A 141902-nucleotide genomic window follows, 5' to 3' on the forward strand; every position below is an offset into this window, starting at 1 on the left:
ATGACCTAGGCTGCGAAATGTCTGGGTTTTCATCTACAGTGGAAAAGGTGGGAACCATAGTTTAAGTCACCCTGTGATTTAAAACGATGATAGGGATTTAATGGTCTAATCCCAGCCACCAATGGACACAAAACACCATCATAGAAAAAAACCGAATTTTCACTTGTATGAGAAATGTTACAAAACACACGCAGATGGCAACGATCAGATACATAAACCACTTTATTGTGACAGCTATATGCAGACGTATATTGGGGTGCCATCATTTTTAACAAAAAATGAAAACCAGTGGTTTACATTTTAACATATTAACAGGTTTTCGTAGCAATACACAAGAGTGATTACTAATTAATGTTCCTTTACACTACAGGCCATATTCCTATATTGACGAAACAGCCAAACCATGAAAAATCGTACGTAAAGGCACTTTCGCCAACACTTGAATTGGGCCCCTCATTTATGCTAGGTTGTATGTGCGATTGAGAATGTTCACCGAAGTAAATGTGGCAAATGCTGCAATATTAGCAGTAAAAAATATGATATACGCCAACAAATAATTAACATAAGGAAGTGTACATTCGCCGAAACTCCCTTAACAAGACAGCAGCATGTTATGCCCCACATCTAATAATTTCAACACATTTTAAAATCTACTAGCCTGAACGTCTCTTTATATTTTTAGGAAGATACAAAATTCGAAAATTAAGCATACGTCCGCTAATAGGGTTGCCAAAATGTTTTGAAAAATATTAGCTTAAGTGTTTTTTTTTCTGTTATAGTTACAAAAATGATAAACGATGAATGCAGCTGCGGTGTAAGAGTGCCGCTCAGAGACGTGGCGAGGCGTTAATTTGAATCTATTCTTATGCACACGATCAATGCATCGGATTGCGTGCATAGGAATTGATTATTCGTTTACATTGTTGTATTTAGTTGATGTATAACTCTGCAGCCACAATAGATTCTACACAACACGATCATAAATTGTTTCTTGAAGTGAATGAAATCCAAGTCATAAGTCATTGAATTATGAGGCCTGGAGGTAGTTGGCGAGAGAGGGTGGTTGGCGAGAGAGGGGGGGGCAATTCGTGACAAGCCTCGCCATTATGGAAAGTATGAGCTCCCGTTGTTTAGAAATTGACATCACCCCCAAGTCTAGACCAAAGTCGTCAAGTTCGCCAGGTCACTCAAAGTCCTCGTCGAGGTTGATGTCGGATGTATCGATGTTCTCGTCAATCTCCAGGTTGTCCAGGTCTTCCTCCAGCTCCTGCAACATCTTCACGGTTATCACCATCACATCATCTTGCCAACAATATGCTACAAAACTCCCTGGTTGACTTTCCCAATACCAATAAAAAGCCAAGGGTGGTTTTCCGAATTGGGCTGCACGTTCAAGCAATTAAGCTTTCACCATGCACCACTCATAGCAGGCATCTGCAGGCATTTAATATTCAGCTACTGAAAGCTTGAGAGAAGAACTAAACACGCAGCTCACACTGTACTTAGATTACAAGGCGCTGCAAAAACTGGCAAATTACATTGATATGTAGGTTTCAGAAGCCAATATTACGATTCATATTTGATTTTTGTGTTAGGCCATGATGATCCAAGTAAAATTTCTGTTGTAAGACCTTCCTGGCCACGCAAAAGAGGCAAATAAAATTGTCAGACACACAAATGTGTAATGCGCCATTATTATAGTTTTAGTTTCCCGTTAAGTTGAACACTTCTCACAACCAAATGTAGCAATTGAATCTGACGTTTTGCTTGAAGCTATGTCAAATATGATCCGGATAAGTTGCTGGAAGTCGTAAATAACAATACAGTACGTCAAATGTGGTTTAATATGATTTTCAATTTACCTTTTCCTCCTTTGAAAGAACAACAGGCTCACTCTTGTGGATGTCCTGCAGAGACAAAGGAGCTCACTGGGTTACGAGTCACACCACTGTGCATGTGCTTCTGGCAGTGGCATTGCTCTTCCCATGTCAAAAAGTTGAAGCCAGCATGCAGCAGTGGAAAACACCTTCCTTAAATGCGCATATTAACAAAAGACCAGCAGGAGTGAAAAATAACCTGTAAAAGAAAAAAAAACATGTGCTTTCCAAAGGTAATTAGAGGAAAGCGTTAAGCTTCAAAGACTGGGAGGGAAAATGTTGCCTTTCAGATGCAATGCAAGACTCCATTCTGCAAGAAAGCTATAGAGGGAAGAGTAAAAGTGATTAGGTGGTCATCACGGTCCAGCATCCCATAGGAATGCTTGATTTGAGCTGCACGTTCCAACAACGCCAGCCATGCAAAAGAAGAGATCAAGAGAAGCAGGTAGAAGTCAAGTTACACGTTGGACCAAATTAATGGATTTAACGCTAAAATAACATTTACATATCACGAGGACTTATACCCTTGTCTATTTACATACTAAAGCAATAATAACTCCAATTATATTTTTATGTTCCTGTAAATAATTATGTTTAATATTGATTTGTTTATGCAGTATTTAAGGTGTATTCTTTAACGATGTTGTTTTTTTAACCGATTTCTATTTGCTTCATTATTGGACTCTGATTATCACGGTTGGCTCTGTACGGTGCAAAAGAATTTCGACATACATTTAATATTGCTCGTAATTTTGCTGACAAAAAGTCACTCTTGTAATAAGACTATCCTGCTCTCCCGAGTCCTCACTTGGTTAAACAAAACAAACTCAAAACTATAGCAGATACAATGACTGCCCGTTCTAACATTCTGCCACTAAAAATGGACCGTTACTCCAGTTTCGAACACTTTCCCAATTAGCAGATACGACAGATAGGGGTGTGCACAACAGGGGGACACGTGAGGAAGAGAGAAGCGGGGTAAACGGAAAAGTGAGGCGGCTGCTTGAATTTTGGGAGGCCTGCAGAAAGTGCTGAGGGGCGTTAGATCGTTGTGCGGTTAAGGTCGACACGCACTGCTGCCTCGGCTCCAGCTCCGGGTGTGCAGTCATCGCTGTCAGTGGTGACCAATTCAAGATGTTTTTTATCCGTGTCCTCAACAACATCAGCATCATCATCAGGGTCATTGTCGTTTTCTCCCTGCTCCTCCGCTGCCACATCATCCTCCACCTCCTCTTCCACCTCCTCCTGCTCCTCCTCCTCCTCCTCCACCTTTTCCTCCTCCTGCACGATTGTAGGTTTTTCCTGAATGCCACCAACAACCAACTGCGGGAACCAACCGCGAGCAGAAAACTTTAGTGGCAGAAACAACATTGCCACTTTTCCTTGTCCAATGATGGTACACAAATGACAACATAAAATACAAAATGGAAACTAAACTGTTCAACTTAAGTTCTGTAAATCAACAACGTAAAAAGCAATACAAATGGCTGTGATTAAAATCTATGCATGTACTGTACATCAAAAACATTCTGGAAACATTCAAGAGCAAACTCTGAATGCAACACAAACCTGTTTAACAGCTGTCGTCTCTTTGGGCGTGTAGCCCTTAGCCTCCTCAAGAACGTTGCGTTCTTCGTTTGGCTACAAAGGACAGCAAAAAAAATCAAAGCATCACGTGTGCATTCAGGAATCTCACCAACCCCAAACCGAGACTTCCCTTATACCCACAGCAGCAGCACCACCACCACGCACAGCCACTGGGTACACGACTTGCAGTGACGATAACTGCCAGTAACCGGTTCAGTAATCACTCGCCAATGATGTTAAACCGTGGCCAGGAATCAAACTCAGATCACAGGATTCACTGTGCCACCAGTGTCAAGCACTGTCACCATTCCACCCCACATTGTAAATGTTTAAATATTGACAAAAGTCAAATACTACTCACATATGTGAACATTTAATGATCTCACAGGCACATTAAAACATGCCGCAAGTCTCAACTAATCTACATTTCTAATTATAACACATTTGTATGACATCTGCAACTGTTACAGATAAGAGGACATTTCAATTAAACTGGCGCTATGCACCATTTAATTATTTACATATGTATTATGTATTTTATTGAGTGTGATATTCATTATATTAATTTATACTGTATAAGTGATAGATTTTAAACTGTAGATGTGTCATTAAGTTTTTGCTGTGTGTCAATCGACACCTTGGATGCCCTTGCAAATGAGACATTCCATCAAGGGATATTCTCGGTAAATATTTGAACTAATAAAAAAAACATATTTGACTCCTCATAGATTTTTGGGTTAGATCATGATCTGGTAAAAATTGAGTTGTGAAACTCTCCACCACCCGACGAAACCAAACAAATTACATTATAATGGGTTAAGAGCATTTAACATGACAATTATTATCGGTTAAACTCACGAGTAAGTTTAATAACAATTCCCATCACCAAATTTAGCATCTTCCTAAACCAGCAATTCAGTTTAAATGTGTTACCCGAGCCGGCTTCTTAAAAAGGTGTTGTGATATCACAGGAACAACCAAGCAGATTTGAACTAGATATAAACCATTACAAATGTATTAATTAAAATTGTACTCCAATTCCAAAAAATAATTACAAATTAAAAATATATTATTAATCAAAATGTTGGCTACGTGTTAATACCTACTATAATCACCCAGGAATGTCTGTCCTTAAACGCTCGGGACATCACTCCACATCAACCAGCCCCCCGCTCATTAATAATCATGAGCAGGTGACGTCCTCCAGATGGACACACCCCCTCATTATTATTACTGACTATAATGAACCAAGAATGTCTGTGTGCAAAGCTCGTGACGTCACTCCACGTTGAACAGCCCCCCTCATTAATAATAATGTGACATCCTCCAAATGGACACCCCCCCCCATTCATAATTAGCGGCTGACGTCACTCCACATGGGGGGCCGAGGCGCCTCCTCCCCCCCACTCCTCGGCATCAACTTACGACCCTCACTACAAAGGCAGAACCCTCACGTCACGCGATCTCCGTAACGCTATTGAGACATAGAAGTAAAAAGGACGTCATGATGAACAAGGGATTATAACCTTAAAATGAAATAGGTTTGTGTCACCGCGCCTTACAAATTGCACACGCATTAATGCAATGAATATCACGTCGCGGTCTGCTTTTCGCTTGCAAGTTTCAGATTTACTGCAATACACCCGTCCTTGGACGGGCAAAAGGCGAGTATAAAATATCTGCATTACTTCAAACACAACCATGAACGAATCATCATTCACAAGGACTGGGGGGAGGCTGAGTGGGGGTACAGACCGTCACAAGAGGGTACTGGCACGCAAGCCGTGTAGAAGACGTAGTGCGCAGGTAGAGTTCGCCGGCGGCGGCCTCGCGCAGGCCTGGGAAGAGGTTCTCGTACTCGGTAGGGTCGGCGAGCGAGTCGGCCGCCTTCTGGTTGCTCTTGGCGAGCGACTCGCGCCACAGCTTCACCACCCTGTGCCACACAGCCACCCCCACTCCCTCGTCACCGACCGCGCTCCCTCACTGCCTCCTCGCGTCAGCGCAGTGCGGTACGGACGAGTTACCGTTAATACATTTTCGATTTGTGGCCGATGAGATGTGTAAATTATGCTGCTGAAATGATGCACAAACGGAAGGCCGTGTGGTTGATGGGATGTGTGAAATATATTGAAAATGGAGGGACAGATACGGATTAGAGGTGATTTGTCTGGTTACTTATTTTGTTACTTATATTCTCAACAATGATATTAATTCTTATTTTGTGCTCTCAAGAAGGTCCATTGCCCAAAACGTAAGCCTGTAATATATGTTGATGCTATAAGGCCATGCTCAAGACTAATGAGGTTAGATCTAACAAGACAGATGTATGTATGTATGCATGCTTGCTGAACTTCTTTCACACCATACGTAGCCAACCGTGATCATTGGCGGTGCGGGGAAGGACAACCTAAGCGAAGGACAACAACCTAAGAAGGCAGCCCCCTGTGAGAAGTGTTCGAATCATTCACCTTGACACTTCGCTGGGCAAGTATGTGCGGGCGAGGAATGCCGCCTCTGGCAGGCGATTGGTGTTGATCAGCACCTCAAGACACTTATCCAGGCTGCAAAGCACACAGGACAGGACGACGTTAAAGCGGTGACTTTCATGAGCATTGTTACGTCAAGTATTTCCTCACTCAAGTTATCTCCAAAAAATAACTTTTTTCACCCACCACAAGATCGTCAAAAGTTGGTGATTTCCTGCTGAAATGAGCATTGAGGCAGAGCTTAACACCTGTTAATAGCCCTGATCTAGTATCGAAATTCCACCTTCCTATGATGGAAGTGAATCTATCTGTAGGACAACTGTTGCCGTTTCCAAAAAGTGGTACTTATTTTGCCTGCCCTGGATGAATGAACACAACCTTGGGGTACCCTATACTACCTGAATAGCTAATGTGTGCGCATTGCCAGATGGTGTCAATCAGTACGTCCTTTCACTTTTGAAATTCATGATCATTTTTGAAAGGCAGACCTAAATGTTCGTTAACTTTATGCACCAGTTGAAAGTTGACCACACTCATTACCAGCAGCCAAATCTACAATATGACTATGACAATGAGGAATGTGAAAGGCACAACTGGTGAAGATGATTATTACTCTGCTTATTTACACAGGAAAGCCTCACTGAGTCTCAACTCATTGTGAAAGGTCTTGCTAGTAACGAGGGGTGATGATTGCTATGTGTTTCCCATTGAAGATATTTGCAGTGATTATTTTTATTTGGAAGATTTGGACCGTGATGTCGGCACCCACACAATAGCCTACCTTATTCGAATGATGTCACAGGGGCTTTTAACATGCACTTCTTTGAGTGAATCAGACGGCACAAAATATTCAATGGATCATATACTCGCAGTATTAACCCAGGTGGCCTAGCAGATCGAAGCGCGAACCTTTGCAACAAGCTGTGAATGCTTTACCGGTCGACCATGTCACCGTCCCAGCACTCGTGATGGCGCTGCCAATGGCTCACTGGTTACAGGGGTCATAACACAAATATAAATATTTTATTCAGGAAATGCTTGCTGATCCTCAACTTCTTTAATGAGGCACCAGCATTAGAATGTGGCTTGTTCAGTTCCTTTGTAATGAGCGGCAAATGCGCTCCCGCTGGGCCAAGCCATTGCCCAAGTTTACGGTGATAACGGCAGTGACGTGGCCCAACGGGGCGGGCACATGGCTCAGTGGTAGCGTGTTCGTCCCTTGATGCAGAAGTTCGCAGGCTGTCCTGGTTATTACTGCAGGTGTATTCACTGTAAAATACGTGCCGTCTTCTTCACTTACAGTGGAATTTATAGATTCCACAACGTCATTCTAAAAGTGAGCCTCTGTGTGCCTCAGTCATGATCAAATTCGAAACTTATCTGCAAATTTGGAAACTGAGCAACATCGCCTCCCTATGAAACTATTGCAGACTGTCTGTGAATCACAGCAGCACCTTCTTGTGATAGCCCTGTGTTACGAGGATATACGTACTAAATTATTAATTATCGTTATCAGAGACTCACTTCCCCTGCAGGAAGTAGGAGAGGAAGGCGACATTGTTCTTGCCATCGCGCTCCGCGCCCTGCGCGAGCCGCGTCACCATGGCCTGGTCCGACGAGGCCGTGGCGAGCAGAAGCAGGCCGCCGTAGTCCTGCGCACGGTGCAGGCACTCCTGCGCCAGCTGGAACTGACAGCGGGACGTCGCCAGCTCCGCCAGCTGCTTCCACTTCTGCTCAGACTGATGAAGGAGTGGAGGGTTTGGAACAGATATGGAGAAGACCGGAAAATGAAGATATAAAGAGACAAGTTAAGTATTTTACATATTAATTCTTACATCTGCAGAATGAGGGTTTTTTGTGCAGTTATTGGTGAATGGGCAGAGGCCAACTCACAACACTTCAGAAGCTGGTTGAATGGTTTCCTGGGTTCGAACCCAGGACCTCGATGGTTCTGGCTCATTGCTCTCAAAGAGCTACCTGGCCACCCCAAATGCAACATTTCAGTTGGTAAAGTTTCAGGCAATGACACTATATGAAAAGGGGTTGGGTACCTCTGCCTCGGTGGCGAGCTGGTACGCAATCTTCAATTCCCCGAGCTGCAGCGCCAACTCAAAGCGGTGCTCGGGGTCACATGATACGGCCAACGCCTGCGACTTGAATCCCTGTAAGGAAAATCGAAAATCCCACGAACACACGTCACTAGAGTGGGGGGCACGCGATCGCGCACTCAGTCTGCAGGCCTCACCTCCCATTTCACGCTCTCTTTACCTGCTTCATCACTCTTTCACACTCTCATTACACTAATTTGTCCATCACCACACCTTATCACACTTTTTCCCTATCTCATAACATATCACATTCACCTCCGCCTTATCGCTCTATCCTTGCCTCATCATGCTCTGCCAAACATCTTCATGATATTTTTGCCATGAAAACAGCCTCACAATCCCCACCTTACTACATTCTTTTCTGACCAGCATTGCACTCTTTTCTTCTTCAACGAACTCTGCCTAAACTCATAAAACTCTCTTCTCAATCATCACTCTCTCCCCACTTGGTCGCTTTACCCCTGCTTCATCACACTTTGCCCAACCTCATCCTACTATTTTCTCCACCATCTCACTCTCTCCCACCTCATCGCTTCAATCCCACTGTGCCACACTCTCCCCCGCCCTTGTCACTCTCCCCCACCTCGTTTCTCCATCCAGTCTTGCTCACCTGCTTCTCCAGGAAGTGAGCGACGCGCGTGCGCTGCTCCTTGGGGATCGTGGGCAGCACCTTGTCGGCCATGTCGAAGTCGCGCCGCATCACGGCCGTCTGGTACTCCAGCACGGACAGAAGCAGCGAATAGCTCACCATGTTCAACTCCTTGTCGCCCAGGTACAGCCGGTTGTCCTTGGGGATGTAGCCAAGCAGGTACATCGTCCTACATGGCGACGCCGCCGCAGGGAGGAATTATGTGTGAAAGAGAGTGCAACAACGAGAATCAATGAGTTGCATTTATTTAAATGTTACTTTATGGTAAAAACCTTTCGGAGCCGGAGCCAGACTCAAGTAAGCTGGAGTTCGGCGTAAACTGGAAAGTCTTTACCTGTCCAGATGCGCAATGGTGACAATCTCGCCGCCCACGTAATAGTTGAGGCGGTTGACTGAGTTAGTGTAGATGAAGCAATCCCCGACCCACAGGCCGGTCTTCACCACCTCCTGGATCTCGCCCAGCACCTGAGAGACCATCATCTCAGTAACCTCTCTCGCCAGCGCCAGTCGTTGTGCTGCCGATGGTACACTAGTTACAACCATCACTATTATTATTATTGTTAAGCTTGATTACCCAGGAAAGCCCCACCGAGTCTCAAAACTCTTTTTCAGGAGACTCAATTTTTGATTTACAGTTTCCCAATCAAGTAATTAGTGAGTAATTTTTATAATTTGGCATATATGGACCACGATACCGGCACACAAAGGCCTACCCTTCTTAAAACTACATCATGGGATCTTTAATGTCCACTGCGACGTAGGTGCACATAGTATTTTATAGTTAATGCACCAGCAGGATTAACCAGGACAACCTAACCGATCATTATTGAGCACCTCTGAACCACCTCAGCCTCTGTTTTGCAGCCACGTGATATAGATTCAGAAGGGTTACTTTCATCACGGTGCATTCTCTGCCACTGTGCCTGGTGGCAGGGGGAGTGGCGGTAGACGCTAAGGCACCTCGAACGCATCCTCGACGCCATCCTCTGTGACGCCCTGGTGCGTCTCCTGTGCAGCCACCACCTTCTCCGAGTGGTACCGCAGGATGAAGAAGGAGTCCTCCGTTGCCAAGGCGACCAGCTCACCAGAATCCGACCAGAAGATCTATGGTTGGAAAATGAAAAGAGAGCACAAGTAACAATGCCTTTTAATTCAGAGTCTAATTTAGCACTAAATGGAAGCAACAAAATAATTTGCCACCACCTTTAAAGGCATGTGTTGCCTGTTTGTCAATATTACTTGAGAGTTTTAGGTAGTAAGTGTACCACTGTGAGTATACTAGTGAGTGAGTGAGAATATGAGTGTGTGGACGAGTGTGGAATACATTTTTGGGCTGAATCTCAATGCGTCGGACGAGCTCTGTGCTCTCCCAGTCGAAGAACGCCAACCCACTCATGGAGCGCACACCCAACAGAAAGCCGCCGTAGATTCCTGGCAGAGGACATCAATCACGCAAACCCACGTATTAATCACCCAGGCAGAGCCATGTTAGGAGAGGGCACATTGCGTCTGGGAGTGGATAAATTAAGCAGCATAGGTTCAAACAAGCTCCGGAATGGTTTCAAAATCCAGTTTTTCATCAGTAGAGTCAGGCTTACTTAAAGCAAGTCCAGTTATGCACTCCCAGAAGGCCGTTTGGCCAATGAGATGTGTAAAACACACTTGTTTTTTTATGTGGAGGGACAGATATGTGACGGAGTATTGGCTGCTCATTGATCATGTCACTTATATTTATGAATATTTTGTTGAATTTAGTGAAGTAGTGACGTTCGCGATCAATTCAATTACCTTCTGCTCCAAAGTCGGGTTTGAAAGATTTCTTCTCCTTGAAGTTTTTGAACAGTTTCACAGTGCTGCTGTTCTCTCGAATAGCGTACCTAAAGCGTAAGACATGCATGTGAGAAAATCTAAGTGGGGTCGCAAATAACCCACAACCAAAGTACTAACACCCTCAAGTTCTTCAATCCTATCTGCTGGAAACCATTAAAGACTCAGATGAGTAGAACATGGAGCACTAATTAATTGTATCAGCTGAAAGAAGTACTATATATATGAAGACCATTGGCCAACAGGCATTAATAGTGATAATGTACTTGCATTTGTATTGCATCCATAATGTGACAAAACACCTCGGTGCACTGTTTTTAGTCTGGGGCACCACGAAGCCTCTCAGCACCGAGCTGCAAAGGGGTAATTAGCCTGCCAGTGGGGTGTAATGATTGCAATGTGTAATCATCACTACATGTAATCCCAATTGTGATATTGTACTTTAATTACAAATCACACCGTAAACCTACTACTGAAACTCAAGCTTAATGATTCACAGCAGTACAATGCCTTCCATCACACTGGGCTAGAAGTGTGAACCACCATGCGCCCGACTCCATGAAGGCAAGCAGCATCATGGAAAACCCCACTTAAATAGGGATGAGTTTCAGGTGAAAACATATCGAGTTTTCAGGACAATTTCGTATCTTATAATTTTTAGATAATTTACATTGTTCCCCATGTATGTGTCAGCACGCTAGCTAATGTGACAGTACCTGATGCCACGTATGGCTATTTTTGGCAGGAAAAACGTGGAAGTGATTGTCAAATGAGTCCCATCACTTCCAATTTCGGGTCAATCACAAAACAAATTTGGATAAAAATGTATTTTCTAGTCCTGATTAAGCTTAAGAAACATGTGATCATTTAGGTAAAGAGTTCAACCAGATCTTGACTGACAATGAACCACTGCGGACCACATTTTGTTCTGGACAATGGTGATAAGTTGCCTGCTGCCATGCCAGCCAACCCCGCCACCGCTGATCCCACATGCAGGAAACCCTCCAAACCCCCCGGCCATCGGCTCTCGCGAGGGCCCCCCGAGACAGCGGCACTTACTCAGACGAATCGTGGGCCCAGACAAACTCCTGCGCCGAGCCAAAGGTCTTGTTGCGCAGAGCCATGGCAGTGTAGATGATGTATTCCCCGTCACCGCACACCACCACGAACCTGGCGCCACACACGCACCGTCGCTCGACGTTAGCAGCTATTTCACAGGTGTCAATCTTAAACACAGGTTTAATTATACATTTTCGCTACGAGTGGTGACATTAAATTGTCTTAAAATTTGTCATACAGTGAATTTGATTAAAGTCATTTCTTGTTATTTTTTTACATTTTATTTGTATTGTTGCTCGTTCCTTATCAGTACAGTATGGTACGTCAAATCGGCCAAATTCAACATGAGCAAATGTCTCGGAAATAACATTAAGTATGATGAACTTCTTTCACACCGTACATAGCCAACTGTGTTAATCATTACACAGCCAAGCGTGTTTCAAATGTATATCCCTTTGTAGCCAACCACTATATTTCCTGAAAATAACAATAGGTAGTCTACTGGCTTCCTTAGAAAATGTGTCTGAAAGCACGAACACAGCACCAGCAGCTGGCCTCACCGGCCGTTGGGGTTGTGCGAGATAGTCTGTGGGTAAATCTCGCAGCTCCCCATGTCCTTGACAGCTAGAGGCAGCCGCTCGCCATCCTTGATCTCCGCCTCGCCCATGGCCTTCAGATTGGCCTGTTGCACTTCAGAGTGCTTCGCCCAGATGATCTTGCCGCTCGAGTCCATCGACATGGCCGGCTCCTCGCGTCCCAACTGCAGCACCATGCAAAAACGGCAGCAGCGAGCTCAGCGGGCAGCTCCACTTCTCAACGGTGCAGGTCTCCTGCACGTAACGTTGTTGCACACTCGCTCCCAAGGTTGTGCAGTACCTTGTGTTCAACAATGGAACATTGTTGCTTCTGAATCTTGCTAAATTCATGTCGTAAGACCCTCCCACCACCCGACATAACCAAACAAATTAAATTGTCATGGGGTGTGAGTGTTCAACACGCCTATTAATGTTTAAGCTCAAACAGGTAAGTTGAACAAAAATTATCACAACCAAATTGAGCAATTTTATACGTGTTTCGATTGAATCTGCACAGAACCACTTTAGGACAACAGCCAAGAAGTTGAGTATAATCCAGGAAAACATTTTGACATTTTGTGATACGATTTGCAATTAATGCTATGATATAACATTTTTTTTTTACATTATTGCAGTGTGTTTCAAGCAGGAATCACAATGCAATATCCTGAGCACACCATGCCACCAATGGCTGCCAACCATCTCCTTGGAAGCAAAGAAATAAGGCTATGACGTCCTTGGATGACACCTCACTCGGTATAACACAGGGTGGGTGAACAGGCGCGTGTGTGCGCAGCACGAGTTGGGGAGTCAGGAGGGGCACCTTGACAATGATGCTGCCCTCGTCGTAGCCCAGGGCGATGGTGTTGGAGCCACGCAGTCCAGACACGCACCAGGCGCGCTCCATGCCATAGTTTAGCGTGCTCTCCAGACGGTAGGTGCTTGAGTGCCAGATTCGCACCGTACCTGCACACCACAGTACACATACTAATGTGTTCATAAAGCGACTTTTTACAGGTACTCAAAGCATTGTACATCACGAAAATAGATAGATCCTCGTCTCTTTGCGTAACAACAGTGCAATAATCACCCTATATCCATTCTTATGTTTCTGTAGCTTCATTTTACTCTGAACAGTTTTTAAAAGTAATCAACAGAGCCATCGTTCACTTCAGCATTTCATTTTATGTTTATTTCCTATTTACATTCTGCTCTGTGACGTGGTTGTTTTTTGCCGATTAGTATTTGATGTTATTGCTTCAATTTATATTTTTTCATTGCTGTAGTTATTTTATGTTCCTTTTTCCATTTTGGTGACCCACGTCGCTCTTGCATATGAAATGGTTTCTTCAGATTCTGCTGGGGCAAGTGCTGCTCGCAAGCACCTTTTAAGGCACATGAGGTGGTGGGGTGTGGTCAACACCATATTCAGCCACCTTTGTCTCCCCAGAACACTGTGTACTCATTCTTTTTAAGCGGATTTAGAGAAGCCCGGGCGAGGTTTGTGTAAAATTAAAAATATATTTGTAAATAACTAATTATATTTATGAAACTGAAGCTAAACACATGGAATTTTTATTTAAATGACACTTGACAGGCCAATGCTGAAAAGTAAATTGACGCACAAGGAAACAATAAAAACACACGCACCACAATTAACTCCCTACCACCAATTCAACTCCTGACGATGCCTGCAGTCAGCAATTCTTGGTGAAATCTTGAGCACAAATACCCAACATGCGGTCCAGCCTGGAAAACTTCACTTAGACCACCACCGAATGTTGAGTGCGTACAACGCACCATCCTCGGAGCCGGTGATGATGATAGGCAGCTCGGGGTGGAAGGAGACGCACGACACGTTCTGTGCGTGCCCCTCCAGTGTTTGGACGCACGTCTTGTTCTGCAGTAAAACCAGGCAGGGCAGCACGTCCCGCTCATCGACTACCATTATTTAAAAAAACGAATTTCAAGTCAAAGTGATTTCCAACTCATGTGAGCAATGCTTATCTCTTGTTTAGAGCCCTTAGGCAGTAGTGGGAATTTCACATTCCCATGGTGGGGGCAAGTATATTCATAGGACAAAATTCATGTCAGCTGAAAAAGCAAATACAATTATTTATCAATTTAAAATTTTAACATGGATAATCCCTTGAAATATAACATTTCATTTTCAAGGGGTTAGAGTTTACATTTCACTCCTCACACTTCCATCTTCAGTACCTGGTAGTCCCAGATTTTAACCAGGCGGTCATCGGCACCCGAGATGAGGTAGGGTTTGTCGCCACCGCTGTAGTAGTCGACGCAGTTGACCCCTTTCTCATGTCCCTCCAGAGTGAAGTTCGGGGTGGACGAACCCAACTGCCACACCTACACGGGGCGGCACGGTGTCCCAACGCAGAAGCACACACATCCCACACACATTCATATTTTATTATTATTATGACTGTTACACAAATTTACTCTGGAAATTTTCACGGAGATTCACAGATCTTTCTCAGGAGGGTCCTGCCTACTTTTAGCAGCAAGGGGCAATTCCACAAATAATTCCCAATTGAGTACAGGCAAACCTCGCTTAGTGCTCAAGATGCGTTCCTGGAAAAGTGAGCATGAACAAATCAGCACCAAAAGGGGTCATTATACCATTGCATATATGGGGATGGATTCCTGACAGCGTTATTTCTTTCGTATAAGCAATATGAATGTTTCATTGGGGTATCGGTAATAGCATGAATAAAATACAAAGTAAACATTGTTCCAAAATAGAGGTTTTTGGGTTAGATGACGTAAATATATAAATGTGTTGTTAAAACCCGCCACCACCCGACACAGCCAACTAGTAAGGGTTGTCACATAAACAGAACGTGCCAATTCGTCGCTAGTACAGCACCACCGGTGTGGATGATATTAGTCGCGAAAGCCTCCGTGTTAAACAAACATTGTTCCATTATAACATTAGTATTATGTACTGTACTCAGGAGTGTATTCCACTGTACTTCTCTTGCAAGGCAGCAGTGGGAGACGAGTTTGGAGACGCTGCTGCGCTCCCAATCTGGGTCACTTGGAGAAGAGCTCCAGGACCTCCGTGATCTTAGTGATGCCCTCAGTCTACATTTCTGTGGTGAGGTTTCTTTAAGGTGGAACCTGAGACTATCCTGGTCTCGTGAGTTCTCATCTGGTGAAACATTTAGATTTGTATATAATCATGACAACGAATCATTATAATCGAATCAGAGGGTGCGGGGTCTGGTTGGCTGAGAGTGTAAGTCGGTCTCATTGGCTGAGTAGATTGTGGGGGCGGGTACATTTGCAAGGCCAGCACTGCTGCATATTCTCACTCATAAGCGCTTTGTAGATTATTTTTGCAAACTTTGTCTCCAGGACAAAGAGTGCTATAACGTATCAGCGTTATATATTGTCACACGAAGTGAGGTGTGCCTGCAATCTGCAGATTTTTCAATATTGGGACATTTGGCCAATACCAGTTACATTGTATTTTTTCTAGCTATGAGAGGAAAAAAGAGAACCTGGAGGAAACCCATGCAAGACAGGGGGAGCACGTACAAACTCCACGCAAAAAGGCACCCAGTCAGAAATCGAATCCAGGTTCTTCTTGATGCGAGACACAAACGTCATCACTGTGCCACTCTTGCTACAATCGACAAATGTGTAGTTTTCGTTTCTTGAGATGTGGTCACATTCATATACTTTATAAATCCACGTAGTTTTGTACCTTGATGGTGCGGTCGAGCGAAGCGCTGGCAAACTGGTTGTTGTCCTTAGGGTTGATGACAATTTGCATGACGTAGTGAGTGTGGCCTTCAAACACCTGTGAGCACGTCCACTTCTTCTCCCAGTCCCACAGCTTGATGAGCATGTCATCTGCAGCACCGCGCCACACATTAACCCCGTGCACAAATTAACCCCATGTAAGCCTGGCTGGTCTCACGTGGCAATTGACCGTTTCCAATTTTTCTCATTCCACATGTTTACCCAGGAAAGTCTCAGGACTTTTTTTCAGAAGGGTCCTGCTAATTTTTCCAAATCAGCAGGAAACAATTCGCTCTTTACAAATCAAGTAATGTGCAAGTAGTTCAAATTTGGTCAAATTTGAAACATGACACCAGCACACAATGGTCTGCGCTTCCTTGAATGTTGTGATTGGAGCATACGGTGCGTAGTATTTTATTGTCAATACACCTGCATGATTAACCAGGGAGGCCTGCCAGCTTCGAACCGAGAACATCTGTAACAAGTAGTTAACACGCTACCGCTATGATGACTTAAAGCTTTCATGACTGCAGGAATTCATATTCTTTGGGTCTTTCGGTAAAGTCATGTAGATAGGTTCAAAGCAAATAACAAAAAAACTAATATTTTCTTTGAACCTATCTACGTGACTTTACCGAAAGACCCAAAGAATATACCACTATGATATGTCACCCTCCCTAAGAATACAGGGTTATAGTCATCATCAGCACTGCGATGGAAATTTCCGACAGTGTCTGTGAGGGCGCCACACACCACTGCTGGTGAGTAGGAAGGGCTGGCTCGGGTGCACGGCGATGCAGCGTATATAATCCGAGTGAGCCTCGAACATGTGCACACGCTCCAGCGTATTGTAGTTGAATACACGGATCTGCATGTCATCCTGAGGGCACAAACAATACACAAAGAAATTTAAACTCATTCCCACTGTGACCAGGGTCGCTCATGTAATATATCATCATTGTCCACCATGATCAATCCACTGGTGGATGAAGGTATCCGCCAAGCTGCACTCATTTCTTACGGTCCTTGCGATGCAACAATCCACCGAGCAACTGTACACAAATGGATTTCATCGCTTCATCTCCTCGGTGGACATTCTTTTGGACACGATCCATTCCTCGGCTGCCACGCCACTATTATTCTTGACCATCATCCATCATCCCTTTTTGTGACGTATCTTGCACAAATACACTTTCTTTACTTAATTGTTTGTATGTATGTATGTTGCCATTGACCGGTGTATGTTCTCTCATCCATGTGTTCTCCCCTTTCAGTGTCTCAGTGTAATTCCACTTTTCAGTTTTTGTTATGTATTTTCCGTAAATGATGACATCCGAACTATATTTGTTACAGCCAGTAGTACACATCGATTAAAAACTGGTAAGGTATTTCTTACTGTCAATTTCTGATTTCCAATTGCATACTGGCCCACTTGGTCCTCATAATGGAAATAATAGTGAATGGCAATCCAAACATAACAAGTGACATCACAAACACAACACAATTCAATACATACTTCACGAACCTCTTCCCTCAAATTGATCAACGGGATTTAGCAACATCTAGTATCCATGTGCATGGACAGCTACATTGGAAAACAAAGCTCTTGGTAGTTGTAGCCTTGGCAAGTGGAGGTTAGTTAAACCACTGGGCCTGATTGTACAAATGTGAAAACTCATCAGCACTCTCAATATAAGTAAAACTCACTCAGCAAAACATGACACTCACCGAGCCAGCAACCATCCAGTTTTTGCGAGCCACAAACTTGGCAGCGCGCACCGGCAGGTCGCACACCTCAAACGTCTTCACCAGCGTCTACACACAAAATAAACAGACAATAGCAGATACGTAACAATAGCAGGTATATAACAATTTGTAGACTACAATATATCTTAGGCTCACAATACATATGTAATGACAGGGTGACACCTGCTGGCCGGGAAAGGGAATCACGGGTACGGGCACGGTTAAAGTAACAACCAATCAAAGAAGGAGAGGTATCTGGGGCACAGGTAACAGGTGGGGTGAGCCGAGATACTCCGTAACCTGCTAGAAGGTACCACGAGAGGGTGTGGCCGGAGGCGGGGCCTAGCCACGCCTGGGGGGATATAAGGGGGAGCGGACCCAGGGCTCGTGGGTGGGGTCTTGGGTCCTGACTGCGTCGCTGCTCGCCGACATCTCTCTCAGTCATCTGGCCACGTGGAAGACCTCCTGCGGGGTTTCCATCGCCATCATCGTCACGCCGCCAGCCAGCAGCGTAGCCGAATGAGAGCGGTGGGACCACGCCGAGTGATCGGCTGTGTATAGCCAGTAGAGACGTTAATATCTAAGTGTTGTACTAAGAGTGAGAAGAATAAGTGTTGGCCTGTGTGGTGCCCAGTGTGAGAAATAAATAAGTACCCTCTACATGACGTGTCACGGAAGTCGCTCATTAGACATAGATCAAATCGTGCGATTTAAGAGTCTACTAGTTTAGATTGTTATACATTTTATGAGTGTTTCCTGCAGAGTAATGGACAAAATAAACACAACAGAAGAATTCAGACAGACATTTCAACTGAGAAAAATGAAACTAGACAAACCATATAAAAGAGGGGAGACGGTGCAAATAAGATGACATCTCAGATGTCACATCTCAGATGTCATCGTATTTGTACAAACAAGACAAAGAAATAATGTTCATGTTATGACTCCATTGTTAACCCAAGAAAGCCTCATTCAGTCTCAAGACTTTTTCAGGAGGGTCCTGTTAAGTTTTTGCAGTAAGGACAAATAGTTATTTGTGTAATCCCTGCTAAGTTTTTTTTCCAATCGGTTGCGATTGCTGTTTTCCAAATAAGTGATTTGTGAGTAAGTTACAAACCTTTACAACAAGAAGAGAATGTCCTACCACTGCGCCATCTCACCGCCCTATGATGACCCCGAATGGTGACAATACAGTCATACCTCGGTATACGACCGCTTTGGAATACGTCGAATTTGGTATACGTCGTGTTTTGACGAGAAAAAAATGTCTTGAGATACGACGTCTTGCTTGGGATACGACGCGCTTGCTAGAACTTGTATGGGTCGGGATGAGTCATCGCGTACAGTACCCGCGTACACAATACTGTTACGGCTCTAACAAGCCGTAACAGAATTGTGTGGAATTACCAGACAATGTCACACTTCAGGAACATTCTTAGAAGAAGGCAAAAACAAACTTCAATGGACAGGTTTTTAGTAAAACTCAAACCTGGTGAGCCTCAACCAAGTCCAAGTCAAGAAAAAAGACAGAAAAGAGAAAGAGAAAAAACTCCAGAATTTCAGCTTCCTGAAGTTAATGGTAGGGGACTCTCCTTCCAAAAAATAGCATCTCCTCCTCCTCCCCTTCCTCACCACCATCCTCGTAGGTTATCAACTCCTCTTAGCAAGGAAAAGTTAAGTTATTTTAGTTTTTTATTTATTTATGCATTTCTTTTCATTTATGTATGCATTTTAGTAACAAGTAGTGTCTAAATTATTTTATACAACCCCATTAATGTATAATAAGCCATATAAAATATCATTTATTATAGTCTGGAACGAATTATTTCCTTTCCCTTTATTTCTTATGATGAAAAATTCGTTTGGTATACGTCATTTTCGGTATAAGTCCTCCTACCTTCTGGAACGAATTAGCGACGCATACCGAGGTACCACTGTATGTATATCCCATGGCAATGGTAGGGGACTGTATATAACAACTCGCACAGTCAATCGCATGCTGTTCAACGGCACAAACTGCCAGGGCCGCGTCAATGAAGAAGCGCGAGCACAGGCGCACCTGCGTCTCGTGGTTCCACACGCACACGCTGCCGTTGTAGAGGCTGGCCAGCATCCATGGCTCGCTCGGGTGTAGGTCCACACACTTCACGCGGTCCGAGCGTGCTGTTAGCTTGCGCTTTATCTCCAGTCGCAGCGGCTGTAGGGGAGTAAACGCGGCAATTATACCTGGAGCTGGGTGCAGCACTTCATTTCCCACAAAGTGTTGATACGAAACTGTGATTTTAACTCATGCCCGTCGAACTGAACGTTAAGTGCGCTGACCAAAGTGCCACACTTTATGTTATATTATTTCTGCTACTGTAACACTAATCGCTTTATGTGACTTAAATTAACACAAGGAAAGAAAAAAAAACACTTCACATGATTTATGCAGTCAAATAATAATGGAGCAGTTTTAAATAATATAATTTGTATCTCATATTTTCTCAAATCTTTTCCATGCTTAAACTGAATATACTTGAGAAAAATACAAAGGAAAATTCCTGTGTTGCTAAATCACCATCTGGCCCTCTCACTGCATGATCGTCACATGTAAAGGCCTTCACGAAATAAATAACCACGTAAAAAAATATTCTTATATTTTTACCACAAAATGTTATTGTATTGTATCGTGTGAGATTCAGATGCAAGTGATTTCGCAGATCAATAGCTCTGAAAGTTGAATTGTATACATACCCACCCATTACAATAATATTTTTTGGGTAATGTTAATGGAAAAGGTTTGAAGTTCGTCGCCTTAGTTACATACAGGACAGACTTTGTTCTTCCAAGAGAACACTGTGAAGCACCCTCCTCTGTTGGACAATGCCCCCGAGAAAGTAACGCCACGTAATTACTTCCGAGTTCCCTCCCATTGCCTCTTGCCCACAATCAGTGTCGCATCTTCTACCATGCCCTGTCACAGATGCGTTTGCTGAATGGTAGCAACACCAAACAGTGTTCAGCACTCACCGCAAGACACTTTAGCCGTTAAGACATCATCAGTGTGAGGGCCGCCACGCATTTGAGACAATTGGGTTTGAGACAGCGTGACGGGATGCGTCAGGGGCCGCACTGGCGGCCCTCAGTGGCCCGCAATGAAGACCCCTGGTAATCGTCCATCATCATCATTATGCATAAGTTCGGAAATGCTCACAGAGTCGCAACCCTTTTCAGGAGGGTCCTGCCAAGCTTCCGCAGTAGTTGGCGACGATTGATCGCTGTTTCCCAATTAACTATTTCCGGAATCGAACCATAAACCTTTGTAAAATGCGCTACCGCTGGGTTATGTCAATGCACGCTCCACTTGAGAAGCCAGCAAGGTAACTCTGACATGGTGCTCGGTGGACACGGTAAAACAGAGACCCCCTCACCCAGAGCTCAAATCGAGAATCTCAGCGGCGACTGTGTCCGACATGGCCATGATGAACCACCTTACCCACCACACCACCTCTTTGAAGGTATTGTATACGCTGTAACTCACGTCACGTTACACAAGGTAGGGATCTAATCTCACAACCTCCACATGTTAATAAGGCAGAATAAAACAAGCATAAAGAGGTTTTATGTTGTAAAATAAAAGTTAAATTAAATCAAATACTGCTCAGACTACAGACGGCCCACGATGGGCTTCGCCTAGGCCAGACCCCAAACCAACTAACCTCGACGCGTGAGGAGTGCGACTATAATCGCTGTCGCCCAAACGCTCACTACCGACATCTGTCATTGTTGACTGTTGTGTTAACTTGTGTGATTGCAGCGGCACTGATTGTAATGCTAATAGATGTGCCACTCACCATTGCGTCTCAGCTGATGCGGCCCCACCAAGACTGTCTGACGTGGAAGTACCCGGGTCCAGCTCTCGCGAGACTTCGGTGACTGCTCACAAGTGAATGGATCCGGCACGAGCTATCGCGAGATGTGGATCCCGCGTCGTACGCGTTGAGACCGAGCAGAATTTTTTCGCGGCCATCTTGCATAGGGAAATTCCCAAACAGCTGTCAACATTAACGACTGTGACGTCATCATCCCGCGACGTGCGGGCGTCGAGATGTTGGGTCTCGCGCTCTACTTCCATAAGCAACATGGCCGCCTTATTACTCACCATCTCACTCCGGTCCGGGTTAAATCAGCAGTTGCTTAGCAACTCTGGCGCCTCATAGGCCGCATGGAGGTTGCAAGTTGGGATCGCATCGACGCTCAACTTTCCACATTATCAGGCGTCGATTAAGCCACTGGTAATTAAAACGATTCGTAAGTAATTGCAACGCGCAAAGGGATTAAGTCAGCGAGATCGGGGCATTCACGAATTGTCGTTTGATAGTTGTTGGGGGTTTGCCTTTAATTGGGACCCGTGATTGGAACTTGATTTTGGTGGTAGAAATACTGTTAAACCTTCTTTGCAGTGTTCCACTTTCCTATTGATATCAACTTTGTTCCGTGGGCGCCCGCTACCACAGGAACGTGTCATTCCAACCACTGGTCCGGGCGATAACCAGGAGCTGAGCACCGCCTCGATGTTCATTTGAACAGGAAGTCGCTGCACTTGTTCCTGTTGATAACACATCAAGAGAGTACATTCTCATTGGAGCCGTGTGATTGGCGCATGTTTGCTGTTTTTAAATTCGAATAATGTTCAGCCCTGGACGAAGGCCTCCCCACGCATCTCAGTGATCACGCGATGTCAGCCGTGGCCTGGAGTCGAACTGGGGCCGTCGGGTTCTGATCTCAGCGCGCTGATCACCGCCCCGACTCTTGATGACCCAGGGAAGCCGGTTTTAACTCGTTTCTCAGAAGAGTTCTACCAAGTGTTTGCAGTCGCGACGATTGCTCTGCATTTACCAATAAAATATAATTTGTGGTGTAAGTTTTCAAATTTGGCGAATTGTGATGACGAGGCCTGGATACATTGGTCTACTCTTCCAGTTTAGAGCCGTGAACCTCGACAACAAGTGGCGAACTTGCTAACTCTGGGCCATGTCACCGACCCTTAACTTCTGTGGCCGTGTCCTCTCCGCAGGGCGATGCGTGCGGCGAGCGGCCTCGTGGGCATGCGCCTCGTCTCGCTCTGCGGCCACGCGGCGCAAGTGGCCACCGCGCTCTGGGCCGCGGTGGCGTCCGCCTGGCGCTGTGGGGACGGCGCCCTGGGGAGGAACTGCGCGGTGCGAGCTCGGCCCGGGGCCCCCCGACACAAAACCCTCGTCTGGGCATCTCTCTGGGCTCAGAACTCGAACTCACCAAACCTCCTCGATGTTATAGTGGCCCGCCTGTCTGGGAATTGGCACGTGGTGTGGCGGTCAATGATTTGTACTGAGTTCTGGTAGCGGTAGTGTTGGACTTCCAGACAGTAGAATGCAGTGTTCATATACATTGGCTCACGAAGAAATATGGTCCGGTTTGGTCTAAAGTGGGAAAAGGTTGCAACATGGGATACCAATGTTGGTCCATTCTTGATGTGTTCTAACCATCAAAAAGTTTCTTAAAATTTCTCCATTATTTCATGCTCCGTTTTTCTAAAAGCTTAACTTCGTAGTGTCTGTCTACATTCACGGTATTCCTCTTCAGCTCATTTCTGCAGTATCATCCATCCATGTATATTTCCTCCCTTCCACTTGTCTGGCCTCGCAAGTCCTGTGGTTGGTTGAACTCGCACCCCGCTTCCTCTGGTCTTAGATCTGCACGGCCCGTACTCACTACACCGAACATCTCCCCATCCCGTATTATTCTCAATACATGCCGTCAAACATACATCTTGGCAAATGTTTACCAACAATACGGCAAAAAGATAAGATATACGAATGTGAACCAAACACATGATTTGGTGATGCTGCGTTGGGAGTGGTGCACAAGCACAAAAACTCGACACATTTGTCAGTAACACTATCTTAAAAGGAAAACGAGGTGAAAATGTGGACAATGGCCATTCTGGTGTGCTATGAAGGGCCATTTTCCAAAACGTTGCCTGCTATATTTTTCCCCCTTTTAAGTCGGTGTTATTAACAAGTCTTGAATTTGTGAATGTGAATTACGTAATTTATCCACATTGGTTACCCACTCTCTCATAGCTTAACTTTGCTCCTTTTCACATTTGTTTCAGGAAGAAAACCTGATCGCCTGTATTCCAGTGCCGCGTATCACAGAAAACCAGACGCCAACGAATGAGTAAGGATGGGTGTGACTCAGAGCTCTCACTTCTGCACATTTCACCCAAAGCTATGGGAAGACACTGGAGAACCTGGTGGAAAGGCATCCGAGTCGAACATCAATCCCAGACCCTTCTTACTGAGGCACAAGTGTTGCCACTGCACCACCCTGCTTTATCCATTGTAGACAGACAGATGACCTTTGTTGATAACCAAGCCAGAGGTCACAGGTCACAGTCTCTCTTTAAAGGGAGACGTGGGTTTATTTAATACAGCAAAGCAGCAAATTCTAATTTGTAAACAAAACAATGTAGAATTAAACAATTGAAAAAAATAAAAAATTACTATTTAAAATACAAGACAAAACGTATATACGCATGGAATTTGTAGCGCTCTCCAACATGCATTTATAAGAAGTATTAAAAAATATGATTCCATACTACCTGCTACGACATGTTCATAAACATGGACATTGCTGAAGAAACTGGAAAGTAAACTGAAAAATGTCAAACATGGTAAGCTTGGAGTTAGATTGAGACAAAATCATGAACACCTAGGTAAGAAAACATACAGGTTTGACAAAATCCAAACTTGAACAAAGTGGGCTTGGCCAGAACACATCAGGACGATGGGTGGGAGCCATGGGGGCAAACACGCCCAAGAAGACAGACACCGTGGGGTGGAGCAATTAAATCAGCGCGTGTGCAGATGCGAGGTGGATTTTCTTTCATTGCTGGGACTTGAGCAACAATTGTGGCTTGTGGAGGCCTTCATCGAGCTGTGTATTATGGCGGCTGATGTTAGATTTTGAGATAACGAGATATAACATGCAATAATGTCATCATGTGTAGTGTGACATCACCGTGGGAAAACTATTCCCATTTAAGGTTTACTTTTTAATCTCCAATTCTTTTATACATTTTCCCAGTTTTCTGTAAAATAACCCCTGAATAGCAATAATTTACATTAAAATATTCATTTATATTGGATCATCTTTCAGATGCATGACCCCATGTTACAAGCATTTGGACAGAGCTAATGCATTAATGCGTTTAAGCTTAGTTGGAAAGTCTAATATTAGATAATACAATTAACATGTTCAGACAATAAATCGTAATTGACAATACACAATTGACAATATACTTTTTGTAAAAAAAAATTACGGTCGAAGCATTTGTAGTTCAACTGGAAAATTGAAGATTCATGCACTTCATGGTGGTTACTCACGTTCATAGCTGTAATTGAGATACTGTTTTGAATGTGCTATACAGTGTATGCTTTATACCGATGGAATTGATTCCCTTTTGTTTTACCCAGGTCTCCTTTGTAAAAAAAACTATCTCAATGGGTTATCATGGTTTCTCAAGATTATCAACGTCGTCTTTTAGAATTATTTTATTTCACCAGTGTTATATGACATGGTGGTTTAACTGGTTGTAAGTTGTGCATGCGTGTGCACTGGTTGGCAGGGTGGTGATACCGCTGGCGCTCACATTGGCTGCACTGGGGGTGGAGTTGATCGGCTTCATCACTGGGATGTCCGTGCACAGCAGCTCCCAGAGCCTCCTCTGTATCCACACGCTTCCAGCACCTGCACCACCGCCTTCTTACTTTCACCAGATTCTTATTATTCATCCAGACGTGGTCCTCCATGCCTGTGATCCATAGCTTTAAAGGCTGATAGATCGCACTGATCTCTGATGATCACAAATCTGTTGGGCTGAGGTAACCAAGATTTTTGAGTGCAAGGTTTTTGAACCCATTTGTGCAGATCTGAGTGTTACCTCTTTATAGTCATGGGTTTTTTTGGCTTCCTCCTGCATGCAAAACACTCATTACAATTTAATTAACCAAACATCTCATTGCAGAGCCCTCCTAAAGAGGCTCATTCATGTCGCCTTGTTCGTAAACTAAAAATCGAGGGTGTTGCATGTTAGCCAAGGTAATTTAATACTGACATCGTGATCATACTCCTTGGCAGAGACATTGATCAAAGGGCGTGATGCAATCCACCAAGCTTTAACTGCGCTCCATGAACGTCTAAATTCTACCATACTTATTTTATATTAGTAGATTGCTTTAGGATGCTCCTGCACTAAGTAAGTTGTTCTGTAGCCGAGTGGGAAGTATGGAAGGTTGTGTTGAAATTCTAGTCCAGCGTTGGCTTGGCCAATCACTCACGAGATTCAGTAAAATACCACTTTGCTGAATGTCAGTCGTGGCCATCGTTGGCAGATTAGCCCCTTCCATAGGAATATATAATTTTCTCCACTGGCTAAGGAACCCAAATGGTGATGAACATTACTACCATGCTCATTTGAGCAGGGAGACACTTCGTATTTGGAGGTCAAAGGCCAATTCCATTGGTACCACGAACTCGCCATTGCTTTCACTTTGTCGTGGCTATACCGATGGACTCTTCACACGATTGTCATTTGCGAGTGCACCTGTCTGAAACATACATGTGCTTATGTGCATGTCAGTGTAAGGGAGGTTAGGCGTCATGTGACCCTTTTACAGTGATCCTCCCTGGACACCCATGTGTGACATTGAACCTCGACAATGTTAATTTATGTAATTTGTAGTGGCTTTCAAGAGGGTCGTCGGCATGCTTAATTTGTACATGTGGATCGAAGGAATCCTTTAATGTGGGTAGTCGTCTTCTGAGAGGCTGAGAAGCTGCAATCGTTCTATCGGTGATGAGCACCATTACCTCCCATTTCATTAAAGTTGAGCTGAGCAATGGCTACATTTTCATTGTCATATCGAAGCAAATTGGCAATTCAAAAATTCCACAAAGTGACATGGTTCGTTTAATGTGACCTATTTGCATAAAATTGGTCTGCAAGAACACTTCGATTTGCATTAGCTAATTGTTTCCAAAATATTGCAAGGCCGAGCTTATTTCCAAGTCATCCAATAGGGAAATATAATGCAATTGCATATTTTCTAGTATTTGTGCTTCTGTTTGCACATGTTGCTTCTTAATAATGTGGACAACAGAAAAATATGCAATGGAAGCAGGCAAAATCCCCTTGACCAGCGTCGCGACCAGCCATCGGTTGTCACAGCAGCGCCGGCATCACGATGGCGTTCTACCTGTTCGACTACCTGGCCTGCGACGCCGCCTGGTGGCTCCTGGGTTTCTGCAGGTAAACGCATCTCACATTTAACAATAGAGAACGCAGAGTGCAGGCCCATTCAGCAATTTTCAAGTGCTGTCTTGTCCTGTTTTACTATAATGGTCACTGTTCCAAGCAGCTTCACTGAGTGAAGCGTTGAGGACTCAACTGGACTGCTTTACCTCATCCATACTGTATTTAACCACCACACTACTGCAGGTCACAACACTCACTGACCACTATATCACTCAACCACTCACCACGCTACCTTTTTTGTTCAACCAGTAATGACATTTTTCAATTAAAGCAATGTACCAACAACTCTCATCTATGACAACTTTGATAGTGCTGTTTGTTGCTGGCCTCTTGACAGTTTGGGAAATTCGTCTGTGCCTGTTCAAAAATAAATATTTTCCCCAAGTCTTCCTTGAAAGACAATGCTGGTCTCAAGTGCATCTTATTCGCTTCCTCGTTAACCATCTCGCCTGGTGTTCACGTGTGGGTTCGATCCTGACCCTGACGCCTGTATATTTGGTCGCGTGGATATTTATCCGGATCCTCCGGGTTTTCCCTTCATTTATAAACTTGCGTTTAGAGTATTTGGCTGCTATAAATTTCCACATAAGCAACTTCGTTGAGCTATCATTTGTAGCCAGGTTGGTTCTGAAAAAGGGCTATAAATCTGTGGCGGTACCAGATAACATGAAAATAGTTTGAAGTTTAAAGCTCAGTGGATTTTTTTTTACTTGTGGTTGGGAAAATCAAGGTTATGTTAGTAAACCATTGCACCATCCAATTGCATTCTTAGAAAACATTTGAATATCAGTTTCTGTATACGTACACCTTTCAAAATGTAAATTATATTTAACTGACCAAAATAACAACACTCTAAAAGATGCCGAGCTTTTCCCGAGGTCTCGGCATTAAATTAGCATTTGGTGTTTAAACAGCAATGTGCAGACGGAGGTAGCTCAGCAGAGAACCATTGGCTGATAGCACTTGTCACTTAGGTCTATAAGGTGAAGAAGCAGCTTCAATTGTTGTGTTTGGTCTCCCCCCACAGTGTGCCACCGGCCGTGCTGGAGGTGGTCGTGGTGCTCAGTCTGCTGCTCAACAAAAGGCCTTACTAACCATGCCACACGGATCACAGCCATTCACGTCACTTGGAGAATTCTTGCTAAAGTGTGGTCGTGTGTGTCCAACATGGGGGGGCCAGCTTTACAGTTAAAAGTCGAGAGTTCCTACTCTAATGAGCATCAAAGCAGAGCTCATCTGTTAACAATCCCGAGCCAGCGGTGAAAATGCTACATTCCCGTGATTGTACAAGTCTATTGATTGGATAACCAAGTGGTACAAATTTTTATACCCCAGAGATGATGGCCTGAGTCAATCCCTAACCAGGATTTGAATTTGCAACCTCCTGATTGCGAGCAGCTCGCTCTACTGCCGAGCCATCTTCATAGGAGGCAGGTGACAATTTGCTGCCCTGTGATTCGATAAACTGTCGCAATTAGATTCAGAATTTCATTCTTGGTAGTTTTTTATGGAATTTTTTTCCTGTTTTATCCAGTATTTTGTGTCGATAGTCTGCTAAAGAAAGCAGTTGCATATTTGTATACACAAATTATTGTTCTGATTCTAATTAATATTTCACGAGTAAAAAAAATAACGTTGTTTCATGCTTTCTAGTATTCTGAGGCATGCTGTAAGCTTTACCCTAAATGAGGCCATCATGGCTATTATTATGCCTGTTTGCCCAGGAGAGTCTCACCAAGTCTCAGGACTTTTTCAGGAGAGTCTTGCCAGATTTTTGCAGGTGTTGATTTTGCTGTGTCCCCTCATTTGAGTAATTTTCAAGTAATTTTCAGTTTTGGGATGTTTGCCAAATACCAGTTACACTGTGTGGCTTTTAAGAAATGGAAGGAAACCGGAGAATCCAGCGTAAAACCATGCATAACAGGGAGAGAACATACAAATTCCACACAATAAGGCACCCGAGTCGGGAATGAAACCCAGGCCCTTTTTTGCTGTAAGGAATGAGTGTTACCACTGAACCACCCTGCCCCCCAAGGTCAAAACGTCTGCCTACTCAAGCTCACATAGGGAGGTGCTCATCTCTTTGTGGCTTTGAGCTAGATAGGGAAAATCCAAATTTCTATGATGGGACCAGTCCTCAAAGTATGATCAGCGTTGAGAAATAAATGTTTTTATAAGCTTGTAAAATGCAACATAGAACAGATTGTACATTTTGTGAAAATGTATATTTGTATCATTTCTGGTTGGATCATTCATTACATCTGATTGACATGTGTAGCAAATGGCAGGGTTCAACTGCATATGGTTTGACTTTGAAAACGTATTACATGTGCTTTATATTATTATGAATAAATTCAGTTTTTTTTATCTTCATAATAAAAAAAATTGTAATGGTGATAAGAGAAAAGTTTCCACATGTCTACCTTCGTTTTCCACTCTTGCGAGTGGAATTGTCCTGTTGGGTTGGCGCTTAATAAATAAGTCTTGCCTCTGTTGCCAACATGCTCTTTGTACAATTAAGTATCAAATTTTTAATGATCTCTAACGGAAGAAATACAAAGATATTCTAATTCAAACGTGATCTCTAACTACAGAGTTCTTCAACAGTTGCCTGCACTCGGAAGCGCTGCGGCAAGGGGAGGGGTACACAGGGGAGCAAGGAGGATTAGGGACTATCCTGAAGCACTGACCTGGGAAGTGATGTATCTAATACTTGAGGCGGCGCAGGGAGGGGAGGCATTTGGCTGTCTGCACCCTGGCCGCCCCCCACGACAAAACGGTGCGTGCAATGGCTCCGCTAGCGCACGCCCAGCCGTTCACTTTCACTCCACAACCTTTAGTTCACAGTGCAACCCGGCTTTCAGACTGCACAATGGAGGACGGGGGAGTGCGGGGGAGGGGGGAGGCGCGATGGGCGTTAAAGGCGGCCGCCGGCACGAGATTTGAGGGAGGAAAATGGCCGACGCCAACGTATGTCCCTCGCGCGTGCGGAGCAGCTTTGCGACGCAGCAGCACCATTGGTGCCTGATGCTGGAAAAGCGCGGTCCTGTCGTCCGACTTCAGGTGAAATGCGATCTCAGTTTTTTCCTTTTCATCGTCGTGTTGGGTATTTTGCCTTTTTCTCTTTAAGCAAACGACACAGCGTGGTGTACAACTGAAGGAGCCTTCCTTCCCTTCCTGGTTCACGGGGTCACGCTTCCTGTGAGCGTCGTGGTTTGGTGTGCGTCACTTCCTGTGCTTCTCTCGCATCCACGCTTGGATCCTCTCCTTCAACTCCGTTTCTGGATTGCACGGGAAGAAGAAATAAGCGCCTCAAAAATATGACCAGAATAACCATCTCTTGGATTACCCAGGGCACTTGCAAATCAGACTCATCCTGGTCTCTAGTCCTCACCTGGTTAAACACAATACATTTTACACCTAAAAAAATGTAACTTATGCTTGCAGAACATCACAAGTACAAATCCTGGTTGGGAATCGACACAGACCTTTCTATTGGCTAGTTACAATGAGTACCACTCTGGATCACACAAATGTATGAAGCTCCCTTACCTGTGGATGTCCAGGTCACAATCTCCTAGCTTAAGTTTAAAATAACACAAACGTGTACATTGTGCAAAAAAACATCAGCAATTGCTGAAGAAACGCACCTAGTTTTCCATTGCATGACAGTGCTGCAACTAGATAAATTTTCATCTGGATTGAGTGTTACCCCCCTCGTACCTGTGGATTTTCTTCAGGTACTGCGAGTTCCTCCCACATGTAAAAACACTCGTTAACAGTTGGCTAAACTTCCCAACAGAGGACCGAAGAGCTTGGGAAATATTTTGTGCCGGTTGTGACTGCCTTCCCACTTGTCTGCTGGTAACAAAAATAATCAGACCGTACGCCTCCTTCTGGGAGTGCATATTTTCAGCAGCATTGAATGAATTCAAGCAAACTCTGGACCGATTTCGACATTCAGTGTTTCATCAGTACAGCAGGCTGGGAGTTTCACTGCACGAGACATCTACGTGACCCACGAACCCTGCCTCCACCGAGTTGGATCGCAAGCATCAGCACGGAACGCAAGCGGTTCACGCAGACAACGCCAAGGCGGCGGCGGCATTGCCGGTGCTCACCTGGCACCAGCATGGTCTCGTCGAGTGGCTGCCGGTTGAAGGGGTCGGTGTGCGCGTTGAGCAGGTGCCGGATGATGATGCTGCGGTCCATCACCTTGCCGCTCGGCAAGCGCACAGGGTCCCTCATCAGCGTGTCCATGAGCGGGTCTGTGCAGGGCGCACGCACGCACAGCGTCGCCCAGATCCATACAGCTTTACCAAGATGCACACGGCTTCACTGAGACACGGCAGGACCCCTCCTAAGAAGAGTCTTGAGACTCGGCAAGGCTTTCCTGGGTAAACTAGTGAAATGATAAACAAAAAATAATCAGCCAATGGGTCTTTTAGATCAATGTTTCCCCGTGGGGAAACATTATAAATCCCTATCTCAGTGACGGGCAGAGGATCCCATCCCATGTGGCCTTGGCGTTTGGGCACGAGGCGAAATGGCGCTCACCGCGGAACTCCTCGGGCGCATCGCTGTAGTCGTGGTCGGCCTGCACGTTGTGCTGCACCATCTCATCCACTCGCTCTGCCAGCAGGCGGAAGCGCTCCACGGCGATTGCCGTCTTGATGCCGGCCTTCTTCATCTTACCCACGGCATCCTCAAACAGCTCCTTTCGGTACGAGCGCTGGCCGCGGCACGTACAGTGAAAAAAACAATTGAATGCCCACCCCGTTTTATGAACTCATTGATTTTTTTGCTCCAACATTTCCCAAAATCATGACAGTTTAAGTATCCCAAGAGTTAAAACCCAAACAGGCAGTCTCGCTCAGACACAAAGCTGCTTCGGCGTGGAAGAATCTCAAACTGAATCGTGCCGCCAGTCTAAACTTAGTTAAATCTGCAATCAAAAAATTACTCGTACAACATCTGCAACTGTTACAGCTACAGCACATTATATACAAACCGGTCATGTATGCAAATGAATTGTTTGTCTTTAGCTGCGGAGGTGATCTTTGTATAAATGCATACTGTATACATGTAATATCAGTGGTGATGATGATGATGATGCTTATGATGATAGCACTTCTGGTGGTGTTGATGTTGAAGACGACATCTCGTCATTGCGATGGCATAGTTATGATGCTCATGATGATAATGATGTTGGAGATGGCACCTCGTCATTGCGATAGCATGGTTATGATGATGATGCTCATGATGATAATGATGTTGGAGATGGCACCTCGTCATTGGCAATTGCATGCGCAAACTCGGGCGAGTCGAGGTGCAGGTAGATGTCGGTGAGCTGGTCGAGCAGGCGGCGCGGCTCGAAGCCGTATTTCTCAGGGCTCTCCACCTTCAGGTCCCGGCACTTGGGCCCGCACAGCTGCTGCAGGTTGAAGTTCAGCATGGCCGCCAAGCGATCAGACAGCTCCTGTCAAACAAAAAGAAGACAAGGGCACGATGGCAGGAGGAGGAGACACTGAAAGGCTTCGTACGCAAGTCCGTCGCACTGGCGGTGCCGTGGCTCCGCAGCAACGCGTTCACTGCTTGTTGCAGAGATTCACGATCCAAATCCGTCAGGCCACCCTCATTCTGCGGGTGTATTAACTGTAAAATACTACGTGCAATCGGTTTCACAGTGGATGTTAAAGATCCCGTGGTGTCATTCAAAGAAGCGTAGGCCGTTGTGTGCCGAGCGTCATGGACCAATATTTTACAACTTTAAAATAACCTTGGATAACTCAAACCAACATCTCTCCATCCTGCGAAAACGTAACAGCACCCTCCTGAAAAATAATCTTGAAACAAAGTAAGGCTTTCCTGGGTAAACAAGTATAATAATGACACGAATGTAACACGATTAAATTAGATTTATACACCCACAATAGACATATAAAAACGTGTATGTAAAAAAAGACTATTTACAAGCAAATTAGACTTGATGTTCCATTTAGGAATGAATAGCCCACTCGGCCTGAAGAAGCCTGATGTATGTCAGGTGAATCTGATGTCAGATCAGGATTAATGAGCTGGACTGCTGGTGCTCCCGGTGTGTACAGTCGCAATCTGTGAGCTTAAATCTGCACTCACTGGGTGACATTTCCCATCCTGTTACATTCCCACCTCTGATTCATCATTTGACTTTGTAGTCTACAGAGACTGGGTGGAGAGGGCGACGACTTAAGCAACCACTGGTGATGAAGCCACGTGCACAGTCGTGTCCGAGAATACAGGTGACATGCGAATTTAATCAAACATGCGGAAACCTCAAATCTAAGGAACGAGGAGACAGAACGAACGAGCAAGCTAGCGAGTGATGATCGAGTGTCAGTGGACTCACAGGCCGCATGAAGGGCTTCTGGACCTGCTTGGTGAGGTAGTGGAACATGTCGAGGGTCTCCATGGCGAGCGTGAGGTAGGAGCGACACTGCCTCTCGTCCTGGCTCATCTGAGACGCCCGGCTCTGCTGCTGCTCCTGCGAGGTTGTGCACGGGCAGGTCACAGCGGGGGCGTCGCTTAGTCACCGAGAGGACGCAACAATCAACCTAAAAGGGAAATGGCTCCCATAGCAGCCGAGTTGCCAGATTAAGTGGCATGGCCCCTACCACACTGCGCCGGTGTGCATGCGTCCTGCTCCTAAATCAATCGTGAGTGTCACTGTGGAAAATATAAGAAACAATCAAAGAGCTTTCCCACCTGATGATGGACGCTTGTGTTGCACCTGAAACGTCGTAATCAAAGAGCAGTATCATCCAAAACTTTCCAGGGGCTACTTGGGGATGTGACGCTGGGACCCTTCATATATAAACGTAAGCCCTGGTCCTTTTTCTATGGCAGAATACTGTACTGCACCTGTCTGGTACAGCAACTCTCACACTGGGCTCGCTGACTCGAATCAAAGCTGTGCTTTGTGCCGTGAGCGGCATCATAAAACCTACGCTGCTGCAGTGGATGCCAGTACTCGCAAACATCCAACAGGATGCTGTTGCAACACTTAGAGAGTATGAGCATATTTTGGAAAATCCAGATCTCCCTCTGCATATCGAAATAAAATCCCCACCACCTTCTTGTCTGAAATCGAGACATCCAATTTTTGACGCGTGCCTAAACTCTTCTGTCAACCGAAAAGGACCCCGCCACCCAACGGTGTGAGACGTGGGGAAATGGGGAAACAGTGGTGTCCCAAACAAGAACCTTATTTCAGACCCGACAATGGAACAGCCCTGGTCTCTCTCTTCTGCCACAACGACCGCTCCCAACCGAGTCCCAACAACACGTGGAAGATGGTGTGGCGATATATCCTCCAGAAATGGAAGAGCCATGACTCACCAAATTGCAAATGCAGTGAGGTGTGAACCATCAGGTATATATCACTGATGACTGCCCAGTAACATTCATATTCTGGAGGAACGAGCCAACTCCACTCAGCTACCACCCCGGATGCCATGGAATGGATTACAACATTAACATGCCACACAAAAGAAGAGAAACAGCAGATCATTGTCCTCCTTCCAAATCTGTCCCTTCACATAAAAGTATATTTTTACACATCCCATCAGCCACTCAGCTTTCTCAAGAGTGCAGAATTTCAGCAGCATTGGTTCACCACAAGCAAACTCTGGACCGGATACAACATTCAGGGTCTCATCAGCAGAGTAATATTTGCTTGAACCAAACCAATGCTGGGGAACTGCCAAGGACTCTCTTTGTTATATATGGGTCCAAGTTCAACACAAACCCATAAAATAGATGTCATAACAGAGTACAGAGAGGAGACAGAAGAGAGAAGAGAGTGCATTAAGGAGAGAAGAGATAAGAGCGATGAGGGAGATGGAGTTGAGTGAAGGGAAGTGAATGGCACCTGGGAGAGGCGATCCCACGCCTCCTTGTTGCGCATCTCCTCCTGCAGTTCGTGGATCCTCTTGAGAGAGTCCAGGCTCTCGTCCAGCAGGAACGTTGTGTCGTTGATCAGCATGTTGATGAAGCGCACAAACTGACTCCCCGAGCTGCCAGTAAAAACAGCACTGGCTCATGCATGGGCGCAACGCGATGGAGCAAAGTGACGCATGTGGGTGAGATGTGACGGGTTGAAGTGCCAGGGCGACGCTATAAGGCGATGCGTGCCAAGGGGATTATTATTTTTGGTCTCATCAGTACCATCTTGTTGGTAGTAACTGTTTTGTGTAATCAGTCTTGTATTTTTTAAAGCATAATGTACAAGACTTTATAATCGCCTAATGTTCAGCTAAATGGCTAAGCAGTAGAGCGAGTGGTTCAAACTCGGAAGGTCACGAGTTCAAATCCAGGTTGAGGTTTGGCTCGGTTCATCATCCCTCTGAGGTAGATAAAATCGGGACCACTTTTGGAGAATTCAACGAGTTCTATAAATAAAATCGCTCCCACCATAGGAATGAGGAATTTCCACCATTGGTTCTGGGCTGTAAACAGGAGATGAGCATTGCCAAAAAATTATTAATTAATTGCGATTTTGACTTCCGTTTAATTGGAACCCCGGGGTCCCGCCATAAGGTTAATTTGTATTGCATTTAGTCATGGGAGAATTGTCATTTTCATTAATAATTGACTGTGGCACTTGCCAATCAGCAGCACTCCTGTTCCATACTCATGGAATCGCAATATCCTTAGTCTGACTCGGTGAGCCAATCAGGCCGATTGAGCAGTCATTGCCACATTGAACACGAGGCCACTCGGCCACCCAAACAGGGCGTACGTACTTGAACTCCTCCAGGAAGGTGGCCTGGTGTGCCGGATTGCTCCACAGGCTCTTGAAGATGGCGCTGATGTGGTAGCGGATGGTGAACTTGTCATAGAACTCGCTGCTGGCGCCTGTTTGCTCCACGTCTGCGCACACATGTATACATTTTAAATCAATAATTTATACAGTTTGCATGAATGTAATGCATATCACATCCAGTCAAACACATACATTCAAATGATTTCAATGGTGCACACCGCTGGTTCATGTACAGTGTACTCTAGCTTTAACAGTTGCAGATGTTGTGCATGTATGTGAAGTGAAAGATTTAAAACAACTGCAGTATTAACCAGGGCGGCTTGCTGGATTCAAATTGCAAACCTCTGAAACAAGCGGCGTATGCACGACTGCTGTATTATGTCACTGCCGCTAATCATTCAGCAATGGATTTAACGCAGTAAAATACATGAGCAGACAATGCCCCTCCCCCCCCTCCCATGGAGCAGACCATGCTTCTTTTTGTTTTCTTATATTCTCCACTAATACACTGCTGATGATTATTGCACTTTCTTACTTAGGAAATGCTCTTTCTCGTGAGGGTCATGCCAAGTTTTCGCAATATAAGGTAATGTCGCCGTGTATAATCCCAATTTAGTTATTCGCAGGTAATTTTTCAGAATTGGGACATATGGCCAATACCAGTTATCGATGGGAGGAAACCAGAGAACCTGGAGGAAACCCATGCAGAACAGGAGTAGAACAAACTCCATAAAGGCACTCAAGTCGGGAATCAAACCCAGGCACTTCTTGCTGTTAGGCACCAGTGTCAACACTGCACAACTCTCAACCTAATCCTGATGTGTGGTCTTGATTGCATGTGGGGGATTGCCGAGAGCCCAAAACAGCTGTCGCCGCCACCGCCGTCTCCTCCTCCTCCCTCCTCCTGCTCACCTGTGTAGAACTTCATGAGCGATGGCGCCAGGTGGCGCGTACCCAGTTGGTGGTTCTCCAGCATCTCGTGGAAGCGCGCGGTGCGTGGCTGCACACTGGGGTTTAGCACGAACAGCACCTCCACCAGTTTGGCGAGTAGGTACGGGTTGCGCAGGTATGTGTGGCTGCACACGAACACCAGCAGGAAGGTGGCGAGGTCGGGCCCGCACGGCTCGCTCTGCAGCACCTGCGGGCTGTACCTGCGCCACACACGGTGCAAGAGAAACACAAGGAAAACCATCGTAACTCAGATGAAAGTCCCATGAGATTCTTCATCTGCTTCTGTGACATGAACCTGGGTAAGTGTAAGTGTGTTGATTCATCATTGATTTTTGTATTAGACCATGTAATGATCTGGCCAAATATACGTCATAAGACCTTCCAGCACCCGATACAGAAAAAAGAAATAGTTGCGTGTACAAGCATTTAACGCACCAACTCACAAACTTAGCAATTAGAAAACATTCTGACTTAAAACGTCGTGACTGCAGGAATTCATATTCTTGGTTCTTTCGGTAGTCACGTAGATAGAAAAAAAAGAAAAAAACCCACGACGTTTTGATCGCAACACAATCGGTCTTCATCAGGCGGAGAGAAAAGAGGGGGCAAGCCTCCAAATGCAACTGCTTATATAATAAGGGCTTCCAAAGTGAGCGGGCGGGGGCCTAGAGTTGCGAGGCAGCAGCAAGGAAAGCTGTGCGGCGTAAACAGCATGGGCAGAGCAGCCAGTGCTAATGTCGGAGTAAAGCGCGAGAAGTAGGAGTTAAGCACGAGATAGAGGTGGAGCTGAAGGCGAAGGGCACAGGCCAAGTGTGTTAGACAATGGGGGGAGGAAGGGGATAGAGAGAGGGGAGAGAGAGGTGGGATAGAGATGGGGGGAGAGAGAGGGGGGGGGGTAGAGATAGGGGGAGAGAGGGGGAGGTAGAGATGGGGGGGGCATTGCACCTCACTACACACATCCACACAGATGACGGTAGAGGTTGACAAGAAAATACAAATCAAGTCATGACCCAGTGGTTGATGACATCTTCCCAATGATTGCGGAGTTTAAAACCGTCGTCTCATTTGAAATTGTGTCTTTGTCTGTATATATGGATGGCTTCGTGAACAAATCTTTGTTGATAGCCAATCGGCTTGCAAAGTACCATCGTCTTAGAGAAATCTATTTCATGTGAGCCAGCATCATTAAAGTAATGATCAGCCACGGCAGAAGTATTGGTCCTGCCTTGTTTCATATCTGCCTTATGTTCACGAACACGGTCCGAGACATGTCGCTTAGTTTCCACAATGTAACTGCTGCCGCAGATACAGCCGAGTTTGTAGACGCCGGGATATTGCATGTCAGGAATCTTGTCCTTCACAGATGGGATCAGATCACAAATTTTATGCACTGTGTTAAATCGGACCTGGATCTTGTGTTTGTTTAAGATTTTGGAAATCTTTTTGGTTATCCCTGCTATGTAAGGCAAGGTGGTGGTTTTTATTGGATCTTCTACCCCTTCCCTCTCCCCATTGTCTAACATACTTGGCCTGCGCCCCTCGCCTTCAGCTCCACCTCTATCTCGCGCTTAACTCCTACTTCTCGCGCTTTACTCCGACTTCTCGCGCTTAACTCCTATTTCTCGCGCTTAACTCCCGACTTCTCGCGCTTAACTCCGACTTCTCGCGCTTTACTCCGACTTCTCGCGCTTTACTCCGACTTCTCGCGCTTTACTCCGACTTCTCGCGCTTTACTCCGACTTCTCGCGCTTAACTCCGACTTCTCGCGCTTTACTCCGACTTCTCGCGCTTAACTCCTACTTCTCGCGCTTTACTCCGACTTCTCGCGCTTTACTCCGACTTCTCGCGCTTAACTCCGACTTCTCGCGCTTTACTCCGACTTCTCGCGCTTTACTCCGACTTCTCGCGCTTAACTCCTACTTCTCGCGCTTAACTCCGACTTCTCGCGCTTTACTCCGACTTCTCGCGCTTTACTCCGACTTCTCGCGCTTTACTCCGACTTCTCGCGCTTAACTCCGACTTCTCGCGCTTAACTCCTACTTCTCGCGCTTTACTCCGACTTCTCGCGCTTAACTCCGACTTCTCGCGCTTTACTCCGACTTCTCGCGCTTTACTCCGACTTCTCGCGCTTTACTCCGACTTCTCGCGCTTTACTCCGACTTCTCGCGCTTTACTCCGACTTCTCGCGCTTTACTCCGACTTCTCGCGCTTTACTCCGACTTCTCGCGCTTTACTCCGACTTCTCGCGCTTTACTCCGACTTCTCGCGCTTTACTCCGACTTCTCGCGCTTTACTCCGACTTCTCGCGCTTTACTCCGACTTCTCGCGCTTTACTCCGACTTCTCGCGCTTTACTCCGACTTCTCGCGCTTTACTCCTACTTCTCGCGCTTTACTCCGACTTCTCGCGCTTTACTCCGACTTCTCGCGCTTTACTCCGACTTCTCGCGCTTTACTCCGACTTCTCGCGCTTTACTCCGACTTCTCGCGCTTTACTCCGACTTCTCGCGCTTTACTCCGACTTCTCGCGCTTTACTCCGACTTCTCGCGCTTTACTCCGACATTAGCACTGGCTGCCCCCCCACCCATGCTGTTTACGCCGCACAGCTTTCCTTGCTGCTGCCTCGGAACTCTCGTCCCCTGCCCACTCACAACATTGGAAGCCCTTAGAAGCAGTTGCATTTGGAGGCTTGCCCCCTCTTTTCTCTCCGCCTGATGAAGACCGCTTGTGTTGCGATCGAAACGTCGTGGGTTTTTTGCTTTTATTTTTAAAAGTTTTTATTTTTATTGTATTTTTATTTTCTATTTACATGACTTTACCGAAAGAACCAATAATATAGATAACATTCTGCTTGATACTCCTCCAAGCTACTTCAGGACAGCATCCTGGAAGTCAGAATTATGATATGAAGGACTGTTAAAAAGTGTATAATTATGTTAAATAAGGGTGGTTTTTAACCCTAACACAGACATGCGTGTTTATTTAGCAGTAGACTGCACAGATTTCATAGACTTATCTATCTGGATTTTATCTGTGGAGAAATTAGAAACCCTATTACTCACATACTCACACACTCACCAATTCACTCATTCATTCACTTACATAAAGGTTAAAAAAATTCACCCACCCATTCACTCATTCAGCAACTCATCCACTCACTTACCCATATGAGTTGCCACTTATCTGGGTATGACCCAGACAGTCCAGGAATTGGCATCTGTGTTCAGGTGGCAGGAATTAATTTGTACCGATATCTGGTATCAGTATTGTGTTGAATCTTATTACAGCAGACTGTACAGGTTTGACAGACCTATGCTGACTGAGGAATCTGATCTATAGTTGGGAGAGGTGGGGCCCCTAAAGGAGGCTCACTGGATAATGAAGAGCAGGAACTCGGCGATGTCTTCGATGTAGAACTCTGGCAAAGCTGAGAATGCCTCTGGAATCTCGGGGTTCAGCGGCAGCAGGGGCCTGCGGTGGACACCACAGCAGCATCACTCAGCATCTCTTCACACTGAGAGTTGGTGTTAAACAAGCCAGCACAGCAAGCGAGCCTCCAATCGCAACACAAGCAATCGTCATCAGGTGAGAAATATCGCGGGAGAGCTGCTGAGAATATATGGTGGGAGCGCAAAGAATATATGGTGGGAGCGCAAGGAGTTATAAAGGTTTGGGATGGGTATAGCCCAAGGGTCAGTGGGAGGGGCTAGAGATGAAATTTGCATGTAAATGTAAGATCGGGTAAATCTTGACAAACGAAGCTGTGGGGGTGGCCATTGTATTGTGAGAGATTAGCATGTCAATGTAAGAAATTTCCTTGTAAATGTAAGAGATTAGCATGTCAATGTAAGAAATTTGCTTGTAAATGTAAGAGATTAGCATGTCAATGTAAGAAATTTGCTTGTAAATGTAAGCTCGGAGAGAGCTCGGAAAGAGCTATCGTCACATGGTACCACTTTGCAGGAAAATCAAAAGTGGTTGTCTTATGGATAAACTCTCCCCCATAATTGGAATGTGGAATATCCTTCACTGGCTTTTTAAGGCTGTACATGGGAAATGAGCACCGCCTCAAATCTCAATTGAGCAGGAAATCCCTGAGTTTATTTTTAATAGACAATGAAGGATAACGGTAATTCTAATTCAGTATGCACAACAGAGAAGCAATGGATTTAGATACGAGCAGCAATCTATGAACAACAATAAGGGGACCGTGCCAGGCCATAGGTGCAGTATAGGAGAAGGAGCGACCTAGCGACCTGTGGTGCTGAAAAGAACCGACGTGCTCGGTGACACAAGCCCAGCCACAACAGCGCTCACTTAGGGTTGACGGGGTCGACGATGCGGAAGAGCAGACAGACCACGGAGCCATAGAAGTGCAGGCAACGCCGCAGCAGATTCTCGTCCAACAGGACCACGTCCGCACATGCCTTCGCACGAACCAGCCTCTGCGAGCACACATGATGACCGCTGGGCATGAACATGCGTGTGCGAGCGTGGGTGAATCTGCCAGTCATCTCGGTCGGTTAACTCATAACACCTGTATCTGTGCCGTAACCTCCTGTCAGTGAGACTTACAAATACCAAATTAACTCAATTATGATAATTATGAAAATTAAAATGTCTACGCAAGGTTGTTGTTGTTGATGCATCCCTTGTAAAAGTTAAATGTCGAAGGTCTGTCCAGATGCGACGGAATAAATAAAAATACAGTCAAACCTTGGATTGTGAGCATAATTCGTTCCGGAAACGTGTTTGTAATCCAAAGCACTCGTATATCAAAGCGAATTTCCCCATAAGAAATAATGGAAACTCAGATGATCCGTTCCACAACCCAAAAATATTCATATAAAAATTATTAATACAAAATACCTTTATACATTTTTATTATTTAAATTAAATAAAAAGTAATCAAATTACATTTAATCGTGGCTGGTGTGAGGGAGACAAGAGAGAGGAGAGGAGGAGGAGGGTTATTGTGTAGGACGACTTTCACTGTCACTAACGGAATCACTGCTATCTGTTGGCTCACTGGAATCTTTTTCTTTTTGTGCGACTTTAGCAAGGAACCTATCCAATGACACTTGCTTTTGCCTCCTTTGGAGGATTTCTCCGACTAAGACCGAGCATGGGAGACGATTACCCACAATCCCGCAGCCAGAGAGAGAGAAGAACCATCGGCTCAGTTGTGATCACGTGACGATCGGCAGACAAAGCGTATACTTACTACTCGTATTGCAAGACCTCGCTCGTTTATCAAGTAAAAATTTCTTTAAAAATTTTGCTCGTCTTGCAAAACATTCACAGGCCAAGTTACTCGCAATCCAAGGTTTTACTGGGCAACAATTTATTCCATCAGGCTGTCAGCCTTTTTCGCCAATGCATTCCAGCAGCATATGTTTAAGCAGCAAACTATCAGCTGGTTTCGACTTTCTGAGTCCCGTCAGAAAAGTGTAGCCCTGCTAAATGCTGCCGGTTAACATAACATCACGGGCAGCAGCGGTGGGTGGTGCCGGTGGGGACTGTACCCTGAGCCGCGCCTTGAAGCGTTTGAGCAGCTCGCGGTGGCGCCCAGTGCTTGGTGTCTCCTCCTCTTTGCTTTTGAGCTCCTCCAGGCTCCTACATCACAACACGCCAGCACCGCCACCGCCATGTCACAACCCGACCCCCCAAACCACACAAACCTACACAGCAGTCAGACTCTCTGACTTTCCATTAAAGGCTCTAAAACAGTGTAGATGAGATGAAACGAAACTGTGAATCGGGTAGACTGAATCCTCGGCAGTGGTGGAGGAATTAACAAGCGACGTTCACTGGAATAGCAAGCATGGTACTAGTGACGGAAGAGTGATAAGGAGGCGACCGGCCGCATGTGCGCAAGCAACTGGAGTGAATTGTTAAGTGCTGGATCATCAATCACCCTGACCGCACAATGGGACAAATTGAACAGACGAGTCAATGCATGTGCCCATTCCTAGTTGACTCAGCACGTCCTGACTTTAGTTGTCACACCGATCGCTCGATCCCCTCTCCGGGCCTTATCGCCGCCCCCCGGCACCCGTAAGCGTGCGGCGCCGCACCGGTTGAGATCGCGGATCTCGCGCAGGCGCCGTGTGTAGCGTCGGCACGCAGGGAGAATGGAGAGGTGGTGGCAGTGCAGCGTGAGGAAGAAGCACTCCGTGGGGAACTTGACGTCGCCCTGGCAACACGGCTCCGAGCCTGCACGCGGCACGCAGTGGCACGGGGAGCGCGGCGGCCGCACCATCGTCACGCTCCAGGTTATTTTATTTACCAGATGAGTATTCGAGAGCAGGACAGTCTCATTTGTAACAACGACTGACCTAGGTCCCCAAAACGACAAAACCAATCAAATAAAACAGTAATAATGAAGTGAAGAGAAATCTGTTACGAGAACCTAACAGAAATCAGAAGGTGACAACCTTGTTACATAAGAAATCGTAGTAGTGCATGAACACATAAATATTAAACGTATCTCTTGTAACAAAAGTTCATAGTAAAGTTAATTGACAGAAAAAACTAAATGCATTATGGGTGATTATTTCACCGTGTAAACAGACAAGAGACATGAGCACCACCTCAATGCTCACTCTTTGAGATTTCATTCGCTCGATTTTTTTTTCAGTGACTGGATTTTATTTGCACATGCTGTGCAGCAGCTGCAGCCAGCAGTATAAATACACTGCTGGCTGCAGTTGACAGATATCTCTGCTGGCCGGCCGGGGCGTTCCGCCACTCACGCAGTCGCTCCAGCCAGACAGCGAGTTCCTCGCGCGTCGCCTTCAGCCGCGTCTCGTCAGGGCCCAGTGTCAGCCGGCAGCGCGGGTGGAATGGGTAGAGCGGGTCTATAGTCTCCAGCTTGATCCGCGCCGCCAGGTGCTGCAGCACCCACAGGAAGTTGAGCATGAAGCCATCGGACGACACCAGGCGGTCATCCGTCTGCGAGGATGCGGGAGGGCGAGGGAGATGACCTGTGAGACCTCGCGTGTCGCACCCTCAATCTATCCACTGCTACACAAAGGCCTCCTGAAGCTGCATTCATCTGTTTGGCGCTGCAACAATCCAACTAGCACCTGCACGCGAAATGATTTCATCACTCCATCCCAGCGGTGGACGTACTTTCGCTGTACGTATGTTGAACTTATCTCGCACCGTACATAGCCAACTGTGCTAATCGCTGCCATTACATTAGGTTTGACCAGTGGCCATCATCCCATCTATGCTAAATTTTATTTTAAAATATCTAGGTGGCTTCGTGCTCAAACAACAATGGGTGACCCTGATCTCCGGTGGTAGAAATTCCACATTCCTACCCTAAGACTCAGCTGGAAGGGGCCGAGTTTACTCCAGACCAGGATTTGAGTGAACACCCTTTCATTGGCAAGCCGTGATTTCAAGCGGACCTCACAAGATAGTTCATGTCAACCGGCGCCTCTGCACCTGCAGCTGTGACTTCTTGCCGTTGCGGTTGACAACGGCCGCCATGTACGCGAGCGTGGCTTCCCGCGTGCCTCCATTGAGCAGCATGCTGTGCAGCACCTTGAACTGCTCCATCTGCGCACAGTCACAGAGCGGCAGCAGCACGGCATAGGCAGCGTCAGGGCACGGGGGGCACACTCTGTTGGTACTCTTTGTTGGCAATCTAAGCTTAATTATAATATTTTTATTTACACAGCACTTGCTGAAATGGCCCAGCAACTTAATAGCAAGGTTAAGTTGCTTATTGGATGTAAAGCAGTCGGAGACGTCTCCTGCGAAAACAAACCATTATTATTATTTAATCGCCTCGCATCTCATTTCAAACATTCAAAGGGCACCACCATTGGCAGATGTCCCTGTGCGGCACAATGTTGACTCCGCATTAGTCTGGCAACTGAGGGTAATGATGCTATGTGTAATCCCAATATACAGTGTCCTTTTTCAAATGTAATATGCATATATAAGTGCGTGTGTGCTGGTGGTGAGGTGCACGCCGCACCCGCGCCGTCTCCAGGTGATGCTGCAGGGCCTGGCTGACAACGCGCGTATTGTCCAGTGTGAGTGTTGGCCCCGAGAAATACTTCTCTGCCACCTTGGGCTGTGCAACAACACAGAACACAGCGCGTACAGCGAAGCACGTGCAGCGAAGCACGTGCAGCATCTCGCATATAATGCATAGTTCACGGCACGGCACACCACCTCTATGTACACTGCACTATACCCTTCACTACCACTCCTGTACACTAGTACAATGCAGTGCACCACCTCGATGCACATTGCACTGCCCTCTCCAATTCTTCTCGTGTGCTGCATTACACCCGACACATAACACGCCACCCTGCACCACATCCCTGCACCACACCCTAGCCTGTACCTCCGGGTGCCAATGCCCCGCGACTCACGTCGTCCTCGGAGAAGGCGGAGAGTGAGAAGACAGAGCCGATGAAGGAGAGACGCTGCAGCTCGCGGCCGCCCCCACCAGTGAGCGAGTCGGGCAGCCACAGCTCGTGCAGTGCAACCTACGCACCACAATGCATGGTTCATGCCCGCCGCAGTATTAACCAGGGTGGTATGCCGGATTTGAACTGGGAACCTCTACAATAATCGATGCTACCAATGGGTCATGTGGCCGCCTGAACAAGCTGAGTGCAGTCGTTACAGTTGGGTGCGGGAGGGAGAGAGGGACCCACCAAGGAGCAGATGGGGCGAGTGTTTCCCACTTTCACCTCGCACAGCTCCGCCAGTGCCTGCAGCCCACAGCAGCCAGAAGCCATCAACACACAGCCCCGTCCGCCAGCGCAGCCAGCGCTCACCAATTATTATTTTAACGCCAATGAGCTCACCAACCGGTAAGTTGAAGAACAATTCTCCCACCTAAATTTAGCAATTAGACACGATGTTTCCCTTGAAACTGCATCATCTTCAGGACAAGATCCAGAAAATCAGACTTAACCACGTCACCTGATCCGGCTTCTTAAATAGGTGTTATGATCTCAGAGGAACAACCACTCAGAAATATTGACTATTACCAATTCTTATTTGAATTTTATTTTAATTTACTTTGGCCAATGATTAACATTATGCGCATTATTCATAACTACTAATGAATATACGAGCCTGCAGCAGGCGAGCAGCATAATCTTAGGGGTTCACGAAAGATGTTGTGCCACAGCATTACACCAAGGTATCCAAATAACCACGCGTGGAGGATCCCTCAGCTTACACAACCCAAAGCACCCTCCAAGAGGGAGCAATGTCCTTGAGTAGTGGTTGCCAAGAGCGCTGTCAGCCGAACAACAACACAGCGCCTCTCGTGGCCACTCCTCCGCTTAGCACGGTAGGCTAGGTACGGTGCGAAAGAAGCTCAACATACATACACATATATAGCCGGGTGGCTGCAGGGACCTCACCATGAGCGGGAACTTGAAATTGTCATTCTCCAGCGAGCACTCGCAGCAGGCCTGGGCAAGGCCTTGCACCACTGGCATGAACACCTGCCAATAACAACAACAGCAGCAACTTTCTTTTAAAACAATAGAATTACTCTTTGGTTCTTTCGGTAAAGTCACGTTGAAAGAAAATAAATTAAATAATAGAGTACAACGTTTCGATTGCTACACATGCAACTGTCATCAGGTAGAACTAAATTTGAGAGAGACACAGACACGGAGACACACAGACAGACACACAAGCAGAGAGAGACAACACAGACAACACAGAGACAAACAACATAGACACACAAATCAAGTTTGAACAATATAATTATGATTACTGTTTTATACTTTATATAGCCTTATTCGTGCATACTACATCTCAAAACAGCAACATAACCTCCCGTATTTTCATTTTTTATTTTGGGAAAATTGGTTTCGCTTTACGTTGCTTCACTTAAGTCAAATTTTCCAGGAACGCAACCCCAACGTTAAGTGAGGAGTGACTGTAAATGTTTAAGGTAAATGGAGACATTATAAGGATTGAGGAGAACTTGTGGTATGGAGGCTAAGCGTCATCACCTGGAAAGCCCGACGTAGATTTTGTAGTCTCCTCAACCTGCAGCCACAAACCTCCATGAGGTGTTCTGCTCAATGCCTACATCCCCACCCACAACTCACCTCCCCACCCCACAACTCACCTGACTGAACGCATCCTGGTCCAGGCAGGAGGCCCTCACCATCTCCTGAATGAAGCCGACCGGCAAATTCCGGCACAGCAGGTATGGCACCAGCAGCGACGGCTGTAGTGCAGATCTGCCCCAGTCACATTTTGCCACAGGAGAACGTTTGTGTGGATGAGGAAGAGATTAATATTATTATAGTTAAGCCTGATCACCCATGAAAACCTCAGTGAGTCTTAAGACTCCTTTTCAGGAGGGTCCTGACCATTTTTTGCAGGAGAAATTATTGCAATAGTTCGACAATTGATGAGCACGGGCTCAAAGGGCCACACTGCCAAGCAGCCACCAACAAACACCACAAATCAAAGTTGTAGATTAAATGCATTTTGTGAATTGAGCAAGATTGTTATAAGAGCTTGGAACAAGTAAACCCGTAAAAACAAAGTTTTTCACTATAAATCCTTTATATGCGTGGCGGCTAGAGTCCTCTCGTCCTCTGGCTTGAGATGGCTGCCACCTATGGGTCAGACGATTGTCTGCCACCATTAAACAATTGGTAATTAAATATTTAATTAGTTTTCCCTAAACAGTGTAAAATTTTGGAATTTTTTTTCACGAAAATTAATTGTCACACACAACGAGTCTGTGTGGAAAATGTCAGCTCGATTGGATCACGGGAAGTGGGTTAAAAAATGAGCGAAAGATTTGCACGGTCCTAAGCAAGCAAGCGAACTTAATATAAAGGATTTAAAAATATATTCGCCTGTGGAGGACGCGGGGATCGATCCCGCGACCTTTGGCATGGGAAGCGAGGGTGCTACCAACTGCGCTACTCCGCCACGGCCTGTGGAGGGGTTACGCTCTGGGCTCTTACACTGTGACGTTCAGCCAAAGCCATGAATGAGTTCTATTTGAATATATGTAAAATAATTTTTTTTTGCCTAAAAAGTGTAAAATTTTGGGAATTTTTTTTCACGAACATTAATTGTCTCGCACAACGAGTCTGTGTGGAAAATGTCAGCTCGATTGGATCACGGGAAGTGGGTTAAAAAACGAGCGAAAGATTTGCACGGTCGTAAGCAAGCAAGCAAGCACGCAAGCAAGCAAGCAAGCACGCAAGCAAGCGAACTTAATATAAAGGATTTAAAAAGAGACGATGATGGGAGGGAATTCCAATGTGAAGCAGTACGAGGGAAGAATCAGAAAGAGAAGCATTGTGACCTGCAGTGTGGTAGTTGAACATGAGAATGGATGAGACAAAACAATTTAACGAAAAAAGTAGCAATAAAAAAGTGACAAGGAGGTGACTGACCACCGGTGAGTAATTGGATTGAATTGGTGAGTGCTGGATCATTTATCACCCTGACAGCCTTACGTTAAATGATATCGAGTGCAGTTAGGTGGGAACTGGGTGCTCCACCCCAGGTATATGACAGCAGTGTTCCAACTTCGGCTGAGTGCATGTGTGCGTGCGCGTGCACGTGTGTGTGCGCGCGTCTCTGCATTACCGCGGTTGGGTCAGCGCCCCCTGCAGCACGAGCGTTGCGTGAGCCACACACTGCGTGCGGATCTGCCCCAGCACGCGGCCGACCTCGGGAAGGCTGCACATCTGCACACCCATGGACAGCAGCACAAAGAAAATCTCATCAACGAGCTGGCGGAGCGGTCAATTGAGAGACCCATAACTTCATGAGGAGATTTGACCACAGAGTGGAATGTGCCCATGGAAGCGCACACATGCGTTAAGCTCACACAAGTACGCCCTTGTGCTCACGTTAAAATACATGCGTTCATCACACTGGAACGCAGCTTAATGTAAAGAAAAAGTAAAACAAACTCATGAAAGTTATTATTTTCCAATCTTGCACAAACGCTGCACAGAGAGTGGTGTGGTCATTTATTTTTAGATTGTTTTTTGTAAGGATTTTGTAGATTTTGTGAAAACTTCGAAAATTTTCTTGGCCTGATGGCTATGATTGTTGGGGAGCGAGTGACTGGAGTGAAATGGTAGCGAGTGTTGAATCTTCAATCACCGGGTTTATGTTCAATTTGTTATGGTTTAACGGCTTTCACACTGCCACAGGCTGGTGCTGCGGCTGGGCGCGTGTCGCAATGCGCTACCTTGGGCGCTGCCCTCTCCTCCATGGCGACGCGGTCGAAGCACTCGACGAGGTAGTTGAGCGCGTGCGTCTCTGCGCAGCTCTCCATCGAGAAGACGTCTCTGCGGTGCTCCGCTGGCAAGCACAGCGCCGTCGCGTCACTGCCGATTGCGGCGCTGCTGTTGCTGCTGCGGCAAAAACCCCCCGGCCAGGGAAAACCTACGTTACAGAATGTCACGGTGCTTCCCCCGAGTATCCCTTCGCGCCCCCAATATAATAATATCGATGTTTTTTTTTTACACAGCGTCACTCGTGCAAGTTGTTACCCTGGGGAAGAAATATTTGGGGGAACCAAAATTCGTGTACGCTGGCACAAGCAAAACGACAACGCACCCAATCACACTGAGCACAAACGACACATGTCCATCTCACTGGGAGTGACACCGAGCGCCGGTGGCAAGTGTCACCCCGAGAAACAATCCACAATTGTCAGACTCATCGGGAGCCACAGCAAGCACACCTCGAGCTTCACACTGAGCACAACTGGCACGTGGCACGCACAATAACATGTAGACCGGAAACATCGTCTAAAGTTAGCAACGCACGGCTACTTAGCAGCGCTCTCCACCTCCATCAGTATTCACGTGTTATTATTTGAGAAGGCTCTTGCCAAATTTTCACACTCGTGGGAAAATTTGCTAAGAGCAGCTGAGAGGGGAACCAAACCCAGACTCTTGTTGTTGTGAGGCACCAGTGTTACCACTGTGACATCCTGCCGCCCACATGTGCAACCTAAACTAACAAACAACCCTTGTAGATAAAGACCTAGGTGATGTGTCCTGGACTGTTCCTCATGCATTGGAAATGTTATTCATTTATTTAAAATGTCATTATTGATGTCCTGCTGGAATGAGCATTGAATGTGTGCTCATCTCCCATTTAAAGCCTTGAGGCAGTGGTGGAAATTCCTCAATATTATGGCAGGGGTAAGCCTATCCACAGCACATCCACTGATACACCTCGACAGTGAGCACAATGCAGCATAACACGACGTAAATAAAGAACTTAATAGTTTTTTTTCATAAAATAAACGTATTTTTATTTAGTTAAACTTTTGATAAATTAAACAAAATCTAGTACCCCTACTTCCAAGTCATGCTAGTCAGCCCGCAACACACAACACCAGCTGTGTAGCTAGCAGAGAGAAGAGCCATTCGGTATACATCCCAGCCAGCATGTAGCTAGTAGAGAAGAGCTGTGTGGTTTTGAGTTGCGTTGTTGTACAAGCTGATCGTGAAGGCAGCGCCCCCACTCATCCCCCTGACTACCTGGTGCCGAGCACACCCTCCTCATCCTCATCATCGTTATCATCGAAGTCGTCATCATCACCGCCGTGGCCCGAGCGGTGGCGGCGCGGTCCGTGAGCCGCCACGAGAGACAGGAGGAGGGCGACCGGGTCGTCAAGGCGTGGCGACGCTGCCAACGCCGCGCGCTGCGGGGTTCTGCTCGGCGAGCAGCGGTGATGGCAGCGGAGAAGAAAGAATGAAATCAGAAGGAAATAAAATGACAGTACAAAAAGTGAAAGCAGACAGAACATTTAAATGTGGAAAGAACTTAAAAGGAAATAAAGAATGAATAAACGTTGGATGATAAACAATCGGATAAAAATTATAAGTAAAGAGTGGTTTGTTTGACTGTCATGTAAACACAGTGCAGCTGCCCAAATTCTGTGTTTTTCTACGTGTGCTTACGAGTGTTTTCGTGCCATTAGGTCTGTGTAAGTCTCTGTGTGTGACTGTCCATGTGTGAAAGTCTCTGTCTATTTATGAGTTGTCAGTGTGTGTCTAAGTTTAAGTGTTCTTTTTTGTCACTTTTGTCAGTCTGTGGGTTTTCAGGTTCGCACACATCTAAGACTGTGTCTGCATGTCTATGTACTGTATGTATACTGAACTTGTTTCGCACCGTACGTCGCCAACCATGCCATAGTGTCTACATGTCCCTTTGGAGTTTATATTGCTCTCCTAGATCTGAGCGTATCTATCCGTGAGCCTGCATCCGTGAGCCTGCATCCGAGTGTCTGCATCCACATCTGTGTCTGTGTGTGTGGGTGGGTGCATGCTAGAAAGACGAGATAAGGTGAGGTGGTGGAGAGGAAGGAGGGACCACTCTGCTCGTTCGTACCCAATGAACATGGGACTGTGCACAGCAGGAGTATTGAGCACGAACTGCCCTGGGGTCGGAGAAGCAGCGCCGGCGGTGGCAGGAAAGGGGGACGGCGGGGATGGTCTGGGAGAGGGGCGGGATGGGAGGGCTGACGCTCCGAGACCCCGGAACCAGGGGCTGGGGCTGGCACTGTACAGACTTGTGCCCTGACTGCCACCCAGACTGGTGGAAACCGCGAGACATCGCAGAGCCGTTGGGAGAATGGGGAAGAAAGAAAACAAAGAGGAAAATACAAGGAAATAAAGACGACACAGGATAATTGCAAAAGCAAGGAACTCAAAAAGCAAAAGCGACACGCTTGGACTAATAGAGGTAAAACTAAAACAATAATGATGAATACAACCGAAGGGATGGAATTTTTTTACCGTACTAACATAGATTTGAGTACGTCACCAAAATAATATAAAAGAGTGTGTCACATTGCTATAAGTTGCTCGGGTGGGTAATTGAATTATTTTACAGTTATGGATTGTTTATTTAACTGAAAACCCATAGCACAACTCTTTATCTCGTAGCTACAAACTCAGGCTGTGCATTCCCAGTGGTACCATACAAATTTGATTAAAAAAATATTTAAAACCTCAGTCATGCATTTTAATACAGTGCCCAGGCGATGACACAAAATTGCCTGTTATTTAGCCAATTCACACTGCAAATGGATTTACAGCAGAGACCTGAATCCTAGAGACGCAAGTGAGTGGCGACAGTCACGATCGCCCAGGTCCTACCTCGAGCTGGCACCCTCTCCACCGCATGCGCCGGGGCTTCTGGGAAAGCTGCACAGCGCCACGGGGTCGCTGCCGGAGACATCTCGCCGCCCGGGGGGCACGGGCACCGGCTGCGATGCTGCGAGGGGTCCGGTGGCAAGACCGGCGAACGGATTTTCCTCCACGGAGTCCACCGAGCAAGGGAGATCCGCAGGAGCCTGCACATCCGAGCGTGTCAGGTTCACGAGCACCTCCACGAGGATCTGTCCCACCAGGTCCTTCCAGTCGGAAAACACGCTCCGTGGGGCGGTAAGGAACTCGGCCGCGAGCGCTGGGAGGTAGATGAGGTCCCGGCCAGGCTGCTTCCACGACACCCGCAGGATCTTGCATACCAGCTGTAGCAGCTGGTCCTTGGTCATCTCCGTGTCGTCCGAGGCCTGCATCAAGCCCTGTGTATACAATAACTTTGTATTACTATAATGCTTGTTTACCAAGGAATGGCTCACTGAGTCTCAAGGAAGAGCGCAGAGCACAAGCAGCTGATGTAGCACACGTGACAAACAGCTCACATAGTACAGCAGACTTTCTCAGGTTGGTCCTGCTAGTGTTCACAGTCAGAGGCAATGTTGCTGCTGTGTAAAATCCCAATTGAGTAATAGTCTTGAGGACACCCATCCAGAACAGGGGAAGACCCATTTTTAAATCCTTTATATTAAGTTCGCTTGCTTGCTTGCTTGCGTGCTTGCTTGCTTACGACCGTGCAAATCTTTTGGTCGTTTTTTAACCCACTTCCCGTGATCCAATCGAGCTGACATTTTCCACACAGACTCGTTGTGCGAGACAATTAATGTTCGTGCAAAAAAATCCCAAAATTTTACACTTTTTAGGCAAAAAAAATTATTTTACATATATTCAAATAGAACTCATTCATGGCTTTGGCTGAACGTCACAGTGTAAGAGCCCAGAGCGTAACCCCTCCACAGGCCGTGGCGGAGTAGCGCAGTTGGTAGCGCCCTCGCTTCCCATGCCAAAGGTCGCGGGATCGATCCCCGCGTCCTCCACAGGCGAATATATTTTTAAATCCTTTATATTAAGTTCGCTTGCTTGCTTAGGACCATGCAAATCTTTCGCTCGTTTTTTAACACTGTTTAGGGAAAACAAATTAAATATTTAATTACCAATTGCTTAATGGTGGCAGACAATCATCTGACCCATAGGTGGCAGCCATCTCAAGCCAGAGGACGAGAGGACTCTAACCGCACACGCATATAAAGGATTTATAGTGAAAAACTTTGTTTTTACGGGTTTACTTGTTATGAATTGGTGTGATCCACCAACCTTAGCATCCAAAGTACTGCATTAACTGTTGGGCAAGTGCCATTAGAGGGTGCCTTTTAAGGCCAGCACAGCGCAGGTGATAGTGATGTGGGCAACACCACGCCAGCTGCCGACATCTCGATGACAGGGCACAGTGGTAACAGGTTTTCAATTTGTTGCAGAGGTGAATCCTGGAATCACACCCAAGAATTCAGCAGTGGCAGCTCAGCCCTCTGATTTGTATTCGCCCATATAGGCGATATGATCGAGGCCACGTCCTTTTATCACTGACCTTTACGTTCAGGCCTCGCTTATCCTTGCGGTCGCTCTCCTCCACTTCCATGTTCTCTATCCCCGAGTCCACATCCACCTGAGATCCACTGCACAACCCATCACTCATCACCCTCTCAGTTCAACATTTCAACCTTCTACTCGGTTTAACACGTAGGCTTTCACGACCAATATCATCCATAATAGAGGTTTTTTGGGGTTAGATCGCGTAAATATATAAATGTGTCATTAAAACCCACCACCACCTGATACAGCCCACGAGTAAGGGTTGTCATGTAAACAGAACATGCCAATTCATCTCGAGTACAGCACACCGGTGTGTTGGAGAGCCAAGCCACAACATTTACAAAATGAGTACGACGTTTCGCCAGTTATTACAACTAGCTTCATCAGATGACAGCCAAATTTGTGGAGAAGTTTCGTTCATTATATAGAGGCGTAGATGTGTTGACACACCCTTCTGCGCTCTTGCACAATGTGGGGGGGGATTACCGATGCAACGTACATTATGCATGTGCATTATGCGAGCCCTTGGAACTTTATGGGCTACCAAAAAAAAATTCACAAACCTGATGTCCCATTAAAACCCATAGTTAGTACAATAGGCTCTGCCACGTACAAATTAGCGCAATACGTGATGAAACAAATACAGCCCTACATCGGTAGGACCTCTTCGTTCATCAAAAACTCTGAACATCTCGTAAATTTGTTTGAAGATATTAAGCTTAATCTTAATGATATTCTCATAAGTTTTGATGTGACCTCGCTGTTCACCACGGTTCTAGTCAACGAGTCAATTAAATTACTTGACACTCTGGTAACGAACAAAGGTTTAGCCAAAGATATCCCAAAACTAGCTGAACACTGTCTAAAGAACACTTACTTATTGTGGTAAGGTGACTTCTATAAACAAAAGGAAGGAGCAGCAATGGGCTCTCCTTTGTCTCCTGTGATAGCAAATTTATACACGGAAGATTTTTAAACAAAAGCAATAGCTTCAAGCACACTAAAACCCTCTGCTTGGTTTACATATGTGGATGACACATTGGTGGTCTGGCCACACGGCAAAGATACACTGAATGCATTTCTAAATCATCTCAACTCGCAAAACCCATTCGTCCAGTTCACCATGGAAGTGTAAGCTGATACAACTCTACTATTTCTGGATATTCTGCTCGGACGGGGTAGAAATGGTAAAATAACACAGTATTTACCGAAAGAAAACGTATACTGATGCCTATCTGAATGCAGTCACACCATCACCCCGCGCATAAATCTGCTCTCATCAAGACGCTCATTCATCGAGCTAAGAAATTGTCAGATGGTGGGTGACAGTCTGAGAAGTGAAATTCAACATGTTAAAGAAGCGCTGCAAATGAACGGTTACAATGATGCACAAATCAACAGGGCATTGAATACCAAAACCAAATAAAAAAACAAGAGCATTGAAAAAGGGGAAAAACCCTATTATTATATTTTGGTACTGGCAAAGGAAGTCTAATGATGGCTGCCCAAGTAATTAAAATGATCAAAATATCGTACATTGCGGGAGTAACTGATCAACTAGCCAGATGTTTGGAAAAACAAAATATCCAAGTCAGATTTGGCACGGTACATAAAATACAGAATTTAATATCTGGTACAAAATATGTATTACCGAAGCTATCGACATAAAGTGTGTACAGGATTAACTGCACGTATGATAACTGTTGTTGGGCAAACAGGACGAATGATCAGCAAAAGATTAAAAGAACATCAGAGAAATATTAAATGATCCCAAATGCAACTGTCATCAGTAGCAGAACACGTGTACCAACAAAGACACTCAATTGATTTTGATAATGTTGAAGTTTTGTGCAAAACCAGCTACTACTGGCCAAGACTAATTATAGAATCTATCGAAATTGAAATAAATCAAAATGACTTTAACCGTTCGGATAGCTACAGTCTTACTGCTGCATGGAAGCGAATCATCAAATATTACATTATTTAAATGCATGCCTACAACGGGCAGCGTACTTCAATAGGGATTACCGTTGGTAGGGCTATTTTAATAAACACGATAGACAGGAAGGACAAATTCAAAGGGCTAGCATAATGCACATGCATAATGTACATTGCCTCAGTAATCCCTCCCCCCCCACGTGGCGCAAGAGCGCAAAAGGGTGGTCACCACATCTACGCCTCTATATAAGTAACAAAACAATAAGACTTCTCCACAAATCTGGCTGTCGCCTGATGAAGCTAGTTGTAATTACTGACGAAACGTCGTACTCGGTTTGTAAATGTTGTGGCTTGGCTCTCCAACACACCGGTGTGCTGTACTAGTGACGAATTGGCATATTCTGTTCACATGACAACCCTTACTAGTTGGCTGTGTCAGGTGGTGGTGGGTTTTAACGACACATTTATATATTTACGCGATCTAACACCAAAAAAACCTCTTCTACTAAGTATTAGCATCTGTATCCGAGTGTCTGCATGTAGATTTTACATGTTTGTATACATGTCTGACATATTTACTGGATACCTTGAACACAATTTAGCATCATGATTTGATTCAAGAACTCTATAGTGAATGCAGACTTCTGTAATTAATAATGATTAGAGAATTCCATAATCAACAAATTAATAATCAGAACTTTCTATCATGTGATGATTACAGCCGCCCGTATTGAATAACTGAATAGAGCTCTTTAAAGTGAATGGTGAGAGGGGAGCGAGCATGTTGGAGGTGAGCGAGAGGGATGGATGTGCACCTCTTGTCGGGTGCAGAGCGGTCGATCTCCATGCTCTGTGAGCGCGATAGGCCTTGCGACTGCGACTCGGCGCCGGCCGACGGGGAGCTGCTCAGAGAGCTGCTCTGGCTCATCTCTGTGGAGCAACACGAAGCAAGTCACACGACTCGCTTGCACGCTTGCCCAAAATACTGCAGTGAAGGGCAGAAGGGTTGCCCAGTGGTAATACTGGTGCGTCACAGCAAGTATGTCTGGGTTCGACTCCAGACTGGTGCCTTTGTGTGGAATGTTCACTCCCTGTTTGGCAAAGGTTCCCTCCTGTTTCTCTAGTTTCTCCCATAGCTAAATAAACATACAAGAGGCTTTCAGAAGAGAGTTCGTGTAATTTTGCTATTCCTACGTTACAATAGCACAGAATCCACTGGATTACTATATGGTCCATAGTTTGGGTTGCATGGCAAGTCACAATGTGCGTTGTCTTTAATTTTCCATTTCTTAAAGAGATGTTCTGATGCAATGGATGGTTACACCAGTATCTTCGAGGAATGTAAAAGTCAAAAGGTGTGATAAATTAATTGTGAATTAGGTGTTTATTATCGAATTCCGCATTGTTTCACTCTGTTCGACAGCGTTCTTCTGGATCTGGGTGAGATTTGAGGATTGTGACAGCATGAATCCAGATGGGGGATCGGACGTCAGTAAGGTACATTGTTGAGGTCTTGGTTGATGGGTAGGTTGTCGTTGGCAAAAAAAGACATGTAAACGCCTTTGCAGTTCGCATGTCTTTGTGGATATTTGGTGGCAATGTTTGCCAGAACAGGGGGCCAGGGGATGCATGCAAGTTTGAGTATTTTGTTTATGATTTGCATTGCTTTATTTAATTGTGCACAGCAGTTTTGTACATGAGAAGTTAAAACACAACTCACTAGCCCGCATGGTGTCACGTTGGCCTGCCGTGGGAGTGTGGACATGTTAGCCCAGCCCGTCTCATGCTCAGAGCCAGCATAATTTCCACTAATTATGGAAGCAGAGCATGAATTCGGGTTCTGCCTAACAGGGAGGGGGTTGGGGTGACCCCCACTCCACATTCCCCAAGCAATGTTGTAACGGTGCTCTAACGCCAGTGTTTACACACACTGCTGCCGAAGTTACATACCAAAGCTAATGCTGTGCATGACCATCAGAGAAGGGGACTGCGGTACCGCAATGTGCCATTATTAACAAAATTTTCCTTCATGTCTGTAAACTAGCTTCCAGGGACAGAGTTAAAGGAGTGACTTTTTTATGTAACTAGGCGGCATTCCATATCCCGATGGCAGGGGAATATCTCAGCATAGGACAACTGTTGCTTTCCCACAAAGTGGTCCTTATTTGATCAACCCTGGAGGGATGGGTAAAATTTACATTAATAGTCATTACTTATTTACCCAAGAAAGCCATGCTCGAGTAAAAAAATTCTGCCATAACAGGGTTATGTTGAACTTCTTTCGCAATGTACAAGGCCAACAATACTAATCGGAGGTGCGGGGGAAGGACATCAAACTATACAAAAGTCAGTTCTAAATCAATGAGTTTTCAATCTATAAAAAAAATATCGAAAACATTGTCCAAACATTGGTATGTTTGGCCAACATTGGGATATTTGGCCAATACCAATGACATTGGGTGTGTTTAGCTATGAAAGAAAACCAGAGATCCCAGAGGAAACCCATGCAGAACAGGGGGTAACACACACACAAACGCGACACAGAATGGCAGCTGAGTCAGGTATCAAACCCAGACGCTTTTCCTGTGAGGCACAAGTATTACCACTGTGCCACCCTGCCATCCAACATAAGTATGTGCCACATGTTGCGAAGAGAGCCTGAACTTCAGACTTGCGAGCTGGGCGCTGTAACCAGGGTGCCAGGCGCAACCTCACAAACGCACCCACGGGCACGCTCGGCGAGGTCGACGGCCCCTGGGCTATGGATGGCCCCTGGGCCGTGGCCGGGGGTGATGAGGCTACGGGAGTTGCGGGCCCCACGATAGGCGGTGCCGTCTCGCGCTGCGGTGACGTGAGCGGCGTGGCCGGCTGCGCCAAACGAGCGAGGCGGCGCCTGCGGATCTGGTGAACGCCACGGGGAGAGAGCACAAGCAGCGGATGTAGCATAATCAACACAAACATGCAGAAGACAGCTCACATAGTACAGCACACTTAAAACAATATCAATTTAATCTCAAAACGCTGTAGTTTTCACAGGCGGGGGAGCCATAGATAAGCAAGAACCCAATCACAACCAGTGCCAAAAATCGCTGAAATTCTGTGGTCCTATATTGGGATATTTTACCAATGCATTAATGAGTATTTATCCACATCGGATAAACCAGATTTCCCAGAGAAGATCCACCAACCCTCGCCTCCAGTGCTGGATGGCAGACATGCATAGCCACCAGTCAGCTGTGTGTGTGCAACACACAGCTGACAGCTCGCACAGCACATGCAGCGCACATAGCAAAAACAGCACCCACAGCATGCACAACACACATGACAAAGCCATAACAGGTGTCATCACAAGACCGCCACTTTCATTTGTGCAATGCGATACTTAATGGGCAAATGCAGAGAAATTGTGCCATTTTCGTTTCATGACAAATTAAAATGATTTACACTGCTCAACGATGATGAAACTTATGGTATTCAGAGGAAGTTAATTATTACAATGGCTATGATGGGTGTTTTTTTATTTAAAGGACTGTATTATTCATTGTTGTGAGGTTGTCAATTACATGACAAAGTTTGCTTTTGAAATACAGGTCAGTCATGCACAATGCTCTTTCTGTCAAACTAAAGTCCGCTAATTCTGCAAGCGTTGTACAGCAAGTATGGCACAGCAGTTACCATCCTATAACATCTTTGTTGTGGTGGTGGTATTGTCTGTCTCATGGTTTTGCAATGTGAACACTGCATGAACTTAAACAAGCAAAGCATTGTTAATAATGTGTGCGTTTTACCAAAAAGACCAATACGTCGCCTTGCCATATTTGTATCTCAACATAAAAAAAATCAAAGTATTTATTTTACAAATCTCATCAGCCACACGGACTTCCGGGAGTAAATTTTTCCAGTAGCATTGGTTTAACATAGCAAACTCTGGGCCAGTTTCAATGTCTCATAAGCAGTCAGGCTTGCCTTGAGGCCATTTGTAAAAGGTGCATTATAAGTGCAAATTATTATAGTTAATACTGGTGAACTACATACTTAGAAGCAAGGACTCACTCTGTTTGATACGGGTCCTAGTTCAATAAATGTAACTATATAATACATAATAAAATGGTTAGACTTTCCCCATATAAAATTACCTCACTCACACACATTTCAGCACTGAGCAAACAGCAACGTCTAACGTATAAGTGCTCATCCCATAAGAAAAGTTAACCCAATTCTCAAATGGGGTACATTATTGGATTGCCAACAGTTGTTTCTGCACCTATTGTAGGTTGCGTATGGGCCCGTGGTTTTTGCTAAATGAAAGGAAACGTTGGATTGTACGTTATTAAATAGGTTTTTGTTTCCATACTCAGGTATGTTATGTGCCCTCAAAGTGAAATCACGATGCTGTTGACGCCGAGGTCCTCCCACAGCACGTGGTCCCCAACAGCAGAGTTATTATGACTGTGGTTATTTGCACCGAGGTGAAACTATTAATAAAGCGGTGGATGAGCGGTAAACAACACGGGGCCGACGGGTAGAGACGAGGTCACGCCACACTCGTGTCAATCGACCGCAAAGTGCTTGTGTTATGTATTCATGTTTCATGGCATGAGGTCCCAAATCTAACACATCTGGCAAATTACTAGCATTGATTTAAAAAAAGCTTTACTAATCTACGATACAATAAATGCCTTAATCAGTTCACAGTTTGCTTGTGTTGAATTATACTGCCGAAATTATACTTTTCAGAATCCATTTCAAAATATACATTTTCATTTGTATTTATTGGGGGAGAGATGTATGAAGGAGTTCTTATTATATCACAAAGTGCTGGATTATTCACCTCAGATGTTAAGCCACAAGACCAATACACTCACCGAGAGTGAGCTTATGACCCGAGCAAGACGACTCTTGTGGTGCTGCTAACGGTGTCAATGAGGCCCCCGATCGCAGTTTCGCCAAACCCACGGGGCCCACGACACGGGCCCTCCTCCTCCTCCTGGTTGGAGGAGGAGGAGGGCCCGTGTCGTGGGCCGTGGCGTGCGTGGCGCTATAACGCAAACAAAATGACACTGCAGTAATAAGGCGCGGGCCAGAGCCGCGTGTTTACAAGGCTGGGCCCACGCTAACAGGTTCCGAGTTCGAGCTGGTTCTTTAAAATCCCACTATTAACGTTCCAAGGGGTCTTATAATGTCTCGTCAAGGGTTAGGCGAAGATTGGGCAAAACATTGCCCAAGTTAAATGGATGACTCATTGTTGCATTTGAATCGGATTCCACGTCACACTTATCGCCACACAATCTGCCTCAATTAATTTATTGAAACTGTAATTCCACAAGCCGATACTTCTTTAACAATTAAATCCGAAACGAAGCTCTCAAAGACGCATATTTAATTTGCCATACCTCTGGTTCTACGCCGGGCTTATGTAGACCACTTTCACGCTATTATCGGCTTGATACGAACTCTTATTCCGCTGTAATCTCAGAGGCCACGCACGGAGGAAGGAGTACGCCGGTCCATGTGCCGGCACGAATGCAGGTGGGTGGACATTTGCAGGTAAGTGGGTCGCTAAGTAGGTAAAGACGTGGCTGGGTACGCGCAGGTAGATGGCGAGATAGAGACGCAGGCAGCATTTAGGTGGCCGTGTAATGTATGTGTGTGTTGTCTGTGTGTGGTGTCTGTGTGTGGTGTCTGTGTGTGTGCCTGTGTGGTGTGTGTGCCTGTGTGGTGTGTGTGTCTGTGTGGTGTGTGTCTGTGTGGTGTGTGTCTGTGTGGTGTGTGTGTCTGTGTGGTGTGTGTGTCTGTGTGGTGTGTGTGTCTGTGTGGTGTGTGTGTCTGTGTGGTGGTGTTAGAGATAAAGTCGCCTTAGCTCGAACCCGGCATGGAGCCGCAGGGACACCGCGTCTCCTGCGCAGGCCACGGCGAGGCACCTACAGCGACCCGATTCGCATGCTCTAAGGGGCCTCCCTGTTCCTGACATCGCGGGCCCACCGGGGCCCACCGGGGCCCACTGGGGTCCACTGGGGCCCACCGGGGACTCTGTCCACACGCGGCCGCGACCACCCAACAGCTGCGGCCTACTTTCCCGGCGGAGCCTCGTCCTAGCCTAGCGGTCGTGCCCGGGAGGGCGAGGGACCGTGGCGGAGGGGCCGCGCCGACGCGGGTTGGGGGAGGGATGTTGCGAGCACCTCGTCTGGGCTGAGCTCCTCCATTTCGGGGCAGCAGCTGCGTCTCTTCAGGGTTAGCAGCAGAAGGAGGAGGCGGACGCGGAGAAAAATGAGAAGGATGAGGAGACAAAGAGGAGGAGGAGAAGGCGGCGTCAGTGCAGCAGCGATTGATGCATCCTGCGAGCAGCGGCCATGTCGGGGCAGAGTGACGATCAGCTGAGAAGAGGGCGGTGTCAGCGCATCGTCATTCTCTCATTCGTTATTCATTCAACCCGGTCACAGTATCATCGTCCGTATCTCATTCATTATTCATTCATACAGTGAACATATCATTCTGTACTAGTTGATTACTCATTCGTCCAGCCATAACATCATTGTCTTCTCATTCAATAATCATTCACTAGTCATCGCTCAGTACTAATTTATTATTCATTCATGCAGTCATCATTCCATTTCTTTCTCATTCATTCGTCCAGTCATCGCATCATTCACTAATATGCAAAAATCCCTATGGATTAATCTCGCACTCACATAATTCCTTAGTCATCCAATCGGCACGTCATTATTTACTCATTCATTCAGCCATCAAATAATTCCAAATTCATTAATCCAGTCATATCGTTCCTTACTCGTGTTTTAATTCATCCAGTCACCGTATAATTCCATACTCATTCCTTAGTAATTGATTAAGTTACCACGTCATTCATTAATTCTAGATTTGAAGCTTTCGTGACTGCAAGGAATCATATTCTTAGGTTTTTTCGGTAAAGTCACGTAGGTAAAACATCAAAATTAATGAAAATAAAATAAAAAAAATCACGATGTTCCGGAGGCAACACAAGTCTCCGTCATCAGGTGGGACCGTCACAGCCGAATTAGATGCAGCTAATTCGGCTGTGACGGTCCCACCTGATGACGGAGACTTGTGTTGCCTCCGAAACGTCGTGATTTTTGTTTTTATTTTATTTTATTTTCATTAATTTTGATGTTTTACCTACGTGACTTTACCGAAAAAACCTAAGAATACGTCATTCATTATTAATTCGTCTAGTCATTAAATGTCTTAATCATTCATCCAGTCATATCATTCCTTATTCATTTCATAATCATATTTCTTACTCATTTATTAATCTGTCTACTCATAACATCATTCTTTACTAACTTATTCAGCCATCACATCATGCCTTACTCAATCCATACATAATTCCTCACTCATGCATATTCAGTCAGTCATTACATCTTTCTCTATTCATTCAATTATTATCACTTCAATCAATATTTATTCATCTATTCGAACATTCCTTACTAATGTATTATACGTCGATCCTCTCCGTCATTATATCATCCCGCGAGTCACTCATTCATCCAGTCATTCAGTCATTGCATCGCACCGAGTCATTCATAATATAGTATTGATACTGTTTGGTTATTTCCGTAAAGTCACATAGGTAGAAAAATAAAAGATATTACAACGTTTCGATCGCAACACAAGCGGTCGTCCTCAGGCGGAAAAAATAATCCAGCAGTGGAACTGCTGAACCAGTGAGAGAGCTGTTACAACAAGAGGTTATATATGTAGCGAAAGGCAAGCAGGCGGGGTCTGAGCTGGAAAGGAATTCCATCCCCGGACGCAAGCACGTCAGTTGTGTTAATGGGAGAGATTAGGGAGAGAGGGATTAGGGAGAGAGGTTAGCATGAAATGAGCTTCCGTTGCCGCATAAGAGTATCGTCCCCGCATATGCGCACAACAGCAGTGATAATGAGAGATTAGCACTATGTTGATCGGAGAGATTAGGGGGATTAGCAAGTTAATGTCATGTCTATGTGTAACACAAGCTGCAGCGCTGCCAACTGTGCTGAGAGCCAAGCGCGTCCACGCAAGAGAACCACTGCAACGGTGGTCGCGCCAGTGGGACACACAACCCATCACACAGCCAGAACCATCGATACATCCAGGCTAAGGGAGCAGAGGTGGCCATGTTAGTGTAATGCGAGCGTATGCTGGCGGTCTCCGAACGGTGGGGTGGGCTTCGCCGCCTCAGCCTCTAAGCCAATCGGGTAACAGGAACTATCGGGGTTAAAGTTCAAGGGCGGAGCCCGAGGGTGCTCGTGGGGTATCATCGAGAAAGTTTGTGAGGGGGTGTGGCGAGAGGCGGGGTCTGGGTGACGCGAGAAGGGGTTATAAGGGAAAGCCGGAAGGGACTCGGGGTCAGTGAGTAAGGTCCGGAAGTGGGGCCACGTCTCGGGTCTCCGCGAGCCATCGGCCACGTGGCGGTGCAGAGACGGGCTCCCAGCGTGCCATCTGCCAGCGGTGCGCGGGAGCGAGAGAGCGGCGTGCGCACGCGGGACAATAGCTCACGTGGCGCGACGCGGGGCGAAGGAACAGGGTGGAAGAACGCGTAGCTGTCCAGCATGAGAACAAATAAATAAAGAAGACACGGTCGATTGTCGTCGAGCTGATTTATTACAATTGGGGTCAGAAGTGGTTCTTGACGTCGGACGAAAATGTCCAAGCATCTCAAGAAGAAAATCCCACCTGCGCCGTCTTCTGACGACGATGATGACTCACTCACCCAGGACCTGCCCATCCTGGGGGCTTATGGACCCGGTTACGGCGACCACGGCTGCCTCTACGAAGGCACCGGATAAGGACATCGGGACCAAGCCCTCTTCGTCCCCGGGCGCTAACGACGGCTGGCGGCGTGTAGCGGAGCAGATCGATTCGCTGTGAGCCGTCCTGCTCAACCTTGTGCCGCTGACACATTAGTGAAACTCCAGCCCGTTAATGCAAAGACACCTAACAAGGGCAATGCAACTCAGAGAGTCGGAGATAACAGTAAACAAAAAACATACTCTGATAATATGTTTTTGTTTGCATTCTGACCACAAGTATTGTGGTTAATGCAGACATGATTCCTTGTAAAAGGTTTCAGTTTGATGTTTTAACATCTAAACACCTGTTTGTTGCCATAAAAAAGGGGAAAACCTATTCTCATATGATACTTTTTTTACCCTTTTATGTGGCAACAAAACTGACACCTTTTTTTTTTACAAGGAGTCATGTTTGCATTGACCACAATACCTGCAGTTGGAATGCAAACAAAAAACACAACTCTGATAATGTATGCACTGTCCTTGAAATTGATTGGTTCATATTCGAGACAGCTTTCCTTAGAGCCTAGTCTCACAGGGTGTTGGACCAGATGACGCCAAAAGGCGCACAACTCAAAGACAATGCACCATCAGAGTATGAGAGCCCTTGTAAAAAAAGGTGTCAGTTTTGTTGCCGAATAAAAGGGTAAAAAAACAATTATCATATTTTGCTACTGGCAAATGAGGTTCTAATGGGGAACCTATGCTCAGTTATAATCGAGTCAATCTCGTTCCTAAATTCACCATTCGGGCTTCTCTACGTCCATATTTAGCTTCCCTTTTTTACAAACTGTGTTCATTCTACTCTTTGGGTCTTTCGGTAAAGTCACGTAGATAGAAAAAAGATACAAAACTGACGTTTCGATCTCAACACAAGCAATCGTCCTCAGGTGAAAAAAATATTCTGTTCACGTATTTGCCTCTGAGAATTATCGTCGGCGCTAATCTCTCAACGTATCGTCAAGTTGTCCATACGATTGTGATATGCATTTTATCAGAATTTAGTAGTTGGGTAATTTGGTCTAATCTTGACTTATTATGATCACGCTGTTCACCAAGAAAGTCTCCCTGAGTCTGCAGGAGGATTGTGCCAAGTTTTCGCAGTAGGGGGCGATGGTGTTATGTTTAATCGTAAATGAATAATTTGGAGTTAATTTTCAGCACTGGAATGCTTGGTCAATACTAGTTAGAATAGGTTTTTTTGCTACGAGAGGGAACTGGAGAACTCAGAAGAAGTCCATTTAGAACAATGGGCAACATACAAATTCCACACAGAAATGTACCCAAGTCAGGAATTTAACCCAGGACGGTTTAATACGTAGACTTTCGCCACCAATATAATCTTTAAGAGGTTGTTTTTGGGTTAGATCGCGTAAATATATAAATGTGTCGTTAAAACCTGCCACCACCCGACACAGCCAACTAGTAAGGGTTGTCACGTAAACAGAACGTGCCAATTCGTCACTAGTACAGCACACCGGTGTGTTGGAGAGCCAAGCCACAACATTTACAAACCGAGTACGACGTTTCGCCAGTAATTACAACCAGCTTCCTCAACTAGCTTCATTAGGCGACAGCCAAATGTGGCTGTCGCCTGATCCCACTCTTCCATAATTGGCTGTCGTCTGATGAAGCTAGTTGATGAAGCTAGTTATAATTACTGGCGAAACATCGTACTCAGATTGTAAATGTTGTGGCTTGGCTCTCCAACACACCGGTGTGCTGTACTAGTGACGAATTAGCATGTTGTTTACGTGACAACCCTTACGAGTTGGCCGTGTCGGGTGGTGGCAAGTTTTAACGATACATTTATATATTTACACGATCTAACCCCCCAAAAAACCTCTTATGGATGAACCGAGGACCTTCTTTCTGCAAGGCACGAGTGTTAGCGCTGCACCACCCTGCCGTTCAAAATGTTGACGATCCTTGAATACTCTTTAACTTGTTGCGTTTCAAGAGCCTTAGTGAGCTTGGTAATTCTCAAACCAAACTATAGCACCCTAACACTCTATGTACTATTCCCAGAGAGACTAAGAATCCCACTCTTCCATAATTCCCGTCGACCGCCGCCCCCCCCCCCCCCCCCGTGGTAGAAAATGTCGCCACTCGTTAGAAGTGCAGGGGATGTTCCCTTCCCTTCCCACATCGCCGACACCAACGGTGCCAGTTTATTGTTGACGATCTGCTTATTGTTTAATCCGGTTTGTTGTCCAATTCACCCACCGAGTTTGCGTGCAGCACAGCGTCACCCTCTCTCGACAGACCTCACTCGGGGTTTGCATGCTTATAGCGGCGGCACAGCTCAGCGGTAGCACATTGGCCACTTGTTTCAGCGGCTCGTGGTTCGAGTCCAGTAGGTCGCCATAGTTAATACTGCAGGTGTAGTAAACGTAAAAGATGCGTCATGTGCTTCACTATGGATGTTAAAGATCTCATTGCGCCATTGCGTGTCAGCATCATGGTAAAAATTTGCCAAATAAAAAAAAGACTTCCAGATTATTCAATCGCTTTTACTCAAAGCAACGTCGCTCCTCCTTATACGTATGTAATTTGTACTTATATACTTTGTTTTTGCATTAAAATGTAGTCACTTGCTTAGCTTTCCTATACTTTGCACTTCAATCTGTTTTTGTATTGTTTGTTGTTGTAACTTTCTCACCCGCCCCTACTGGATATTTGTGAAAAAGAGCTTCATAGCTCATCAGATCCTTCCAGTATAAATACAGATTCTCATTCTATGTGAAACATAGTGCCTTCTTTCGTGATAGCCTTGCATTATGAGGTGTGGTGGATGTCACATGTACTCAATTATTATTATGACCGTAAAGAAACGTGTTCTTGTTAACAAAGTCCAGGACACACACATTCAAACTCTCCATTATAAACACGTTCTCCTTCATGTTTTAATTACACTGTGCTTAGCTCATGCAGCAGGAGCAGCAAAAGTGTTTTACTACACACAACAACAACAAAGATCGTGATGTTAAGCTGCACTAAGAATTACAACACTGTAGACGATTATGATGGGGCAAGTATTGTTAGCAAGCACCAATTAAACAAGGTCTAGCTTCAAAGTACTGGAACTCGTTGCATCAAACACCTTATGACAAAATGTTCCATAGTTTGTGCGTTTAACTTGGTATACTAAAGAAATACACGTTGCAATTCATTATTTAAGAACTATATCCTCAACTCCTGGACAAAATGTGTTTATTTTAGATTGTTGCTTCACAAGATCATGAGGTGGCGGAGGCTTGGGAAGGCCTTCATCCAGCAGGGGGTTGTTCACAGTTGTTTACCGCGTTGCGTCAGGAACCCGAGTTCAATTCCCAGTCACGGCTAACATCAACGGTGATTATCTGTAATGGTACTGAGCCTCCTCTAGGTGTAAACATCAACACCGTGGAGACAACGGTGGTCAGTCTCGGTACTGGCCACCCACCCGCTCGTGTGTCGTGCCGGCATTCACAGGTGCCCGCTAACAGCACTGGCCACAACAGTCTGTTAAGGTTACATGGATGATTTTTGTCTTTGTGTCTATGCCTGTGTGTGAGCCTGGGTGAGCTGAGCTTACTCATGCATCGTTTCCGTAATTAGTGGGAGCTTCTGGCCCAAGGACACCGTAGATGTGGCCCAGAAACACCACGTGTTCTCACTTTCCATCACCTATAAGCCATACGTTTTAAAATCGTAATGTGGCCGGGAAGTTTAACTAATATGTTTACATCACGCAGAACAGCTCTCACTTCCACATTGCCACCGCGAGGCCAACACTGGTTCCAGGGTCGGTCTGAATACAATCATTATAATGATTACTAATTAAATTTCGATTTAAAGCTTTCGTGACTGCAGGGATTCATCTTCTTGGTTCTTTCGGTAAAGTCACGTAGAAGGGAAGTAATAAAATAATAAAAATAAAACATAATAAAACAATTCTCAGAATTGTTTTATTATGTTTTATTTTTATTATTTTATTACTTCCCTTCTACGTGACTTTACCGAAAGAACCAAGAAGATTACTAATTACCTAAGATAACTGAGGACTCATTTCAGGAGGGTCCTGTTACATTGGGATGTTTGGCCAACACAAATGACATTTTATGGGGCTTTTTACCTGTGGGAGAAAACTGAAGAATCCGAATGAAACCCATGCACAACAGAGAGGGAACACATACACAATCCACACAGCAAGGTTCCCGAGTCAGGAATTGAACCCAGGATCTTCTTGCTGTGAGGCACAAGTGTTACCACTGTGTTACGCTGCCACCCAAATTAAGTGTTGCACATGCGGAGAGCCTGGGGCCACAGGAGCCTGGTTGGGTTGCCGTACAAATCTGGATTCCTAGCCCCGGTCAGGTGTGGGAATTGGGCCAGCACAGTTCCCAATGGCCTTGGAAACGAAGCATCGCTGTTGCTTTACTTGGTCTTTTTGAAGATCTGCTTGCACTTCACTCCCTCCACGCGGATCTCCTGTGTCCCCGGGATAAGACAACGAACAGCGTGAGACAATAGCCAAAAAGAGACAAGAGAGAACATACAGCATAAGACAACAGCCAAGAGTAGCACTTTGCAACCCACGTTATAAAAGTCACCCATAGCTACCGGTGATCTCAGTCAGTTAACCCATAGCACCTCGGTCTGTCCCGTGACCTCCTGGCAGCAGCGAGTCTTTCAGACGATGGCTTCGAAGTGCAACTTAGCCTGGCTCAAGCGCTGTGGTGACGTCGCCGCCACTCAGTGGTGAGTGTCAGCGGTTGTTACTGTGTCACTACCAGGTGGAGGTGGTCTCCCTCGATCCAGTGGGTCCAGCCACGGTTCTGCTTCTCCCCGCGCTGCACGCACACCAAGCGGTCGCCCTCCCACGACACGGTCGTCTGTCACCGCACACATGACCGAGAGACAACAGCAAAACAAGGAGGTTGTGAATCTGTCTGCGCAGGCCTGGAATTGTCATCCCCTCACTTGCATGGGCTTTCTCTGGTTTCTTCTTAAGATTTGGGCAAACAACCCAAGGTAGCAGGATCCTCCTGAACATTTTTGAGAATCAGTGAGACTTTCTTTTATTATTATTAATTTCGCTTGTATACCCATGAAAGCTTCACTGAGTCTCTGGGCTTTTTTCAGGATTCTGCTAAGTTTTCATAGTGATGATTACTATGCAATTTAATCATTTGTGAGTAATGTCTCAAATCTGGAAAATTTGGACCATGACAATGGCGCACAATGGCCTAATCTTCTTCGAATGTCACAGGCTCTTAAACCTGCTCATGGCACATAATATGTAATGAGTAATACTATGGGTGTATTAACCATAAGCACATAGAGATACGGAGGTGCGTTGGAAATTACCATGCACTTGCGGTCATCCAGGCCACGCAGGTCCTCCTCAAACTCCTGGCCGATGGTGAAGTCCATAATGTAGTTGCGGAAGGTGCTGATGGTGCGGATGACCATGCGATCGCCCGTTTGCGTGATTTCCTTATCAATTTTCAACAGATTTGCAATCTTGCGTATGGCCACGTTGATGTCTGTGGGAATGGGAGGGAGTGCAGTATGGTGGCATGAGAGAGTTCAGGAACATTGTTTTGTAATTTTCCCAATTTAATTCCAAACATGCAACAATTCCATTCAGAACTCTTACAGAGCAGTGCACCACCCTGAGTGTTTGAGAACAAACTATACATACCTTCTCCAAAAAATCCTCTCAAAACGTCAGTGATTTTCTGATCAAATGAGCATTGAGGTAGTGCTCAACTCCTCTTTACAGCCCTGAGCAAGTGGTGGAAATTCCACTTTCATGTGCCAGGGGCTGGGCTGTATGTATGTTGAACTTATTTGTCACCGTACATAGCCCACCGTGCTAATCGACGGTGGCCTGAACCACAGGACGACCACTGTTGACTTCACCATAATGTGGTACAGTACTAATTTGATCAAACCCGGACGGATGATGGGCCAAGTCAACCCCCAACCAGGACTCTCACAACCTTCCAATTGCGTGCTGCTCGCTCCACTGCTGAGCCTCTTGGCTCAACAATCAACATTTGCTTTGGGGATCATGGGCCGCAGCAATAGTTGCATTCATGAGCATGATGTCAGGGTACAGTATGGGGAAAAATAGAGTGAACAGGGGTGGAGGTAGAGGTAGAGGTGGGGTTAGGGGCAGATTGGTGAATGTTATTCCCACATTGCGAGGCCAATGCGTCCACAATGCATCTACCAGTGCTGCCAACTTAATTTCGGTAGTTTTAGTGACTTTTTAGTTTTTATCAAAAGTGTCCAAGCCACCAGTGACAATTCTAGTGACGTTTAATGTGGACAACAGTGATTCATTGAAATAGAATATAGCGAATTCTAGTCAACGTCATAATAATTCAGTACAGGGGACCACGTGAGTCGCTGTGCAGGTGGCGGAGATGGGAGTCACGTTGACCCCGAGTTACAATATTTAGATTTAACTGTAAGTAACCCTTAGTTATAACGCGATGTGGATATCTAGGCATATGCCTCAGCTTGGAACTGACTGCCCACACATGCACTCCTGCACACGCCCTCACAATGCAGAAGCACTCTCTGAGCACCATTCCAGGAAACATGCAACTTTGGGCAAACGTTGTCACGTGGTTGAATCCGCTGAACGAACGTTGCACCACGTTCCATGTTTCTCGGGTTTTCAGTAAAAGATTATTCCCTTATCATCCTTATATCCCCCTATACATTCACTACCATATAACAATGTACCATAATAGCAATTTCGAATCCATTCTCAACCCCATGCTAGATCTAATGCTCCAACCCATAACAACTTGATATTGATGTTTGCCATTAGTTGTTCATTGTGTGGTATTGCTTCCCATTGGCTACATTAGGCTCATACATGCATAATTCCTCCATATTTCATGGACTCATTCTGTCGCGTCACAGTGCCAGTGGAGCGAAATGAGCTCAATAATTGGGAGCAGAGAGTAGGGGGTGAAATCTTTCCCGGCGAAGTGGCCAGCGCACACAATGTGGCCACTGTGTGCTGTATTGAGAGCGGCCCCCCTGTCCCAATCAATGGTCACCAAAGAAAGACGCCCTGTGTGTGCAGCTTAGAAGAATTACTGATGTGGGCTCCACACACACATGGCACAGAGAATGATGTCTGCCTAGGGAGATAAAGTCTCGGAAATGCATCGAAGGGGGTGGGTGGATGGGTGGGAGGATGAGTAGGTGTATAGGTGGTGGACGAGCCTGTGAATAGGTGGATGCTGTGGGTGAATGAGCGGTGGATAGGTGAGTGAATGAGTGGATAAGTGGCGTTACAGTGTGTCAATGCAATAGCTATTATTGATGTTGAAGCTCACAGATAAATGCTTTGAATGGCACAGGTACCCATTGATGTCTTTCAATGTTGTATGTAATGGTTTAACTTTAACCCTTCATCTACTAGAGGCCGCAAAATCACAATAAATCAAATCACCATCCTGAATCGTAAATATTAATTGACTCGTGCAGGCAACACTTCTTTTGGGTGGCAACAGAGAGAATGGTGCCAAACACTTTCCTAATTTTCTAATCCGCGTCCTAGAGTGTCCCATCCGTGCCACCCCCCCCACGCCTCCCTTCAGATAAAATCAAGTGGCCCTCATGACAGAGCCTTCGCCCCCAACGCGGCTTTGTGCTCAAGGAATAAGAAGATTTAATAAATCACGAGTCCTGCATTGAGCAGGGTTTAAGAGGATTTCAGCAGTGTTGCCATTCTTATTGTTTTCCTCTAATTCCCTCCTACTGCCGGGCATTACGCAGACACAAATATCCATGTTTGCCTGCTAGCATGAGAGCTGACACAGTTAGTCAGCACCTATTAGGGCCAGCAGTTGTTTGAGATCAGCACGGATCGTCAAGGAATTGGCGTTTATTCAGGTGGCAACAATTTATTTGTACCGAGATCTGGTACTGGCATTGTGTTAAACTAAATTACACTAAACTACACATCGACATAGGCTGACTGAGAAATGTGTTCGGGCTTGGTATATTGTGGAAAAGGTGGCGGGCCTGAGAACAGCACAGTGATGAGTGTTTTTTGTGGCCAGCACCACACGCCTGGCTGGGTTTGTGTCCGTGTGTGATTATATTCCTGGTCACTACTGCCTGGTGTTTATACAGAACTCAACTTAAATAAAAAGTTTTTTTTTACGAATAATGTAATTTGCCCACTTATATAAATTAGGTAACTTTGCAATCAACACTTCAATAATATCGGTTTAGAGAACATGACATATGTATGGGAATGTGTTGAGACGCGCAAATTATGAATTCACTTCACCAACCTCAACGTGGATGAAAAATAAATGTTGTCTGAGTACGTCCGATACCCTGATATTTTATAAGCATTTAATGTTGTTTTTCACGAGGTGATAACTGAAGAGAAAAGGAGTCTCATTGCAAGAGTGACCTAGGTCACCAAAATTACAAAAATAAGAACATGAAAATAAATGATACTATAATATACTGAATTATATCAAGTTTGTCTGGCTTGAGGGAGGGAGGGCCAAACCGTCACGTCAAAATGGCTTGCGGGCCGCCAATTACAATACAACAAATATAAATCAGGGCAAAAATATCCGTGTTACAAACTAAAATCGAAAAAGTGCGCAAATATTAATTCATATAAATACATTTTCTGCGTTGAAAGTCGGCTCGTACAAATAACTTTAGTAAAATGTTCATTTAAAATTGAGTTACATAAACACCACGATGCATTGCTGGTGATCATTGCATTCTCTTTGATCATTGAACGCTCCCCCACAGAAGCGAGGACAATGCGAACAGCACTGCAGCGGAGACGCACGCGGTGCTCGCGGACCATTGAGAAGGAGCCACGGCGAGACGGACAGCGACTCACCCAGCGCCTTCATGTAGTCCTCAAAGCTCTCGTTGCTCACCATGGCCCAGTAGCCGTTGTAGTCGGCAGGCATGTTTAATCTGTGGTATGTCGTGAGCGGGCTTGGTGGCTCGTTGCTTCTTGAATCTGTGTGGCTGACTGCCTGGCTTGCTTTGTCACCGGGAGGTTTTCTTTGTGGTTGGCTTCGTGGCTCGCTGGTTCGCTGATCGCCGTCTGGCTGGCTCTGTGACTGGATTTATGACCGGCTTCCTTGCTGGCTGGTTGGCTGCTTTGCTGATATCTTTGTGACTGGCTGGCTGACTTTGTGTGGCTTTGCGAATTACTTTCGTGTGACCTTGTGCGTGAACGTAAAAGTTCTGCCGATAGGACAGGAAGAAGATGGGAACCGTGCAAACTGCAACAGCTGCGCGTGAAACTTCGACTCTGTGCTGCGCACCGCCTTCAGCCACTCACGGGGAGGGGCGAAGGGCGGAGGGGGAACGTAATGGGGTGGTATGGAGGGAGGAGAAAGGGAGGAGATGTTAGCGGTTTAAGTGGGATGCAGCGTGAAGGACGTGGGTGAGATGGGTGATGGAAAGATGTCTGGGAGATGGCGGGATGTGAGGGAGATGGGAGGATGGGGGGGGGGGAGATGGGAGGATGGGGGGGAGATGGGAGGATGGGGGGGAGATGCGAGGATGGGGGGCGATGGAAAGATGGGGGGGGTGGGCGATGTGAGGATGTGGGGGGGATGTGGGGGAGATGGGCGATGGGAAGAGTGGGGGAGATGGATGATGGGAGGATGTGGGGGAGATGGGTGTGAACCCCCATCCCTGCCTCACTGTGACCTTGTGGCTCGGGTGAATATGATACGAGGGCTGTGAATTAATGCATTCGTCTTGGCCGTGCTGCCTACTATTTCTTACACAGCAAAACAAAACGGCTATAAATATTTGAAACGGTCTCAAAGTAAATCCTCCGGTTGCTCGGTGAAGCCATCACCGCCACGCCGCGTATCGCTGGTATCATATTTGTCATGAGTTCATGCGCAGGCGAAGTGTGCAAAGAAGCATGGAGAGACGAGCGCATGAGATCACTGAGGGACAGAAAGAACACACACACAGTTACAGAGATCGCATTTTAATATTAGCGTTGTTTACCCAGGAAATACAATTTCAGCATTGAAATATTTGGCCAATACCAGATAGATTGTTTTTCAGTTTTGGGGAAAAAACGGAGAACCCGGAGAAAACCCATACAGAATATACAAACTCCACACAAAAGCACCGCAGTCAGACATCGAACCCACTCTTCTTAATAATTACGGTGCGAAATAAGTTCAAGATACATGAGGCACAAGCGTTACCAGAGCCACCCTGTCACCCTATAAAAGTAAATGAACTTGGGCAGAACACATCGCTCAAAGGGATGATGGCCGGTAATGGAGATCAGTGAGCCAAAGGATAAAGCGTCTCCGATAGGATGTCTAAAGCGTCTCCGATAGGATGTCTACCACGGAGATGAAGCAATTAAATTGGTTTCTGTGCAGGAGCATGAGAGATGACGACTGCTTGAGGAACCCTTCATCCAACAATCACGGCTGCTGGTAAGTGCGCGTCTCCTTTCTGCTGTGGGTCGTGTGCTTGGCTTTCTCCGTCGCATATTCTCATTGAACTCGCCTTTTGCCCGTCCAAGGACGAGTGTATTGCAGTAAATCTGAAACTTGCAAGCGAAAAGCAGATCGCGACGTGATATGCATTGCATCAATGCGTGTGCAGTTTGTAAGGGCGCGGTGACACGGACCTATTGCATGTTCATCACGACGTCATTTTTACTTTGATGTCTCAACAGCGTGACGGAGATCGCGTGACGTCAGGGCTCTGCCTTTGTAGCGAGGGCTGTGAGTTGACGCCGAGGAGGGAGGAGGAGGCCCCTCGGTCCCCCACGTGGAGTGACGTCACCCGCTAATGAATATTAATTGTGGAGTGTGTCCATTTGGAGGACGGCACCTGCTCATGATTATTAATGAGGGGGGGTCCATGTGGAGGACGGAACATGTTCATGATTAATTATTAATGAGGGGGGCTGGTCGACGTGGAGTGACGTCACGAGCGTTGCACACAGACATGCTTGGCTCATTATAGTTGGTAATAATAATGGCGGGGGGGGGGGTGTCCATTTTGAGGACGCCACCTGCTCATGAATATTAATGAGGGGGGCTGTTCGATGTGGAGCGACGTCACTTGCGCATGATTATCAGTGAGGGGGGGGGTACTCCATATTGAGTGATGTCACCCGCTCATGCTTATTGAGGGTGGGGGGTGTCCATTTTGAGGACGTCACCTGCTCATGAATATTAATGAGGGGGGCTGGTCGATGTGGAGCGACGTCACGAGTGTGAAGGACAGACATTCCTGGGTGATTATCGTAGGTATGAGCATACAAATATGAGACATCACATTGGCCGTTAAAGATAGTGGGCTTAGACAGGACACTCCACTAGAAGGGATTGATGGCTGATGTTTCAGAATTAGAATCCTTATGTAAACTGGAGGAATCCGATGAGCTCTAAAGATATTCTTCACAGATGTCAAGCACGTTACAGCAGCAAACGATGTTTGACACTGCTGTCGGAATGGCAGTCAAAGCAGAGAATCGTCCGAAATAATACATCCACGCGGGTTGACAGAGCGATGACATCAGCTCGTATGCAGGTGCGGGGTGGATTGCCACATCGCAGCGGCTTGTGGAGGACTTCATCCAGCAGTGGATTGACCATGACTGCTGCTGATGATTAAATAAAAATACTCAAAAACAGCGGTGTTCTCAACTTTCTTGTTTATTCTGTCGACACTGCAGCCAAAGAGCGACTGATATCCGACCGGAACTCCCGCGTTGGTTTCTGCTGTGTGTGTTATATTTTCGAATCCTTACATGGTAACATATTCACAAGCGCGCCTGCATTGGTAGAGTTGAAAAGTTCAAAGTAGGGTTGAACGACCCAAAAACGATCAAACACAGACAAGTGAAACAGAACAGAGCTTGCCGAAACGAACAAAAGATCACAGGGCTTGGGCAATTGTTGGTGCGGCCTCTGGCTGCATTTTCGCTTGTCTGTGGTTTCCTACACATCCGTGTGTAAATTCTACAGCATTCTGAGATATAATTTGCATGATGCTGTATAAAAAAAAATGATTGTAACTATTGTTAAATAATCGATCCTCTTTCATTTATCAATGTAGAACGTAGCGCAATTCTAAATTTGGTAACTTTGGTTGATAACACAGGAACTAAATGGCCTACTCTTAAATTACTTCAGGGATCGTTAACATCCGCTGTGAGTGAAACGTACTATTTTATGATCAACATACCCGCAGTATTAACCAGGGCAGTCTTCCGGATTCAAACCAACAAAGGGCGAACGCGCTGCCGCTGGGCAATGTGACTGCCCATGATGATGATGGTGCTGGTGCCGATGATGGTGGTGGTTTGGAAGAGCGTTTCTGAGCATTTCTGAAGTCTTGGGGAGGGGAAACGCCTTAGCTTAAACAACATCAAAGGACAAGGTGAGGTTTAGCCTGATGGTGCTGCCGTGCCTCACATATTGCAGGAAGTGACCGCTCCTTGTGAGTCTTTCGGAGATCTTTGGTGGCGGTGAGAATGATTTTGGTGATCATGTCGAAGGATGGATACTGCTGATGATGGTTGCCTTGAAGATAGTTTTTTTTTGTAGATTAATTCACATAAACATATACAGTATGGTACAGGCGCGTGTCTGGTGGGGTGGTACTGTGGTCATAGGGCATTCCTGTTTTTGTATTGTTTGTTGTAACTTTCTGACCTGCCCCTATTGGACATGTGAAAAAAAGCTTCATAGCTCATTGGATTCTTCCAGATCTTATTTATTCACGATGTACTTACAAACAAATCAGCAGACTACCTGCTGGATCTCCTCACTGTTTCGAAGAACAAATGTGACCTAAGGTCTTCGCTCATTTACCAGCTTCACATTCCTTATTGCCGTACAAATACTGGAGGAAGGGCCTTTGCTATTGATGCCCCCAGAGTCTGGAATGCTATCGCCAATAAACTGCAACTTGGACCACTACCTGTGAGATCTTATCTCAAAACTGCTCTAGAGGAAGTAAAATAAAATAAAAATCACGACGTTTCGGAGGCAACACAAGTCTCCGTCATCAGGTGGGACCGTCACAGCCAGATTTGCTGCATCAAGTGAGGCAATGATTCAAGATGTAATCCCTTAAAAGCAAGTTGAGGGGGGAGGAGAGGGGGGCGGAGCTCATCAGAATCACATCTCCTTGATGCAGCAAATCTGGCTGTGTCGGTCCAATCTGATGACGGAGACTTGTGTTGCCTCCGAAACGTCGTGATTTTTATTTTATTTTACTTTCATTAATTTTAATGTTTTACCTACGTGACTTTACCGAAAAAAACCTAAGAATATGAATCATTGCAGTCACGAAAGCTTCAAATCTAGAATTTATGCTCTAGAGGAGTTGTACACCCCTAGCTGCCACTGCTATTCAGAATGGCCTGAAATCAAATGTATTGTTCCGGATGACCGCTGCAAAGTATGATCTTCAGTTTTGATTATAGTGTGCAGATTTTTAAAGTGTATTGAAACATGTTGATACTGCTACTGCTGCTGTTATGGAGTGACTCATGCAGCCAGCTATGGCTGCAAAGTTTGGTCGTACATGTTATGTTTTTCGTTTATTGTTAAATTTGAATCACAATTCCTATGATCACTGTTACATTGTTTTTATAGCTTTATTTTGATGATTTGGAAAATGTTTTGGTTTAGCCATGTTTTTTGTTGTAGTACAGAGTTAGCCTGATAACTTTAATCGAAATTGTCTTATGGTTGTTATTGCTTGACTTGCATCCCACTGGGATTTTTGCACGCAGCGTTGATATGCGGTGTTTTTTCTGGAAGACTTTGCAGTTTTTTTCTGGATTTTTCTGTTGCGTGTAGTCACTTTAAGATGTTCTTTGTTCGTGTTTTTGTTTGTTGCGGTTGCACCCGAGTCAAGAGCCGCTTGGCTCACAGGGCTATACCAAATAAATGAAACTGAAAAAATTAAACTGTCCATTATAATCATCTTCTTGGTTCTTTCGGTAAAGTCACGTAGAAGGGAAGTAATAAAATAATAAAAATAAAACATAATAAAACAATTCTCACGACGTTTCGGCCACAACGCAAGCAGTCCATTATAATGTAAATTGCCCCCACGAGTTGTACGGCCAGGGTTCCTCTGCTCGTCTGCGCTGCTGCACCGTTTACCACGCAGCGGGGAGAGCCGTGACGACTCCCATTCCTGTGACTACCCGCCCCCACTGGAAATCTCTTAAAAAGAGCTTCAGAGCTCATCGGATTCCTCCGCTATGAATACAGATTCTAATTCTGACTTCAGTGGCGATAGCGCCATTGCAGAATTAAACGAAGTGACGCTTGATTTGAAGCTTTCGTGATTGCAGGAATTACTCTTTGGTTCTTTCGGTAAAGTCACGTAGAAAGAAAATAAATTAAATAATAGAATACGACGTTTCGATTGCAACACAAGCAACCGTCATCAGGTAGAACTAAAATTGAGAGAGAGACAAAACACAGTGAAGGAAACGGCGTATTCTATTATTTAATTAATTTTCTTTCTACGTGACTTTACCGAAAGAACCAAAGAGTAATTCCTGCAGTCACGAAAGCTTCAAATCAAGTTTGAACCACCTCTACGGGGAGGATGTAAGTTGTTTTCTCTCTCTGTGTCTGAGGATGTAAGTCTGTGTGTCTCTGTCAAATTTCACACTTAACTTCAAATTTAGCAATCTTTGGAGAACGTAATCAACCAGGCTATGCGTTAACTGTTTGTTAGCCGACTCTGTGTTGCATATGCATTATATTTCCATTTTTTTTTCGAAGTTTGTTTTCTCAAACGGCCTATTTATCTCTTTAAAATTTACCAGGCTCTCATTCTCTCCCCTGTCCGCTTCGGGGTGGATTTCCACACATCTCTGGTTTATTGTGAAATTTCGGTCACAGTTCCTATGATCACTGTTACATTGCTTTTATGGCTTTATTTTGGTGATTTCGAAAAGTTTTTTGGTTTGGCCATGTTTGTTTGTTGTAGTACGGAGTAAGACTGATGGCCTTAATCTAAGTTGTCTTGTGGTTGTTGTTGTTGTTTGACTTGCATCCCACTGGAATTTTTGCACACAGCGTTGGTGTATGGTGCTTTTTCTGGAAGATTTTGCTGTTTTTTCCTGGATTTTTCTGTTTGCGCATAGTCACTTTAAGATGTTTTCTCGTTCGTGTTTTTGTTTTGTTGCGGTTGCACCCGATTCAAGAGCCGCATGGCTCACAGGGCTATACCAAATAAATGGAACTGAAAAACTGAAAACAATCTTTGGAGATAGCAATCAACCAGGCTATGCGTTAACTGTGTGTTAGCCGACTCTCTGTGTTGCATTGCTTTACATTTCCAAAATATTTGCTAAATTTTGTTTTCTCAAACTATTTCTCTCTCTAAAATTCACCAGGCTCTCATAGGGCCATTCGATCTTCTTTCCCTCGGTCGCTTCGGGGTGGATTCATTGACATGCTAATTTCTCTGTCCCAGCAGCTGCCCCAGCAGACCCACCTCTCTCTCTCTGCCCCCCACCTCTCTCTATTTAAGGCATCGACACAGAGGCATTGGGTCTCTGTGTGTCTATGTTGTGTCTCTCTCTGTATGTCTCTCTCTGCTTGTGTGTCTGTCTGTGTGTCTCCGTGTCTGTGTTCTGTCTCTCTCTCAATCTTAGTTTTACCTGATGACGGTTGCTTGTGTTGCAATCGAAACGTCGGACTCTATTATTTGATTTATTTTCTCTCTCCGCGACTTTACCGAGAGACGCACAGAGGAAGTGACGCGCTCTCAACCCGGACGCGACGCGGCGCTTCCGGCCGCGCCCGAAGCAGAAGGAGCGAGGAGAGCGGAGACGGCGGCGGCAGCAGCAGCGGCAGCAGCGGGATGGCGGCCATGGACGCGGCCATGGACGCGAGCGTGGACCAGGCTCACTTGCCGAAGGTGGAGGAAGGTGAGGAGAGCACGAGATCAGGACGAGATCGTGGCCAGCGCCTGAGAGTCGGAGCTCGATCCCCCCCCCCACTTGGCGCCCACTTCCGCGTGCGGAAATGGAGGCCGCGTTTGTTTACAAGGCGAGCGTGCGGCGTGAGGGGTGGGACGTGCAGACTGGCGGCCACCTGCGGCGATCCATCGTCTGGATTGTGGGAGGCGGTCGCAGATCCACCATTGTTGTAGGAGGCAGTCGCCCTCCACTGACAGCCGTGAGCTGAGGAGCGACGTTCACGACAACGATCCGAGCTGCGGGCGACTAAGAGGCAGCAACATGGCACAGTGGGGGCACAGGTCTATGTTCTGTGTCGTATAACCTCTTGCCAAATAAACCTTCGATTCTTCACGTGGCCTAAATGTGCACCTAGCCTGGCACAAGCACTGTGACGACATCATCGCTATTTAGTGGAGAACGGCGGTTGTTTTCTCACCCGTGAATGGTAAGGGTTTGAAAATGATGGCACTAAACTCGCAATAACTTTACTCTTCCTTTTTCATGTTCAACAATTGTCCTCAATTACATGGTGTCCGAGTCCGTAATTAAGTGTTTTTGTTGCAGTAAAGAAAGAATTCTCTGTGCTGGAGGATGGAGTACTTGCTCACCATCTACAAAAGCAGGAGAGTACGTCTGCATGCATATACGCATCCACTTGGATACATCCATTATAATTTCAAGGACGAATAGAATCCACGAAATACGAATCGCAGCAAAAATGTGCGTTCATGGATCTGTGCTTGTGGCAAGAGATTGTGTTTTTTCAGAGGTTCGCGATTTGAATCTGGCAGGCCACCCTAGTTAAGTGTGGAGTGTATTAACCGTCAAATACTACGCGCCATCCGCTTCATGGTGAACGTGTTTTTGATCTCTTGACTGCATTCGAAGAAGATTAGAGCATTGTGTGCCGTGTGATGGTCCAAAGTTGCCGAAATTAAAACAATACTCGCAAATGCCTGAATTGGGAAGACCTCACAATCGTCGCCCCAAATGTGAACCTGAGAAGTGTGGTAACAATAATATAGTGAAAACACGATATTATTATTTACACTATGAGACCTCCTTTACCAGTGGCAAAATATAGTAATAGGTATAAAGGTGTCAGTTTTTGTACTAGTTGAAAGGGTAAAAACCTATTACTATATTATTGTTACTACACTTCTGGGAGCCACGAGGTGATTTGTGTGGCTCAGCAGCCTCGTGTCCTGTTCTCATGCAGTTGAGGATCACTACGCCTCCAACGTGGTGAAGAGCCGCCTCGCGGCGGGCGACGTGCGTTTGGCGCGACAGCTGCAGGAAGCGGAAGCGCAGCGGCAACGTCTAAATCGGCTGACGATGTGAGTGTAGGAACACGAGTGGAGCCGACATGGGGGAGAGAGAACAGTCGATGTTTGCATGTGAGGGTGGAGGAGAGAGCGCAGTGGATTTCCCAGGGTGGAGTGAGGGATGTCTGTGTGTGGGGAGCTGTAATGTCGTGGATAGTATGCTGCGCAATGAATCCGGTGACCGGAGTTCAATTCCTGCTCACAGCCAAGCCAGTGACGATTATCTGAACTGGTCCTGGGCTTTCTATAGGACGAATCGGCCTCAAATGAGTACTTGGTGTGGTATGCAAACATTGCCATTGGCGAGACAAAGGCGTTTAGGCGTGGTGGTGGCCTCCCACCCCCTTGTATACCGTACTGGCCTTTATAGGTGCTGACTAACAGCACTTGCCTCAAGAGTTTAAGCCTATAATGGCAATCTTTGTTTTTGTGAGGATGCGTGGAGTACAGTGAGAGCGAGATGGATGTTGGTGTGAGGAGTGAGAAGAGACGGTGGTGGATGTATGTGTGATTAGGGTGGGTGAGAGTCAGGAGGAGGGAGGAAGGTGGAATGCCTTTCAGTTGATTGAGGGGATGTCTGTGTTTTTTCAGCGAGGAGCGAGATGCTCACGTTGCCATGGAGCTACAGCAGCAGGAAGAGCGGGCGCGCGAGGAGGAGCGTCGGGAGCGAGAGCGGCAGGATGCGGTGGGTGCACGAGAACATACGGTGACACTGCAGTCGGAGCACATGGGAAATGATGATCGTGTTGAGCACAAGCCCCTGCTGGAGTAGGCCCTGCACCATCAAAAGTCCCATTGGACCACCCAGGTTTACTCTCGTCCTACGGTGTAAAATTTTACAGGCAGAAATTCGCATCGGCTCAGAAATCGCTTAGTGCGAAACCTGAACTATCTTTATTGCATCCCAGACCGATCGCAAAGATGGATGCCAATCAGTGGTTGCTAGGGATTGCGTCATAACTCCCCCTACATCAGCCAATCAGCTGCCAGGAAAACAATCCTGATGGAATATGGCTGCTGTGACATTATTGCTCCATGCATTCAGTCAGGCTGTGTGATTTTTTTGTGCATTTTTGCGTGTGCAAGTGCATGTAATTGTTAAATTGTGTTACTTTGCCTGGGAATGTATATGTATGTGAGTGCATTTTCTCGTGTGTTTGTATTGTGTGCCGTGCTGGCCTTAATAGGTGCTCGCCAGAGGTCGCAAACGGGTTTTGATTCCTTACCCGTACCCGGCCGCACCAGGGTCGAAAACGGATACCCGGCTACCCGTACCTGGCCGGGTATCGGGTAGGGTACGGGTACCCGATTGCGACCTCTGGGATGAAGCCATGTTGCAGGCGCGGGTGAATTGATTCTAGGAACTTGAATTGTGAGAAGAGACAAGACGTTGGGAAATGAGTGACAAACGGTTACTCACCAGTGACTCACGGCCTACCCGTACCTGGCCGCACCAGGGTCGCAAACGGGTACCCGTACCCGGTCGGGTACGGGTAGCTGGGTATCGGGTAGGGTACGGGTATCGGGTACCCGGTTGCGACCTCTGGTGCTCGCTAAGAGTGTGTTATAAGGCTATGTCTGTTTATGACGGTGTGTGTCTGTACGGGGGAGTATTTGTATGTGGGTTTGGAGGGGGGGGTGTTTGTGTGTTATTTTTAGTTTGTGTGTGTATGTCTGTGTATATTGTAGGGAGTAGTTGTGTATGTATGTTAAACTTCTTTCGCACCGTACATAGCCACCCGCTAACCACTATGCTAATAGTGTAGTGGTTAGCGTGCTGCGCTATGAACCTGGCAACCTTATTTCGATTCCTGCTCGCGGCCACCACCAGTGACAATTATCTGAACCGGTCTTGGGCCCTCCCCTAGGTTTACTCGGCCTCAAATGAGTACCTGGTGTGGTGTGTAACCATCACTGCTGGGGAGACAAAGGCAGTCATGGTGCTGGCCACCAACCCTCTATTATACTTTTCCAGCCTTCACTAGGTGCTCGCTAACAGCACTTGCCCCAAAAGCCTGTTAAAGGCTATACTGGGTATCTTTGCCTTTGTGATAATGTGTGTGTTTATTTGTGTGAGGGCACGTGTTTAATGGACGTGAGTAATGGCGGAATTAACGAATTCCCCTTGCATAAATCCCGTATGGAATCTTGGCGTACCCAATTTGTAGAATTGCGTAAGCCGTTTGCTACTCGGACTCTTGGTTTATGCTGAGGCTTGAGTGAATGCATTGAATAATAGTGATGTCTTCAGACATGTATAGGTTTGACTAGACTAAGCCCGCGATGTAGAGCATTTGTGCCCAACCTGTGGACCACAGAAACTGGTGGACATCAAGGCCATGGGAGATGTCCCGCTGAACTATTGCAGATACTATGATTTATTTATGCAATACACCTAAACTATTTTACTGCCCATTGCACATCTTTTCAGATTAGCCAAAAAAAACATTTTAAAACCTATTTCTGGTGCGACTGCGTGTGTGACTTCATCACCAGGTGTTGCTTAAGTCGTCCTCCGTCCACCTGGTCTCCGTAGACTACAGAGGGTGGAGAGGGCGACTAAAGCAGCAACTGGTGAAGTCACATGCACAGTGACAGCTGAATAAGCTTAAATAATTAATCTTAATCGAAGCTGAGGAAACCTGACATCTAAATCATTTGCTATTATGGCTTTTTAATTCAAATGTATGATGCTTTTCGAGTAGGTTTCATTTTTTAAAGTGTGTTATTGGTGTGTGATCGTCTGCGGACATTTATTGAGGGTTAACTTCGTCTGTGGGTCCAGAATGGCTTGGGATCCACTGCTGTAGAAAATATTAAAATATTGTATCTCTTTCCCAAGAGTCAACAACTTGCAGGACGTTGTGATCTAAAAGCTCATGCTTACAATGGCAGATATTACCTTTAATGATGATCGTGATTTGTTTTTGATATAGTGCCCCATGTACCGGGGTGTCTCAGAGCGCTTTACATCACGTCTCAAACATTGATAGGATACCTCCAGTGGCCACTGTACTTGTGCGCACAAGGTGATACAACTCCTGGCCTGAAAATATGAATTAATCTGCCAGTAGTGGGTGTCAATTACTTTGTGTAATTGCAATGTATTAATTTATATTGTCTGACATTTTAGTTCTATAAATAAGAAAATGGACTTGAGAATTCACCGCATACAATGTACACCTACCGAACGGTGCAGTCATGCACAGAAGGTCAAACACCTAAAGGATTCTCAATATTAATTGTGTTTATTGCCTGAGGCTTGCAGAGCCAAGCTAAGGTACCATTAGGATACTCGGTGTTCAACATTCATTCCTAAAACGTCTTCGGCTGTCAATCGCGAATGATGACGACAGGAGAACAGCTAGCACTTCCCTGCGCTCTGGTGGGATGAGAGACCAGCCCTTGAAATGTAGATAATAACTGCAGGGATTTTTTGTTTTCAATCTACTGAGATTTTACAGATCTACAGTGGGAACGAGCATCGATTCAACTGAACACCAGTCGAGCTCAAAAAAACAACGTAATGCATGGTTGTCTTAAGCAGCATTGCCATTTAATATATTTTTTCTTAAAATTACTTTTTTATGACATAACCAGTTGTGATCGATCTTCTAAAAAACCTTGATGTTGCTCATTAACTTTGAGACCGTGAGACAGACTTAATTATAAACACATTCCTGCGGAGGGAGCTGGTAGGAACGTTGGGTTGCTCTGTCAATGACCAGGGTCAACGGCGGCGTGGTGTATTCCGCTAATATGGCCAACTGTGAGGGCGGGCACAAGCCGGCGTGAGTAGGTTAAACGTTGAGTTTTATAAGGGCACCACGGGTGACTAGCCCCTCTCCACCCATCCCCACCCCACCCAGCCCTCTCCACCCAGCCCCACCCCTCCCATTTTTGGATGCACGATGGACGGACGGACACACTAATCCCCTGTGGCCTGGTGTAACCAGGAGGTTCCTACCAGTAACATTGGGATGTAAACGTGTGTGCGTGTATGGATGCAGAGGGTAGCGCGCAGGCTGCAGGAGGGGGAGCGTAGAGGTCGCCACGCAGACTCGGCCGCGCATCCATCCCCAGGTGAGAAGGGCCCCGCATTGATCTCCATACAAGTGGTAGGGGTGCTGACATGGCCGAGCAGGAGCGCTTTGCCACTCGTTTACGGAGATTTTCTTTTCGAATCCGACAGGCTACCCTGGTTAATACTGCGGATGTATGAACCATACTGCGGGTGTATTAACCATGATACACTCGTTCTGCTTCGCAGTGCACCTTAGATCCTGTTGTCATTCGAATAAGAGTAGGCCATTGTGTTGGTGTCATGGTCCGAAGTTGCCAAATTATACACAAATAACTTTCATTTGAAAATAGCAATCATCGCCCTCGACTGCAAACGCTTATCAGGACACTTTTCAAAAAGTCTTGTCTGAGGCTTTCCTTGCTAAACAAGTGTAACAATACAATTATACAAATGCATTAAAAAAATCTGTCTTGTTTGTATAATTTTCCTCCATTAATGCAGTTGTGTTCTCTTCATTTACCTAATTGACCATATAATTTGCATAAAATGAGCATAACATTCCTCCACATTATTATGCACGAATCTAATCTTTCCGAATCCATGTAAATCAATCCGTATATATCATTGAGCACACCCCTGATTTAAAATCCGGCTGGGTGGCTCAGTGGTAGCGGGAGCAGCTTGCAATTGCAAAGTTGCGAGTTGAAATTCTGTTTGGGGGGTTGATTCAGTCCGCCAACCCTCTAGGGTCAATAAAATATACTCGCCTTTTGCCCGTTCAAGGACGGCTGTATTGCAGTAAATCTGAAACTTGCAAGCGAAAAGCAGACCGCGACGTGATATTCATTGCATCCATTCGTGTGCAATTTGTAAGGCCGCGGTGACCGACCTATTTCATTTTAAAGGTTATAATCCCTTGTTCATCATGACGTCCTTCTTACGTCTCAATAGCGTTACGGAGATCGCGTGACGTTAAGGTTCTGCCTTTGTAGTGAGGGTTTTAAGTTGACGCTGAGGAGGGGGGAGGAGGTGCTTCGCCCCCCCCCCTTCCATGTGGAGTGACGTCAATGGAGGGGAGGGGGTGTCCATTTGGAGGACATCACCCGCTCATGATTATCAATGAGGGATGGGTCCATGTGGAGGATGTAACTTGTTCATGATTATTAATGAGGGGGGCTGGTCGACGTGGAGTGACGTCATGCACGTTACGCACTGACACTCTTGGGTAAATATAGTAGTAAATACGGGCAGTCCTCGGCTTACAAATCTGTTTCGTTCCCGAGACCCATTTGTAAGTCGAAACACTAATACACTGTTTTTAAATGCCCACATCGTCAGGGTTATGAAATGTGTTACAGTTCAACAAATTTGGAAGCAGTGTTAAACTCCTAATTAAGAATAAATATTGTAAAAAAAATATTGTATAGTCAATAAAACTAAATTAGGTAACATAAATAGAAAAAAAAAACCTGTTTTATATTCACTTACCTTGAGTCCTGCTGCTGGCTTGCTTGTCAGAAGAAGGGCAGTGTGTCCCCACAATTGCACGCACACATACACACATGGAGCACACAGACACACGGGAGCACACACAGACAAAGACACGCACACACCCCAACGACAACAATCGTTTGTATGGCCTTAACAGACTGTTGGGGCAAGTGGTGTTCAACGAGCAGCGCGAAGACTGCCTGTACCGCATAGTGGGAAGCCAACAGTGTTTGTCCTATGGATTGCCTTGCTCCAGCTATAGGAAAGTGGTGTTTCCACCACTGGCTGTAAATGGGAGATGCACTGCCTCTGCTCATTTGAACAGGGCACCACTTTGATTTTTGAATTTTAAATAAGGGTTGCATCTTTAAACCCCAAAGGCTGACAAAAGACATGAGTGCCTTGACCCTAATTCTCACTTACATAAGATGTGCAGCTGTTACAGCTGGAGTACATTCTATATGAACTGACAGTTTCCACCATTTAATAATGAATGTCGTTGTGTTTGGCTAGCTGTCATGTTCATTGAATAATTTGTAGATTAAAAGTTTTTGAGTGTCGTGTTTGCAGTGTAAGTGTGTATGGCCGTGTGAGTGTGTTCGTGTTAATTGCAGTGGTGCGGTTGCACAACACCCGGCACCCTGGATATCCTTGCAAAAGAAGTGTTCCATCTCAAGGGCATTTGAAATAAACAAACTAGTGTGGTGTGGGTCTGTGTGCTTTACTAGTACGGGACCAAGTGGGCTATGTGGAAGAGGGGGTGGTGACTGAGGAGATTGAGCTTGACGATGCGGAGCTGGCAAGGAGACTGCAGCAGCAGGAGGAGCAGGTGAAACGGCCGAGTGAGAACCTGTGACGACGCCTCATTGGAAACGATGAGGTGGTAAAGTGCCTAGCGGTAGTGTGAACGCTGTTTGTTGCAGCGGTGTTTGTGCTTTGTATCCAGAAGGCCACCCTGGTTGATACTGCTTTGGATATTAACCATAACGTACTTTGCGCTACCTGGTTCACATTGGACGTTTAAGGTCCTGTGATGTCATTGGAAGAAGAATAAGCAATTGTGTGCCAGCATCATGGGTTGCTGCTCCTGACATGGTGATCTGGCTTGACCACTTGAATGTGAAATTGTAGTTGTTGCTCTACACCATACGAAAGAAGAAGAATGGGCCAGGTTTTAAACATCTGTTTTAACAAGGGTTGTAATGTTTTATTTCTTTATTTTAATATCAGCAATTTCTACAAAAGTTTTTGGAGGAGACCTTGGTTGCTTATGAAATCCCTTGGTTGCTTATGAAATCCCTTGGTTGTGTATTATTTGTTTTTATCCCTTTACGCAAATGCAAGTCTTGTCCTGTTTGCATTTCTCCCCAGAGGGCATGGAAGGCTCACCGGGCAGCCGATGCGGGGCTCAGGGCTGCAGTATTGGCTCAGGATGAGGTTAACAAGTTATCTGAACCAACTTCACATCTCACCTGTGATTTGTGAATCGGCATCCGTTTGCTTTTATGAAAACTTAACAATCTTTTTTTCTGTTTAAGTTGCTTTTGGAATGATTTTCATTAGGTTTTACAATTCAAGATGTATTAAGTATACCGTCGTGTATTGGCAAAGAACTAAGTTATGAATTCGATTTCTGCGGCGTATATATTAATGATCGTGGTTTATTTTGTTATACAGCGGCATTCATGGTAGTTGTCTTCTCAAATTGCTGTAGAACTTAACACGCTTAGTTTTGGCACAGGTGCGGGAAGCCACAGACAAGCGGCGATGATTGCCCATGCTCTGGGATCCTATACTGGGCTGTTTGGCCAACTCAAGTGTTTATACACTGAACAATATAAAACACGTGTCTCTGTTTCTATCCCAGGAAATCGCCAAGTTTATCCAAGAGAAGGAACTAAAGAGTCTCAAACAGAAAGAGAAGACATCGGTGAGGGCGAGAGAGAAAGGAGAGATGGAGAAAGAGAGACACAGAGACCCAAGAAAGGAGAGCGAGTGGGTGCGGGAGAGGGAAGCGGGGAGGGAGAGACAAGAGTGGGAACGAGAGAGGGAGGAGCGAGCAAGGGGGGAGAGACACGGTGACCCGCGTAAAGAGATCGAATGGCAAAGGGAGAGAGAGGCGAGGAAGGAGATTGACACTGGTGAGAGGAGAGAGCAGGAGAGGCTGAGAGACAGACACAGGGATCTGAGTAAGGAGAGTGATCATGAGAGACATATGGAGGCACGGGGATATAGGGAGGGGGGGAGAGAGATGCACGGGGAGAGAACCCCGGGAAGGGAGAGGAGAGAGCCTGTGTCTGTGAGGACTGCTGATGAGAGAAGCGGTGGCGATTCCCAGAGAAGACCGCCAAGGTGAGCGCACTTCCTCTCCCCCCCCCCTCTCTCTGCTTCCCTTCTTTCAGGTATCCCTCTCCCTGCTGCTTCTCGCCCTGCTCCCCCGCTCCCCCAGATCTCACGAATTCACTCTGGCAACCAGTTGTGGCCTCAATCACTTATTTGTCAATATTACCATGGTTACTGTTTCCATGAGCTTCGCACAATGATTCCTGCAATGTTGGCTTGGTCTACCAGACCAATTGTTTATTCTCATCCACAGTGGGCAACCACCACACTGCAGGTCAGAACACTTATCTTGGCTTATTCCTTGCCCTTCACTCTGGAACTCCCCCCCCTCTCCATCATCCATTTTCCCAAAGCTCTTCTTTCTAAGAAATTGTGTAACCGCCCCTAAAAAAACTATAAATAATATTGTTAAGCTAATACCTGTGGATATCACCTGCTATGACTTGAATCATAAACATGGATATTGACAAGGAAAATTAAATAGAAACTGACAAGTACACAGACATACAAGGAAGTATGGAGCACTACATGCTTGGAATTACACTGAGAAACACAAACGTGGATTAGAGAATCAATGCAAGTTAGAGTACTGTTAAACACTGGGGATGTCAACACTCGGTAAAGTAGAATAGTACCTGTCAAATAAGATGGTCCAAAAATGTGTAGTTAAATCTTTTTTCCATGGTTAATAACATCTTTCCAATGATTACTCAGTTTGTACCCATCATCACGGTTGAAGTGATGTCTGTGTTTGTATATCTGGATGGCTTCGTGTACAAACCTTTGATGGTAGCCAGAAGGTTTGCAGAGCACCTTGGTCTCGGAAAAGACATCTTATTGCCTTAATAAAAATTGGCTTGGGAAAAAGAAATCACGATATGGGATGCTGGTTGGTGGTCAAGACTAGAGACGGAGTAGCAGCCAAATGGAACAATGCCCAAAAGGATGTCCACTACGGAGATGGAGCAATAAAATGAGCTCATGTGCTGCACCCAGATGGATTGTTTAATCGCAAGACCGTAAGAGATTGTCACAGCCTGGGGATGCCTCCATGTATCAGTGGGAAGGTCATGGGTTGATAATGTTGGTGGGAAACCCACAGTGGTTTTCCTATGGATAGACTCATCTCTGCCATATGCATGTGTAATTTCTACCGTTAACTCGGAACGCTTAATTTAAGCAGGAAATTATTGATGATTTCCTCTTAAGAGGCAGTGGATTTCAACAAAACATGAACATTGCCATAATTATTGTGGCTCTGCAGGCCGCCTCCACCAAAGAACATTGCGGAGGAGCTGGACCCGACATTTGATAAGCGACCAATGAAGAGGCCGCCCCGCCCTGCCGCGCCCCCCTCGCACGGTACGTTTCGTGTGTGTGTAGCTGTGTGTGCCTGTGCATTGTGTTTCTCTGTGTGTGTCTGGGGGAGCGGGAGTATAGCCGTGAGTGCATTGCAACTAACCCGGCCACCTGAGTTTCATGCCTGCTTACAACCACCATTGATGACGAATATCTGAACTGGTCCTGGGCTTCCTGTAGGTCAACTCAGCCTTAAATAAGTACCTGGTGCAGTCTTTGACATCATATTTGGGAGACAAAGGCGGCCGGGTGCAATGCTGGCCACTTACGCCCTCGTGTGCGGTGCTGGCCTTAATAGATGCTCGCAAACAGCACTTGCCTCAACAGTCTGTTAAAGGCTAAAGGAGGGAACTTTGCCTTTGTGATTGCATCTGTGTGTCTGTCTCTGTTTTGCCATAAGCTCCACAAAAAATAAGCACGTGCCTAGGTATTTATCATCGAATGCTTCACCCCCTCTGCTCCTCAAGAGTGATGGGGTAGTTGTGGGGAGAGTGGAGACGTTTGTGTACCTAGCCAGTGTGCTTCTGGCAAACTCCGGTTTGGCAGTGGAGGTCTCACTCCGAATCAGACGAGCGGCACCTTTCCATCAGCTGCATAACAAATGTGTAGAAGCTACCTGGCCTATCGCTCCATCCGAAGCTCCGTGTCTTCTCAGCCATAGTTATGTCCTCTCAGCCATAGTTATGTCCTCGCTTATCTATGCTTGCAAAACTTGGACCCCTTTGATGGAACATCTATGTCGGTTTGAAAAATCCAGGATAACCTGCCTACAACCCACCCTGGGCTTTACCATGAGTTGTGTTCTATTATTTTTTGTTGAACTAGGATCCAAATCGGAAACAAAGCATCCTTGCCTGTAGGATTGGCAGTTCAAGAGCATTGATTTACGCAAGCTTGACTGCTGATGAGACACTGAATGTTGAAACCTATCCCCAGTTGCTTGTCTTGAATCAATACTGCTAATATTATGCATTCCCATTTAAGCCGTGCGGCGATGGGTTGTGTAAAAATACTTTATTAAAAAAATGTATGTGGAGAGTGTGCAGGAGAAATTGTCTGCTCATTTTCTTGTATTTGGTGGTCTCTGGTTTAGGGTGTTTCATAAGATGGACCCAATTTCAAAGCAGTATACAGATAGTCCCTGAGTTACGATGGTCCGACTTACAATGGCGATAGCGATACGACAAAATTGTAAAATATTTCAAATTTCGCGCGGTAGGCAAACGCAGCAGCGTACGAGGTACGAATACTGTACGTTGGGACGTTGCCGGGATGTACGCATCTCCCGCCTTTCTATTAAATTGCAGTTCATATAGGTAGGCGAAGAATTTACCTTGTATTTTATTGTGCAATAGAGTATTGTAATTAATAAATACATACAGTATATAGTTTATACAGTACGGTACTGTAAATTGCTCTGTTTTGCTAAATTATCACCATTCTTTAAGACTCCTGGGTAGGCTAGGCCATCTTCGACTTACGATATTTTTGACTTACGATGGGGTTGTCGTAACGCATCTCCATCGAAAGTCGAGGACTACCTGTATTTTACGATGGTAACATGTTACAATTACACTAAAAGTTACAAACGGTTTAATAAGTTATCAAGTTTTACTAACCATTTTATAAATGCTCTGTGCCCTCCACCTGCTGTACGGACAACATCGAGAAGATAGTTAAATTAGTCCCAAACGCCTCTCTTCTCACGTTTTCCTCTGAGGTGCGTGGTTGCCCTGTGCTCTTACCCTTGCATAAATCGTCTGTGTCCTCAAATTGTCGCTACCAACGACGAATGCTCTTTGACATTGGTGGATCAAAACGCCGTTGAAACGCACGCTGCACCACAATTACGGATTCAGTCTTGCTGAACTGCAGAACACAAAACGCCTTGTGTCACCATCTTGCGAAAGACTGAGTCTAGGGGCTGTTTGTGCGCTGGGAGAGGCATCTAGTGGTAATCATTTGAAACTGTATGCCCCGCCCACTTTATGCCCTGCCCTCTCTAAGCCCTGCCCTTTCAAGTGGTAAGAGTTTCATTCATGGGCGGTTTGTGGTTGCAGAGATATAGCCATTTCAAATCGGGTCCATATTTTTGAAACACCCTGTATATTTGGTGGTTTTTGCTCTGATTTCTATTTGCCTCATTGTTGTGCTTTGTTTTTATGTTATTTCTTTTGTCATTTCGGTGACCCAGGTCAGTCACTCTTCAAATGAGACAATCGCAGTCTCTTGAGTCATCGCCTGGTTAAACAAACTTGAAACACTTGGCTGTGTCCCTTGTAGACCGAACACAAGGCCATCCTATTGGCAGCCCACCCGCACACACAGCCAGCGATGAACATCACGTCAACCGGAGCTGGTCGAGAGATGACACTCACGGAAGCCAGCCGGTGGAACCAGAAGGGGCAGCTGCCTGGGATGCAAGAGATCAAGGGCCGAGGTGGGAGAGAGGAGGGAGAGTGCTGACAGGAGAGGGTGAAGACCGAAGTCGGAGCAAGAAAGAAAACTGCAAGCAGCAGTGAGAGGCCTCCGAGTTTCCCACGCTCAGCAAAGTAAACACCATAGTGCTCAGCTTTACCAGCAGTATTACTCGTGTGCATAGTGTGTGTGTGTGATCAACAACGTCTTGTTTATATTTCTAGTGAATGTTCTGTGCAGCAAGTGCATTGAACCATCGCGAGCTGTGCCACAATTGGTCGCACCGTCCCTCGTGCCGGCGCTTGATTGGCACGGCAGTGTTACGTGTTCTGTGTTTAGTGGACCACACCTTTGCCAGTGTGTAAGTGTGGCGTGCGCGCATTTGACCAGCATTCCCATTGTGTGGACACCCGCACAGGATGGCCAGTGTCTTATCTGTGATGTCAGTTTTTCTTGCCTTATTTTTTACGCTTCAATAGGATATTGTACCGATTGTAAAATAACGATGCCTTTTATTTTTAGACACCATAACAGCCAAAATATCATGCGCTTTTTTCAACGAGCTTGTGATCGGTGTTTTTTGTGTGTGTTCAGAAGCGAGTGTCAAGCAGAGGGGATGCATTTCTTGTGGTTGGGCTGTGTGGTGTGGAATCATTTTGGGATGGGTATCCCAATGCTGACATCGTAAATCAGTCATTAGCAGAGAGCACGTCAAAGCTTGGCGATACAGTATATAAAAGCAAACTCTTTATTTTATTTAACCTGGGAAGGACGCAGGAAACCGGGATGAATTGAATTTTCAAGAGTGACCTGGGCCACCAAAATGACAAGTAACAGCATAAAACACGAAGTACAGCAATGAAGCAAATATAAATTGGTGAAAAAACAACCTTTACAGAAATTGAAAGTGCCAAAACATAAATCATTAAATTATTGAATGTATGCCATTGCACTTGATGATTCTCCTTTAAGGCCCAAACTAAGTCTATGGGCATTATTGTCAGGTAAGAGATTTAGTAATTCAACAAAAAAGCACTGGACTTTGAGAAGGCAGGAACTTCTCCACAGGCCAATACGAAGACGGCACTGCGCGCCACTTTTCACTGGAACGTGAATTAAAGTCCGCCATTCCTTTTTCGTGGCATGACCTCTATGTAGTATGCATGATGAACTTATTTTGCACCGTATGTAGCGAACTGCTAGTTGGACCTTTTTAATAGATATCGGTGTTTTACACAAGGTAGTTGTATATCCAAACTTGATATCAAGCTTTCGTGACTGCAGGAATTACTCTTTGGTTCTTCCGGTAAAGTCGCGTAGAAGGAAAAGAAATGAAATACTAGAATACGACATTTCGATTGCAACACAAGCAACCGTCATCAAGTAGTTTTTTTTCTTCTAAGTTTGTTTTCTCAAACGGCCTATTTCTCTCTCTAAAATTGTATTTAATTTATTTTCTTTCTACGTGACTTTACCAAAAGAACCAAAGAGTAATTCCTGCAGTCACGAAAGCTTCATATCAAGTTTGAACCACCTCTACGGGGAGGATGTACGTTTTTTTTCTCTCTCTGTCAAATTTCACACTTTAAATTTTAGCAATCTTTGGAGATCGTAATCAACCAGGCTATGCGTTAACTGTGTGCTAGCCGACTCTCTGTTGCATTGCATTACATTTTCCCAAAATTTGCTAAATTTAGTTTTCTCAAACTGCCTATTTCTCTCAAAAATTTACAAGGCTCTCATAGGGTCATTCGATCTTTCTCTCCTGAGGTCGCTTCAGGGCGGATACATTGACATACTAATTTCTCTGCTCCAGCAGCTGCCCCAGCAGACCCACCTCTCTCTGCCCCCCCCCCTCTATTTAAGGCCTCGACACAGAGGCATTGGGTCTCTGTGTCTATGTTGTGTCTCTCTCTGCTTGTGTCTGTCTCCGTGTCTGTTTTGTCTCTCTCTCAAATTTAGTTCGACCTGATGACGGTTGCGTGTGTTGCAATCGAAACGTTTTATTCTATTATTTATTTTATTTTCTTTCTTCGTGACTTTTCCAAAAGAACCAAAGAGTAGTTGTATATCCCTTTATTACAGTTTTTATTCTGGTTTCTGAGTCCTTGGGTGCATTCTGAGTATTATTACACTTTGTGTGTCTGTCTTATCTCCATCCAGTAAACCCTTTATCCGTGAGTTCTGGATTCACGAGTTTTGCATATTCGCGAGTTACTAAATGTCTACTAATTCCCTATTTGCGACCCGCTGGGACTCCAGTATTCGCGAGTGTATGTAGTGCCAGGCCACTGATACTTGGAGGTGCACACAGAATTTAACATTTCAAGCTCTGCAGAGATTAGGCACACCCCCCCCCCCCCCTCGGCTGCCCGTGTCGTCCTCTGTCTCGCAGTAATCCCACTCTGAACTCGGATTTTTACTTTATACTTGGTCGACTAATACATTTTGGTTTAAATGAGTCGACTGAGGTCCATTTTAAAAATAACACGAATTAAATCGGGGAAAGTGTTGCAGCTATAACACTCCCCAGTGCTAAAATGATGACTGTTAACAAATACATGCATCTCCCGAGGAGTCGTCCTGAGTTCCTCGCTATCACCTCCATCGTCATAAAATATCAAAAGTAATAAAAAACACATTGTTCTGTCTAATATATTATTTATTGTAGTACTTTTTATTAAACTTTTAGCATTTCTTCCTCCCCCCCCCCATATTCACTCGCATACCAGGAACGTAACCCCATTTTTCCCATTGGAACAAGTTTTCTGCATTCACGAGCGTTTTCAAGAACGCAACCTTTGTGGATAGAGGGTTTACTGTATATCTATCCCTTTGTATCTATCTCCTTATGGCTTTTGTCTAGTTTCTCTGTCTCCATATCTCTGCCTGTCCCTCTTATCTACTGATTTTTTTCCATGTTGCTCTGTATATCTATCTGCATTTCTATCTCTTTCCATGTCTTTGTCTATCATGTATTTTTATAATTATATCAACTTGCTCCACTTGAACCCAGTATAATTGCGTGCGTCATGCGTGTTTAAAATTTAAAAATTTACAATCGGGCACCATAAATATGTATGCATGGCTGAGTTTGTGCATGTTTGTGTGCAAAAGTCTTGCATTTACTTGTCTGTGCGTCTGTATCCATATATGTAAATATGCCTGCGTGTGGGAATGTAATGTGTTATGACTTTCTGGTTTGGCAGCAGAGGTCTCCAAATCTTTTCATCAGCTGCATATCGCTTGGTGGAAGCTTCCCTGGCCTTTCTCTCAATACGAAGCTCCAGGTCTTCTCAGCTTGTTATGTCCTACTCTTCAAATGGATCTATGTTAGATCCATTTGAAGGAACATCTACACCAGTTTAAAAAAAAAAACATTTAGGCTGGCCTGCCTGAATGATCCATCCTATGCTTTACCAGGCTGGATTGTGTGAGCTCGTAGATCGACGAAAGATCTGGGCAGTCCCATCGGTGAGCTGCTCCAGCAGACATTGCTGCATTGGTTGTGACATGTAGTCTGCATGCCCAAGTATCTTCTGTTTGGCATTTATAAGAGGGGGCTAAATGAGCACGGCATTTGCTAGAGAAGAGATGGGCTGATGTGGTACAAGAGGCTAATATAGCCGAGTGGACTTGCCGATTACTTATGTAACGGTTCGAGAGAGGCTCACACTGTTCTGGGAAGGCAACATTTTATTACTGAACACAACTTGTAACGATACACGTAGGGTGGTGACCACCGACCTATCCTCACTAACACTCGTTAACACTAACACACTGATAGCAACTGGCTTGGCCAAGCCAGGAGGGCTACTTCTTGGCCACGCTGACTAGAGGCTTGACTTCACTCATGAGGCGTCTTCGTCCCGGACTCGAGCAGCCTCGCACCAGGTGCGGAGGCCGCTTATATGCGCCACAGCGTGGCCGGGGTGCGGCCTGGCCACGCCCCCCTTCGAGAACCCTCGAGAAGGCTCTGCATGTAGCCTCGTGGCCCCCAAGATCCCCCTGGGGCTCCCGGCCCCCACCTTGATCCGGTCACATGTCCAGTGATTAACCCGAACAAACTGTGCCTCCCAACAAGCAACATGAATAAATAACGCGAGAAACATATGTATGCATTGGAAGAACCCCGGACGACAACACGATAACGGCAATAACACCAATCATACAACAACAAAATAACATCCAACCCTGAGGCACCCCGCACTAGCAACCCGATGACCACTAACGAACCGCTGCGGGGGAAGAAAAGCACGCACACAAGCAACAATAAAGACCCACAGAACAACTTGCAATGTGTGATAGTGTTATTTGAACCGTGTGGTCCATGAACGAGTGGGTGTGGCCCTGCCCCAGCACCCTGGGAGGTCCGGGGTAAGCGTCATTGCAGGCGGGTGTTTGCGGCTGCCCCATCGGGGACTGTGGTGTGGATGGTGGGCGGTTGGTCGTCCGCATCCAGCGAAACGTGAGAAGCAGCCCCCGTTGGCACCGAGGGGATCACGAGCTCCGATCCTGCGGGCGGTACCACCTCTCGGTGTGCCCCCCATCTCGCCCGGCACACCAGACATATTCGGCCCTCAGGGATGAGAGATGAGTTAACACGACGGGGTTGCACAAACGGTTTCAGTCGCGACGGGTGTATAAACCAAGTCCAGCGGCCGAATCGAATCTTAACGCATTGAGGCCGGTCGGCCTGCACCACCTCGACCGGCCCTCGCAAGGGCTTGTACAGCTTAGGCGACATGCCAATAGGCACCTGTGGACAGTGCAGCCAAATCCTGTCACCAGGGACCCACTGCTTGCCCAATACACGACGACTGGATTCGCTGATGTGCCCGAGGTATCGTACTGATTTCTGCAACAAATGGCACTTTTGGGGTTTGAACTTGAGATTAGCCTGTCGCATTTTGAGAAAAACAGTGCACAGCCCGACAAGATGTTACTCAAACGTTCGACTGAATAAAAATAACGTCATCTAAATAGATCAGGCAGGAGTCCCACTGGAGTCCCGCCAAAACCAATTCCATTAACCTTTGTAAAGTAGCTGGGGCCGAATGTAAGCCCATCGGGAGTCTATTGAACTCGAACAACCCTTGCGGCGTCCGGAAAGCCGTCTTAGGCCTGGAGCAATCGAGGGGCAACTGCCAGAACCCCAAAAGGAGGTCGAGCGTAGAGAAAAATTGTGCCCCCGCCAATGTGTCCAGTGAATCATCCATACGGGGCAGGGGATACACGTCCGCCACAGAAATTTGATTGAGTTTGCGGAAGTCTACGCAAAAGCGCAGACTCCCGTCGTGCTTCTTTACCAGCACTATCGGAGCACCCCATGAACTCGTGGATGGGGATATGCCGTCGGCAGCCAACATTTCGTCGACAGAGACTCATATGTGCTCCTCAGCCGGGCTCAACCGGTTAAGGGTTCTGCCGGATCGGGGGAGAGTCACCGGTATCAATGTGGTGGCTTAAGAGAGTCGTGCGACCCATTAAGCAACTCCCGCAGCGCGGACCTCTGACTGGCGGATAGATCTCGATTCTCGTCACAAAGAACGTCCGCTCATATATTATCGCCTGGCCGTGCGCACACGGCACTATGCGAACCGCCAACGTCCCCGATAATATCACTCTGAACCACCGCAGCCGACGTGTGAGCGAGCACCGTACCCGCCTGAATAACTGACGCGTCAGGCCCAACATTTAACACCTGAATAAAGGGCTGCCGATCCCGTGACACGAGCATCTGCGCTCCCACGAGTGCCATTACCCGGCCCGCTCTATTGGATGGAGCCAACACGATACCCCCCTTGGTGGCCTCACGATCGAGCGGCTTACGCAACCGCAGGGGAATGAGCATCTGCTCTCCTGGGGAATCGTGACTGTATCAGCAACAAGAGCCTGTACAGACGCACAGACCCTGTCCGAATCAGTGGGCGACGATAAGAACGTAATCCATCGCCCCGAGAACAACTCCAAGCACCTGTGGTCTGTGAGGATTTTGAGGGGCATCTTCCCAAGGAAGTCCGTCCCCAACAAACACGGCACCACTACGGAATCGAAGACCAGGATGGGCCCTTGCAATGTGATGCTCCCGATGGACACCTCCACCACAATCTGACCCAAGGGACGGATACGGGGCGCAATAACCGGCAATGGGCCGGTAAAATATTGAAAATTAACTCCGAAATCATGGTGGCGGAAGCGCCAGTGTCAACAAGGATCCACACTTCAATGCCCTGAATGTTACCGACCGTGGATGACCCGGGGGCCGCGGCCACGACTCGACAGGCCAGCTGCGACCACTGGTCGCGCTAGAAAGGCCAACCATCACCCGACGCAACGGACCCCTTGCGCGGCGCAACTCGTTGAGGACGAGTGATAACAGTACGCGGGTCAACGCGATCAAAAGATGGGTGAGGTGGGAACAAGGGCCGAATGTGTGGTGCACCTTGACTCGCCTGGGGACCCTTTGCAGTTGATGGTGGACGAGAAGACGTGGACGGTGGCCCGAAGCGTCCATGGCGCGGCGCCCGGCACTCCACAGCGACGTGTCCTGGCCGCCTGCAATTGTAGCAGACGCTGCGAGTGGAGCCTGGACAGGGAAGGTAACGCGGAGACCGGTCGCGTCTCCATGGCCGATCGGTAGCATGCCCTCGACCTCCGCCACCGGCCACGGCGGCACAAACCGGGGCGGGCTCGTCCTCTTCCGAAGCCTCGCACCTGTCCGCTGGAGCAGCACATGCGATGAGCCCCGAGCATTTCTTCAACCCGAGGTGAGACTGTATACAGCGCGCAATCACGAGGGAAGTTGGATCGTCCTCTTCTGAAGCAGGTAAGGTGACATTCAATTCTTTTGCCAGCCCCAATAACTTGTCCATAGCCTGTCCAACACCAAGGAGTCGATGCCCGCCGCCTCCATCTTCGGGAACGTCGCCTGAGCCAGCGACAAACGGGCGCTTCTTACAGCAAAGGAGCGTCTCGGTTTCCCCCCGCTGTCGTTCCACGAACCTGTTGTGAACACAGGACGGCGGGTCGTACACTGCGGCCATCTCCTTAAACGCCAGCACCAGCGTGGAGTGCCGTGCAGGCAGAATGGCACAAAATGCCGCCAACGCATCGTCGTCGAGAGAGTTGGGGAGCGCCTTCAACGCCTCCTCTTCTGTCCGCCCCACCAAGGTGCAGCTCGCGGAGAAGCGACGTTTTAAACGCCTCCCAATCCCCGCCAGCCGCCGTGAATTCGCGCACGAACGGGAGTCGGCGGTACAGCGCATGGACATCCCGCGGCGCGGCTGGCGGGAAATGGTGGCCTCCCCGCTGCACGTTCCCACCAAAATGTCTGCCGCTCGATCGGGCGGCGTGGCGGGAGATTCACGCGGCCGGACGGCGGCAGCAACAGCGCCGTTGCCACGTGGTCCCGGCGCAAGTTCCTCTGTCGACAGCTCCTCGATGTCGAGCTTGGCGACCAAGTCAGCTGCGGTGCCCAGCAACTCAGCGAGGCGGGCGCTGGCCGCCCAACGGTCCTCTGATGGCGACGGGTCTGCCAGCCGTGTCGCGCATCGCTGACCTGCCGTCGGTGAAGCATCGGCGGGACTTTCCAGGGCTGCCATCCCCGGGGCTGTCGGCGGGATGAGATTACGTCGTCGTCTTCTTCACCCGAGGAGTGCCTTGTAGTTTGCCTATGGCATGTGAGCATCTTGCCTCACTCTAGCTAAGTAAAAAAAAACACCTCGTGATTGCTACTTCCGACACCAAATGTAATGGTTCGAGAGAGGCGCACACTGTTCTGGGAAGGCAACACTATTTAATACTGAACACAACGTTAACTCGTAACGATACACATAGGGTGGTGACCACTGACCTATCCTCACTAACACTCGTTAACACTGACACTCTGATAGCAACTGGCGTGGCCAAGCCAGGAGGGCTACTGCTTGGCCACGCTGACTGGAGGCTTGACTTCACTCTTCATGAGGCGTCTTCATCCTGGACTCTAGCAGCCTCGCACCAGGTGCGGAGGCCACTTATATGCGCCTCGGCGTGGCCGGGGTGCGGCCTGGCCACGCCCCCATTCGAGAACCCTCGAGAAGGCTCTGCTTGTAGCCTCGTGGCCCCCAAGGTCCCCCTGGGGCCCCGGCCCCCACCTTGATCCGGTCACGTGTCCGGTCGGATTCATCCAGAGTGCCACGGTCTCGCACAACCCCCGCGGCACTGACCGATGGCCTCCCGGCCCCCCGGCCCGGCCGTGACGTCATTCCCGCATTCGCAGGTAGTGACGTCATGTGTGTGTGTAGGCCCAGACGGTAGTGACGTTCCCCGCACATAGTGACGTCATGCGTGTGCGTGTGTAGACCCACATGGTAGTGACATTACAAGTCACTACACTTGTACCAGTGGTGTCAAGATCGACTTCTGTGCAGGAGGCTCGTGAACAATGCTACCAGGCCATTGGAGGCAGTAGCTGTCCAACAACAGCAGTGCGCATAATACCGACGCGCGCCTAAATGAAAGCCTGCTGGCACAGTGGGGACCATAGGTGGTGCATATGCCATTCATCTCGGTCAACTCATGACACCTGGAGCTGTCCTGTGACTTGCTGAGAATTCGACACTCCACTTGGCCGGAAGTTACACCTCGCCTTGCACAAGTACTGTGATCATGTCATTACCACGTCATGCCAAATTGTGATTGTTTCCTTATGAAAAGGCTGTGGCTCGGGTGGCTGGAATCGGCGATGATCTTTTGGGTTTTGGCGATGTACCTCTTGGTGTATAGGTCTCTCGGTGGGCAGCACGTCCCCTGTGATCCGCTGGGCGGACCGCATCACCCTCTGAAGCCTCTGCTGGTTCCGTTTGGTGCAGTTACCGTACCAGGTGGTTATGCAGCCAGTCAAGATGCTCTCAATGGTGGACCTGTAAAAGTTTGAGAACAGGTGCGGGCATGTCAAATGTCCTCAGCCTTCTAAGGTTATAAAGGCGCTGCTGGGACTTCACCAGTGTATCCACGTACCGGGACCATTTCAGGTCCTCTGATATGTGAACTCTGAGGAACTTGAAGCTGTTGACCCGCTACACTGAGGCCTCGTTGATGGTTAGTAACACCTGCTTACCCCTCTTCCTGAAGTCCAGAATCAGCTCCTTAGTTTTGCCGACATTGAGCTGAAGCTTGATTTGAAGCTTTCGTGACTGCAGGAATCCATACTCTTTGGTTCTTTCGGTAAAGTCACGTAGGTAGAAAAATAATATATCACATCGTTTCGATCGCCACACAAGCAAGCTCCCACCTGAAGACGATTGCTTGTGTGGTGATCGAAACATCGTCATCTATTCTTTTTTTAACCTACATGACTTTACCGAAAGAACCAAATAGTATCGAGCTCAAGGTTGTTCTCTTGACACCACGTCGAGAGTACCGTCACCTCATCCATGTAAGCTGTGGTGTCGTTGGTGATCAGGCCCACCACTGTCGTGTCGTCGGAGAACTTGATGGCGTTGGAGCTATTCCTGGCTGCACAGTCGATAGTGTAGATGGAGTATAGGAGGGGGCTAAGCACACATCCTTTGGGGGCACCTATGTTGACGGTCAGGTAAGTTGAGATGTTATTGCCCACCTTTACTGCCTTAGGTCTTCCCGTTAGAAAGTCCAGCACCCACCTGCAGAGGGTGGCGTTCACACCCAAGGCCTCCAGTTTGGAGATTAGGATGGAGTGCACTATGGTATTGAATGCTGAGCTGGAATCGATAAAACAGCATTCTCACATAGCTACCCTGCTTCACCTCCAGGTGGGACAGTGCCTCATGCAATGTAATAGAAATAGCGTCGTCCATGCACCTGTTACTGCGATACGCAAACTTCAAGGGGTCCAGTGTATCTAGTAGGATGGAGCAGATGTGTTTATTCATTGCTCTCTTGAAGTACTTCATGATGATGGAGGTGAGCGCTACGGGTCTGTAGTTAGGCACGTAATTTTGGCCTTTTTGGGGACCGGAATGATCGTAGACGTCTTGAGGCATGTTGGAACGACAGCCCGGGTGAGGGAAAGGTTGAAGATGTCTGTTAACACGGGGCCAGCTGGGGTGAGCATGCCCTGAGGACACGCCCGGTACCTCGGCTGGGCCGGCTGCCTTGTGTATGTCAATCTGCCGGAGGATCTCTGTCACCTCGCCTCTGTTGAGCCTAAGGACGCCTGCAGGAGAGCTGTGGTCGGTGCGATGGGGGGGGGGGGAAGACGGAGGTGGGGGATGTAGGGGGAGGCGGGGGGACTGTGAATCTGGGGGTGCAGGGATAGCTGTGTTTGCCTCGAACAATGTGTTGAGCTGGTCGGGGAGGGAGGCATTGTTGATTGCCTCGCAGCTTATTGTCCCATTGTTTATGATGGACTGTAATCCGCGCCACAGGTACCTAGAGTTGGAGTTACGGTACATGGCCTCCAACTTCTCCCTGTATTTCTCTTGCCCGCCGTGATGGCTTTTCGGACCACGTATTTGGTCCTCCTGATTTCGGTGGGGTCTCTGGATTTGCATGCTTAGTCTCGGTCCTTCAGTGCTGCTTTTACTGCTGCGTTTTTTACCCAGGGGTTGTCATTTGGGTAAGAACGGACAGTGTTGGTTTGCACAGCAACGTCCAAGCAGAACTTGATATGATGTAGCACTGTCGATACAAATTCCTCTACTTTGTTGTTAACCGCATCCCTAAACATATCCCAGTCTGTATCCTCTAAGTCATCTGTGAGTATGTCCTCTGCTTCTTCTGACCAGCATTGGACTACTCTTGTAGTGGAAGCCTGTCTGTTTATGCGAGGGCGGTACTTTGGCAGCAGCAAGGATGACAATGTGGTCGGACTTCCCGAGCGGTGGGGCGGGGGAACGCCTTGTAGGAGTCTTTCAGCATTGAATAACAGTGATCCAAGATGACGTGTCCTCTGGAGTTGCATTTCACATGTTGGTAAAACTGTTGGAGTCCACTCCTAAGGTTCGCTCTGTTAAAGTCCCCAATTACAATCACAGCAGCGTCCGGATGTTTGGTTTCCAGTGCAGAGATTGGTGTTGGCGCTCGGAAGGACGTACACAGCGACTAAAACAAGCACATGAAATTCTCTCGGGAGGTAATGAGGGCGGCATGATAGGATCACAAACTCTGCATCTGGTGAACAAAGACGTTTTGATGGAGACATTACTCACGTTACACCAAGATGAGTTGATCATCACATACAATCCGCCACCTTTTGTTTTCCCACTGTCCAAAGTCCGATCGTGGCGAAAAGGAGAGAAGCCTGTTAGCCCGATGGCTGCGTCCGGGATGTTTCCATTCAGCCAGATTTCCGTGAAACACAACATTGCAGTCTCGTCTCTCCCGTTGGAATTCTATCCTGGCTCGCACATCATCCAACTTGTTAACCAGGAACTGTGCGTTGCACAAGAATATGCTCGGCATTGCACTACGGTGAGGACGTTTTCTATTCCTCATCTGACCGCCGGCTCTTCTTCTGCGTCTCGTCTTATGTTGTCTGGTAAACAAAGAGTCGTTTCCGGGCATGCTGCATTAGGGAAGCAAGCTCTTTGTGATGTCCAATAATGTTTGTCAATCATAGGTAATGGTCGCAGGTTTGGTATATATTCTTGTGAAAAAGATCATACAAAAATAAACGACAATAAATTACATGAAACACGAAAATCTAACTGCGACAAGAGCAAGTCAGGAGGCGCGCTGCTGCGTTGAGCGCTGCCCACCAAAAGAACCGCCGCCATTCGCCACTAAGTGGCACTTGTGCCTGGCTATGTGCACGTTTTAGGTCAGTTCAGTATAATATGTTCGCAGATACATTTGGCATTCATGTGCTATGTAGGCCCATTGTCCAAAACGTCGCCTTTTATATATTGTTTCCTTTTAAGACCACATTAATGAATTTGAGTTTTTGTTACACATTGCATTCAATCACGTGAGAGGTTTGGAAGAGAACCTGGAGGTGTTTCATTGGATTACAGAAAAAGGCTGCACTACTGAGTGGGATGTGTACAGAATGGGAGAGGACGGTAAGCGACTTGGATGTTGGGAAGAGAGAACATGGAGGTGGCGTTGGGCAGGATGAAGGCCGATTGTCGAGGCAGGCATTGGAGTGTTTTCTATAAATCCCTGGCGACCAACGGAAATACTTCAAATCAGATCTTGGGAATACCTACGGCAGATCTGGGAGGGTTTGGTCATGATGGGAGAGGAGCACAACAAGCGATAGTGAACAGCACTGCATAGGGGCCGTCCATAAATGACGTCACGCACCAAGGGAGGGGGGGGGTCAGACATTTGTGACGATGTGTGACGAGGGAGGGGGGGTTTGAGAAATGTGACGTCACATCAAAATGCGCAACTTTAAATAAATATAGACAACACGTTCTACTTTATTAAATATACTTTTTTAATAAATGTTTTCCCCTACAACATCAGAGTGCAGCGCCACATTAAATATGGTTTTGGGGGGGGGGGGGGGGCAGAGCTTTGTGACGTCATATTTGAGGAGGGGTCTGATTTTTTGTGACGCCGTGTGACGAGGGGGGGGGGGTGAAAAATCGTCATTTATGGACGGCCCCATACTCTGATTGCTGTAGAGACGAAAGGGCACAGTACGGATTGTATATAAACAGTAATTCTTCAAACTTGATTTGAAGCTTTCGTCACTGCAGGAATTACTCTTTGGTTCTTTCGGTAAAGTCACGTAGAAAGAAAATAAATTACATTTCTCTTGTAACATAAGCAACCGTCATCAGGTAGAACTAAATTTGAGAGAGAGACAAAACACAGACACGGAGACACACAGACAGACACACAAGCAGAGAGAGACATACAGAGAGAGACACAACACAGATACACACAGAGAGAGACACAACATAGACACACAGAGACCCAATGTCTCTGTGTCGAGGCCTTAAATAGAGAGAGAGGGCGGGAGGCAGAGAGAGAGGTGGGTCTGCTGGGGCAGCTGCTGGAGCAGAGAAATTAGCATGTCAATGAATCCACCCCGAAGCGACCGAGGGAAAGAAGATCGAATGGCCCTATGAGAGCCTGATGAATTCTAGAGAGAGAAATAATTTGAGAAAACAAAATTTAGCAAATCTTTTGGAAATGTAATGCAATGCAACACAGAGAGTCGGCTAACACACAGTTAACACATAGCCTGGTTGATTACGATCTCCAAAGATTGCTAAATTTGAAGCTAAGTGTGAAATTTGACAAACAGAGACACACAGAGAGATGTGTGGAAATCCACCCCAAAGCGGCCGGGGGATAGAAAGAGCGAATGGACCTATGAGAGCCTGGTAAATTTTAGAGAGAGAAATAGGCCGTTTGAGAAAACAAACTGGTTTGTCAAATTTCACACCTAATTTCAAATGTACCAATCTTTGGAGATCGCAATCAACGAGGCTATGCGTTAACTGTGTGTTAGCCGACTCTCTGTGTTGCATTACATTACATTTCCAAAAGATTTGCTACATTTTATTTTCTCAAACTATTTCTCTCTATAAAATTCACCAGGCTCTCATAGGGCCATTCGATCTTCTTTTCTCGGTCGCTTCGGGGTGGATTCATTGACATTCTAATTTCTCTGTCCCAGCAGCTACCCCAGCAGACCCACCTCTCTCTCTGCCCCCCCCCCCTCTCTCTGTATTTAAGGCCTCGACACAGATGCATTGGGTCTCTGTGTCTATGTTGTGTCTCTCTCTGCTTGTGTGTCTGTGTGTCTCCGTGTCTGTGTTTTGTCTCTCTCAAATTTAGTTCTATCTGATGATGGTTGCTTGTGTTGCAATAGAAACATCGTACTCTATTATTAAATTTATTTGGTTTTTTCGGTAAAGTCACGTAGGTAAAACATCAAATTAATATATGAATCCAAAAAAGTGTAATTAAGTATTTTGTGTGTTGTCTTTTTTGCGTGGACTTAATTACACTTTTTTGGACCATCTTATCTGACAGGCACTATTTTACTTTACTTTACCGAGTGTTAACATCCCCAGTGTTTAACAGTACTCTCTTCATTGTTCAGCCAGCATTGGTATAAACATGGGCATTTTCGTTCTTTTCTATCATGTGTATCTGGCCTCCCCTCCCCCTCTCTGTCCAATGCGTTGGCGTGTGCAGCAGTAGTTGCTTGCGCACAACCGCGTCCACGCCGTCGTCCATCCTTTTGGCCCCGCCCTCCTCCCCCTCCCGATGCGTTGTACGTGGCACTCCGTGCCGTCTTTGAGCCCCGCCCCCCTCCCTCCCGATACGTTCCATTCATTGGCTACCACATTAATTCTAGATTTGAAGCTTTCGTGACTGCAATGATTCATATTCTCAGGTTTTTTCGGTAAAGTCACGTAGGTAAAAACATTAAAATTAATGAAAGTAAAATAAAACAAAATAAAATTTACGACGTTTCGGAGGCAACACAAGTCTCCGTCATCAGGTGGGACCGTCACAGCCGAATTAGCTGCATCAAGTGAAGCAATGATTCAAGATGTAATCCCTTATAAGCAAGTTGAAGGGAGGTGGAGAGGGGGGGGGAGAGCTTATCAGGCTGTGGTAGCCAATGAATGGAAACGTATCGGGAGGGAGGAGGAATGACTGCTAATGAATAACATTTGCACTGAAAGCGGTTCGTCGACCGCGTTATAACGGGTGCGTGCAAAAAGTTATTTTAATAGAAGAATCGCGTTAAAGCGAAAACGCGTTGTGTAAGCGCCACGCGTAAAAAGCCAGGACTTGCCGAATGCACAAGAGGCGGCAGAGCGCACTGCGATTTGAGCCGAGTGAGGGACACGTGGCCAATTGGGGGTCCTTCTCTCTCAGCGACTCTCAGCTCTCCCCACCCAATTCCTTGTGCCCCCCCCCCCACTGCGCCCCCCCACCACCCCCACCCTTCTCTCAGCCCCTCCACTTCCACCCTTCTCTCTGCGCCCCCCCCCCACTTCCACCCTTCTCTCAGCCCCCCCCACTTCCACCCTTCTCTCAGCGCCCCCCCCCCCCGTCTCCTCATTCCGCGATGCCGCCGCGCAGGAAGCTTCAGCCTCAGTCGCGGCCGAGCGCGAAGCGCGGCCGCCGGGGGAGCGCTGGGCGAGCCCGAGCCCAGGAGCTGCACGGGGAGTCCGGGGAGGATGCGGGGGAGGAGGAGGCCCACAACGCGGCCCCGGAGACGCCGTTCGGGCCCCGGGAGACGGTGGTAAGAACGACGCGGAGTCGGGCGCCGATTGAGGTCGGGACGGTGCTCACGAGGAGTGATCGGCACCGCTCCCGACCGCTTTGGCCTCCCCAGTGCTGATGTCGACTCGCCCCGGGCAAGGCCTGGAAGGCCGCGGCGAGGCCCTCGGCGAGGCCGCGTGCCGCTCTCGCTCCGTCGCGGCCCTCGCTCCCGCTGGACTGCGTTGTCAGGCAAGGCCGAGGCTCCGCGGCGGGCCTGAGCTTTGTGTGCCCAACTCTTAGCTCGGTCAATTTTGTATTCATTCATTAGCAGTTTGACTGATTCACTACGGAAATCATTTCGCGATGTCATTCACGCCTTTGATGACGCGTTTCATTCATTACATTAAAGTATTTTATTAACTTTAGAAACACGTACAGGCTTTGAATGAAACATTCACGATGGTGACTGCAACAACAATACAGAACAACAACTGGAAGGTACGCCAAGAAGTATGGAGAGATGCATGCTTGGCATTGCAGTGAGCGACAGGAAATGGACATTGATGAGAGAGAACACGCAGGTTGCGGACATCATCCGAGCTGTTAGCAGAGGTGAGGGAGCTGGAGCAGCGCCGGTCACGGACGCGATGTTTAGGAACAACATTGAGTGGCAGCCAAGGAACTCGACGCGTCCAGGAGGAAACCCGCCGAGGAGATAGAGCCATGAAATCCATCCAGGTGCAGCTACTGCGCAGGTTGTTGTATGACAGGAGGATCGTGAAAGTTGGAGGCTTGGAGATGTATGTTGAACTTCTTTCGCACCGTATGTAGCCAACCGTGCTAATCCGAGGTGCGGGAAGGCTTCACCCAGCAGCGGATTGGATCATGGCTGATGATGCATTGGTTCAGACGGCAAATACTTTACTGACGTTCTGGTTATAAGTGCTTGATGGGATGGAATCCGTCACGTCAGTCTTAATGCAAATAAAATGTACGTATAAAATATATATTTTTAAATGTATTTCACAAAATAAAGAATCGTATATTGGTTTCCTGTTCGAACATGGATATTTTCCTTGCTATACATTTTACAAGGATGAAAAATAACAATGTTTTACCCTTTCTGGCAATATAGCAGGTGTTAAGATGTTCAGACACCACATGGCATTTCCTCACCAGTGTTAGACCAGAGAATGCCGAAAGGCGCACAGTAACAAAGCCAATGCAAGTATCAGAACACTTATGGCTCTTAACACTGATGAGACAAGGCCATAAAGAAGGCTGTCTCTGGTGTAGACCAATCAGTTTCAAAGACAATGCGTACATCAGATAATGGTTGCATGTTTTGCCACAAGCATGTGTGGTTAATGCAGACTTGATGCCTTGCAAAGGGTATCTTTGGTGTTTGAACATCTTAACAGCTGTTTATTGCCAGAAAGGGTAACACCTATTCTTATTTTTCATCATTTTTTGGATGCTGGCAATGAGGTCCCATAAATATTTTACAAGGAACTTTCATTCAAACAAACGGTGATTCAAGTGTTTCATTAAAAAAGTGAATCTGGAAACCTGCTAATGGATTGGTCAAGTTGATAAACAGGACTGCTTAGTCTCGTCCACACACTTTGCATTTCTAATTCGCTCCCATTGTCTCATTCCAAAGCTTTTATGACCTTATTCAATTCAAGAAACCTGTCAACTCTTTTCTATTACAACTTTGAGAGTGCTATTTATTATTGGGTGCTTGACGTTTTGGGGTTGTGGGCCTGTGCTCATCAACTGTGTTTTAAAAACAAAATAAGTATAACCCGTAAAAACAAAGTTTTTCACTATAAATCCTTTATATGCGTGGCGGCTAGAGTCCTCTCGTCCTCTGGCTTGAGATGGCTGCCACCTATGGGTCAGATGATTGCATTGCACCATTAAGCAATTGGTAATTAAATATAATATTTTTGTCCTAAAAAGTGTAAACATTTTTTAAAACATTTTCACGAACATTAATTGTCACTCACAACGAGTCTGTGTGGAAAATGTCAGCTCGATTGGATCACGGGAAGTGGGTTAAAAAACGACCGAAAGATTTGCATGGTCCTAAGCAAGCAAGCGAACTTAATATAAAGGATTTTAAAAGGACCAAGCCACGTTGTGTTCCAGCTGCTGAAAGGGGCTCAAGTGTCCGGGCAGCTGCTGATCTGCGGCGCGACCAATTGGGACCTGATTGGCCGCAAGGATGTGCCCAAGCAACATGGTAAGCAGTGTCTCAGACCGCCTGTGGTGCGCTATGCCATTTGCCCCTTTCCGCTTTTCCCCCTTCGCTGCTTTATTTCTTTGGGTTGGCTGTGTCTCCTGTGTTCCCATCTTGTGTGTTTAGTGTTTGCAATGTCTCTGGACCTACGGGCCATTGCTAACCCTCCAAAAAACTCGCGAAATCACCATGCAGCAAAACATTTGGTTTTATAAGCAAAATCGTATCTGCAAGGGTTCCCACCTTGCCTACGGTCTACGGAACACAGATTGGGAATTTGTGATCTAGACATGGTAGAATTTACTTTAAGAACTACATACATGAATTTCCTATCACACATATTACATTGTTTATGAAGATTGTTGGGAACAAAATAACAAAACCTTCATCTGTCAACCGAGCAAGTAAGCAGGGTTAAGGAAAGTCTGCTCTACCATTTTCCTCATCCCCCCACCACCCTAACATTGTTCTTCACAATGTGAAGTGTCTTGAGATGCAGTCGTATGAAGACGTTCTATACATTGAAGTTGTTATTGTTTCACCGCAGTTGCCTACAAGAACCTGGGAGTTTCCCTGTGGGGGCCGCACCGCTACGGCTGTCTGGCCAAGGTGCATGTGAGCAGTGTGGTGTCGGGCCCAACGGCCTGCCACTGTCTGCTTCTCACCGATCTCGGGCAGGTCTACACATGGGGTTCGTAAGAGAGGGCGTCTGAGTGTGAGAGATTTGTTTTTGCTGTTTGTCATTGAGGTGAATTTGTGTAAGAAGGAGAGGGTATGTGGGGTAGTGTAGCGGTTTTCACGTTTTTCTATGAATCCTTCAACACCAGTTTGATTCCCGCTCATGGCCAACACCAATGACGATTATCTGAACTGTTCCTTGGCCTCCCCTAGGTCGACTCAACCTCAAATGAGTACCTTGTACAATGTGTAAACATCGCCAGTCAAGAGACAAAGATGGCCGGGCGTGTTGTTGGCCACCCAACCCCATGTGTGTCATGCCAGCCCTCATAGGTGTTCACTAACCACATTTGCCCCAAAAATCTGTTAAGGCTATCTTTTGGCATGTGGTCTGGTTTGGCAGTGGAGCTCACACTCTTAAATCAGTTAAGCAGCATTATCATGTCATTTTCTGTGTAATGTTGTGACAATTGCCTGGCCTGTCACTCCATACGAAGCTCTGGGTCTTCTTTGTCACATGCCATGTTTTATCTAGGCTTGTGAAACATGAACCCCTTTACAGGGTCACCTGCGCAAGTTTGAAACACTGGCGGCCTGTTTACAATCCATCTTGGTTTTACCTAGGCTGGATTGTCAGGCATTTGCAGATACTCGAAAGATCTGGACACATTGGGATCCCAGGTGGTACATCTGCCAGTCACCGTATTACATTAACCCGAAATATATTGGTATATTTCATGACCTGTCTGCAAGATCTTAACATTTGAAGTTTGAAAAAAGTGTGGTGGTGATGTTACCACCACTTGGTGGTGAATGGCTGCTGCTGTTTATCGAGAGAGTAAGGGGGAGAGAATGTGCTTGAAAGGTTTACCTTCTATGATGGTGAGCAAGGGTGGCAGTACGGTACAGTATAAAAAAATATTGTACCATATTATCATCCTGTACTTAACCAAAAAATGCCACACAATACCATAATCACGTAGGTAGAAATAAAATAAATCGCGAAGTTTCGGGCGCAACACAAGCATCCATCATCAGGTGGGAAAGCATAGTCTTCTGCTGAAGCAGACTGTTTTAAAAGGTTTGAAATGGGTGTAGCTCAAGGGTCATAAAGAAGTGGCCGGGGCTAGTGATGTTAATGTGAGAAATTAGCATGTAACTGTAAGATAGGAGAGCGGCCTCTGCGACGAGGGCACGGAAGTGGCTATGTTAATGTGAGAGATTAGCATGATGTTAATGTGAGAAATTAGAGGGCACGGAAGTGGCTATATTAATGTGAGAGATTACCATGATATTGTGAGAAATTAGCATGTAACTGTAAAAAAGAAGGAGAAGAAGAGTGTCCTCCTCGACGAGGGAGTGCAACCCAACGGGTGTAATACGGAAATCTTTTTGGTAACCCCTACTATGTACGGTAAAGTGATGGTTTTGGTTGGATCCTTAGAAGGTTGTCTCCGCATGACTGGGGAGACAGCTTTGCGAATTGTACGGTCCGAGTATCCGTTCATCCTGAGGACTTGGTGTACCTGCTCCAACTCACTGGCTAGGTGGTTGGTGCTGGTTGGAGATGCAATGGGCCATATGGTGTAGTGTTTTGATGAGGGAATTCTTCTGGGCTGGATGGTGGTGGGAGTCAGGCTTTAGATAGGCATCCGTGTGGGTGGCTTTCCTGTAGAGCGAATGTCCCAACGAGCCATCAGGTCTCTTCTCGATCAAAACATCCAGGAATGATAGCTTGCCATCCTTTTCCACTTCCATTGTGAATTTGATAGATGGGTGTATGGAATTGATGTGTTTGAGAAATTGGTTCAGTGCTGGCAGGCCATGTGGCCAGATGACAAACGTGTCATCTATGTAACGCTTCTACAAGGAAGAACGTAGGGTGGATGTCTGGATGGCATCTGTCTCAAAATTTTCCATGAAATCATTCGCGACCACTGGCGATAAGGGATAACCCATTGGGGTACCCTCATTTTGTCTGTAGAATGTACCATTCCAGGTGAAGTATGTGTTGGTAAGACAGTGCCTTACCAAAGTTGGTACATCTGGATTCAGTCCTTGTTGGACCAAGTCTTCAATGATTGCAATGGTGTCAAGTACAGGTACATTGGTGAACAGAGAGACTACATCGAAACTATAGTAATAGGTTTTTACCCTTTCAACTGGTACAAAAACTGACACCTTTATACAAGGCATCATGTTTGCAATAACCACAACACAAGCAGTCAAAATGCAAACAAAAAGAAACAACTCTGATGATGATAATGATATGCACTGTCCTTGAAGTTGATTGGTCCACACCCGAGACAGCTTTTCTTAGAGCCTAGTCTCCATTGGTGTTGGACCAGATGACGCCAAAAGGCGTACAACTCAAAGACAGCGCATTATCAGAGTTTTGAGAGCTCGGGGTAAGCATTTACACTATAAGACCTCCTTTACCAGTGGCAAAATATAGTAATAGGTTTTTACCCTTTCAACTGGTACAAAAACTGACACCTTTATACAAGGCATCATGTTTGCAATAACCACAACACAAGCAGTCAAAATGCAAACAAAAAGAAACAACTCTGATGATGATAATGATATGCACTGTCGTTGAAGTTGATTGGTCCACACCCGAGACAGCTTTTCTTAGAGCCTAGTCTCCATTGGCGTTGGACCAGATGACGCCAAAAGGCGTACAACTCAAAGACAGCGCACTATCAGAGTTTTGAGAGCTCGGGGTAAGCATTTACACTATAAGACCTCCTTTACCAGTGGCAAAATATAGTAATAGGTTTTTACCCTTTCAACTGGTACAAAAACTGACACCTTTATACAAGGCATCATGTTTGCAATAACCACAACACAAGCAGTCAAAATGCAAACAAAAAGAAACAACTCAAATGATGATAATGATATGCAATGTCGTTGAAGTTGATTGGTCCACACCCGAGACAGCTTTTCTTAGAACCTAGTCTCCATTCGTGTTGGACCAGATGACGCCAAAAGGCGTACAACTCAAAGACAGCGCACTATCAGAGTATTGAGAGCTCGGGTAAGCATTTACACTATGAGACCTCCTTTACCAGTTGAAAGGGTAAAAACCTATTACTATATTTTGCCACTGGTAAAGGAGGTCTCATAGTGTACATCGAAACTGACAAGCAAATTATCCAGAGACAGTGAGATGTCCTTGATTAGAGAAACCAAGTGAGCTGAGTTAAGTACAGCTTAGGTGGACTTGCCAGTGAAAGGAAGCAGAGTCTCAGACAGAAATCGGACCAGTTTGTAGGTGGGTTAGTTAATCGTGGAGACGATAGGACGGAGCGGGGTACCTACTTTGTGGATTTTTGGAAGGCCATAAAATCTGGGTGGTCTAGCAGCTGAAGGTTTTAGGGAGCTCTACTTTGTCTGATCGATTAGAGAAGTCGATTTAGTGATTATATTATTGGTTTTAGTAGCTAGGCAGTTGATTGTGAGAGGTTTATTAATGCTACAACATGCGTATTTACGAGCAGAGGTGTGGAGGAGGATGGTCGTCGTTGATGCTGTGTTGCGTTTTCTAGGCCGAGGAGATAAAGGCCAGCTGGGGCACGGGGACTTGAAGCGCGTGGAGGCCCCGCGGCCTGTGGACGCGCTCTTCAAGTTCACGGTCGTGGCGGCAGCGTGTGGGCGGAGCCACACTCTCTGCATTACCGGTCAGCAGTCGGCGCATGCCACAGCCATAGCCCTGACAAGTCTCATTCATGTCGTTCCACATTCGTACGTGATTTCACAAGCCTAGGCACCTTTTGTCGGTGTCAATTCAAGTTCCTCATCATTGTCCATGATCTATCCAATGCTGAATGAAGACCTCTCCAAGCAGTTGACATTTCTCATAATCTTAAAATGCCACAGTTCATCTTGCTTTTGCAAAATAACTGAATTCAATGGTCTATCACTGCGGTGGACGTCGTCTTGCCGAGTAAATATATTGTAAGTGACTTTTGTTTTGCTATTTATCTTGAGCCCAACTTACCAACCTTCCTCATTAACGAGAACCCATATCTAACAGAGGCCGTTATCTATAAACACGTGACATTTTACCAGCATTGTCTTATGCAAGCCTGACGATGTTGATGACACACTGAATGTCAAAACCAGTCCAGCGTTTACTTGTATTCAACCAATGCTGCTGAAGAAATCACTCCCAGATGGCCGTGCGGTCAAGTTTATTTTGTTTAACGAGGTCAAGAGTGACCTGGGGAATTTCATCTGTCAGTAGAGGCTATGATTGTTGTGTATTTCAATTAAGTAATTTTTGTATTTGGAAAATTTAGACTGATGCCTGCACACAACAACTTACTCTTGCAAATTGCATTGGAGGATCTTTATAGTGCACTGTGAAGCAGATGGTGCGTAATAATGTTTGTTACACCCGCAATAATAGCCAGGGCAGGCGCCTGAATCGAACCATAGACCAACAATTGGAAAATGCGCTGCCTCTAGAGAGACAGATATGGGTAGGAGGGCTGTTGTCTGCTTATTTATTTTTAGAGTAGAGTTGGAGTAGCCGTGCCGACGCACAAGATACTGTTTTGCAGAGACTGGGGTGGTGCTGGCGTTTGGAGAAAATCACCTGGGACAGCTGGGGCTCGGTACAAAGAGTAACGCCATGCCAACGCCCAAGCAGGTAGAACAGTTTGGGCCTCGCGTTGTATCCTTTCCCCAATTTACATGCATTCTCATGTTTACGATATGGGCATTGAATCATGCGTGTGAGGATCAATATTTCAATCCGTGTGTTGTATGTAATGGGTTCATGTGACCCCTTCAGTCACTTAAAGTGCTATCATTCACCAATATTAAGTGAAAAGCAAGAAGGGAGATGGTAACTTCTCTATAACATAGTGCCATACACGTGTACCACACCGTACATCATCATTATTACACCCGTTTATCCAGGAAAGCCTCAATACTATTTCAGGAGGGTTCTGCCAAGTTTTCACAGTTGGGGATGACTATTGCTGCGCCAGAACACAATGGCTGATTCTTTTAATTACATCAGAGGATCTTTAACGTCCTCTGTAAAGTAGATGTCACATCGTATATTATGGTTAATTTAACTGGAGTTTGTTGAACACGTAGGATTTCACAACCAATATCCAAAATTATGTTTTTTTGGTTTAGATTGCGTAAATATAAATGTGTCGTCAAACCCGCCACCACCCAACGCAGCCAATTAGTAAGATTTGTCACGTAAACAAAACGTGTCAAATAGTACTTCAGCACACCGCTTGTGTGTTGGAGAGTAAACACAGAGCATTTACAATTCGAGTACGACGCTTCGCTGGTGATTACAACGGCTTCATCAGGTGATTATCCAGAATTGTGGCAAAGTCTTAAATAGAGCATGGGTGATTATTTCACCTTTATTTATCAGTTGCAAAGATCATAGGGTGGTTAATGTAGTCATAAATTGCAATGGATCATGTTCATCTGAGAATATACAGTACCTATTATTGGTTGGGGTTAATCAACTTTACAGTGGAATGCTTTTCTATTTTGTTGTACATACATTATGTTGAGCTGCGAATATGCATATAATATGCAGTACCTATCATTGATTGCTCACACTTAATCAACACACAATTGAATTCTAGATTTGAAGCTTTCGTGACTGCAAGGATTCATACTCTTAGTTCTTTCGGTAAAGTCACGTAGGTAAAAAATGAAATTAAAATTAATAAAATAAAAATCACGATGTTACGGAGGCAACACAAGTCTCCGTCATCAGGTGGGACCGTCACAGCCAGATTTGCTGCATCAAGTGAGGCAGGGATTCAAGATGCAAGCTCTTAAATACAAGTTAAGGGGGAGGAGAGGGGGGCGGAGCTTATCAGAATGTGGTAGCCAATGAATGGAACGTATCGGGAGTGGGGGGGGGCTAAAAGAGGGCACGAGGTGCTCGTAGGCGTCGACGTGTAAGTTTTTGTGCGCAAGTCACTGTTGTTGCACATGATAATGTATTGGAAGGGGGGGGGCTAAAAGAGAGCACGGGGTGCAAGTGTACGTGGACATGCCTGTGCACAAGCACCTGTTGATGCACATGATAGAAAATAACGAAAATGCCCATGTTTATACCAGTGTTGGCTGACAATAAAGAGAGTACTGTTAAACGCTGGGGATGTTAACACTCGGTAAAGTAAAATAGTGCCTGTCAGATAAGATGGTCCAAAAATGTGTAGTTAAATCTTTTTTACATGGTTAATAACATCTATCCAATGATTACTAAGTTTGTACCCATCATCACGGTTGAAATTATGTCTGTGTTTGTATATAATTTCAACCGTGATGATGGGTATATCTATACAATACAAACATTTGCATAGGTATGCAATTATACAGTGTATTGATAATGCACTTCCAAGCAGCACTAAGCCTTGAGCTATCAGAAGGGTTGCAATTATTTCTATTTGTCTAAATTTCTAAATATCCCCTAATCTTGGCCAGTAATAATACATTTTACACAAAACATTAAATTTTTTTTAAATCAATTGAATGTCCTTGTTGGCACGCATGTTCTGCATCTGCTGACAGCTGTGTTTGTGAGTATTTAATATTTTTTATTTTAGTCTTATGCTGATCATTCGTCCCTTCTGACCAGCATAGTATTGGCCACAGGAGAAATTAATCCGGTACACAGCTTTTGGCTAATTGAACTTTATGGTGGTACCCCGGGGTACCATAGTACCTCGGCTCTTGTATAATGTCCGTGATGGAGTCATTTTTAGTCTGTTGATGGTCGGCGATGCGGCAATGGACTCCTCTCGACGAGCTGTACACGATGCACCACTACGGTGCGTACGAGCGTTCAGGGTTTCAGCGCAATCGTCCTCGCTGCGTTTCGACATTGTGGAGTAGCACCTGATTTCGGATTGATTGGTACCCCAGTCGCAGAGTTATGTAAACCCCTGGAAAAAATAGTGTCCCAGAAATAAAATATTTTATTGCCTCGGCCATTTTGTATTATTGGGTACCCCGGGATACCTTATGGCGGTACCCCGGGATACCCCGGGGTACCGCCATAAGGATCAATTGCCTGATGTAGCTGGTTGTAATCACCAGCAAAACGGCATACTCTAATTGTAAATGTTGTGGGTTTACTCTCCAACACCGGTGTGCTGAAGTAGTAACTAATTTGCAAGTTTTGTTTACATGACAAACCTTACTAATTGGCTGTGTTGGGTGGTGGTGGGTTTAACAACGCATTTATATTTACGTGATCTAACCCAAAAAAAAGTTTTATGGACAACTGCAGTATTAACCAGGGCGGTCTGCTGAACAACGACAAGAAGCAGCAAATGCACTACCACTGGGCTGCGTCACTGCCTCATGGTGCAAAGAACCCCACACGCATCCTCGGCCACACGGAGAATACATAACTGCACACGTGTACCTCCTGTATTAATGATTGTGCTCCTCGCCCTTAAGATTGTGTACAGCGGACAGCCGGTGGTAAAGGTGGCTTGTGGAGCGGAGTTCAGCATGCTGGTGGACTGCAAGGGTAATCTGTACTCATTCGGCTGCCCAGAGTATGGACAGCTGGGTACGTGGCGCGGTGATGCCGAAATACGTTATACTCGTGCAAAACGGTCTTTAAATGGATATTTTAACTTGTTAGTTATTTGATATGCTGTGTTTACAGCTCACACCTTGCTACTACCATTGATTGCTTCAGTTTACTATTCATTCTAATGCTTGTTTGTCATGGAAAGCCTCACTGAGTCTCAAGGTTCTTTTTCTAGACATGTCCTGCCAAGTTTTCACAGTAGGGGCAATATTGCTGTGTTTATTCTTTATTTGAGTAATTTTCAGGTATTTTTTCAGCATTGGGATATTTTGGCTAATACCAGCTGCATTGTATGTGTTTAGCATGGGAGGAAACCACAGAACCCAGAGGAAACATGCGGAATAGGGGGAGAATATAAAAACTCCAGACAGAAATGAGCCCAAGTCAGGTATCGAACTAGGAACTTCATGCTTTGTGGAACAAGTGTTTCCACCGTGCCACCCTGCGGCCCGTTAATAAAAGATGGCAATAGGCTGAGGAGGCCTTCAAACTTGGATAGATCATGTCCGATGATGACTACTGCCGTTTGTAAGAGATCAATAGCGTTGACTACACGGGCGTGCAGGCCACAACACGGACGGCCGCTTCCTCGCGTGCGCCAACCGGCTGGAGTTTGTGTGCGAGTTGGCACCGCGACGCGTGCTAGTGTTCACGGAGCGCACGCGTGACGGGAAGGTGAACACCGTGCCGGCCGTGTGCGTCGCCGACATCGCCTGCGGGTCCAACCACACGGCAAGATTTCACACGCTTCTCTTTACCAGATCACATTTGTTCACGAGTACATTCGATGTTTGCGCCGTTTGTATAGCATATGGCTATCACGAGGAAGGTGCTCTGTTTCACAGATGCAGTCTGCAGTCTTTACTCAGGAGGGGGTGATGTTGCTCTGAGTATCTCAATAATTTGTGAGTAGTAATTGAAAAGTGTCAATAATTGACACGATCTTTTAATATCCATTCTGGGTTCACAGTGCTTTGTGTTAATAGGTGCTTCATAACAGCTATTATTCTAACAGTATTTTAAAAGCTACACAGGATACCCTCGTCTCTGTGTGTGTGTGTGTGTGAGCAGCTGGTGCGAGACAGCCAGCGCCGTGTGTTCTCCTGGGGATTCGGAGGCTACGGTCGGCTCGGCCACTCAGAGCAGAAGGACGAGATGCTGCCTCGACTCGTCAAGATGTTTGACTTCCCCGGCCGGGGCGCCGCGAGCGTGCATGCCGGCTGCAGCTGCTCCTTCGCCATCATCGAGACTGGTGTGTGCACTACGCAGGACATGTGTACGTCTGGAGGGGTGGCGGTGAGATCGAGGGAGCGGCGGTGGAGTGGTGTATATAACTCCTGCTGTGATAGGCGACATATGCCGTGTGTTGTGTGTTGTCCGCTGTGGCTGTACGCAGGGGCACTCTATTTCTGGGGTACCTCAAGCACCATGCGCGAGTCCACCATGTACCCCAAGCCCGTGATGGACCTCGCCGGATGGAAGATACGCAGTCTGGCATGCGGGTAAAAACCAGCCCAGACCTCTACCTTCGTCATATTACACTGGCAGAATGTTTTATTATATACATTTGTGCTTTATGGTTGGCAAGTAAGGCGGTGTGCTTGATCCTGTGTGGTGTCAGGAAGAGCAGCGTTATGGTGGCGGCTGATGAGAGTACCATCAGCTGGGGTCCATCTCCTGCTTTTGGGGAACTGGTATGCACGCACTCACACGCATGCACACATGTACGCTCGTTCATACATGCCTACATACACACACCTACACACATGTCCACACACAAAAGCACCAATACAACAACAACCGCCATTCGCCACTAAGTGGCGGTGACGTCACCACGACGCTTGTGCCAGGCCATGTGCACCTTGAGGCCACGTGAAGTGTCGAACGCCCGCTGGCAGGAGGTCACGGGGCAGACCCAGGTGCCACGGGTCGACTGACTGAGATGATAGAGATGACTGGCTGATATACCACCTGTGCCACCTACTGTGCCAACTTGCTGTGCTTTAGCCACCCGGCGCTCCACCCGTTGTTGTGAACGTCGCCCCTCCGCCCTCCGTTGTTGGAGGGCGACTGCCTCCAACTGCCCAGAAGCGTCCCCCATGAGCCTCCTCCACAGAGGCCGATCTTGACACTGCTGGTACCAGTCATTGGCAAGTCCACTCAGCTCCACGTCCTCCTGTACCATATCACTCCATCTCTTCTCTAGCCCGTGCCGCGCCCGTTTAGCCCCCTCGATCCGGCCAAACAAAAGCTGTTTAGGCATGCGGTGGCTGGGCATGCGGGCTACATGACCCAGCCAACGCAGCCTTACTTGCCGGAGGAGCTCACCGATGGGATTTTGCCCAGATCTTTCAAGGATTTGTGAGCTCCTCACACAAACCAGCCTGGTTAAACCCAGGATGGATCGTCGGCAGGCCAGCCTAAATGTTTCCAACCGGCGAAGATGCTCCATTAGGGGGGTCCACGTTTCGCAAGCGTAGAGAAGGGAGGGACATATTTGTGTTTAAGTCGTTGTTTTGTGGTAATGAATTGAAGGTGGAGGGGTTACCAGCCTCTCGCACCCGTCCAGAGCCCCCGTTTAGCCACTGTGGTGGTCACAGACGCCATGAGGGTAGAGGCCAATGGGAATTGGCCCTCCCCCCACAGCACTGTCCACGACAGAGTTGCCTGTCCGCCACCGCGAGGAGGTAGGGGGTTGTTTTGCCGTGTACACACACACATCCCTACACACGCATGTCCACAAGTGTGTGCAGACACCTTTAAGCACTTACCCATTCGCCTGTGGCTCCTACTATGTTTATTCTCAGCATTGTTGCAGACTTTTGATTTCGAGAAAATATTGTAAACGAATCGGCATAATGTTAACAAGCTGGAATAGGACTACAAAACTCTCGTGATGGTGTCTACATTCACAGTCAACGGGGGTGACAATGGTAGTGCAAGTGCAGCCTAGATTATTAAAACGAAATGGGTGGCTCAGAAGTCAAAGATAATGAGCCTCTACCACTAAGATCCTGGGTACCAATCCGGATGCCAGATGTCGTGATTAAACTGAGTTCTCAAGTGTAGCACATTGATGGTTTCAGCTTGGTGATTCATGGCTTCGCAAAAAAAAACCAATGTGTTTTTACAAGTGATTTGGTTAAATTCTATCTCTCAGACGTTAAAACATCTATTCGACTGTCACAGCCTCATAGCAGATTGTATGGGAAACTTTTGTCCACGGTCATTCTCTGACATACTGGGTGCCCTGTTTTGCGAGATTATCTGACAATGCTGATGGAACAATTGCAGCAACACATTTGGACAAAGAACTGAATTATAGGATATTCTCTTTTAATGCCAAGCACTATTGCTGAAGCTATCGTCATGCCTGTGGTGGAACTGCTGATGACCTTCGGAGTTTGAACCGAGGCGTCGGTACAGCAGTGAGACCACAGGCTACATGCTGTAATAAAGGAACCTCTGACATAATTCTAATGTCTTTGCTCTCTGCCTCCGTCACAGGGGTATGGTGACGGAAAACAGAAATCATCTACCATTGCCAAGGAGGTGAAGCCCTTGGATGGTATCTACATTGAGCAGGTGGGGGCGGTGGCATAGGCCACGATTCAACTCTTTGGCTGAGCTCTACAGTGCGTGTGTGCTCGTGTTAGTCACTTGTTGACCCAGGATACCCTTACACAAGAGATTTAGTTGTCGCAATGTGTTCTCACTTGGTAAAATAAAGTCAATAAATACATAGAATTCGATCAGTAATGTTATAGCATTTGTAGAATACTTTAATTTATTCATAACCCCTAAAAATGTTTAGAAAAAAAATACTTGAAAATGCTCAAAAAAACTTAAAGCAATTTTTTTGTTGTCATTAGTGACTAGGTTGAGAACATGCCATCACTACACTGGTTTAATCACCAGCAGCTGAAACCCGGCTCAGTGCTCTGACCCGACAGTCACTTGGGACACCTTGTCCCGTGCTCAACCCAGGACTGAAATTGTTTTTCACTTCTTTTGACAAAATTCTAACTTTGGGAGATTTTACTTGGACATTCAGGAAAACACTCGTGGGGCCTTTAAAATGTCGAGTTGGAGCGATATAATTTTCACAATATAAAAAAAAAGTTTAATGATAGGATGATTATTGTGATATTAGTTTAACTTAACTTTGTCGTATTTCACATTTTGTCCTGTTTTTGTGCTCCACTTCAAGTACAACTCTATTGCTTAAAGGTTATTCAACTGCAGTTCACTCAACATAAACCTGCCATTAGTCTGCTAATCATTGTGTAAAGAAGCTCCTTGGAGACATCCATTTTTGCAGAAGCAAAGCTTTATTTCTAACTTAACGTATTTACAGTTCTGAGTGTAACAATCGCCACACTCGTAATTGCTACGGCTATCTTCCTCCCCGATGATTTCCACCAAGTTGAGTCTCCAACAGTCAGCCCCGATTCTTTCCACTTTGTCGATCTCGAACAGTCAGCCCCGATGTCGTCCACCTTGGTCGTCGATTATTCCCCGAGCAAGCACCCCGGTCGCGCGCCTCGCTCCCCCTCATATACTCGCTTGCCCCGCCCATATCGGACAGTGCCCCCCCCCCCCACTCTACTATAACACTTGTGTCCTTTATTGAATAATGATTACAGTGCCTTCCGGCCACCTGTTTCCAATGATCTCAACGTGTGCCTTCTAGCACTATCTCTTTGCAGTCTCCTAGATCTGTAACTTTCCGATCACGTGAGTGTTTACAATCTTGTGATGGCCGCATATTAACCAGGACTGTGTGTGCATTGTCTCGCTGGGTGGTGGTGACTTACCGTCCCTGCGACACAGGTGGCCATGGGGCTTTCCTTCACGCTAATGGTTGCCCGGGATAAAGGAGAGGATGACGAGCAACGGATCTTGAAGCTGCCCGAGTACAACCCCCGCGACTTGTAGCTGCTCCCAGAGCTGCCGCACGAGCCACTCTCCGCATGAGGGCCTTCTCCATAATTACTAATTACAAATAATTACTGGCCACCCAGCACAGCCTCTCAGCATGTGGGGAAGGCCCTCATGGTGACAAATTTGTCTGGATTAATTTGAAATAATTACTACAATTGTTTATCTTTAATGTCAATAAGAATGAGATATCACTATGTGTATGCATGCTGTGTGTACACACGTAATGGCCTGGATCTCTTGGTCTCTCTGGCTTCGTCTACATTGTGAAAGCGGTGATTCTTCACATCCTGCTTTCTTATGTGATATCTATACATTCCAGAGGCCTTGAAGTGTTTTTTTGGCAGTTGATAAACATTGCAAAAAAAAGTGATAGTTTTCAAAGTATTAGATGTCATATACAGGTATTTGCAAATTGGGTGAGAGTGGTTGGTGAGAGGTTTTTATTGTTCCCTTTCTGTTATGACCTTGGACCAGTTAATATTCTTGTGTTTAGACCACGTGGTGGCATATATTGACGTGCTACAGATTTTATGAAGACCTGATGTTTAGCGTTGTTTTATAATGTAACGGAGTGCCTTTGCACGTCGCTCCTAGGCAGCTCTAGAATTCATCGTTTTCAACTCAGGGTTTTGTACGTGACTGGCGGCGGAACACGGCAGCTCTCTGTGGCCTTACTCCCATCGCTATTCCCTGTGCGTTTCATTCAGGAGTGACTTGTTACGGTGTGGAATGAGGTGACGAAATGTACCGAAGAGTCAAAGGGGAAGCACTCTTACCCAACCGTGCAGCCCATGGCGTTCCCCGACTATGCAGGGAAGGCCCAGATGTTGCCACTGGTGTCAAGACAGGACATCGTTTTTTTGGCCTTGATAAGTCTGCTAAGTACAGCCAGTCTGACTGCACTGTGAGACACCATCGGTTTCTACATCCAACATTGATCATTCACAGTCTTTTGTCAATCCACTGCTGGATGAAGGCCTCCTCATGCAGTGTCGGTTATACTTCACACTGATCAGTGCGGCTTGGTGGAAGAGGGAACCCAGGACCAGAACAGATATCACCATTGATGCTGTAAATCAAACTGAGGTCACTGGGTTCATAGCACAATGCGTTAACTACTGTGACACCGTTCCATCTTCTGGCATTAGGAGACGGCTGCATTACCAGTGCTGCACATACCCGTCAGCAGATTAACATATAAGAATAACTGGACTTTAATTCAGCTAAAGGCTGAACATTGCCAGGACAGATCCAGCATTAATGTTAATGCTACGCCCCAAAGAGGCTAAATGGCATTGTACACACATTTAATTACTCGTGTAAGAATATTTTCAGGTTATATGTGTTGCCTGTACTTGACCCCTTCACAAGAGATCGCTTACATTCACTGCAATGTTTAAAAAGCATTATTGAATCGTGACTCCTATTCACAATTCGTTAAATGGCAATGGGTTTTTTTTGTTGTTGCACCCTAAGACTATCCCTTAGGATAAGACCGGGGGGGGTGGGGATGTAATTCATGAGGGTAGTCAGGGCTTGCTAGGGGGAGTGCACAGGGTACAACAATACTTCACAATGAATGTAGACCACAGCCGTCGCTCATTTTGGTATTTTGGCAATTGCAATTTGAAATGTGACAGACATGGATGCGTTGTTGGGTTTAAACTTTAATAAATGTGTTTTTTGTACTTTCACAGAAGCATTGTCAGTATTGTGCGTTATCGCTGCAGCTGTTAAATTGTAGATTGGTTGTTTTAGCACAGAACCAGACTAGACTTGCTTGACTTCATGTCGTGAAGCATTCACACCAGCAGCTAATTACACGCAGTCTAACTCCACGCAAGACTGGGCAACCCCTGCTCTTATTATTACCTAGGGATCTACCCCGGACCCTTGATGGGTATGGGGTCCCACCCCTTAGTGGATCCGGGGTCAGTCCTATGGTGGGTCAGGGGGGAAGTCTGGGGTGGGTCTTGGACAGCTACAGGCGTAGCGCTGCTTGAAAGTTAATAATACAATAATGCATTGTTTGGGTGCATGCCTGCACACAAACAGCAGCAGTGAAGGAGATCAATGAGCAGACACAGTATGCATGCATCATGTATGCTGATTACCTTATATGAATTAACTCATACCCCCTGCCCCTCTTTAGCCTTTGCACATGGTGGGTGCACAAGTGACGTCATCATATCTACCCTTCTATTTAAGGAACGAAACGGGAGGATTTCTCCACAAATTTGGCGTCCTGATGATGTCTGTTGTAATTCCTGGCGAAACATCGTACTCCGATATAAACGCAAGACCCACACATATGCATCTGTATGTATATATGTTGAACTTCTTTTGCACCATACATAACCAGTCGTGCTAATATGTAATTCTCATTTTTACAGTTAATGGTGAGGTCAACTATAAAAGCTGTGTAAAGAAATGCCAGCAAGTATCATATCTCGGCATTTACCGGAGGCAGTGCTGCAAAGGTGACTTTTGCAATGGTGTCACCACCCCTTCGCCCTGTATCCTCGTGGGATGACACCTGCCCCTGATGGCCGCCATGTTGCGTCCGCTATAGAACTACAGTGGCAGTGGGTGACCCTTTGAGTGGTTACGTGGGCTTCGGGAGCCTCAAAAGTTGAATTATGAGGTATTAGTAGTATGATTATTTTTGTTTACTCAGGAAAGCCTCGCTGAGCCTCAGGACTTTTTAGGAGGGTTCGGCAAGATTTCATAATAGGTGGCGATGTTACTGTTGATGTGTGTAATGCCAACTTGAGGAATTTGTAGGTACATGTTTCAGCCTTAAGATGTTATGCCTCGAACCAATTTCATTCGTGTGTGTTTTTGCTACGTGAGGAAACCACATAATCTGAAGGAAAACCATGCAGAACAGGGACAGAACCTACAAATTCTACATTCGCATATAGTCACACGCACTCATTCACACTCAACAAACAAACTCCACACAGAAAGGCATCGAAATTAGGAATCGAACCCAGGCCCTTCGTGTTGTGATGCCCACGTTACAAAAATACACCACCTTTCCACTCAATGTAAACTAATCACTGCATTTTCCAACCACTTCTGACGCCAGTTGTGTCACCGATTCAGAGACAGTTTCTAGGAGGCACCTTTATTAAAAACTTCTACGGTCTCGTCTACACACTTTCCACAGTAGCATAGCCTAGCCTGTACACAACACGAGCTGTTTAACACTGACGGTGCTGACTGAGATAGCTAACTTATATCCTTCGTAGCGCAATATCTAGCAGAGATGATTAGTGACGACAGCAATGATGAGACGAGTCCATTCCTAGAGATAAAATAATAAATTAAATTAAATAAATTAAATAATAGAATACTTTATTAAATAATAGAATAATTTATTATTTTATCTTTAGACGTGACTTAACCGAAAGAACCAAATAATAATTCCTGCAGTCACGAAAGTTCTAAAATTAAGATTCCATTCCTAGAACCGGCAGCCCTGAGCTCCCGCTCTCGGCTCCTTTTACGCTACCAGCACGGCCTGGCTTCCGCCCTGACCACGCCTCCTTTCTCGAACCCGCTAGCAGGTTCCAGGGGCCTCCAGATGGGGTCCTCTGTGACCCTTATCCTCGTTCCCCTGCTCTGCCAACACACCCATGCTCATGCTCACCGGCGTGTGTACTGTCTGTCCACCACAGCTGCCGCTGCTATCCAACAGCCGGCGCTATTACACTACACATGTATAGTAGTAATAATGCAAAGGGGTAGAGGTAATTCTAATGTATGCATATGTTAACCCTCAGTCAAGACTTAAGTCATCTTTGGCTTAGCTGGAATCATTAAATTCCCTTTTCACTATTCATCACTATGATGGATAGTAGAAGAGGTGGCTGGGAGGCTCAGAGTTAAAATTTAGGCAGCCAACAGTTATTAAACCGGGTTCTCTAATGTGGTGAGTTAATACCCTCATCTGAGTCAACAATGATTGCTTAACGTATTTATGTTGAACTTATTTCGCATCGTATGTCGCCAACCATGCTAATGAATAATGTTTTGTGCACAGAGTTGGGAAGTGATGCCATTTCATTTGTGGATCAGAGGTGGCCTAAAGAGATAAAATATTTGATATTCACTTCTGCGGGTCAGTCATTAAACTTAAACCTTCCGGGGCCAGTCATTAACCCTAAACTTTCCACGTGCCAGTCTCTAACCCTAAACCGTCCGTGGGCCAGTCTCTTGACACTAAAGGGTGCACTGCTCTGCAAGAAATTTGAATTCATATCGTGTCTTATGACGTGACACTGATGGGACAATCGGGATAACCTTGGGGAAATGATAGACAATTGAAATAATTATTAAGAATTAAGGTTTTCCATGATCATGTTGATAATCCATGTGCTGTACTTAGATTTATATTTCTTTCAAACGTATTTGCTTTAAATAAAATGAGTGGGAACCATTCCAAGTGATATTACTGGTTCTTGTTTGATGCATTAAGATGATTAAGGCTTACATTTTCCTTGGTCCTTTCGGTAAATTCACGTAGGTAGAAAAATACAAAAAAATATATCACGACGTTTCGATCGCAACACAAGCGATTGTCCTCAGGTGGAAAAATAATCCAGCAGTAGAACTGCTGAACCAGGAAGAACAGCGAGAGAGCTGCTACAACAAGAGGTTATATATGTTGGCCAAGGGCAAGCAGGTGGGGTCCGAGCTGGAAAGGAGTCCCATCCCCGCACGCAAGCACATCAGTTGTGTTAATGGGGGAGATTAGGGGGAGAGAGATTAGCATGTCAAAGTAAATAAGCTTCCATCGCCGCATAAGAGTACCGTCGCTGTATATGCGCACAGCAGCAGTGTTAATGGGAGATTAGGCAGATTAGCAAGTTAATGTCATGTCTATGTGTAACACAAGCTGCGGCACTGCCACCACGCTTTTAGAGGCAAGCTCGTCAACGCAAGAGAACCACCGCAACGGTGGTCGCGCCAGTGAGACACAGCCCATCACACAGCCAGAACCATCGATACATCGAGGCTAAGGGAGCAGAGGTGGCCATGTTAGTGAGACCCCAGCCCGTTAATGCAGAGGCACCCAATAAGGTAATGCAACTCAGAGAGTCGGAGATAACAGCCAAACGGCAGGAAGGATGAAAGCACCACAGCAAGTTACGACTTTGCTTTGTTAATAACGTCCTTCCAATGATTGCTCAGCTTACACCCATCTTCTCGGTTGAAATTGTCTCCGTGTTTATATATCTGGATGGCTTCATGAACAAATCTTTGATGGTAGCCCGAAGGTTTGCAGAGTACCTTGGTCTCGGAAAAAAACAATATTGTGCAAGCCCACTGCGTTATAACAATGATCAGCCACGGTAGGGGTATTGGTTCTGCCGTATTCTTAGGTTTTTGGTAGCCACATTCTGATGAGCTCCCCCCCCTCTCCTCCCCCCTCAACTTGCTTTTAAGGGATTACATCTTGAATCATTGCCTCACTTGATGCAGCTAATCTGGCTGTGACGGTCCCACCTGATGACGGAGACTTGTGTTGCCTCCGAAACGTCGTGATTTTTATTTTATTTTATTTTTATTAATTTTGATGTTTTACCTACGTGACTTTACCGAAAAAACCTAAGAATATGAATCCTTGCAGTCACGAAAGCTTCAAATCTAGAATTGGTTCTGCCGTGTTTCAAATCTGCCTTGTGTTTGCGAACATGGTCCGAGACATGTCGTTTTGTTTCCCCAATATAACTGCTGCCGCAGACGCAACTTAGTTTGTAGACAAGGGTATTGCATGTCAGGAATGACATCCTTCACAGATGGGATCAAATCACGGATTTTGTGTACTGTATTGAATCGGACCTGGATCTTGTGTTTGTTTAAGATTGTGGAAATATTTTTGGTAACACCTGCTATGTATGGCAAGGATGATGATTTTGATTGGGTCCTCAGATGGTTGTCTCCCCATGGTTGGGGATACAGCTTTTCGGATTGTGCGGTCTCAATTTTATCCCCGTTGAGGAACATTCTTGAAAAATTATTGAACTACCAAATTAGCAGTTTCCTGTCCGACAACAATCGATTACATGGAAAACAATCTGGGTTCCGAAAAAAATACAGTACCACATCTGATGCATTAGACTCTCTGAATCACATTTACAGTAGCCTTGATAATAAGCAGTACTGCGCCAGTCTTTTTCTTGACTTGTCCAAAGCCTTTGATACAGTCGACCACAACACCCTGATTAGTAAACTAAGTTGCCTCCGTTTCTCCAAACACGCAGTAGAATGGTTAAAAATGTACCTCTCTTCTCGCACCCAAACTGTATTCACAGATGGTTGGAGGTCAAACAGTGTTAAGATAACAAAAGGGGTTCCACAGGGTTCCATCCTCGGTCCCCTCTTGTTCTCTATTTATGTCAATGACTTGGGCACTGACCTGGATCATGCCAGGGTAAATCTTTTTGCAGATGACACGATACTGATTACTACTGGCCGCTCTCCGGATGACGTGATTGCTAAGCTTCAGGGTGATTTCAACACACTACAACATCAGCTAGTTGATCTTAAACTAGTCCTGAATACCTCCAAAACCAAGGTGCTATGCTTCTCACCAGGACTAAAGCAGGAAGTTAGTTTTCCCCAATTACATTCCTTAAATAATTATCAAATAGAGCAAGTTAAGATCTTACTTGATACAGCTATCGTGCTGTGACGGTTCCACCAGAAGACGGAGGCTTGTGTTGCCTCCGAAACGTCGTGATTTTTATTTTATTTTTAATTTAATTTTATTAATTCTAATTATTTACCTACGTGACTTTACCGAAAAAACCTAAGAATATCTATAAGTATCTTGGAGTCATCCTTGATTCAAAACTGAATTTTGAAGATCACATTGATTATATTGGTAAAAAGACAAAAATATAAATTGGTTTTCTGTATCGACACAAGCACTGCTTCGCCCCTATGTTCCGTTTGGAATTGATAAAAGCTACCATACTGCCTCTACTTCATTACTGTGACATCGTATATAAATCGTATATAAATCAGCCCCCAGTACTGTACTGAAGAAGCTTGACTCAATTTATCACTCGGCCTTAAGATTTGCATTGAACTGGCCATATAGGACCCACCACTGTGATCTCTACATTGGGTCAAACTTAACATCTCTTAATGTTCGATGGCTTGTGCATCAGATCTTATTTATTCACAATGTACTTACAAAACAATCCTCAGACTATCTGCTGGATCTCCTCTCTGTTTCGAAGAATAAATGTGACCTAAGGTCTTTGCTCATTTACCAGCTTCACATTCCTTATTGCCGTACACATACTGGAGGAAGGGCCTTTGCTATTGATGCCCCCAGGGTCTGGAATGCTATCGCCAATAAACTGCAACTTGGATCACTACCTGTGAGATCTTCACTCAAAACTGCTATAGAGGAGTTGTACACTCCTAGCTGCCACTGCTATTCAGTGGCCTGAAATCAAATGTTTTGCTCCAAAAACGTTTTGGTTTAGCCATATTTGTGTGTTGTAGTACAGAGTTAGACTGATAACATTGATCTAAATTGTCTTATGGTTGTTATTGTTTGACTTGCATCCCACTGGGATTTTTGCACACAGCTTTGATATACGGTGCTTTTTCTGGAAGACTTTCCTGTTTTTTCCTGGATTTTTCTGTTTGCGCGCTGTCACTTTAAAATGTTTCTTGTTCATGTTTTTGTTTGTTGCGGTTGCACCCGATTCAAGAGCCGCATGGCTCACAGGGCTATACCAAATAAATGAAACTGAAAACTGAAACCCCTTGTCTCAATGAAGCCCCACAGAGACATCTGTGTCTCTACACATGGTCTGGAAGATCTGAATATACTGCACTGATGTTAGCCCAGTCACCCCTTGTCTCAATGAAGCCCCCCCGAGTCAAAAACAGTTGCATTTGAGCCACTGAGTTGAATGGTGGCTATATGAGCATTACAGATCATGGTCAGTGCTATAGGTTCTACACAAGTCACGTGTTGCCCTCCTGTGGACAAATGCACAAGTACAGTACATAGTCGAGGTTTTTGGGTTATGTCGCATAAATATAAATGTTAAACCCGTCACCAGCCAAGTTTGGTAGCGATTGCTTTAACGGTGTAGATTTATATTTGAAACAGACAGACTTTCATTTTCATATACTGTACATAGATATAAGATACATGGTATGTTACGTATTATGAAAGTGTAGGAGATTGAATAGAAAATACACGTTACAAGGAGTTACTAAACATTTTTAAAATATGAAGAACACAGGTGCTGAGAGAAATGAGTAAGGAGAGCGATAGTAATTAAGGAAGCGGCACTGTGGATGTAATGAACGAGTGCGCACCAGCAGTCGAGATGCCTGGTGGTGAACGAGAGGCGCGACAGGCGGCTAGAGGATGATTGGTGGAAGCAGAGGTCGCAATCGGGTACCCGATACCCGGTTGCGACCCTGGTGCGGCCGGGTATACGGGTAAGGAATCAAAACCCTATGAGATCTCTTTTACCAGTGGCAAAATATAATAGTAGGTTTTTACCCTTTTAACTGGTACAAAACTGACACCTTTATTCAAGGCATCATGTTTGCAATGATGCCTTGAATAAAGGTGTCAGTTTTGTACGAATCAAAACCCCTTTGCGACCTCTGGTGGGAGGGCGTCACGTGCGGAGCGAGGCGTCACGTGCGGAGCGAGGCGTCACGTGCGGAGCGAGGCGTCACGTGGGCGGGGGGGGGTTTGCGCCGTAGGCAGTGGGGGGGGGAGACGCCTCGCGCCCCGCGCCGTCTCGCGGGCCACGTGACGGTGGCTCGGCTGGGCACCGCGTGGAGGACGCCGCGGTTCTTGTTCAACGCTTTGACTTCACTTGATTCCTCTGTTTGTTTGGGTCAAGTCTTGTAATAAAAATGTCGTCCACTTCCCGTTGTCCAATCAATTCTACATTTTACACACGTACTCAGATCCGGTGACAATGCATGCCCGTATCAAAATCGGCATAAATTAATCAATTAATTCGCTACTTTAAAGCAATTCACTTTTTGAATGGACGCCTAATTAATTATATATATTTGTGTGTCGGTCAAAACGCCGCGGTCCCTAAACTCTGGAATCGGCTCGCACAAATCGCAGGCGCCGCGTGTCTCAGGCGCCATTGACGCACTTCTCAAAGGTCGTGATGACGACCGCTTGTGTTGCGATCGAAACCTCGCGATTTGTTTTATTTTATTTCTAACTACGTGACTTTACCGAAAGAACCAAAGAGTATTAAACGAAGTTAATAAAACCAGCTCGTCAAGGTGGATTCCCAGCTCCTCAAGGTAAGTTACCAGCTCATTCGGTGGAATATTTTGTCAAACACAAAGTTGTTACGAGTCCTGTCTTGTGTTTAGAGTTAGTCATAGCTAAGCTTGATTAGTAATAGCTAGACTCGGAGACCGTAGCCTTTTTAAAGTGTAAAATTAATGCTATTTTAAGCGCAAAATCCTCAGATTGTTTTTTATTGTAGTGAGGCAAGGAGGAGGCTGTAACACATCCCCAAGAGGGATGAGGTTTAACATCGTGCGTCAACACGTGCTTAGTCCATGCTCGTTGAAAACTGATCTTTTGCGAGGTTTTTGAAATATACTTCCCTACGATCGATTTAGTTTATTATGTGTAATCTCAGTTATTGTCAACCCCCCCCCCCCCCCCCAAATAATTTCCAGAAATGTATTTCAGAACAAACGTTAAGGTGCAAAGTTGACAATTTGTCAATACAAAAGAGGGTTGGGTTATGGTTAGGGGTTAGGGATAGAGTTAGGATGATATATAAAGATTAAAAGTAGAACATTTCACGATGAAATGTTCAAGTAACAAAAATCAATACTCTATGGTTCTAGATTTGGAGCTTTCGTGACTGCAATGATTCATATTCTTAGGTTTTTTCGGTAAAGTAGGTAAAAACATTAAAAAATAAAATAAAAATCACGACGTTTCGGAGGCAACACAAGCTTCCGTCTTCAGGTGGTACCGTCACAGCCACGACAGCTGTATCAAGTAAATGAGAGCTTAAAGGAGCTACCACTCCGTTTATATACCACCTTCTCCAACCATTACATACCAGGGCTTGCCACAAATGAACCACAATACCTTGCTGACATCATCAAAGACCATAAACCATCACGCAAACTCTGGTCATCTTCGCAGCAGCTTTTTGCTAGTCATCGAATAAAGACGGTCTCTGCATCGCACGCTTTCAGATGCACTTCTGCAGCCGTTTGGAATGTACTTCCGATATTAGGAAGTCACTGGAACTACGCATTTTAAAAATCTAGATTGAAAATAAATTTTCTTTAGAACTGCTTGTTGTGCTTAGTTTGTTGTCATTCCCCCGCACCTCCGATGAGCTTGATTGGCTATGTACGGTTTGAAAGAAGTTCAACATACACACCATCATGGACACTCGCTAAATAACCTACCCATCGTGGACACTCGCTGAATAACCTAACCATCATGGACACTCGCTGAATAACCTAACCAACATAGACACTCGCTAAATAACCTAACCAACATGGACACTCACTAAATAACCTAGCCAACATGGACACTCACTAAGTAACCTAACCAACATGGACACTCGCTGAATAACGTAACCATCATGGACACTCGCTGAATAACCTAACCAACATGGACACTCGCTAAATAACCTAACCAACATGGACACTCACTAAGTAACCTAACCATCATGGACACTCGCTAAATAACCTAACCAACATGGACACTCGCTAAATAACCTAACCAACATGGACACTCGCTAAATAACCTAACCATCGTGGACACTCGCTAAATAACCTAACCATCATGGACACTCGCTGAATAACCTAACCAACATAGACACTCGCTAAATAACCTAACCAACATGGACACTCACTAAATAACCTAACCAACATGGACACTCGTTGAATAACCTAACCAACATGGACACTCGCTAAATACCCTAACCATCATGGACACTCGCAAAATTACCTAACCAACATGGACACTCGCTAAATAACCTAACCAACATGGACACTCGCTAAATAACCTAACCATTATGGACACTCTAAATAACCTAACCAACATGGACACTCGCTAAATAACCTAACCAACATGGACACTCGCTAAATAACCTAAACATCATGGACACTCGCTAAATAACCTAACCAACATGGACACTCGCTAAATAACCTAACCAACATGGACACTCGCTAAATAACCTAAACATCATGGACACTCGCTAAATAACCTAACCAACATGGACACTCGCTGAATAACCTAACCAACATGGACACTCGCTAAATACCCTAACCATCATGGACACTCGCTAAATAACCTAACCAACATGGACACTCGCTAAATAACCTAAACATCATGGACACTCGCTAAATAACCTAACCAACATGGACACTCGCTAAATAACCTAACCAACATGGACACTCGCTAAATAACCTAACCAACATGGACACTCGCTAAATAACTTAAACATCATGGACACTCCGCTCAATAACTTTACCAACGTGGTGCTGTAGCGCCACCGTGTGGTCACATGGTACCACTGCAGTGCCTGGCGCGGTAACAGCAGCAGTGGCGCTGTGCGGCGTCTTCACGGCTTCATTGCCACCAATTGCCACATCGCAGACGTAGCCACGAATTGAAAGCTTGTGGTACTGCACTTGTCCATCAGAGGGCACACGTAACACGTCAAGCGCCGGGAAAAAGAAAAACTAAACTAGCCGATTTGCACTGCAATTCTTTATTTCTTCACGGAGTTTCAAGTAACAAACTGCTGCATTGACATCTATAACTGTACCATATGTTTACACCGTTCAATATTTGGTGAACATCGGTGCTGAAATCGTGAAACGCACTGCATTCTCAAACAGTGCGTGGTCGAGTTACGGCCGCCATCGCTCCACACAAGCACAGAAGTTGGACATTCAAGATGCAGTTATAAAGTCATCAAACAATTCAAGTCAGCGTTGATGTGGGAGCAGGCGCCGCATCATTGGCGTACTTTTCGACCGTGAGTTGAACTAAGTTGTGAATAAAAGCGTTGTTTTAAAAAAAAACATTTTTTAAGGAGTTTATTTTATATATGTATAATATATGTACGATATAGAGATTTTGGGGCTCTAGTTGCGAATGGCACTATTATATGATGGATTAACAAAAGCTATTTTTTATTTGCACGAGGTAGTCGGGAAATGAATTTAAAGAAAAAACGAAAGGCACCCACATCATGTGCCTTGCTTTTTGAGAAAAACAAAGATGCGTATTTTAACGAAAATAAGTGACGAGACCAAAAAAGAAATATTAATTGACATAATGCATTGCTGCACCTTAATATGCTGCATTGATTATCCGTGCGATTGTTATGATGATGACAAGATCTGACATCTTTGTATTTAATGTAGTTTAACATTTTTTTTAAACAAACGGTGCGGAAAAATACGTTTAAGAAACAGAGTCATGTTATTCGTTACACGATTTGCATGTATCGGCATTTTTGTTATTTCTAGTGGTATATTGTATAAGCGCAGCTTCATTCACGTGTAACACTTTGGGTAAAAAAAACAATGTTATATAGATAACTAGCTTTACTACCCGGGACTTACTATTAACATTCCTTCCCTTTATTAATGTTACCCCTATCCCCTCCCTTTGATGCTGCTAATCCTGCATAATGCACGGGCATAATATGACTTTAAACCCCCCGCCAAACCCCCTACGCTTTTCAAAAGTAGTACTAATCGCATATCTGCATTTCCCATAAATATGCTAAATTCCTCTTGATATGCAAATTATTTTGTCAAGGCGCTCTTCCCCCCTCCATCCCAGCTTAAATAGACGCTCCATTACCAGCTCCTTCATGTGGATTACCAGCTCGACCATGTGGATTACCAGCTCGTTCATGTGGATTACCAGCTCGACCATGTGGATTACCAGCTCGTTCATGTGCATTACCAGCTCGTTCATGTGGATTACCAGCTCGACCATGTGGATTACCAGCTCGTTCATGTGCATTACCAGCTCGTTCATGTGCATTACCAGCTCGTTCATGAGGATTACCAGCTCGTGTTGTGGATTACCGGCTCGACAATGTGGATTACCAGCTCGACCATGTGGATTACCAGCTCGTTCATGAGGATTACCAGCTCGTGTTGTGGATTACCAGCTCGTTCATGTGGATTACCAGCTCGTTCACGAGGATTACCAGCTCTTGTTGTGGATTACCAGCTCGACAATGTGGATTACCAGCTCGACCATGTGGATTACCAGCTCGTTCATGAGGATTACCATCTCGTGTTGTGGATTACCAGCTCGTTCATGTGGATTACCAGCTCGTTCATGTGGATTACCAGCTCGACCATGTGGATTACCAGCTCGTGTTGTGGATTGCCAGCTCGACCATGTGGATTACCAGCTCGTTCATGTGGATTACCAGCTCGTTCATGTGGATTACCAGCTCGACCATGTGGATTACCAGCTTGTTCATGTGTTTTACCAGCTCGTTCATGAGGATTACCAGCTCGTGTTGTGGATTACCAGCTCGACAATGTGGATTACCAGCTCGACCATGTGGATTACCAGCTCGTTCATGAGGATTACCAGCTCGTGTTGTGGATTACCAGCTCGTTCATGTGGATTACCAGCTCGACCATGTGGATTACCAGCTCGTGTTGGAGATTACCAGCTCGACAATGTGGATTACCAGCTCGACAATGTGGATTACCAGCTCGTTCATGAGGATTACCAGCTCGTGTTGTGGATTACCAGCTCGTTCATGTGGACTACCAGCTCGACCATGTGGATTACCAGCTCGTCAAGGTGGATTCCCAGCTCTTCAAGGTGAGTTACGAGCTCATTCGGTGGAATGTTTTGTCAACACAAAGTTACGAGGCCTGTCTTCTGTTTATAGTTAGTAATAGCTAGACTCGTAGACCTTTGCTTTTTTAAGCGAAACATTTAAGCTATTTTAAGCGCAAAATCCTCAGATTGTTTTTCATTGTAATGAGGCGAGGAGGAGGCTGTAACACATCCCCAACAGGGATGAAGTTTAACATCGTGCATCAACACGTGTTTAGATTGCAGCCTGCGTGGTGATTATCCGCAGCCTATGCGTAATTTAGGCGAGTCCATGCTCGTTGAATATTGTTTTTTTTTGCGAGGGTTTTAAAAAATATACTTCCCTACGATCGTTTTGTTCATTTTGTGTAATCTGACAGTGATTGTCAATCTTAACCCCCCCCTACAAAAAATGTATTTCAGAATAAATGTTAAGGTTCATTGTTGACAATTTGTCAATAGAATTTCCCTTAGGAAAAGTCAAACTTGAAGCAAAATATTACTAAAAAGCCTTTAGTTTGCTTGTCAATAACACTGCAACCAAAAGACAGCGTCAGTTTTTACATTTCCTGACAGAACCATTTGTAGGCTACAAATTGTCCGGAGGGTTTGATAAAAAATATTTCCACCGTGAAGTTAGTGGCCAAAAGCATTTTCAATTTCTACATCCAAGCATTGTACTAAAAACATAGGTAAACATAGAATAGCACGAGGGGGGATTTATTTATATTCCAAAATCCCTTCAATAAAGTATAGCAACTGAATTATAACAATCATTGTGGCATGCAAGCCAGATATTCAATTAATCAAAGCTATAGGGCTGAGGTGGTTATATAAGCATTACAGATTAGGGTCAGGGCTATACAAGTCACGTGTTGCCCTCTTGTGGACAAATGCACAACTACAGTAAATAGAGAAATGTTTGGGTTATATTGCGTAAAGATAAATGTTAAACCCGCCACCACCCGACACAGCCAATTATAAATGTTTCTCACTTAAACAAAACATGGCAATTCGTTACGAGTGCAGCACACCGGTGTGTTGCTGTCAATGTTGTGGGTACTCTCCAACACAGCCACACGCATGGTGGCCACCATGCGGTGGCACTGCTTCCGTGTGGTGGCACTGCAGTTGTGTCACGTGGTGGGCACACGGAGGCACTGCAGTTGTATCACGTGGTGGCCACACGGTGGCGCTGCAGTTGTATCACGTAGTGGCCACACGGTGGCGCTGCAGTTGTATCACGTGGTGGCCACACGGTGGCGCTGCAGTTGTATCACGTGGTGGCCACACGGTGGCGCTGCAGTTGTATCACGTGGTGGCCACACGGGGGCGCTGCAGTTGTATCACGTGGTGGCCACATGGTGGCGCTACAGTTGTATCACGTGGTGGCCACACGGTGGCGGTGCAGTTGTATCACGTGGTGGCCACACGGGGGCGCTGCAGTTGTATCACGTGGTGGCCACACGGTGGCGCTGCAGTTGTATCACGTGGTGGCCACACGGTGGCGCTGCAGTTGTATCACGTGGTGGCCACACGGGGGCGCTGGAGTTGTATCACGTGGTGGCCACACGGTGGCGCTGCAGTTGTATCACGTGGTGGCCACACGGTGGCGCTGCAGTTGTATCACGTGGTGGCCACACGGTGGCGCTGCAGTTGTATCACGTGGTGGCCACACGGGGGCGCTGGAGTTGTATGACGTGGTGGCCACACGGTGGCGCTGCAGTTGTATCACGTGGTGGCCACACGGTGGCACTGCAGTTGTATCACGTGGTGGCCACACGGTGGCGCTGCAGTTGCATCACGTAGTGGCCACACGGTGGCGCTGGAGTTGTATCACGTGGTGGCCACACGGGGGCGCTGCAGTTGTATCACGTGGTGGCCACACGGTGGCGCTGCAGTTGTATCACGTGGTGGCCACACGGTGGCGCTGCAGTTGTATCACGTAGTGGCCACACGGTGGCGCTGCAGTTGTATCACGTAGTGGCCACACGGTGGCGCTGGAGTTGTATGACGTGGTGGCCACACGGTGGCGCTGCAGTTGTATCACGTGGTGGCCACACGATGGCACTGCAGTTGTATCACGTGGTGGCCACACGGTGGCGCTGCAGTTGTATCACGTGGTGGCCACACGGGGGCGCTGCAGTTGTATCACGTGGTGGCCACACGGTGGCGCTGCAGTTGTATCACGTGGTGGCCACACGGGGGCGCTGCAGTTGTATCACGTGGTGGCCACATGGTGGCGCTACAGTTGTATCACGTGGTGGCCACACGGTGGCGGTGCAGTTGTATCACGAGGTGGCCACACGGGGGCGCTGCAGTTGTATCACGTGGTGGCCACACGGTGGCGCTGCAGTTGTATCACGTGGTGGCCACACGGTGGCGCTGCAGTTGTATCACGTGGTGGCCACACGGGGGCGCTGGAGTTGTATCACGTGGTGGCCACACGGTGGCGCTGCAGTTGTATCACGTGGTGGCCACACGGTGGCGCTGCAGTTGTATCACGTGGTGGCCACACGGTGGCGCTGCAGTTGTATCACGTGGTGGCCACACGGGGGCGCTGGAGTTGTATGACGTGGTGGCCACACGGTGGCGCTGCAGTTGTATCACGTGGTGGCCACACGGTGGCACTGCAGTTGTATCACGTGGTGGCCACACGGTGGCGCTGCAGTTGCATCACGTAGTGGCCACACGGTGGCGCTGGAGTTGTATCACGTGGTGGCCACACGGGGGCGCTGCAGTTGTATCACGTGGTGGCCACACGGTGGCGCTGCAGTTGTATCACGTGGTGGCCACACGGTGGCGCTGCAGTTGTATCACGTAGTGGCCACACGGTGGCGCTGCAGTTGTATCACGTAGTGGCCACACGGTGGCGCTGGAGTTGTATGACGTGGTGGCCACACGGTGGCGCTGCAGTTGTATCACGTGGTGGCCACACGATGGCACTGCAGTTGTATCACGTGGTGGCCACACGGTGGCGCTGCAGTTGTATCACGTGGTGGCCACACGGGGGCGCTGCAGTTGTATCACGTGGTGGCCACACGGGGGCGCTGCAGTTGTATCACGTGGTGGCCACACGGTGGCGCTGCAGTTGTATCATGTGGTGGCCACACGGGGGCGCTGCAGTTGTATCACGTGGTGGCCACATGGTGGCGCTGCAGTTGTATCACGTGGTGGCCACATGGTGGCGCTGCAGTTGTATCACGTGGTGGCCACACGGTGGTGCTGCAGTTGTATCACGTGGTGGCCACACGGGGGCGCTGCAGTTGTATCACGTGGTGGCCACATGGTGGCGCTGCAGTTGTATCACGTGGTGGCCACACGGTGGCGCTGCAGTTGTATGACGTGGTGGCCACACGGGGGCGCTGGAGTTGTATCACGTGGTGGCCACACGGTGGCGCTGCAGTTGTATCACGTGGTGGCCACACGGTGGCGCTGCAGTTGTATCACGTGGTGGCCACACGGTGGCGCTGCAGTTGTATCACGTGGTGGCCACACGGGGGCGCTGCAGTTGTATCACGTGGTGGCCACACGGGGGCACTGCAGTTGTATCACGTGGTAGCCACACGGGGGCGCTGCAGTTGTATCACGTGGTGGCCACACGGGGGCGCTGCGGTTGTGTCACGTGGTGGCCACACGGGGGCGCTGCAGTTGTATCATGTGGTGGCCACACGGGGGCACTGCAGTTGTATCACGTGGTAGCCACACGGTGGCACTGCAGTTGTATCACGTGGTGGCCACACGGGGGCGCTGCGGTTGTGTCACGTGGTGGCCACACGGGGGCGCTGCAGTTGTTTCACGTGGTGGCCACACGGGGGCACTGCAGTTGTATCACGTGGTAGCCACACGGTGGCACTGCAGTTGTATCACGTGGTGGCCACACGGGGGCGCTGCGGTTGTGTCACGTGGTGGCCACACGGGGGCGCTGCAGTTGTATCACGTGGTGGCCACACGGGGCCACTGCAGTTGTATCACGTGGTAGCCACACGGTGGCACTGCAGTTGTATCACGTGGTGGCCACACGGGGGCGCTGCGGTTGTGTCACGTGGTGGCCACACGGGGGCGCTGCAGTTGTATCACGTGGTGGCCACACGGTGGCGCTGCAGTTGTATCACGTGGTGGCCACACGGTGGCGCTGCAGTTGTATCACGTGGTGGCCACACGGGGGCGCTGCGGTTGTGTCACGTGGTGGCCAC

General features: G+C 46.3%; 6 protein-coding genes across 10 annotated transcripts; 3 read left to right on the forward strand and 3 right to left on the reverse strand.

The window, feature by feature from the left end:
- Positions 1–204: 204 nt before the first annotated feature.
- COPB2 (coat protein complex I subunit beta 2) lies at positions 205–21607 on the reverse strand. Of its 2 annotated transcripts, XM_078607971.1 has the most exons (23): positions 21519–21607; positions 19742–19879; positions 17665–17751; positions 16690–16816; positions 15899–16047; positions 14389–14535; positions 13969–14068; positions 12992–13134; positions 12154–12353; positions 11594–11704; positions 10496–10584; positions 10032–10138; positions 9668–9811; positions 9042–9172; positions 8669–8876; positions 8002–8112; positions 7475–7689; positions 5933–6025; positions 5220–5397; positions 3447–3518; positions 2952–3200; positions 1863–1907; positions 205–1267 (listed from the first exon to the last, which is right to left on the reverse strand). In XM_078607971.1, exons 1-23 carry the CDS (start codon positions 21519–21521, stop codon positions 1184–1186), a joined length of 2931 nt encoding a protein of 976 aa, XP_078464097.1. In that variant the 5' UTR covers positions 21522–21607; the 3' UTR covers positions 205–1183. The 2 variants fall into 2 exon arrangements, with proteins under 2 accessions (XP_078464097.1, XP_078464100.1); XM_078607974.1 differs by lacking the exon at positions 2952–3200.
- Positions 21608–21862: 255 nt separating this feature from the next.
- Positions 21863–29520, forward strand: LOC144728482 (transmembrane protein 107-like). 2 transcript variants are annotated; one of them, XM_078607975.1, is made up of 6 exons: positions 21863–21975; positions 22742–22883; positions 23819–23883; positions 25334–25434; positions 26920–27016; positions 28050–29520. In XM_078607975.1, the coding sequence occupies exons 2-6, from the start codon at positions 22746–22748 to the stop codon at positions 28114–28116; spliced, it is 468 nt and encodes a 155-aa protein (XP_078464101.1). In that variant the 5' UTR covers positions 21863–21975; positions 22742–22745; the 3' UTR covers positions 28117–29520. The 2 variants fall into 2 exon arrangements, with proteins under 2 accessions (XP_078464101.1, XP_078464102.1); XM_078607976.1 differs by having other exon boundaries at positions 21877–21959.
- On the reverse strand, positions 29171–61823 carry UBE4B (ubiquitination factor E4B). 3 transcript variants are annotated; one of them, XM_078607970.1, is made up of 28 exons: positions 61644–61823; positions 58188–58365; positions 56280–56394; positions 53522–53609; positions 51934–52361; positions 51164–51367; positions 50311–50484; positions 49005–49170; positions 48392–48492; positions 46902–47016; positions 46180–46263; positions 45460–45516; positions 45172–45288; positions 44769–44867; positions 44231–44344; positions 43531–43729; positions 42853–42991; positions 42301–42391; positions 41093–41220; positions 40148–40246; positions 36738–36976; positions 35806–35932; positions 34932–35076; positions 33411–33545; positions 32310–32501; positions 31580–31754; positions 31144–31290; positions 29229–30303 (listed from the first exon to the last, which is right to left on the reverse strand). In XM_078607970.1, exons 1-28 carry the CDS (start codon positions 61665–61667, stop codon positions 30248–30250), a joined length of 3936 nt encoding a protein of 1311 aa, XP_078464096.1. In that variant the 5' UTR covers positions 61668–61823; the 3' UTR covers positions 29229–30247. The 3 variants fall into 3 exon arrangements, with proteins under 3 accessions (XP_078464095.1, XP_078464094.1, XP_078464096.1); XM_078607969.1 differs by lacking the exons at positions 50311–50484; positions 51164–51367 and having other exon boundaries at positions 29171–30303; positions 49005–49167; XM_078607968.1 differs by lacking the exons at positions 50311–50484; positions 51164–51367 and having other exon boundaries at positions 29171–30303.
- A 5339-nt stretch (positions 61824–67162) lies between these two features.
- On the reverse strand, positions 67163–73619 carry LOC144728483 (retinol-binding protein 1-like). Its single transcript, XM_078607977.1, has 4 exons — positions 73165–73619; positions 69627–69805; positions 69050–69151; positions 67163–68747 (listed from the first exon to the last, which is right to left on the reverse strand). Exons 1-4 carry the CDS (start codon positions 73235–73237, stop codon positions 68694–68696), a joined length of 408 nt encoding a protein of 135 aa, XP_078464103.1. The 5' UTR covers positions 73238–73619; the 3' UTR covers positions 67163–68693.
- A 6450-nt stretch (positions 73620–80069) lies between these two features.
- LOC144728484 (uncharacterized) lies at positions 80070–93790 on the forward strand. The gene is made up of 10 exons (XM_078607978.1): positions 80070–80235; positions 80833–80895; positions 81488–81605; positions 82185–82278; positions 85604–85676; positions 87837–87937; positions 88480–88545; positions 88976–89460; positions 90716–90813; positions 93094–93790. The coding sequence occupies exons 1-10, from the start codon at positions 80169–80171 to the stop codon at positions 93330–93332; spliced, it is 1404 nt and encodes a 467-aa protein (XP_078464104.1). The 5' UTR covers positions 80070–80168; the 3' UTR covers positions 93333–93790.
- Positions 93791–108147: 14357 nt separating this feature from the next.
- On the forward strand, positions 108148–125530 carry LOC144728485 (protein RCC2-like). The gene is made up of 12 exons (XM_078607979.1): positions 108148–108415; positions 110530–110623; positions 111168–111311; positions 114847–114978; positions 115864–115952; positions 118754–118868; positions 119458–119624; positions 119964–120144; positions 120289–120394; positions 120514–120586; positions 122400–122477; positions 123726–125530. The coding sequence occupies exons 1-12, from the start codon at positions 108239–108241 to the stop codon at positions 123828–123830; spliced, it is 1461 nt and encodes a 486-aa protein (XP_078464105.1). The 5' UTR covers positions 108148–108238; the 3' UTR covers positions 123831–125530.
- The last annotated feature ends 16372 nt before the right edge of the window (positions 125531–141902 follow it).

Source organism: Lampetra planeri, chromosome 28 (assembly GCF_965212315.1).
Source record: "Lampetra planeri chromosome 28, kcLamPlan1.2.h2, whole genome shotgun sequence".
NCBI classification, from domain to species: domain Eukaryota; kingdom Metazoa; phylum Chordata; class Hyperoartia; order Petromyzontiformes; family Petromyzontidae; genus Lampetra; species Lampetra planeri.

Coding starts and splice junctions, on each gene's coding strand:
- COPB2 (XM_078607971.1), bottom strand. Junction 17,752..19,741: donor TGTGGAACCACGAGACGCAG/GTGCGCCTGTGC, acceptor TTTTGTGTGTAG/ACGCTGGTGAAGACGTTTGA. Junction 1,908..2,951: donor GAGCTGGAGCCGAGGCAGCA/GTGCGTGTCGAC, acceptor TTGTCTCTGCAG/GACATCCACAAGAGTGAGCC.
- LOC144728484 (XM_078607978.1), top strand. CDS start 80,169: ATGGCGGCCATGGACGCGGCCATGGACGCGAGCGTGGACCAGGCTCAC. Junction 82,279..85,603: donor AGCGAGAGCGGCAGGATGCG/GTGGGTGCACGA, acceptor GTATGGATGCAG/AGGGTAGCGCGCAGGCTGCA. Junction 87,938..88,479: donor TGCAGCAGCAGGAGGAGCAG/GTGAAACGGCCG, acceptor ATTTCTCCCCAG/AGGGCATGGAAGGCTCACCG.
- UBE4B (XM_078607970.1), bottom strand. CDS start 61,667: ATGGAGGAGCTCAGCCCAGACGAG. Junction 45,517..46,179: donor ATTTCAAGTTCCCGCTCATG/GTGAGGTCCCTG, acceptor TGTGGGCTGCAG/GCACTGGCGGAGCTGTGCGA. Junction 44,345..44,768: donor ATCACCTGGAGACGGCGCGG/GTGCGGCGTGCA, acceptor GACTGTGCGCAG/ATGGAGCAGTTCAAGGTGCT.
- LOC144728485 (XM_078607979.1), top strand. CDS start 108,239: ATGCCGCCGCGCAGGAAGCTTCAGCCTCAGTCGCGGCCGAGCGCGAAG. Junction 110,624..111,167: donor GGATGTGCCCAAGCAACATG/GTAAGCAGTGTC, acceptor GTTTCACCGCAG/TTGCCTACAAGAACCTGGGA. Junction 114,979..115,863: donor CCACACTCTCTGCATTACCG/GTCAGCAGTCGG, acceptor ACTGTTTTGCAG/AGACTGGGGTGGTGCTGGCG.
- LOC144728483 (XM_078607977.1), bottom strand. CDS start 73,237: ATGCCTGCCGACTACAACGGCTACTGGGCCATGGTGAGCAACGAGAGC. Junction 69,152..69,626: donor TGGATGACCGCAAGTGCATG/GTAATTTCCAAC, acceptor GTGCGGTGACAG/ACGACCGTGTCGTGGGAGGG. Junction 68,748..69,049: donor AGGGAGACCACCTCCACCTG/GTAGTGACACAG, acceptor CCGGGGACACAG/GAGATCCGCGTGGAGGGAGT.
- LOC144728482 (XM_078607975.1), top strand. CDS start 22,746: ATGCGTGCGGCGAGCGGCCTCGTGGGCATGCGCCTCGTCTCGCTCTGC. Junction 22,884..23,818: donor CCCTGGGGAGGAACTGCGCG/GTGCGAGCTCGG, acceptor CATTTGTTTCAG/GAAGAAAACCTGATCGCCTG. Junction 27,017..28,049: donor TGGCTCCTGGGTTTCTGCAG/GTAAACGCATCT, acceptor CTCCCCCCACAG/TGTGCCACCGGCCGTGCTGG.